The sequence below is a fragment of the Schistocerca serialis genome, unplaced genomic scaffold (assembly GCF_023864345.2).
Source record: "Schistocerca serialis cubense isolate TAMUIC-IGC-003099 unplaced genomic scaffold, iqSchSeri2.2 HiC_scaffold_1451, whole genome shotgun sequence".
Classification (NCBI taxonomy): Eukaryota; Metazoa; Arthropoda; class Insecta; order Orthoptera; family Acrididae; genus Schistocerca; species Schistocerca serialis.
In genome coordinates, this window is record NW_026047682.1 from 1,659,127 (window position 1) to 1,803,305 (window position 144,179).

The 144,179-nt window shown below is 43.9% G+C and overlaps 1 protein-coding gene across 1 annotated transcript; it reads left to right on the plus strand.

Moving 5' to 3' along the window:
• Positions 1-11,524: 11,524 nt before the first annotated feature.
• LOC126443331 (uncharacterized) lies at positions 11,525-74,163 on the plus strand. Its single transcript, XM_050090925.1, has 5 exons — positions 11,525-11,638; positions 42,408-42,535; positions 57,772-57,947; positions 62,246-62,445; positions 72,567-74,163. The coding sequence occupies exons 2-5, from the start codon at positions 42,533-42,535 to the stop codon at positions 74,042-74,044; spliced, it is 1,857 nt and encodes a 618-aa protein (XP_049946882.1). The 5' UTR covers positions 11,525-11,638; positions 42,408-42,532; the 3' UTR covers positions 74,045-74,163.
• The last annotated feature ends 70,016 nt before the right edge of the window (positions 74,164-144,179 follow it).

Consider the following 144,179-nt stretch of genomic DNA (forward strand, 5'->3'; position numbering starts at 1 on the left):
AGTGTTGGGAGGGGAATGGGGGGTATTGGAGTGGGGAGGGAGGGGTGAGCGGATGGAAGGCGACATAAGCAACTGTGTCTGCTGTAAAACAAAAAAAAAACTGACAGATCGTGAGGCAACGATTTGCTCGCAGGCCACAGTGATCCCGTGGTATGGTCCCTCTCTGCAGTCTGTTAACGAACGAACAAGCATACAGAATAGGTTTCTAGATATGTGAGTGGTTGGAAAATTTCTTAATAACAAAACCCCTTACATTGTTGAGTGTTCACGAGAGACAGACATATCGCCAGGAGTGCCCCAGAACATAATCTGACACACAGGATGAGCTGATGATGCTGTGGTGTACAGGGAGATGTAATTGTTGAATTACTGTAGAAGAGTGCAAGTTGACTTAAGCAAAATTTGTTGGTAAGATGAATGGTAGTTAGGCCTAAATGTAGAAACATTCAAATACAGCAGTAGCCGTGCGCTACTTGACAGTCACGTCGATTACATGTCTAGCTGTGACGTTGCAAAGCGATATGGAATGGAATGAGCATGTAAGGGTACAGCACAGAAGGTGAATGCTCGGCTTCGATTGGGGGAATTATAGGAAAGTACGGTGAATGTGTAGAAGACATAGGACACTAGTAGAACCCATTCCTGAGTACTGTTTAGGTGTTTTGGATCTACACAAGGCCGTATTCAAGCAAGACGTCGGAGCAATCGAGAACTGTGCAGCCAGATTTGTTACCTCTAGGTTCGAACTCCATGCTAGTGTTATGAAGGTGGTTTGGGAGCCCAAATAGGAACCCCTGCAGGGAAGACGATGTTATTTTGGAGGAACACTACTGAGCAAATTTAGAGAAGCGACATTCGAAGCTGACTGCAGTACGATTTCACTGGCGTCAAAGTCCATTTGCTATAAGGAGCACTAAGATAGACGAATTAGGGTGTCTGTGGAGGCATACATATAGTCGCTGTATATACGAGCGTCATACGAAAGGAAATGACCGGCGGTGGTGCAAGGCAACTTCCGCCATGCACCATATTGTGACTTATAGAATATGTATGTAGATGCATATGTACCAGTACTCAGCATGCCACCTGGCGGTGTGTGGCGGAAGGTTCTTCAAGAATCCCCAAGTGACAGTCTCTTTACTGGGCTTGCCGCATCGTCTACGTGTTGTGCAAACAAAACAAAGTGTTTGGCTCGTCTTCCCTAGAAGATTTTCTATTTGATCGTTCCTATTTAAGTTGGTCCTAATTGTAATACCTTGGCATTTAGGTGAAACGGCACCCTTTCGATTTGTGTGACTCGTCGAGTAAAAGAAATATAACGGGTTCCTTCTAGTTCTCCTGTGGATGACGTAACAATTTTCATTATTTAGAACCAACTGCCACTTAACGGACCCCGCCGGTAACCTCTCTATATCATTTTGCCATTGCGTCTGATCTTCTGATGACTTTACTAGATGCTAAAAGACAGCATCACCTGCAAACAATGGCTGCTCAGATTGCCTCCTAAATCGTTTTTATAGATTAGGAACAGCACAATGACTACAACACTTCCTTGTTTTACTCGACGACTTTCGCGAACTCTCACCAGGCAAACAGGAATACGGCGGTCATCCGGAGGAGAGGCGTCACGTCACGCTTCCCGTGGTTTGGCCGTCCTGCGGCAGACTTCCGCTGCGCCCGCCGTCATATTGAGCGCGCGCTCCCTGCGGCGCGCAGTGCTTCTGTTTGCTCCACAGTGTCGACAGCGGACAATGCAGCCGGCGGGCGTAATTGCCACAGTGGCAGCTCTGCTTGCAGGAAATGCGACATCGGTGCTGGATTGCCTCTGCTGGCACCTCACCAATGTTACTGACTCTGGCAGAATCTATCAATTGAGCCCCGCTGAAGATTTGGTGCGATGGAAGTTCTGTGCTGATAAATGTAAGTGCTTTTTCGTGCAGTACAGACTGACAAGATGTTATGCACAGGGCAGTTTTCACTCACACACAGGCGCCTTGGCTTTGATATGCTCTTATCAAAGGTTATACGTTTTCTCCCTGACAGTGAAGGACCGCCTTGGGGACAAATTGCACTTCATTTTCACCCTTTTCGGTCAATGTACTTTGTAATAACCTTCTGCATGTGAAAAATATCATAAAGTACGATTTGGAAAGACGGTAAATTAAGCATCTATATTTGCGAATTGAGCCCAAAACGTTTTTCATATGTGTGAGAATAGATAGAAGTAAGATGTTGTGAAATACAACGAGTAGATTCTTTAAAACCAAAGCACCTTCTTGCATAATTTCTGACGTACCTCGTCATAATAGCACCCTTTACGTATTTTCCATAGTTCTGTATTCTACATAATCGTGGACATTGATATTACAATAAAAAACAATTCACAATGAATATAGCGATGTCAAACGGATCTTAACTACTTAACGTACAGCGATACATCGATAAGAAAGAAAATGAAATACAAACTAAGAACAAAATTTCGATCGTTGCTAAGCACAATGAAGAGTGGAAAGTTCCGAGTGATAAGAGAAAATGGTGGGCTGTATTCTGCGCTTCAGAAATTAACATTCGCCGTTGTGTCATCGCGGTGCAGAGGACGTATCCTTAGCGGTACAGCACAGACATCGGTGGCTGACGCCTGACGTGGCTGGCACGGAGTTCACTACCTTCACTGCAATGTTTAATTTCCTAAATTAAGTAAAATATTTTTGTAGTTCTAAAATTGCCTTACAATGAGCCTGACAACGTTCGTAGGTTTGAATCGCCTGTAGACGTATAGAAAAAGACCATCCTCCTTTCCTTTTTCGTGATGGATCTATGACTCTGTCGTTGAAATTTGGAAACGTGTGAATCGTTTTCTTTGCAATAGATAGCATGGCAAGATGAGACAGCCTATCTTCATCTCTGGTACTTCTAAGAAACTGTTTGATCCGCGACAACGTGCGGAAACACGTCTCTGCTTCACAGCTTCTCATGGGACAGCAGCCGCTAATTTCAGCAGATTCCTGACGTCGCCAAAAGGTTCTTGCAGATTGTTTTCAATGACAAACTTTATAAGGGCTCCTGCGCTTTTTTTTCTTGAAACCTATTTCGAGAATAAATGGTCTGTAGCTCTGTTTTTAACTCAGCTTTACTTAAAAAATTGATAGGACTGCGTAACAGCAGATAGCACATTTTCAGGACACTAATTTTTCAATGAAAGAAAGAAGCGGTGTTTGAGTAAATTAGAGGGCAACAAGTGGCTGCAGAATTCAAACCTCTGTTTCTTCTGTGATATCATTAACATTGTTTCTGATTTTAAAAATTTCGTTTCGGAATGATGCTGCTGCTTGCTTTATTGAGACGCGACCAGTGGTATATTTTTGGAATTGGCTGTACTAGATGTTCACGTAGGGCATACATACATATTATAAAAATGGATGTGTGTGTGTGTGTGTGTGTGGTTTGCAGATGTACCACATCCCCTCCTGAACCGATTTCAACCAAACTTGCTACATACATCTCTTACTGCCAGCAATGAATTGCTGTGGGCGTAATAACTACTCACCTATCATAGTTCAGGACACATAACGTCGTAAACAGTGAGGTGCACGACAGATTGCCTCACAGTGCATGACGTCTAAATTTACTGCTTCTCCCCTACCACCTCTGTTCGCAGCACATTCTGCACACAGTACCGTCGTACACCAGCGAATGTACCTGCAAAGTCGTGTCATTGCATGACGCAAGGATCAGGAGATGTGGCGTCATGTATGAATTTTTAATACATTTATTCGTTAGAGCTGAGACACACACAGAGTCGAGTCCACTTAAGAGAAATCCCCGATACCTGGCAGAGCTTTCATCATCTTTCAGCTGCGAAGCGCAAACGGCTGTAGGCGAAAACAGCCACATGTAGGGCTGTGAAGAGTCTATGCAGACGTTTACAGAATCGCGGTCCAGACATGAAAATAAGCTGTGCTTACACTTCTGGAAATTATGCATATTTCGTTTCGTAATTTTAAGTGTTTTCATGAATACATATAAATGAATTTTTTTCGATATTACAGAAAAACGCAGTTCAATTTTTGTTTTCATTTCTCATAGAAAATTGCCAAATGAATAGCTGTACATTGCTGGGTTTGTCAGCTATTTATTTTTATAAGATATCCCTAAACGAAAGGAAATTTTTGTGTTATAGAGTTTTATCCTTAGACGACATGTTTGATTTACATTTGTTGTCTGGCTGCTGGTATCTTGAACGTGTTTAAGACATTCTGGAGTGTCCTCTCTGTTCACATTAACTGTGAGCACTTTTCACGATTTAAAGTTCTATGTAATGGCTGATCCATGTGGGATTCTTTGTTTCACAACTGCGTCTGGAACAGCCACTTTTCGAGGTGAATGACAGAAAAGTATTGCTACCTCCGCAGTAGTTCTGAAAAACGGCTTCATTTTTTTGTTTCGACTTGTCACTTGCGCAAAAATTAAGTTCAGTGAGTGTTCATAACAATGTACGTAATACACGAAATTATGCCCTTATATTACAGTTGATTGGATTTCTGTATGATGGTCACGCATGACGCTGGCGCCATCATAAATTTCAGATATTACGTTTTCTTTCGTTTCTTGGACAACATCGGCGAGTACATCTTTAATTGAATCAGCCAAGGAGGTACCACTGATACGCGATTGATTTGTAAATATGCAAAATCTTTCAACCGGCTCTTCAGCAGATAACAGAAAACGAAATACTACCAGTAACTGAAATTTAGAAGCTACATCAGATGTTTCATCTGCTAACAGAGACACAAAATCTGTCTTCGTCCTGACACACATGTAACGTACAGTCCAATAAATTCTTCTGTATACCCCTGGGTGCACCTAAAAGACAGCAGCATTGCTCACGTGCTCTTTCACATCCGCAGCTGACGCGGAAGTGAAATTTACCCGTTCCCTAAGTATTCTAGGACTGTTAGATTGTACTGTTTCATCATGTACACGTAGCGCAAGTTCAGACTCACTGCAGAACTTTATCTTGGAAAGAACATAGCGAGTTTGTCTTATATCGCCGTTCTGTCTTTCTGTATTTTGCCTGAAAGCTAGGATGTTGCATAATTTGTGTTTTTCCAACGACTGATAATGCTAAAAAAGCATTCTTATGTCCAGTAGATTCCCCACGCTTCTTAACCTTCTCTGTTAGATGACTTACAAGGAAACTGTTAAGTCCGACGTCGCAGGAACAGTCTTTAGTAAGGCTTATTCGAAAGTGAAAATTATGACCAGAAAAATATTAACTGGTGATGACGCACCATGTCCACAGAAAACGAGAGTCTGGGATGCGCAGAGATCAACCTTCTATGGGGTGCATGTATTACACCTCACAAAATGGACATCGTCGACATCCAAGAAATGTTAGAAACAAACCATTAACTTGGACCATGGAAACCGAATAAAAATGGCGCGTCTCAATGATCACAAAGATTCGCACCATCGAGATCAAAGACGAGCTCGTTGGCAGCTACGAAGCGTGCAAGGCATCCACTCTTGAAGAATGCATACAGAAATCACATTGGAGTAACATGGTGACGAGAACTGATGGAAAGTGATGGCGTGCAACCGAATGCGAAACAGCTTACCGTGAAACTGGCTGTCCTTTAAGGCGTTGATGAAGATAGTGCAATAATTTGTACGCACAGAAAAGACAAACATGTGGAGGTTGAATTAATCTGGTGGTTCCAGGTGGTATGAACTGCAATGTCCAGGAGCGATAGTTTGTTCTTTAGGAGTATGACTTATATACGCAGACTACGAATGAAACAAAAGCAACTTATTTTGACGAGCTATTAGCGAATGTTCATACCATAGTTGCAGTTATCTAACGACCGTTCTCCCACTCTTGCTTGCTATGATGTAAATATCCCCTACTGCCCTTACCAAAGTCACTCACATGAGAAAGAATCGAGGGGCGCAAAGCAACTCTTAGTTCTTGCAGAGCAATGAATAGCGTTCCAGCATATTTACCATCTGGTTAAAGAGTCAGTTAATTGTATACGAATTGATATTCCATGATCTTGACAGAATTCTCTTGATACCTTTAATTTCCAGGATCCCTTTCATATGTGTTTCCTCTTCAAATGCAGATTGGTTGCAGTTGAAAACAAATTCCTTACTCAACGATAGGGTAAGTTTGAATACGGCCCTACAAGTTTCTGGGCCGACTCCGTAGTATGCTGTGCATCGTTAAGTTTCGTTTGAAATTTCATTGTCCTACAATTCTGTAGCACAGTTTGACGTTAAGCAAGCATCCACCGCTTCTCTTGAAATCACTATATGTATGTCGCGCGCAGTTTGATGTGGATGACGTAGTAGGTCACCAGCATCTACATCCCGTAAATTGTATCGAGCATCCTCGAAACGCGAAAACATCAGTTTTTGTGACAAGTGCGTCTTGTCTGTTGAATAACCGTAGTTTTTCTTATGCACTAACGGTCATATTTCTGCGAACTTCTTCAAAATATACTACGGGCCATTAAAATTGCTACGCCGCGAAGATGGCGTGCTACAGACGCGAAATTTAACCGACAGGAAGAGGATGCTGTGATACGCAAATGATTAGCTTTTCAGAGCATTCACACAAGATTGGCGCCGGTGGCGACACCTACAACGTGCTGACATGAGCAAAGTTTCCAACCGATTTCTCGTACACAAACAGCAGTTGACCGGCGTTTCCAGGTGAAACGTTGTTATGATGCCTCGTGTAAGGAGGAGAAATGCGTACCATCACGCTTCCAACTTTGATAAAGGTCGGATTGTAGCCTACCGCAATTGCGGTTTATCGTATCGCGACATTGTTGCTCGCGTTGGTAGAGATCCAATGACTGTTAGCAGAATATGGAATCGATGGGTTCAGGAGGGTAACACGGAACGCCGTGCTGGATCCCAACTGCCTCGAATCACTAGCAGTCGAGATGACAGGCATGGCTGTAACGGATCGTGCAGCCACGTCTCCATCACTGAGACAACAGGTGGGGACGTTTGCAAGACAACAACCATCTGCACTAACAAATCGACGACGTTTGCAGCAGCACGGACTAACAGCTCGGAGACCGTGGCTGCGGTTACCCTTGACGCTGCATCACAGAGAGGAGCGCCTGCGATGGTATACGCAACGACGAACCTGGGTGCACGAATGGCAAAACGTCATTTTTTCTGATGAATCCAGGTTCTGTTTACAGCATCATGATGGTCGCATACGTGTTTGGCGACTTCGCGCTGAACGCACACTGGAAGTGTGTATTCGTCATCGCCATACTGGCGTATCACCCGGCGTGATGGTATGGGGTGCCATTGGTTACACGTCTCAGTCACCTCTTGTTCGCATTGACGGCAGTTTGAAAAGTGGACGTTACATTTCAGATGTGTTACGACCCGTGGCTCTACCTTTCATTCGATGTCTGCGAAACTCTACATTTCAGCAGGATAATGCATGACCGTATGTTGCTGGTCCCATATGGGCCTTTCTGGATACAAAAAATGTTCGACTGCTGCCCTGGCCAGCACATTCTCCTGATCTCTCACCCATTGAAAACGCCTGGTAAATGGTGGCCGAGCAACTGGCTCGTCACAATACGCCAGTCACTACTCTCGATGAACAGTGATATCGTGTTGAAGCTGCATGGGCAGCTGTACCTGTAGACGCCATCCACGCTCTGTTTGACTCAATGCCCAGGCGTATCAACGCCGTTATTACGGCCAGAGGTGGTTGTTCTGGGTACTGATTTCTCAGGATCTATGCACAGAGATTCCGTGAAAATGCAATCACTGTCAGTTCTAGTATAATCTATTTGTCCAATGAATACCCGTTTATCATCTGCATTTCTTCTTGGTGTAGCAATTTTAATGACCAGTAGTGTATATTCGTGATTGTTGTTTTCGTATGCCACGGATGATTTTCCAAATACAAAATTACGTTTAGTACCAACTCCTAGGACAGCGACTGCCCTTCAGTACGTTTCACTGGAAACGGCAACTGGGGCTCCCTGTCCGACAGCGTCGATGAAGTGCCCCACACCTGTCTCAGTAACACTTTCTTTCCATTGCAGCGCGCGTATCATCACCACTATACGCCTTTTGTACATTGTTCGTACGACACCACCTATTCCACTGACTCATTTGCAGAAAGGCAAATCCCTCATCCGCCACTTCTTTCTCACTCAGCGAAATTTCTTGGGTTTCTTTCTGACGGAATCCCAACTTGGGCTACTGTTACTGAAGATATAACGCAATGTATACTTTGTTTATCGTTGCCATTGCTCTGCTTTGTATCAACACCATTAGCACTGTAGCACTACCGTGAGTTACTCGTCGACTAAGCAGTTCAGCTACGCTCCGTAGCCTCGTGCTGTCGACAGCATTTGATAGCTCCAGTCCCTCCCTCTGTTGGCATCTGCAGCCAGTGTTGTGTTAGCACGGTAGGCAAAATGTGGGGCGTGGAATGACGTTAGATCTGACATGCCAACGCATGTACAGCTCGTGCCTTTACCCTTAGCTAACAGCAAACACGGAAAACAAAATGGCTTATTGGTAGGAGTGAAGCAGGAAATGCAAATGTTGCTTTTACGTCCATTTACATTAACACACCTGGAGGATGCCTTACCTCGGCTTGTTTACGCTTGCCTTAACTCGAGCTGAGACGGCGGCCTCTGAATTTCATAATTCCCTTGGAAGCTTTAAGGTGTTTCATCTAGAGAGATGTACTCCCGCAATTTCATTACTTCAGACTAATTATATTTTTTGCACTGCTATTCTTTTCCGCCAGTATATTACTGGCGATCTTTCCCATCACTCCTGCCTGCTGTAGGAATGCCCATAAACTTCCTCGCGGAGGTTCAGAGGACATAGTGAACCTTAACAGTCCCTCCGTAATGCTTTCAGACATACGCTTGCTATCTGAACAACTTAAAGTTTATCATACGATAGAAACTGAAAATGCAGATAAAATGGTCTCACGCGAGGCAGAAACGGTGGACGATTGTTACATTCATTTGTAATTTTCACAACCAGCTCTTTTCTGGGGCTTGTAGAGTTTCCAGACTTTAGAGGTTCCAGGCTGTGGCTGGAGTGTGTTCCCGCGGCGCGAGTCGCCCAGTGCGGGGGTGGGGGCCGTGGCCCGCTGCGTGGGAGGCCGGCCTGCCTGCAGCCAGACACACAGGTCGGGGAGTACGTGGAGGAGGCGCGCCAGTCGGCCGTAAACACACTTTCGCTTAATCACAATAGGTGTAGTTTCCTTTCGTTACAGAAATTGTCAGGGAAAGTCCCTGAGGCATTGGCCGTAACTGTAGCCTTATTCCAGTACGGGAAGCTTCAGGTATCGCTACACAGTTGGCGGGGACAGGCTCTCGCGAGAATATACGAGAAACACCGAGTCATACAATTGTACGTCGCAGGTTACGGAGAGCGCCAAGTGAGTCAGTCGGCCCTCAGACACGACGAGGCGGAGGTCTCCGTGTTGGGTCAGGAGCGTGGACTTCCCTCTGTACGAGTCAATTACGTTCATTGATATCAGGTGTGCATTACTCGAACGTTCGCAGTGGTTAATTACAATAGGCATACAGCAATGGCATCCCGATTTTTCGGTTAACAGTAGCAGCTGCCCACAGTCCTATCAGAAGCGACTGTTTGTATGTTTACAGCCCGGTAGCCACACCGACAGCGAGAGACGTCATCAGAATTAGCAGTCTCACTGGGCGGGTACGGAACTTTCAGAATGTTTACCGGCGAGGTCAGCTCACCGCCGAGGTAGCCTCAGCTGGACTCCCTTAGCGAAGCGGATCTGACGAGTGAAGCTGCGCGGGCTAACCGTCTGTTCCTTCACAGAGACATTACGCTTTCTTCTTTCCTTTTGCTTCATTTTGAACTCACTGAGGGTTTTATCACGCATTTGCTCAAAAAGACGTGAGTCCCTCGTGAGGGAATGAGCAGGCAGAATATCTTTTGTGTGTCCAGAGATTCTGCCGTAAACTTTCTGGCAGGCGAGAACAGATCAGCGCTTTTTAGTGCAAAGCCACTCTCTGCCACTCAGTGCCTTCATTGCTGCTTTATCTGCGGCGAGGAACCGTATGTCAACCGCACTTGCATATCAGTCGACAATTTCAGTTCGATTATTTCAAAAATGATCTCAACATTTGATGAGTACTTAGCCATTACATTTGTACATTTGTTTTCTCCCTGCTCCGTAAGCGCTGAACGTTCCCACACAAGTACAAAGAGACAGAAGTGCAACTACTGCCTCGGAAGTGTACAGAACAACGAATGGCAGCGCCTCTGCTACTTACCTAGCGAGATACCCTGGGTAAACACGGCTACAGCTAAGAGGAAAATACAGCTCAGAGGCGGACCCCAGAGATTAAAGCGAGAGGAGAGTGGCATGCCGATTACATCATTGGGAATTCCAGCTTTTCAGGCTGCAGTTACTTGACTGTGACGCAGTACTTGGCAGATAGACTGTGATGAGACAGGGCAAGTGTGCGGCGGTCCAGGAGATGAGAGTACAGAATGCCCGGGGTCGTCATTCACGGCCCAGCCTGGACTGGAGATCTGAAGTCGCCAGGAAAGGCTCCCACCGGCTGCCGCTCCAGTCTGGAGCGCCCTGCCGCCTGCAGCCCAGCTGCCTCTCGGCCAGCCTGGAGTCTCCTCTCCAGCCCCGCACTGCCAGCTCTGACACCAACGTGAGACCATAAGTCTTATTCCCAATCTCGCCAATCAAACCAGTTAACGATAAGTGTGATTTTGACTCAAATATTACTGTCTGCGCCTAGCCAGGTGCATCGCACGTTCCTGTGGTAGCGGTGCTAACTCTGTCAAGCTGGGGCAGAACAGCATGGCTGACATGCGACATTAAATTATTTTGTTGAAAGGATGTCGAAAATATCGCAAGCGAGCTGCCTCAAGGACTCAGAAATGTAACAGCTGCGATCAGTGTAACCAATCACGTATTGTATACCGAGTGGCTCCCCGTGAGATGGGCGAGAGTGCAACGTGGCATTCTCCGCTCTGCTCAGGGCCTCGATGCACGGACCGCCCACACCGATGCTGCAGTCAGAACTTGGGCTCATACGGAATGACGGCACAGTGTCCAGTGTTGTACTGTCGGCGCAGCTCTGCCCGCTCCCTCGTCAAGGGGAGCCGCAGCAGTGGCCGCCGTGCTGACAGTCGGCTGACTTGTTGACGTTTTGCTTGTAGAAGTGTGCAGCACGCCTCACGCTGTGTCGATTATCGTTGGCTGCAGCTCTCTTAGTGTTTCACTTTCAGTAGCTGCCGGTACTGATGAGCATATGAGTAGCCCGTGGAAGCTCGTGAGTCAGAGTGCAGACCTCGAGGTGACTGAAGAGCGTTTTGCAGATTGGGCACCGCGGCTCTCAACGTGCGACAGCCCGGAGCAGCCGCCCCCCGCGCTCTCAGCTGCGCAGCGCCTGGCAGCCCGCCTCTGGGCCTACGGACTGTCGCCGCCGCCAGCAGCTGGAGCGGAGGAGGGAGGGGGATGCGCCGGCGCCCTGGCGCAGCTCCGCCGCCTCACGTTGGCCGAATCCTTCGAACTCCTCGAGGAGCTCGACTGCTGGATCGCCGACGACTGTATCGACTCCCGCTGTGTACCGAGGTATGTAGACCACTCGATGCCATTACTACTAACCGTACAACTAATTCTTTCCTTAAATTTATTCTCAATGCTGTCACCTACTTTTCCTATTTTGCGATACTAACTATCTGTCAATAAGGGCACATTTGTGACCGAAAGAGGAAGCGCGCCAATACCTTCTGCCGCCGCCTCTTCTGTTGACACTTTCCACCGAGCAGTCAATGGAATGTGCCTCGTGGCACACGTCTCTCTCCGCTCTCTGTCTCCGCATGTCGCTACAGCAGACAGTAAATGATCTGATGATGACAGTCACAGACTGAAAGCGGTAACGAACAAAAAAAGCTTTTCATCGAGACTGCTTGCATTACTAAAATTGAATTTATATTCCTATTTCCCAACCGTATTATCAAAAATCAATAAAAGTACAGCGTCGTTTGAGATGACAACAGCTGTAGCTCGATATCGTTGTTAGTTGTAAATTAGTTCAAAAGTGAACAATAAACACTGCAAGTGGCTAAATTAATTACTTTTCGAAAGAAGCAATTATAGAGTCAACACCCAGCACCACCAGATTACAGTAATACTCCACAACATTTGCTGTACATACGTAATTAAAATCTCTAACATGGCAGCAGTCAGCAACAGTAAAATTATGGAACCCATAGGAATCGAACAGCCAACCAGTGGCACGTCAGATGTTTATTCACTCTTTTACCTTGCTTTACTGTTCATTAAGCCATCTGGCTATACGTTAGAATTTATATGGGTCATTTTAGTGTTGACTGAGCTTTATGACCTGTTTTCTCTTTTCACACAATAAGTTTACACACGTTACTACTTCTTCCAAGGAAGAAAGGCTTATATCCGTTTAAACCTAGGTAAGGATTCGAATAAACTTGTCAAGTACAACTAGCTGGTGCATGATTCCCATTCTTTCCATAAATAATTAACTTATAGTAAGACAGTCACATTCAAGCCAACTTTTGCTTCAAGGATCATGAAATGACATCACGGTATTACCGCCTCTACCCTCGAAGACTTCGTCAACTCGGCGGGGAAGAGAGTTCCGGAAGTTTCTTCAGATACGCAGCATCTGCCCGAGGCCTCCCACTGCTGCATCAGATCCCGCAGAGCTACCAGTGTGTGGGGATATCGGCTGCCACGTCTCAGCCGCTGTTCCAGACAGTACCGTACAACGTCTGCGGCTCTGAGACCGGGTTGTCTAGTGTTCGCCTCGAGGTGCTGTAGGGCGCCCGAGTGTTCGTGAAACCGGGAGTGTATGCACGCAGCCCTGGGAACACGACTGTGTGTGTCATCTTCTACAACGCAAGTGTCCAGAGAATCGGGCAACACTTCGTCACCGACAATGTTGAAATAAACGTGCTGCTTCAGGTTCACATTAACCTTGGTGACTGAATCCAAGTCACGGCGACAGAAACACCCCTATGACACCATGCAACCACCAGTGGCTTGAACTGCATCCTCTATAGGCCGTCGGTCCCATCGCCACCTCCATAATTTCAGAAGAGGCGAAATCGCGCGACTCGTGTGACGCACCTCCACCCAGCCACTGTCCGTCTCTGCGTGGTTTGGCCCACTCAAGACGCGCAGCTGTGTGTGTCTGTGTGAACGACGGCCGCCGACTCCAAATGTCGAGTCTGTGCAGCTGCCTTCCGAACGATTGCTAGGCAGCTGGTTCAGATGGAGCTGCTTTGCCAGGCATTGGCAGTTTGCGTCTGGTTTGAAAGCGATCGCCAGTCACTTGGAGTGACACTCGTCAACAGCCCTGTCAGCTAGAATCTTTTTACGCCACTGCCTCACATCACTACGAGTGGTTCACCATTCGTTGCAGATACTTGGACAGTCCACATTGGTAGACCAACAGATCGTGTAAGCCAGCAGTCTGGCTTTAGCTGTCGCCGCGGTCGCACGCTCCTCGAGTTTGCTCCGTGAACGTTCAGTGTTTACGCCAGTGTTTTCGTGTTTCGTGACTGTTTATTGGCTATTGGTCTTCGTTCATGTTGTCTTTCTACGTAGTGCTGTTGGGATTTCGGCGTTGTCCGAAATTTCTTCGCTGCAGAACACCGTGGCAAACTCCGTGAGAAAAAACACCGTGATTTTCACCTTCGACAAGTACACCCGTCGAGTACAGCCCTCTGCACTGGAAATACACGACTAGATTACCGAGGTATTTGGGCTTCATCCTGAATCTGCTCATACCATGCAGCTAGACTCTGATGAATACTGCATGTTTGTAAAGTTTAACGATTCCGTGAGTGTAGACCGCTTTCTGGAAAAATTTGGTTATGAAACGGAATTTATATACCGTGATATACTAAAAGTACTGTAAAACTCAGGAATTCCGAGTCTGTAATTAGAAATGTTAGGGTTTTGAATATTCCCATAGAAGTAGACAACTCGAAAATTAAAAATGTCCATTCAAAATGTGGGGTTGTCAGGCAAATAGTCAACGAAAGGTGGGCTTCGCATTTCAAGCTGCAGTGCTTTAACGGCATTCGCTCCGTGGAGATGGAAGTGAAGGCAAACATTCCCTCCCACATCTTTGTTGACGGGCACAAGGCGCATGTTATTTACTCAGGGCAAACCCCTACATGTCATGTATGTAACGAGTCAGGACTGCCCTCGCCGTGTTTTTGTGCTAACAAATAACCTTACGCAACGCCGGAAATTAACACTCAACGATTTGTTGCCAGCCAGTAATACAACAGAGGCGGCGGCTGTCGTGGATCCTGTTACTACCTCTGAAAATGTTGCACTTAATGTTAATGACTTTCCGCCTTCAAAACCTGCATTATCTGCTGAAATTCCGTCCCGTGACAGCGAGACTCCCACTAAAAAGCGTCCTCTAGAGGACACTGAAAAAAATGTTGATGAGGACTCTTCCTGTGAAACACCCGTTGCCAGGAAGCCGAAGCCAAGTCCTGTTGGAAGTGGTAAAAGGAGATGAAATGCAGGTCGATTTGGCTCCCACTTCCGCACAAGGAATTATACCGCCACGAGCAGATAGTGACGCAGCTGGTAGTGACCTTTCACGGAAATGTGACCCTGAGCCTGAGGTCACAGCTGCAATAACCGCATCGAGTGCACAGCCCATACAGTGCGAACAGTACGACGAAGTACCAAGTAGACAACCTGCTGGCTCCGAAGCGCAACACCGCGCCGAAGGAGGAAATAAACAAACATCACCGCCTCGCCAGCAAGACAACGCAACTGACAACACCCCGGAGCCAAATATTGACGACTCGCAAGCCACAGCCGTTGCGCAAGACGGCCACCGTCGGAGGCTGCGACCGAAACAAGGTCTTGCTGTCACGCGTCATCGAGCGAAAACCACACCACAGAAGAAAGACGTCAAGAAAAAGAATATTAAATATGAAGTCATCAGGGCCAACACTGACGAGGAGAAAGAGAAAGACCACAGTGACTTATAGCAATGCATTGTCAGGATTTCAGGATAATTTTCTTTTGAAGCACTTTGTTTAAAAGCAGTAAAAATTTTTCTATGAAGTTAGTGCATGTAATGGGCACACAGCTTGTAAAGATCGTGACTTGTAGAGAAGGTCGTTGCTGCTATAATCATACCGATCCTCATCCCAAATAGCTTCTTCTGGTATGTCTGTGATGCAAGTTTATAGCACTACTACTATTAACATTGATAAAATACAGTCACCCTTCAAATTGGCAGGATCATAAGAATTCTTGTACCAGTCTGGGACAGATATCGCGTTGCTACAAGAAGTTGCGATGACGACATTTCGGATCCCAGGCTTTTTTGGAATGGTTAGTGTTTCTACGGAAGCCAATATCGGTACAGCCATTCTTATAAGGGAAGGCATTCCGGTGACTGAAATCGAACGACTAGAATCAAGAAGAGCCGTAGGCATAAAAATTTTCGATATGACTGTGCTGAACCTTTACGCCCCATCAGGAAATTCCCATAAATTGGATGGTGCGATTTTTTTCAAGATGAACTAATTTATTTATTGAGGAAAAATCCGTGTTCTCTTATATTAGGTGGACATATTAACTGTGTTTTAAACCAGAAAGATCAACAACCCAATTTCAGCTACTCGCCACAGTTAAAAAAGTTAGTAAGTGATCTACAACTCAAAGATGTATAGGAACTTCAGCACCCGACATCAGTCGACTCCACGTATATAACCAGCCACTCCCGCAGCAGACTACATAGAATTTACGTGCCACCAAATTTGGAATTTTTTTATTAAACGTTGAAACAGTTCCCGTGTATTTTAGCGATCACAGTACACTTTTAACTTGCTTTAATTTAAGTGTACAGCCAACCCGTCGATTCAGAGGGCAATGGAATTTGAATATATCTGTTTTAACTGACGAAGAACTGGAACAGGAAATAAGAGTAGCGTGGACTATGTGCCTCCGCACAGCAGACAAGCACCCAACAGTCACTGACTGGTGGACTAGGAGGGCTGAACCAAGGTTGCTGAAAGTTGTCGTGCAGTATAGTGTAGCGAGGCGCAGGGAGTTGAGGAATACAATGGAGTTTTATTATAAAGTTTTAAGAGACTTTTATCAAGAGGCAAATGATGACGTAATTCGTCTGAATGATATCAAAAAACAAAAGCCAAGTTATTAAGCACTAAACAGCAACAGATGGAGGGACTAAAAATTAAATAGAAAGCCACATCAGCAGCAGCTGGTAAAACTGCTTCTCTGTATCACTTGGTGCGGCATGCTGAAAACAGACGTTAAGCTTTTATTGCTGAAGTCCAGACGCACACTGGTACAAGGCTCACATGCCAGAAAGAAATACTGGACGAAGTCCACAGGTACTATGACAACTTATATGCCCCTACCACAGTGGACGATGCAGCTCTCGAGGACTTTCTCACTATTTTAGGTCCACAGTTGTCGGGAACAGAAAACGCTGACATCCTGTCACCTATTACTAAAGATGAAGTGCATGAGGCAGTGCGTAACTCACCTCTCAAAAAATCTCCGGGACTTGGTGGCCTCCCTGTGGATTTTTATGCCCGCTACTGGTCTGTAATTGGGGACAAGATCACTTCCATGGCGAATGTGGTCCTGACCGGAAAAGCGGTCCCTGCAGAGTTTAAGGAAAGTAAAATAGTACTGATTCCTAAGAGTAAAGGCAAAACCAACTTAAACAATTTTCGGCCTCTTTCGCTACTAAATTCTGATTACAAAATAATTTCGCGTATTATCAACAAAAGACTCCGTGCCTTTTCCAACAAAATATTGAGTCATCATTAATCTTGTTCTCCAACCAGAACGATGTTCGAAAGTCTATCTGCATACAGAGACGTCATTGCAATTACGTCAGTGGCAAGTACAAAATGTGCTTTAATCTTTATAGATTTCAACAAAGCTTTTGACCGCGTTAGTCATAGATACCTCTTTGCGACGCTGTCAAGAATGGCTCTCCACCCTCAGATTGTCAGCACGCTAAGAAATAGTGCAACAGGTATAAATGCGAAAATAGCAATCAATGGCCAAACATCTAAGCCTATACAGATAAGGCGAGGGGTTCCACAGGGCAGTCCCTTATCTATGTTTTTATTTTCCGTATCTCTAGGGCCCTTTCTCCGCACTGTCCACGCAAGACTAACAGGAATAACATTGAGTGGTGAGAAAACCGTCATACGAGCTTATGCTGATGACGTGGGTGTTGTAATAAGGAATAAGGAGGAGACAGTTACACTGGAAAGAGAAATCCAAAAGTATTGTCTAGCGTCGGGAGCGACAACCAATGAAAACATAAGTAAAATATTGAATCTGCGGGGCCTAGATCACCTCCGACTGGCATGGGCAAAACAAGACAACAAACACAAAACTTTGGGAATAACCTTAATGGCATGTCCGATGAGGGTGGCTGCTTTTAACTGTACGGAAGCTAGGAGGAAAGTTCATGGTGTTGTAATGGAGAACATCCATCGAACTGTGGACCAGGTGCGAAAAGTCAGATTCATGAACTCCTGCATTTTGTCTAAAGCGTATTTCACTGCACAGGTATTTCCAATCCCCAAACTAGTAGCGAATAGGATCATGTCCACTGCTACCAATTATCTATGGCGAGGAGACATACTCAGGGTTGGTGCGACTACCGTTATACTGGATGTCAGAAACGGGGGCCTCGGTTTGGTGGGCATTCGAAATAAAGCGTCTGCTCTGTTCCTCAAACGGACTTTCCATGTACTCAGAGAACTTCCACAATGTATAACGGCAAAGCTCTTTGAGGCTGTGACACCCCATAGCCTGCAAGCACCGATTGATGTGCGAATGATCAATGCCCGTCTGCAGTATGTGAGGAACTTTTTCCTCGAAGCAAGTTACCTTAGTGACGAAATCAGAAGCAACAAACGTACCACAGCGCGCGACATCATACTTGAAAGGAAGTTAAATGAGGGCAGAAACAAAACTGAAAAGAAATTCCCTAATTGTGACTGGAAAGCTGTATGGCGGAACATCAACTATGCCGGGCTATCTGCAGACGCTATTTCCGCATGGTACAAAACAGTTAACAATGTCATCAGCACCAACGAGAGACTGTTTGGGATCGGTTTAAACCAGACACACCTTGGTGGAAAATGCAGTCTGGCGGATACACTCATCCACAGATTCACCTGTGGCGGCAGTGTGAATAACTGGAATTTGATCAGGCAACAAAGCGCCATTCTCGCCAGATCCTCGGCCGAATATATAACGCAATCGCTCCTCCTGAGACCAGACATGACGTACTTTCCGAAATTAAAAACGAACGCCATAAGCTGCTTACCGGGAAAATATGTTAGTTATGTCATCAACAAACTTGGGTCGGACAACGAGATAGAATTCCGCGTTTACATGGAGTGTGAATACGCAGAAATCAGCACGTATTGCAACCACAAGAAGCCCTATGGCAACATGCTGGAGATCATTTTTGAAAGAATGGGTGTCGGTTAAATATGTGGCACCACGACAACACCTTGAACGAGAACGAACAGAAGAAAATTAAAAGTCAGTTGTGTTCTTATTATTATTATTTACTATTACCTTGCTTCCGAAACTTCTATGTTACACGAAGAGTTTTTTCAAAACATTTTGTTCAGAATTACTCGTGTTCGACTTCCAAAGTATTTGTGTGATTCAAGAAGAATTGTTAAGTTTTTGTAAGTGTTCAGTTTCTACTCAGAGAAGAGGTTTCTTTGTGTTTCTTACATCGGAGAATGGGAATTTTGTGTTAAGATTTCTGCACACTTAGTGCTATGACCCAACTGGGGACATGAGAAAAGGGGTGGGAGGAGGGGTTTGGGCCTCGACGCACCGGCAGTGCCGTGAAGAGACCCCACTGCTAGTGCGGCGTGTACCACGACCTGTTACCTTCCTTAAAAAAAAAAAAAAAATGTAGTTAGCGCGCGGGAATAGGATACGGAAGCTCATGGGTTCGCGCGTGGGTGGATGCGAAAAATTTTCTTTTCCTCTTCATAAAAAAAGAAAATAAAAAAAAGTTGGTAGAGCACTTGCCCGCAAAAGGAAAAAGTCTTGAGTTCGAGTCTCGGTGCGGCACACAGTTTTAATCTGCCAGGAAGTTTCATATCAGCGCACACTCCGCTGTAGAGAGAAAATTTCATACTAGAAAGAATATATTGTTACACTGGGAAACGTATAATTTTAGAATTGTACATTTGCATTCAAAACGCTGTCAGAAAGATGTGATGCGTTAATGGCACAAGCTGTTGCTGATGTCCCTGTCTGCTATTTCCAGTTTGGCTGGTATCTCGGTATTGCAGATGACGTCCATGTGTTACTATGGTTTACATGTCTGTTATAACGTTCTGAGCAAAAATAACACATTCCCAAAAATATGCGTATCCCATTGCGATAGATTACTCTTTACTCTGCAAAAGAATAAAGGAAACCCGCTGGTGATAATGTAATATGGCCGAAATACGTATCGGTAAAAAGAGAAGAAACCGTGTTTGTTCAAGGTTGAATCTTTTCAAATTTTTGTTCTTAAATCAAAGACGAGATAAAAAAAAGTGAGATTTCATGTCGAGAAATCACCTCAAGATGAATACCTACTCACAACATTCCAAGAAGCTGTATGAAGCGAAGAACCTGAGGATACAAGACGGACGCCTGGCTGTCGCTCTCGTAGGGCCGGCAAAGACGAGGTCACGCTAATTACAGGGCGCACAGGAGCGAAGTGGCCGGGGAGACGGTCCAGTATGTGCTACTGCAGGAAAAACCCTCTACCACGCACTTCGCAGGGGTTTGTGGAGTATGGAAGTGGAAGTTGATTTAGATATTACCAGCATGTTATTTTTACAGCCTTTGACTGGGAAATGACTGAATATTTACTTTCGCACAGAAAAAAATAAATTTCACGAGCTAGGTGACTGACGCAAAAGCGGTAGTGCATGATACAGAAAAATATACTGTCCCAAATAATATATGATCTCAACCACATGCACTCTTATTTATTCTGTAATTACTGCTTCCATTTCCTTACAGTTTGCATCCTTCAGCTTTACCTTTAGTTCCCAACATTAAAAATGGTGTTACAAGCAATTTGAGTGAGTGAGGTGCAGGAGTTTGTACTTTCTTCGACGTGCGAGACTTTATTGTTTAAACGTTTGCAAACCCCGTTAACGTTAGTAACGCCTTCACACTACGACATTCAGTAAACAGATAACCGAAGATTTCCGCTGCTCGCCTGACATTGTCCTCGTTATATACCAGCGTAATTTGATGTTATTCTCAGATATGTACATACTACTCACACAGCTGATACAATCAGCTGGTCTAATGACATTTCTCAGTATATTGCAGTGTTCTCTGTGATTATCTCTAGTTGATGGCTCTTGATACTGCTGTATTCCTCGGCAATATTGTGCTTTTAAAATGTGTTATTCTGATGCATTGTGTTTTACACGCTTGCTGTTTGTCACTTTTAAAAATGGACATATTTTTCCTGGAAAATATGAAACGAACATATGTGATCTTACGTCCAACCTGTGGCCACCGGTGACGCCTCAGGAGTTGACTGAGTGACTTCGCCGCAGCTGGGTAGGGGCTCATAATGACGGCCGGCCGCCCCGTGCCTCAAGTCACGCGTGCAGCGTGTCTGGCCCACGGGCCCGGCCTGCCTGCCGCTCGGCTCCGCTCGGTCCTTGTCGGAGGCGCCCGGAAGAGCGCCGCGCTTCGCCCGGCGTCGCGGTGCGGCGTGGCGTCTTCCGGCCGGCAGGAGTCTCTCGAGTCCGGCAGACTCGCGCTGTCAGCGCTGTCTACCCTTCGCTGTGTGATCTCGGTACGATGGAGGTTCACTGGGCCAGTGGCTGTTTGCACGAAGGAGGCAGTCGAGCGGTCTACCGTCGCGATTCTTAAAATGAGTGGCAGTGACAGAAGAGAGCGAAGAGGTTTCTCAATTCATATACGATACAGGTAGTGCATATCTACTGTGAAACGACATTAGATGTACATGTACATGGACGCTCTGCAGATCACACTTAAGTGCCTGGCGGAGGGTTCATCGAATGACCTTCACAACAATTCTCGATTATTCCAATATCGAACAGTGCGAGGAAAAAACGAATGGCTATACCTTTCCCTGATAGCTCCCGTTTCCTTTATTTTATTGCGACGATTGTTTCTCCCCAAGTATGTCTGCGTTAGCAAAATATTTTCGCATTCGAAGGAGAAAGTTTGAAATTTCGTGAGATGATTCTGCCACAATGAAAAACGCCTTTTTGATGTCCACCCCAAATTCTGTAACATGTCAGTAACACTGTTTCCCCTATTTCGGGGTAATACAGAACGTGCAGCTCTTCTTTGAACTTTCTCAATGTACTCCATTAACCCGATCTGGTCAATAGCACTCAACACTTCGTGCTTCACAAGAATGATGTTTTCTTAATCCGTCTTTACCGTGTGTCAATACACCGTTTTATTCGAGGTAATTCATAGTCCTCACACGCAATATATGTTCCAAAATCCTACTGGATATCGACGTTAATAATATGGACCTGTAATTTACTGGATTACTCCTTCCACCGTTCTTGAATATTGGTGTAACCTGTGCAGCTTTCCAATCTTTTCATACGGATCTTTCGTCCAGCGGACGGTTGTGTGAGGTTGTTATGCATGGAGCTGTTGCATCAGCATACTCTCAAGGAAACGTAATTGGTATGCAGTACGGACCGGAAGACTTGCTGTTATTAAGTGATTTAAGTTGCCTCACAAATCGGAGGATACCTGCCTCTAGGTTACTCATGTGGAGAACTGTTCTTTATTCGGATTCTGGAATATGCAGAAAGAGTTTAAAGATTTGATTGACAATGAAACAGGATTAAATCACGAATGTCGACGGACGAGATTCCTTGTTTTGTACATCAAAAAGCACTTTGTGCTAAACTTGCAGGCCTTTGGCACATGGCGAAATTGGAAGAAAGCATAGTATAATTGCTGAAGTCACACGCATCTTCCGCTTTCAGCTGCAACGGTTTTCAGTGAAACTGAACGATTCCTATGGAGACTTCATATCGTACTGCAAAGTACGTAGGTTTTGTCGAGAGACATACCTGGAACGACTTAAAACTTGCTAGCGTTTAATTTTTTGACGGAAAAAGGAATGCAGGAACGAAAATGAAAACATGTGTACTCTAGTGCAGATTTCACATTTTAACTAGACTTCACTGCACACTGCCCACAGTAATGCACTGCAAGGTAACTTTTTCCTCATTTGATGGGGATGGATTGAAAAAGAAAATCGCGTTTCTGGAACGGACACATTCTGACAAAGACAGTGAAGTTCCCTATCACTGGTGTTAAAGGAAATACGGAGTTTGAAGAATACGTTGTGACCTAGAAAGAATTAAAAGGGTAGTTTTATAAAGTTTTTGAGATTTTTAAAAGTTTGTTTATATTAGCGCTTCATTGCGTATTAATACAGGTTACGTAACATCAGTGCTCTTGTGCCAAGTTCTCCTCTTCCTTTGTGTAAATTTTTCTGTCAAAACATCTCTAGCAAATGCGATGTTTGCTGTAAAAATCAGAAGGCGGGGATGTGTAGACTGTGTAGGTTATGGTTTATTGGGGCGAATGTAGCGGCGAGGAAACTGGGTAGATAAGACGCTCTCCATGGCAACGTACGTTATGTAGAAAGGACAGAAAACTCGCTGAAAAGGAGGCAAAAATTTGTGCCCTTGAGGCTGAATTAGTAAATGAGGACTTGGAATTATGTAGGCTAAGGGAAGAAACAGGGACGGGAAAGGTAGAAGCAAAAAGAGAAACTGTTGAAAAAACTTCGAAATTCAGTTAGTAAGTCAGTTTGGCTTGCTATCTGAAGTAGTGGAGGAAGGCCCTCATCCAGATGTAGTTGAATGTATTTTGAAGCAGAATATTAGCTTCAAGAAAAAAAGGCACGTAGGGATCAAATCAGAATAGGAAAAGAAGAATATTGCTTCTAGTTAACAGTCAAGGCCAGGAGCTTCAGGAGGAATTAGGTGCAGCGTACCAGCTCACAAGTTTTGTGAAAACAAATGCTAGGGAGACCAGGAAATTACAGTTGGGGCAGCAGGAAACAGCCTGCGGTATGAATCCAAGCTGTACTATTGCGAGAGACTTGGATGAAATAGGAACATGAACTGGCCACACAAATGTGGTGTCTGTGGAGGTCTTTCAGCGCCATGTTCGGTCCTGCGTAAACACTGCTGCAAGGCGTGTTAACACTCTGGTTTGCTATCTGAAGTAGTGGAGGAACGGGATGTTCCAGATACCCCCAAAACCTCACACACGCGACGTTCCTGTTGACACTACTGGTAGGTGAGGACACACTACACATGGCCTGCACCTAAATAGGAAGGGGAAAGATAAGTCAGCTTCTCTATTAGCAGACACTGTAAGGGGGAGCCTCAGTAACAAGAAGGTGGCCCCTGTGGTTAATGGGACCAGGTAGACACGTTTTTTATGTCACGGTCAAAGTCCAAACAGGCAACACTCAAGAAAAACAGAATAACAGAAGCTTCATGTACAGTAAATAGGGATGAAGCTAAGGGTAGTATCAACTCACTTCAGCAGAATATCGGGGGAATAAAAAATAAAGTAGATGGTCTGTTAACATCTACATCTACATTTATACTCCGCAAGCCACCCAACGGTGTGTGGCGGAGGGCACTTTACGTGCCACTGTCATTACCTCCCTTTTCTGTTCCAGTCGCTTATGGTTCGCGGGAAGAACGACTGTCTGAAAGCCTCCGTGCGCGCTCTAATCTCTCTAATTTTACATTCGTGATCTCCTCGGGAGGTATAAGTAGGGGGAACCAACATATTCGATACCTCATCCAGAAACGCACCCTCTCGAAACCTGGCGAGCAAGCTACACCGCGATGCAGAGCGCCTCTCTTGCAGAGTCTGCCACTTGAGTTTGCTAAACATCTCCGTAACGCTATCACGGTTACCAAATAACCCTGTGACGAAACGCGACGCTCTTCTTTGGATCTTCTCTATCTCCTCCGTCAACCCGACCTGGTACGGATCCCACACTGTTGAGCAATACTCAAGTATAGTTCGAACGAGTGTTTTGTAAGCCACCTCCTTTGTTCATGGAATACATTTTGTAAGGACTCTCCCAATGAATCTCAACCTGGCACCCGCCTTACCAACAATTAACTTTGTATGATCATTCCACTTCAAATCGTTCCGCACGCATACTCCCAGATATTTTACAGAAGTAACTGCTACCAGTGTTTGTTCCGCTATCATATAATCCTACAATAAAGGATCCTTCTTTCTATGTATTCGCAATACATTACATTTGTCTGTGTTAAGGGTCAGTTGCCACTCCCAGCACCAAGTGCCTATCCGCTGCAGATCTTCCTGCATTTCGCTACAATTTTCTAATGCTGCAACTTCTCTGTATACTACAGCATCATCCGCGAAAAGCCGCATGGAACTTCCTACACTATCTACTAGGTCATTTATATATATTGTGAAAAGCAATGGTCCCATAACACTCCCCTGTGGCACGCCAAAAAATGGTTCAAATGGCTCTGAGCACTATGGGACTTAACTACTGTGGTCATCAGTCCCCTAGAACTTAGAACTACTTAAACCTAACTAACCTAAGGACATCACACACATCCATGCCCGAGGCAGGATTCGAACCTGCGACCGTAGCAGTCGCGCGGTTCCGGACTGCGCGCCTAGAACCGCTAGACCACCGCGGCCGGCTGTGGCACGCCAGAGGTTACTTTAACGTCTGTAGACGTCTCTCCATTGATAACAACATGCTGTGTTCTGTTTGCTAAAAACTCTTCAATCCAGCCACACAGCTGGTCTGATATTCCGTAGGCTCTTACTTTGTTTATCAGGCGACAGTGCGGAACTGTATCGAACGCCATCCGGAAGTCAAGGAAAACAGCATCTACCTGGGAGCCTGTATCTAATATTTTCTGGATCTCACGAACAAATAAAGCGAGTTGGGTCTCACACGATCGCTGTTTCCGGAATCCATGTTGATTCCTACAGATTACATTCTGGGTTTCCAAAAACGACATGACACGCGAGCAAAAAACATGTTCTAAAATTCTACAACAGATCGACGTCAGAGATATAGGTCTACAGTTTTGCGCATCTGCTCGACGACCCTTCGTGAAAACAGGGACTACCTGTGCTCTTTTCCAATCATTTGGAACCTTCCGTTCCTCTAGAGACTTGCGGTACACGGCTGTCAGGGGGGGGGGGGGGGCAAGTTCTTTCGCGTACTGTGTGTAGAATCGAACTGGTATCCCGTCAGGTCCAGTGGACTTTCCTCTGTTGAGTGATTCCAGTTGCTTTTCTATTCCTTGGACACTTATTTCGATGCCAGCCATTTTTTCGTTTGTGCGAGGATTTAGAGAACGAACTGCAATGCGGTCTTCCTCTGTGAAACAGCTTTGGAAAAAGGTGTTTAGTATTTCAGCTTTACGTGTGTCATCCTCTGTTTCAATGCCATCATCATCCCGGAGCGTCTGGATATGCTGTTTCGAGCCACTTACTGATTTAACGTAAGACCAGAACTTCCTAGGATTTTCTGTCAAGTCGGTACATAGAATTTTACTTTCGAATTCACTGAACGCTTCACGCATAGCCCTCCTTACGCTAAGTTTGACATCGTTTAGGTTCTGTTTGTCTGAGAGGTTTTCGCTGTGTTTAACCTTGGAGTGAAGCTCTCTTTGTAGATGACCTCACAAATAACAGTGGGATTGATATACTTTGTCTGAACACCATGTAACTGTGGTGATGGATAGTGTCAGTATAAATTAGTATAATTTAGCCTCTTACACTTCCAGATATAGCATGGATAAAGGAGGGGTTGCCGTTTACAAAAAAAAAAAAAAGGATATAAGTACAAAACTGTAGAAGTACGCAAATTCTGCATTGATCAGCACTTTGAAGTTTGTGCATATAAACTACAGCTAGATAATGTAGTGTTGATGCTAGCAACAGTGTACAGGTCCCCATTAGGAGATTGGGAGCTAGTAAAAAAGTTTAACTACCTATTACGCTGTCTGTCAGCCAAAAACAGGAAGTTGTTAATCTGTGATGATTTCTAAGTAAACTTTCTAACCAGTTCAGATCGGAAAAGTGTAAGTGTTATTAATTGCATACAACATAGAATCAGCTATCAATTTCCCTACACGTATAGCTCAAGGCAGTAGCGCTCTAATAGATAATGTATTTGTACGGCAAGAGGGTGTAAAACTGACACATGCTTTCACATTGATAAATGGATTATCAGCCCGTGATGTACAATTGATTAAATTAGAAAACACAGCAAGGTGTACAGTTCAGAAACCATGAAATAAAACTGTAAGGTTGCTCAGCCCAGTGTTTATTGAGCACTTCAGAGAAAATTTAAGAAATGTTAATTGGGGAGATGTGTATAACGAGCCAAATGCACTTGTGCCCGGGCGTGGCCCGTGAGCTGATGTCTTGGCCACCCCATTTCTACACTCCTCGTTTCTTTTGTAATTCCAGCAAACACTAACACCTGTATTCGTACTGATAACTAATTTAAATACAACCTACTGGTGAATTTTGCTTAATAGGTATTCGGCCACTGTCCATGGCATATTTGCGTGCCTAAGACTTCGTCTCCTAAATGTGGAGGCACCACCAGAGGCAATAAACAATGACACAACACTTAACTTGTGGAGAGAGACCTATCCGAGATTTCAATTCTGATGTATTCTAGAGCTTCCAGCAGATAAGGGCAACGCTAAAATGCTCATGAAATAATGAACCTACTGCAGAAAAACTTGCGTTGTATTACAACCACGAAGGTACAGTGAGATTAAAAGCAATCTCTCAAGATCAGTACTTAGGGTAACGCATCAGCTAGTAAAAGCCTCTTCGATTTCTCTCACCAACTAGAAATGTCTTACTACATCAGAACTGGTCCCATCAAGATTGTGTGGTATACCAAAAATTCACAAACCTGTCATTCCATTAAGACCAGTTGTTAGCGCTATGGACTGCTCGACAAGCGTGACTGCCAAATACCTGGCCAGTCTTCAACAGACCTCTGTAGCAAAAAAAGACGTATAAAAGGTTCAGTTCATTATACAAAAAATAGAATCCTTCATGTCCATCAGATATTAGCCCATTTAGACGTTCTATTACTGCTTACTATAGTTGCTCTTAATAAAACGATGTCACATATGGAATTTACACTCTTAGACAAAAAAAGGAACACTCCGTGAGGGAAATATCCGGAAGGTACAGAAAGTAGTAGTTGTGCTGTACATGAGCAGACAAACAAGTGAATGACTTCTTCAAGAGGGAAGTTTAACAAGTTAAGTAAGTCAATAATGCGTCCTTATGTAAGCAATTTTTTATCTTGATATTGATTGACAGAGTTGTTGGATGTCTCCTTGAGGAACATCATGCCATATTTTGTCCAAATTCTGCGGTAGATCGTCAAAATCCCGACCTGGTAGGACGTCCCTGCCTATATCGCTCCAATTATTCTCAATTGGGAAGAAGTCTGGCAACCTTGCTGGCCAAGGTAGGGTTTGGCAAGTCTAAAAGCAAATAGTAAAAACTCTCCCCATATGCAAGAGGGCATTATTTTGGAAAAAAAGTTAGCCAAGAATGGCTTACCTTGAAGGCAGCAAAACGGGGTGTAGAACAGCATAGACGAACTGCTGTGCTGTAAGGGTACCACAGATTAAAACCAAAGAAATCCTGCTGTGAAAAAAAATGACATCCCACACCATCACTCGAGGTTGTCAGACCATATGGCGGACGACAGTAAGATTGGTATACCACGACCATCTGGGGCATCTCCAGATGCGACTTCGGCCAGGAATCTCATTGACTGGAACAGTCTTCTATGATGAGCCTCGCTTCTAATTGAGCCCCAGTGTCCAGCAAAGATGTGTCTGGAAACGCCTTGAAGACTTGGGGGGGGGGGGGGGGGGGTTTCCAACCTGACTGTCGCCCGCCATGAAGCCCAACAACCGAGAGTGATGGTCTGGGGTGCCGTTCACTTTCATAGCAGGACCACTTTAGTAGTCACCCACACAGCAGAGCGGTACGTCGACGATATTCGATGTTCCACGTCCAGTTTTGTTGTCCTTCATGGCAAGCCATACTGACATTACGTATCAGCAAGGTAATGGCCGCCCACACACACAACGAGTGTTTCTATTGCTCGCCAAACATACCTTGACTAGGAAGGGCGCCAAACCTCTCCCCAACTGACAACGTTTGGGGCATACCGGGCAGGGCACTCGAACCATCTCGGGGTTTTCATGACTTAAGCTGCCAGCTGGACATGATTTCGGACGATGTCCCTCAGGAGGACATTCAACAGCTCTGCCAGTAAATGCGAAGCCGAGTAACTGAGGCGGACCAAAGTGTTACTGACTTCACTCAGTTTGTGAGGCTCTCGAATAAATCATCCAGTTTTCTGAAACTGTATTCATTACAGGAAACACACTCAGCACAGTTACAACGGAGTTCTATATGTAAAACTGGAAGGAACAGCTCATCAGCCCAGCAAGAAAAATTACTATCGTTGGTTTTGTTATATTGATGACACTCATACTTCGTTATATAGCCTCATGGACAAAAAGAACTCGGACTTTCTAAACTTTCCGAATGATATTAGTTATAATATAAAATCCAGTATAGAAAAAGAGAAAGAAGAAATATTTTAAAATGTACGGCTACTTAGAAAATCCACAGATGTTAGGCACAGAAGGTCTGCAAAAACCTCACTCACACATGTGGATACATTCACAAAAATTCCAGTCATTGTCACAAACTGAAAAGAGCGGTAATGAGAACATTGGTGGGCTTGGCTTAAATAATGTGTCACCAGAGTAGTTGGAGGAACGCTCCGACCATTTAAACACTACTTTCAGAATAAATGATTAATCTGAGAAAGAGATAAATAGGGCAATAAGTCCATAAAGGTATGGAGCTTCTCATGAAGAAGAAACAAAGATTTACTCTCATTCGTAAAAGCAGTCATGGTTCACATGATCAGAGTACGAGGAATACATAGTATTGATGCAGTGTTTATATCAATTACGAAGGAGCGTGAATGTTTCGAACACTGTAAAGAATGTACGGCCAGCACTTGCCACAGGAGGAATATATAAATTGTCTTGCACACACAGTGAAGCACACATGTGTAGTACCCATTTCTTGCTTAAGGAACAGAAGAGCAGTTGTCATTTGCGAAATAGCAATAAATCGGCAGTTGCAGAACATCCACTGGGACCAGGGAAACTAAAAATTCGTCTCTGCAATACGGAACCAATATTACTGTGCTTGAATTTACAGAGAGGACATTCAAATTCCAAAGCACGAAAGCAACTTTAACGGAAAGAAGAATGAGAGAAATTAGACTAGTTGCTGACCTCAGTGCTGAATACAGAAACCAGCGCCAAGTGTTCCCCGGCAGAAGCTCGACAACGCACGCACTCGTGACTCTGCGCTCTTAAGCAGCCGTCTGATGACATCACAGGGATCCGAACAAACAGTTCAGCTTGTACAGTTTGTAGAAGTTTCAAACTGCTGCCTGAGCCTTTTTAGCCTCTGAAGATGTCTCCAGCATTTGGAGACGGAACGTTAGAGACCTTTCCATTTTTTTTTTTTTTTTGAGCCATCTGTCTTCTCATTCGTTTGATGTGGTCCACTAGAAATTCCTCTCCTATGCCAACCTCTTCACCTCAGAGCAGCACTTGCGACCTACGTCCTCAATTATTTGCTGGATGTATTCTCCAATTTCGTACCATGGAAGTCATTCCTTGATGTCTTAGCAGATGTCCTATCATCGTGTCCCTTCCACATATTCCTTTCCTCTTCCATTCTGCGCAGAACCTCCTCATTCCTTACTTTGTAAGTTGACCTTATTTCGAGCATTCGTCTGTAGTACATCATCTCAAATGCTTTGATTCTCTCCTTTTCCGGTTTTCCCACAATCCAAGTTTCACTACCATTCTAGGTTCTGCTCCAAACGTACATTCTCAGAACATTCTTCCTAAAATTAAGGCCTATCTTTGATACTAATAGACTTCGCTTGGTCAGGAATGCCTTTTTTGCCGGTGCAAATCTGCTTTCGATGTCCTCCTTGCTCCATCTGTCATTGGTTATTTTGCTGCCTAGGTAGTAGAATTCCTTAATTTAATATACTTCGTGACAATTAATCCTGATGTTATGTTTATCTCTGTTCTCATTCCTCCTACTTCCAATTCCTTTCGTCTTTTTTCGATTTATTCTCAACCCATATTTTGTACTCATTAGACTGTCCATTCCATTCAGCCCATCATGTAATTCTTCTTCACTTTCACTTTCAGGATAGCAATGTCATCAGCGAATCGTATCATTCATACCCTTTCACCTTCAATTGTAATCCCACTCCTGAACCTTTCTTGTATTTCCATCATTGCTTCATCGATGTACATACTGAAAATACAGGGGAAACACTACATCCCTGCCTACATCCTTTTTAATCCGAGCACTTCATTCTTGGTCATCCACTCTTATTGTTTCCCTCTTGGCTTTTGTACATATTGTGTATTACCTGTCTCTTTCTACAGCTTACCCCTATTTGTCTCAGAATTTCTAACACTTTGCGCCATTTTACATTGCTCAACATCTTTTCCAGGTCGACAAATCCTATAAACGTAACTTTATTGTTCTTCAGTCTTGCTTCTATCAAGGACAGCAATGTCGGAATTGCCTCTCTGTTGCATTTACCTTTCCCAAGGCCAAATTGATAGTCATCTAACTCATCCTCAGTTTTCTTTTCCATTCCCCAATATATTATTCTTGTCAGCAATTTGGATGCATGAGGTGTTAAGCAGACTGTTCGATAATTGTCGCACTTGTCAGCTCTTGCAGTCTTAGGAATTGTGTGGATGGTATTTTTCCGAAAGCTAGATGGTATGTCGGCGGACTCATACATTTTACACACCAACATGAATAGTCGCTTTGTCGCCAGTTCCCCCCAATGATTTTAGACATCCTGATGGAAAGTTATCTACCCCTTCTACCTTATTTGATCTTAAGTCCTCCAAAGCTCTTTTAAATTCTGATTCTATTACTGGATCTCCTATCTCTTCTAAATCGACTCTTCTTTCTTCTTCTATCACATCAGACAAATCTTCCCTCCTCATGGAGGCCTTCAATGTACTCTTTCCATATATCCACTTCCTCCTCCTTTTTTGACGGTGAAATTCCCACTGCACTCTTAATGTTACCACCCTTTGCTAACAATTTCACTCAAGGTTGCTTTGACTTTCTTATGCGCTGACTCAGTCCTTCCAACAATCATTTCTTTTTCGATTTTTTCACATTTTTCAGGCAGCCATTTCGTCTTAGCTTTCCTACACATCCTGTCTATTTCATCCCTCAGGACTTGCATTTCTGTATTCCTGAATTTCCCTGAACATTTTTGAACTTCCTTCTTTCATCATGGGTAATAAAAGAGATACTTCAGTTATTTTTTTATTTCCCATGGTTTCTTCGCAGTTACTTTCTTTGTACCTATGTTTTTCTTTCCAACTTTTATTATTGTCCTTTTCAGAGATATCCATTCCTCTTCAAGTGGACTGCCTACTGGGATATTCCTTGTTGCTGTATCCATAGCCTTGCAGATCTTCAAGAGTATCTCGTCATTCCTTAGTACTTCTGCAACTGACACATTTGCGTATCGATTCTTTCTGACTTATCTTTTAAACTTCAATGTACTGTTTATCATTACTACATTGTGATATGAGTCTATTTCTGCTCCTGCGTATGCCTTACAATCCACTATATCTTTTCGGAATCTCTGTCGGACCATGACGTAATCTAACTGTAGTTCCCCATGTCACCCAGCCTTTTCCAATTATACATCCTCCTCTTGCGATTAAGAGTATTCGCTATGACTAGCCGAAATTTATTACAGGAGTGAGTCTTTCTTCTCTCTCATTCCCTATCCCAACCCCATATTCTCCAGTAACCATTTCTTCCACGTTTTCCCATAGAACTGCATTCCAGTGTCCCATGAGTAATGGAGTTTCATCTCCCTTTACGTCCTGTATTACCCTTTCAATACCGTCATATACTTTTTTCTGTCTCTTCATCTTAAGCTTCCGACGTCGGCATGTAGTATCTGAACTATCGTTGTGGGTGTTGGTTTGCTGTCGATTGTGATAAGCGTAACTGTATCACTGAACTGTTCACTGTAACGCACTCTCTGCTCTACCTTCCTAAAGAATCCTACTCCCATTATACTGTTTCGTGCTACTGTTGATATTACCATAATAGAAGCCAAAATACGACAGTCACGCCCCACAGCAGAACCCATGGATAGAGACCTGCACCGGTACCTGGTCACCTACACAGCCTTGTACGACGATCGCCAGTCGATGTTCGAAACCTGTGGTCGCCGGTGAACGCAAGCCCACTCCACTGATCCAGATTCCGTTTCACGTGTCCCCTTAGCCAATTTCTTCGCACTCCAAGGTCCCAGGTAGTTTTTTATTGTTGTTCGTAGTGGTCGCCTACTGACCACATTCATCGAGTGAAACTGGCTACTTACTGACTGTGTGGACGAGCCCCCGAGTCGACACCAAACTGAGGGAGTACTTTTACAGACAGAGACTCCAGCAAAACACAAGCGGAACTGAGCCCACAGAGTTCTACCTCCATGATACAGAGGCACACAGGCAGTCATATGTGCCCCTGGATAGGACCAAAATTTCCTGCAGCTACTTCCTTAATTACCTTGGTGCCTCCCTCTTCCTGTCACTGTCATTTATGCAGCACTGCGCGGACCTGTGAAAGTCGTTTGGTTCTATTCTAAATGAACTGCACTACATTCCTGCAAAAAAACTGGGGAGCAAATGTAGACAAACAAAACAACGCTGCAATTTGTCTTGGTTATTGAGCTGTTGCATATTGTGCTAAAGCGTTAAGGAGCCATGTTGACTATTAATGACATTGCTACAACAGCTCCCACTTAGTGGTTGCATGTTCTGTCCAATTTTGTCCCTGTTAATCTCACAATCAAGGATGCCGAGGTGCTAATTCCTAAGACAGGGTGCAATAAGTATTCAGTCCAACTGAGTAAGATAGTGCAGTATGGTCTTTCTTGTCACGAAAGATCAAGATTCAGCCTCATCTAGACGGCACAGGAGAGACATGGCAACGTCTTGAAAACGTGGTATTACAGTGGAAGTGCTGCTCGTGACTATGGCGCCCAGGAGCAGACGGTGAGCCGTGTTGTGGGGGAGCGCCCACTCCATGCCTTTGAAGGCGGTCTGCCGTGCTTGTCCAATCATAGTTCTGGCTGCATGTTTGTATGCGAATTCTTGTATTTCATCAGAAATGATCAGTTCGCCAGAATATGTTAGCAGACTCGCATACCAGCCGTAATTTATGCCAGAATTCCTGTCTGACACCTCGTTTCGTCTCTAATGGGCTGGCGACGTCTATCAATGGGAAACGTAAAAGCTGGAGAAGGGCAAGTTGAGTTTAGTTTTCACTATTCTAGTCTACAAAATACAGTCAAGTTTCAGAGTATCATCTGTCACATAAGCTGACTCCATTTTATTTTGAAAGGTTGAACAACATGGAATGGAACATGACAACGCTGCAAGCGGATGATCTGAGGCATCATATCCTATCCCAGTCAGTGCGTGCTTTTCGGCACATCACAATAGCCACGGCCAGCAGAGAGAGTTGTGCGTGGTTGCGTCCAGTTCAGTTTGACCGGAGGGGCAAACCTGGTGAGTATATTATTTGGAAGTTCGTTATTGTTAAATAAAGCGTAATGTGCTCATTTAGGTTTTCTATAAAAACTCTCGTCGAAGTTAATCAACACATGGTGATGGAGTTGCACCACATTTGAAAATTCTGTCCTAATTAAAGTGCACAGAAATAAAAACATAAGAACTAAATAATAATCACACTGAAGAAAAGAAGCAGTTATCTAATCACAACCGATCGCATCTAACAGGAGAAGATGACCAACCTGGTCTCACATACAAAACGCACACTTGCCAGGTGTGAGCCCCAGCTGTCTATGTCGCACGGAGATTTGGGCCACGATTATGACTGTACGCAGTTAACACCTTCTGACCACATAGCTTTTCAACGCTCGTGTACCACTTGTTTCTGGCACGCTCCGCTGCGTTCGCCCATTGTCGGAGCTCGAACTACTGTACGGTACGGTGAGTAAGAGGTTCGCGTTTATAGTGCCGGTGAACCGACAAGCGACAGTGTTTCACCTCCAGGAGCAGTATACAGTGACGGTCAAATTGCCACGTTTAAACGTCAAAGCTCGCGACAGTTGTGACCGGTAAGCGCCGTTATATGTGGCTATTCGACTAACTCTTACACGAGGCAAAAGAAACTCTATGAGCGTTTCTTTGTGCTACTATTTGTACCTTGCGATTTAGTTGCGGCAGTCATAGAGAAGACCCGTTAAATGGAGAGAAGAATAGTTGATTGACGTTAGACTATTCTTTATGAGAGGATGGCGGTGACAATGATGACGAAACCCTTTCACCACGATCATTGTCGTCAAACAACTTCATTGGCACAACGCGACGGAGACGTAAAATCACCAACTGACTGTTTAGGAAGCTTGCTTTGAAGAAGTAATATTGTCAGATTTCACCTTGCCTCTGTCCGTAACAGAGATCTGTGTGTGTGTGTGTGTTTTATAAAAAACTGCTGCAGAATATGTCCTAAAATATTGCTAAACAGTGTTGACCATATATGCGCATGGCATTGAAATATTATCTGCTCATATTGCTTACCCGTTTTTCATGTTAAATAACATGTGTTCTACTCGAAGAACAAAGTTTCGAAACACATGGGGCAGACGTGACCGGCTCCACGCACGTCTTCCCACACTTGCGACGTGAAGCGGGTCTGAGGGCTCTGGACGTCACCCCGCTGCACAGTACTCTGCACTCGTGCATCAGGCAGCTGCAGTGGGGCGCAGCCAGTGGCAGGCAACCTGCACCTACAGAACTCTAAAAACTCTGCATTCAAGACGTCTAAAATGAGTATTATCATAAGTACGGCCATTTATTTTAAGAGAGGGCGGGTGTTTGGCATCTAGGGTTGAGATCTCGCAAGTGTACGTTTTTCTCCTTACAAAACAAGGTCCAGTTAGTTATGTTTACGTGGAAGGTTACAAGTAATAAACATGAAGGTTGAGGACAGATTTCATTCGATGTCAGATAAGGAGAGATCATGCTGACACAGGAGTAGAGCACACCGCCTCTAGCCTCGACAAGGGCCTGAGTTGGCCGACAAAGAGAGTCCACGAGTCTCTCCAGTTGTGTCGTGTCCTGCTGACGTCACTCAACAGGTCCCGTAGAGCCGCCAGACCGCAGCGACGTTGAGACCGCCGCTGTCCACACGCTGGTCGCAGACATTTGCTGTGAGGCTGAGACCGGATGGCTTAGCGGGCATGTCGGGATGCGGCAGAACGGCTGAGTGTTCGGCCGTCCAGCCAGGAGCGTGTCCACGTGGCCCTGTGAACACGGCTGCTGTCTTGGGAGCGTCCCCAGGGCACTCAGCATGAAGGTAGCGCACAGGTCCCGATTAAAAAATCACTATGCGATGTGATGCGATCTAGACTGCTCGCTCACTAAACTTCAGCACAGATCTCTGACACGTGACGTTTTAAGACCCCCGTTCATTGTCGTTGCGATAAAAGTGACAGTGCAGGAAGGTACTGTAACTTTTCCGAAATTTTTGGACCTTTAATGCCATACGCTACAGAGCGTACGGGGATCCACTACACGATGCCAACCCCAGCAGAACAGACACTAAGAGTCGCAAGAAACGACAGAGCCCGTGTCCTTAGAAATAGTGTAAAGTGCGTTATAAAAAGTGGCGGAATTTGGCACATTGTGTACATTTATTTACTTCTTCATGCGTTTATTCCACCTGATAAAATTAAGGCATTCGTGCACTCTCTTATATATAACCTGACATCTCAATGAGTCAACATTACGGCATGCGAAGTACACAAGCAGCAGACGGTAGTGATAACTATACTACTTCTGCTAATAACAACAACAACAACAATGGAGACACATAAGAACACACGTTTCTCTTGATGCGACATCCACATCTGTTGATACACATCCCAGTGATAAAATCAGCTGCTGATGTACAATTTTGCAACTGTAGCAGGTATTATCACTGATGACAGAAATTAATGTATGGGGTTTCATAAATTCCACATGTTGTGCTTTATATCAGAATACACATACTACGAAATTGTAGCTCTGCATCTTTAAGTTGACTTAGATGTAAAGCAGTGTAACTGTTTCAAACTGTGGATGCATTACTTTTACATGTTTGATCGCCTTTCTTTTAACAAATTACATAATGATAAATATATCAAAACTTTACGTACTGCAATTACATGACATTATTGCTTCAGTACAAACAGTCATGATTGCACACGACGTTTGGCCTTGGAGCGGAGTGGAAGAGGGGGGAGTCCCTTTCTCTCTCCCTCTGTCGCTCTTTGCTTTAACTCGCAACCGTCGGTAGCTATAGAAAACTCTCGCTTCCCCACGGGAGGTATGCTTCGAAAAGGATGGAGGCACAGGAAAGTTCCATCTGAGGTTACGTCCTGGCGAGACTCTTGTTAATACTCGTACATCTGTATTTATGGGAAGAATTGTCCGATTATCTATGTCTAGAAGTCGAAATCTATCGTTTTCTAAATCCTGCTCTTCGATTGTGTGGCACACCTAGGGCCAGACATAAGCTCAGATGTCAGTTGAATTGCGATGAAGAGTGGATTGAAGTTTAAGAGAATGGTCTGGAAGAACAAAATGCGGAAAGGAGTGGGACACTAAAGTGCAAAGCAATCACGAACTTCATTTGAATTTCTCTTGGGCTGTAGATATTACGTTGATGAATACCACACAGGCAGTTCATTTGAACAGAAATGGACACCTATGAAAAGGGCATCGTAGAAATTGGACAAACAAAGATAGATATAAGGAGCTAACGGAAAAGAAACCTTGGGAAACAGAAAAAAACACAGCAATTGATCAGCAAATCATTGGCGAAAGTGTCAACCAAGAATTATTGAAGTTGGCGTCTAGAATATACGAGAATGGCGCTATAGCATTAGATACAACCCTGAAGATATAAGCAGATACTTGCGAGGCCTACCGCACAATGAGCATAACACCTCATGTATGGAATTTGTTGACAGGAATAATATATACAGAGGAATGGAAAAGATAATAGAGGATATGATAGATGACGATCATTTTGACTGTCAGAAGGCTAATAGCACAAGAGGGCGGCACGTCTGACATTGTAACTGATGCGGGAAGCAAAACTTGGAAAATAAAATGGACACATTCATAGGCCCTGAAAGGAAAAGCATCCGGAAATGTAAAATTTTGCAAAATGTTCGGAATATTGAGAAAAATAAGAGTAAGTTGCAAAGAAAGACGGGTAATACGTACAAGAACCAAGAGGAAACAATAAGGTTGCATGACCAAGAACAAAATACTGTCCCATCTTCCTACCAAAGCGTTTGGTATGTTCCATTCTTCACTGATTCTGCTGAGAACCTCATCATTTTTTCTTTTATGAGTCCATCTAATTTTCTACATTCTTCTCTAGCACCACATCTCAAACGCTTCGATTCTCTTCCGTCCCGGTTTTCCCACTGTCCATGTTTCACTTTCATAGAATACTGTGCTCAAAACTTAAGGGGTAGATTTTGGGAAAGTCGCCCAGAACTGTGGGTCAGGGGAAACTTACTGTACGAGATGAGAAGGGAAGACTAATTGTTGAGGACTGCATCGGACGAGATTTGAAAACCTAAGGGCTTAAGACAAGGTGATATGCACGACAGAGATTACTGCTAAAACATTGATCACAAGTTATTAAGAGTGAGAAGGTAAGCACATTGTACATAACAGAGGTGGGATGGGGCGGTGAAAAATAGATGGGAATGACATTGAAAGATGCAGGAAACTGAAACGGAGTGAATCAAAGAGTAGTTACAGTGATAAAAAGCTGGATGGCGAGAACCAAGAACACGTTGTAGAGTTAGTTCTCATCTACGGAGTCTTGAGATACTGGTGTCTGGGGGAGGAATCCAGGTGGTGAAACAGGCGCTGGTGTCACGAATGTCACGTCGTAGACCATGCTCTGCAACAGGATATTGTGAGTTACCAGTATATACCCTCAGCCTATGCCCATTCATCCTAATTGATAATGTGATGGTAGTCATGCCTATGTTGAAGGCTAAACAGTGTTTACACAGTAGCTGGAATATGACTTGTATCTTTTCGCAGCTGGCTCTCCCTTTGATAGAATATGTTTTGCCAGTTACAGGGCTATTATAGGAGGACACACTCTTGTTAACTCGAGATCAATGTTTTAGCAGTAACCTCTGTCTTGTATATTAACCTATCTTACACCTTTAAGCTCCCTGGATGCGGTCCCCAACATTCCTTCTCATCTTGTGCGGTAAGTCTCCTCTGACCCGCGGTTCTGGGTGACTTTCCCAAAATCTACCACTTTTCCCCCTTTTCCTAGACCTGTCCAGTCCTTTTCCTTAACCCTTCTTCCTTCCGTTTCAACCCTTTTACCTGCAGAAGGAGCCACTGGCTCCGAAAGCTTGCCAATCACAACAGTTTCTATGTGTGTTCTGCCGCTGCTTCGTGAGTCGATTCTTTTATCTATCCTATTAAATAATTTTATCAATGATTCTTTGATTTCGTTGTTACAAAACTGACAGTTGATGTTAGTTGACTTCGTTTGGCCGTGAACATCCTCTTTGAATGTTCTTCTCTACTCTTCATGTTCTCTTTCATTTTTCCATTATGAGTTAGTTTGTCCTCGGTTAAAATGGCTCTGAGCACTATGGGACTCAACTTCTGAGGTCATTAGTCCCCTAGAACTTAGAACTAGTTAAACCTAACTAACCTAAGGACATCACACACATCCATGCCCGAGGCAGGATTCAAACCTGCGACCGTAGCAGTCTCGCGGTTCCAGACTGCACCGCCTAGAACCGCACGGCCACTTCAGCTGGCTCCTTTGTCCTCAAGGTAGCAGAATTCTTTCAGTTCGTCTTGATCCTCGTCTACAATTCTGACAAGTTGAACACTGATCTGATTTCTGCTAGACATCATTAATTTAATCTTTCTTTGGTTTAGTCTTAATTCATAGAGTCTACCCATTAGATTGTTCATTCTACTCAACATCTCCTACTGTTACCTCTGACTTCCATTGAGAACAGGAATGACATCAGCTATTCCTGTCACTGATAACCTTTCAACATGAATTTTAATTCCATTTCTGAACCCCATTTTTAATTCCGTCATTGCTTCTTCGATGTACAGATTGAATCGTAGGGGCGATTAGATGTATGTCTTTTACCTTTCCTAACCTAATCTGTTTGTTATTGGTCTTCCCACTTTATCCTCTTGTTTGATGTACAAATTGCACGTAACCCTTCTTTCCCTAGAGGTTACACCCATTTTCCTTAGAGTTTCGGAAATCCTGCAACATTTTAAATTATCGTACGATTTTTATCTAACTACAAATCCTACGGACATGCCTAGATTTTCCTTAAGTCTCGCTTTAATCATCAATCGCCAACTGAGAAGTCCTTCGCTGATGCCTTTATCTTTCCTAAAACCAAATTGATCGTCATCTAGCACTTCCTCAATCTACTTTTTCCTCTTATACACATATTCTTGTCAGCAACTTGAGTGTGAGAGCGCTTTAGGTAATTGTGCGGATGTCCTCGCACTTATGTGTCCTTGAACATACAGAACTATGTGAATGATATTTTCAAGAGATACTGATTGTTTATCTGGAGAACCAGTTCGAATAATAATTTGGCTTCCAAATTTCTGAACAATTTTCGAAATTCCTAAGAACTCTTCCACATGCCTTCCACATGATTTGATCGCGAGTCTTCCTGACCCCTGTTTGTTTCTGTGGGCTGCAGAGGTAGGCATCTCGACGACCACTGCTTCCCGTGACGTCTCACGAGGCCACCTGAGGACAGAGCAGCGTCGACCTGACCGCCACAGGCAAAAGCGACTCCCGCCGCTGAACACCACAGAGCGCCCTACACTATGCTGCTTGTGGTGTGGTGTCAGTGGTAGCCACAGATCTCAACCCAGGCTACATCGGTCTGCCTGTGATGGCTGGTGAACTTCTCACCACTCTGTTGTCTCCACCCCAACCCGTTGCTATACATTCTGCAGTCGTTGCCCTACAGCCAGATGCCAGTGTAATGTGTCGGTACGATGCTCTCAAGTCCCTCATGCCGATGATTCGTTTTTTTTACAAAGTCATTAAGATGCACGTTCTTTGGACTTTCTCTTTTGCGATTTGCGCTGAGCAATTCCAATAGCATTAGGAACAGAACAAACATCGTGTACACACATCATTCTCCATCTGTAGCAATGTCTTTTTTGTACTGAAAATAGGCTCGCATAAGAACGAAATGCCAAAAATCTGGCACGGGCATAAAAATAATGCAGTATTTTTCTTAAAGACGTTGTGTCTGCCATTAACTGTAACATTATTTGTTTTCACGACTACATTTTCGATCCTGTGCCCTTTATACAGGTATACAGCAATAACCGAAAGGTGAAGTGCAGATGGCATGTATAGAACGCCACTATCCTCCCACACATGAGGCAGTTATATTACAAAAAATGCTAAAAACAGCACATCACTTGCATCGGGCCACTGGAGGTGTCAAAATTTACAAATCTTCTGACGTGTGTATATCTCACTGTTGTCTCTGTATGTTGAGTCTCCTAACTCAGAGTGTACATCAACTTTAGATGAGCGTAAGGATCATAGCAATGGCAAAGGTAAATTTATTGTTACTGATGTTAACATCACTAACATGAATCCCCTCTAACCACTGTTCATGTTGTTCATATGACAACTGAGGCGGTTGGTGGGGAACATATTCACAAGTCGTTTCTTCTTTGCCCTTAGCAGTGATTGTACATGCCACAGTAAACGTTTTATACCAGAGTATCTTAATATCGTGTTTACATTTGTTGACAAAATTTGGCATTCTGTTTACGATACAAGCATTTGGTGTAAAGAAAAAACATAAGACATTTCTTTATTGCGATAGTGCGTAATAGTACATATGGTATCCATCGTCAAAGGCTTACAGTAGCTTGGCTGCTCATAAAAACATGGCAGTAATAATCATATATATATATATATATATATATATATATATATATATATATATATATATATATATATATAATTTTACATGTGTATTCTTTGTACCACATTAACATCACAAAGGTATAAATCGCATTCACAACAACTTTCGTAGATGAATTGATCCGGTGGACAAATAAAAAGAAAAAGGAGTACAAAAAAAGAGATAAAAACATGTGATGGGATACATGTCACACATTACAGAACATTATGTGTATTATCATGTAATTGTAAAATGTACTGTTAATATGTAAGGTACTGTATCAGTACAAATGTAGTCATACATTTCCATGCTCCTTAGAAAGTTTAGGCCGAGAATGGCTTTTTCAGCTACACTTGCAAAACACCTTATTCAATTTTTTACTGAATTAATAAAATATATTACTTATGTTAAAATAAATACATCCTAAATATAAAAACGTGTATGAGTGGACATAATTCTTCCTCATTTCCATACATATCATACAACTCACGGGAAACACAGTAAAGACTACTCATATTGTAAAACCAGCATAGACACGATTCTGTGCAAATCGTTACGTCCAATGCTTGTCAGTAAGTCAAAGTCAAATAGCCAAACTATACATTCTCATTTATGTTACTTTCTATTATTAGCACGTAAAACTGACTGGAATTTATCTCGAGGTCTCTTATTTCTTAAATCTGTCTTATTGTTGGGCAAGCTGTGTGGGTGATTTTTGAAACAGTTCTACATTTCCACTTCTTCAGGTATTTTGATACTTCTACCAATAGGTTAATTTTTATTACCGGATCTACGTTAGGTGATGGTACTCCTCTCTCTTTGCTTGATGTGCTCTTTAAATTTGTCGCTGGAATATGAGCTTTGTAACGTCCGGTCAAGGTGTCCGTGCTGTAGTAACTCATACGATTACTGACATTGTATATTGATCTAGTTTCAAAAGGTAAATGCTACCTGCATAGACTTTGTGGGGAAGAAAGTGAAAGCTGTGCTTCCTACAGAAGTCTGATCCACCGGCTTGTTCACCAGTCCGTCGTCTCCCGTCTTGTGCAGGACTGCAGGCCCAGGCGGCTGTTTTCCGGGAACGCTTCTCCAGCTACTGGCGGGGCTTGGCGCAGCTGCTCTCACTCGGTGCGACGCACGCCTCACAGCTGTTGGTTCCCCTCGCATTCGAACGAATGGTAAGTGGAGTTTTTCCTCCTCTTATAAACTGTATTATACGTACAGGGGGTGAGAAAATGACACACACCACCTGGTCAGTTCTTGGAGACTGTTTCCCAGTTTACCTTCTTCACACTGTAGCTATCTTTGGCTCTCCAGTTCTAATACTAACCATCTGGAAGAATTCTGAACCAACCTCTACTTCTGTGAGCCTTTTGGGGCCATGATACAAGGAGGCTAAGCTCGGAATGGTTAGAGATCGACGATAATCGTCTGTATTTTTCTTTTCTCGTATTTGCGAGCTACTTCTCTAACAGATTCAGATAACTTTGCATCCAATCCTGCTTTACAAGCTGAAGCATGTTAGCTTCATATTTAGTGGAGAGTGGTCTAGAGTCTCAGTGTGGCACTTCAAGTCGCCATCAGCATCTTCTCTTCCTAAGAATCTCTACTCCATATGGAAGGCCTATAAAATTACTTCTCTCAACATGGAGGTTCGTCAACTTCAAATCTCCTTATTAACCTGTATACATACCACATAATTCATACATGTCGACACAACTGTTCAACGTCTTCCCACCTTAACATTCACGTGACCATTTCCCACGACTCCATGGCCAGACGATAGCGCAGCTGACACTCGTGGCTCGACGCCATTGGTGGCCCCCTGTGCTCACCACTACCAGCCAGCACTGTCCGTGTGAGACGGCAATGCCCCAGCCGCCGCAGCCACAGAGGACGCGCGTCAATAACGAAAACCTGCAGCTGGGGTCCACCAGTTAGCGCGTCTTGCGTCTGCGAGTGGCTTTGTTAAAGGCACTGTGCTACTACAGTCACAACCAGAACATTTTATGAATATGTCAAGGCCAATGAAAATCTCTGTCAAACTAACCTGAAACCGGATACTGCTTTCTGAGAGCATCCATCTCAGTCGTTAGCCTTTCTGCACGTGTCTCGTGGCCTAACTCGAACCATTATCGAGTCTGAATTCTCTGTCTATGATTTATGAACACCACCACCAGTGATGTTCCCACTGCCGAGAGTAAGAGCTATGTGCTCTTAACACATACACTGGACTCGCATTCGGGAGGACGACGGTTCAATCCCGTGTCCGGCCATTCTGATTTAGGGCACGGCCGACTTCCTTCCCCATCCTTCCCTAATTCGATGAGACCGATGACCTCGCTGTCTGGTCTCCTTCCCCAAACAACCCAACCTTAACACATAGAATGGCCACTGTGCATTATGACTCTTTGGATTCTGACAGTAGTATACATGGCAAGTAAAAGGACGCAGTATGATCTGTGTCTTTGTGTAACTTTTTGTGGCGTATGTAGCAACGTGCCAGTCCCTAAAGTATCGTGTGAGCCTCATTTTGGATCCTTTGAGAAGAGAATTAGGCGATACCTGTTTTAGTGAACTGAGAAGGTTCTGGGTAGGTTAAATCTTTTTCCTATAAATATTACGGATGTTTGCTGGATGGTAATTTCAACGATTGATAGTTGCGGGTTCCGTATTTAAGAATCGTTTCTGCCGACATCGTATCATGTCCTGTCATTGCATCTTGTTTTCGTTACCATCATCCAAGCATTTCACTGCAGCAAAGGCCATTTACCTGATACGTATCCAATATTTTGTAGAGTTAGTACCTCACAGCTTGCGAGAATGTTTAAAGGACGACTTCTTTATTACATTTGCGGTGCAGATACGCTTCGTTGATCATACACTGCACCTGCTTAGGAAAAGTGTAATTGCGAAAAGTTATTCCGTGAAACCAATGTTGTACAGATAGTTTCGATTTAAAGACACACTTTGCTTTCTGAATGAAACTTGAGTCTTCAGACAGCTGCAGCAGTCTCGAGGTATTGGTATTCGAGATAATTCCTCTCGTGGTTTTTCACTACAGCCCTGCAGAGTAGTACAGCAGGGCGTGCTGTGGCCCAGGTAAGGACGCAGCTCACGATTTTGACCCTGTGCCCCTGCTAACTGGGCTCTCACATAATACTGTGCACAAATATGTATGTATGTATGGTCAGAATAGTTCAAATGTCTCTGAGCACTATGGGACTTAACTTCTGAGGTCATCAGTCCCCTAGAACTTAGAACTACTTAAACCTAACTAACCTAAGGACATCACACACATCCATGCCAGAGGCAGGATTCGAACCTGCGACCGTAGCAGTCGGTTCCAGACTGAAGCGTTTAGAACCGCAAAGCTCTACTTACGCAAATACGAATTGGAGGCGATAAATCGCGATCCCGCCTTGAACCGGTCGGCCATGTATGTATGTCTGTAAATTTAAAAAATATTGTATTCGAAAAGGATTTATTTTTCTCTGGCTCCTGCCATCAATATAAAACTGATAAAGGAGATATTTCATTCAAAAAATATGAAAAAGAAGAACCACTGTATTGTGAAAACAACTGAAAGCTTTTTAATTTCCATTTTTTCTCGTATTTGTTATATACGTAACAGTTTTGTTATTTCGTAATTGATTCATTACAATATACACATTCTTTTGTGAATAAGGTAATTTTTTAATTTCCAATGTCTATTAAACACTTATTAGTAACTCATAGAGAGAGAGAGAGAGAGAGAGAGAGAGAGAGAGAGAGAAGTTTTCAGTGTGTACATACAGGGTGTTTCAAAAATGACTGGTATATTTGAAATGGCAATAAAAACTAAACGAGCAGCGATAGAAATACACCGTTTGTTGCAATATGCTTGGGACAACAGTACATTTTCAGGCGGACAAACTTTCGAAATTACAGTGGTTACAATTTTCAACAACAGATGGCGCTGCAAGTAATGTGAAAGATATAGAAGACAACGCAGTCTGTGGGTGCGCCATTCTGTACGTCGTCTTTCTGCTGTAAGCGTGTGCTGTTCACAACGTGCAAGTGTGCTGTAGACAACATGGTTTCTTCCTTAGAACAAAGGATTTTTCTGGTGTTGGAATTCCACCGCCTAGAACACAGTGTTGTTGCAACAAAACGATGTTTTCAACGGAGGTTTAATGTAACCAAAGGACCGAAAAGCGATACAATAAAGGATGTGTTTGAAAAATTTCAACGGACTGGGAACGTGATGGATGAACGTGCTGGAAAGGTAGGGCGACCGCGTACGGCAACCACAGAGGGCAACGCGCAGCTAGTGCAGCAGGTGATCCGACAGCGGCCTCGGGTTTCCGTTTGCCGTGTTGCAGCTGCGGTCCAAATGACGCCAACGTCCACGTATCGTCTCATGCGCCAGAGTTTACACCTCTATCCGTACAAAATTCAAACGCGGCAACCCCTCAGCGCCGCTACCATTGCTGCACGAGAGACATTCGCTAACGATATAGTGCACAGGATTGATGACGGCGATATGCATGTGGGCAGCATTTGGTTTACTGACGAAGCTTGTTTTTACCTGGACGGCTTCGTCAATAAACAGAACTGGCGCATATGGGAACCGAAAAGCCCCATGTTGCAGTCCCATCGTCCCTGCATCCTCAAAAAGTACTGGTCTGGGCCGCCATTTCTTCCAAAGGAATCATTGGCCCATTTTTCAGATCTGAAACGAGTACTGCATCACGCTGTCTGGACATTCTTCGTGAAATTGTGGCGGTACAAACTGCCTTAGACGACACTGCGAACACCTTCTGGTTTATGCAAGATGGTGCCCGGCCACATCGCACGGCCGACGTCTTTAATTTCCTGAATGAATATTTCGATGATCGTGTGATTGCTTTGGGCTATCCGAAACATACAGGAGGCGGCGTGGATTGGCCTCCCTATTCGCCAGACATGAACCCCTGTGACTTCTTTCTGTGGGGACACTTGAAAGACCAGGTGTACAGCCAGAATCCAGAAACAATTGAACAGCTGAAGCAGTACATCTCATCTGCATGTGAAGCCACTCCACCAGACACGTTGTCAAAGGTTTCGGGTAATTTCATTCAGAGACTACGCCATATTATTGCTACGCATGGTGGATATGTGGAAAATATCGTACTATAGAGTTTTCCAGACCGCAGCGCCATCTGTTGTTGAAAATTGTAACTACTGTAATTTCGAAAGTTTGTCTGCCTGAAAATGTACTGTTGTCCCAAGCATATTGCAACAAATGGTGTATTTCTATCGCTGCTCGTTTAGTTTTTATTGCCGTTTCAAATATACCGGTCATTTTTGAAACACCCTGTACTTAGAACAGCAACAGCAATGGCAGCTCAAAAACAATACACACACACACACACGCACCATAAACATATTGTACATGTTCCACACGAAATATATACTCTGTCTCTGTCTCTGTCTCTCTCTCTCTCTCTCTCTCTCTCTCTCTCTCTCTCTCTCTCTCTCTCTCTCACACACACACACATGGACGCACGCAGTGTGCAATGAAACATTCATAATCTCAAACATACACTCAGAACTGTGACAAACAGCTCATCAAAGTAGTCCACACACACCCAGTCAAATGGAACACCTTTTTACCTTTTTACTAACAAATCAACCCACCCAGACACATCAGTAAATAGTCTGGGTGCAGCAGATTTCCACACCTATGCCCCCCGATGAACCACTTGTGATCGTGATAGGACACCCCTGCTTCCAGCTGGAATTGCAGTATATACCTCAGTATATAACCTCAATCGAAATGTCTCCTGATAAGCATTTGTGGTGCAGCGCCAATGCCCTAGAGGAGGCACCTGTTGAAGTCCCTGAACGTGAAAGTCTTTCAGGCTGTGCAAATCACCGTGTCTGTCATGCAGACTTGTGGGATAGTCCAGCTCTACCTCTAGGACATATCCCTCAACAGCATCAGCGGCCACATATTTGATCTCTTTCCTCAGTCTGGTGATTTCCGCTTTGGACATCCATGAGAGCCCTTGAAAAGGGAGACTTTGTTGCATGGTTTGCTTTGAGAGACAGTTTACATCCAGGTAAAGGATGAAACTGAAATCGTCAGACAACCTGTACTCCCCCTCGATTATTTGCAAGTTATTTGCCTTGGCATACCTGCGCACACATTGGCAAAGTCACTTGTGGACCGCATGTTCCAGGAAGACATGCATCTCAACGTTGGTCAAGAATTCGCTGCTGGCGTGTGTCTTTCTTAACATGGCATCCCACGAAATCTCAGCCATATGCTACAGAACTTCTCGAAGATGTTGCCGGTCAGATGTACATTCGCGTTCATCATTTTACATGTTCTGATAAATCAAAGATGCTGAAGTCCTGCTGTTCATTCACCAATTGCCCGTTCTTTCTATTCATTATGGGAATGCCTCTTAGTTTACTAGAGAATCCAGATATTCGTTTGGAAAGACCCCTTCTCCGTCACAATTTGAAACTCTTGAAACTCTACATCATCGAGATAAGTGGCTCCCTTTGCTAAGAATATCTCCAGGACGCGTTGGTTCAGCAAATTTCTAAAGAGACGTGAGCATGAACCGTTGTGAATCCAGGAAGCGGCATGTATTTGTGAACGATGTCAGCAATGACACTGGTCCTATCATCCTACTACCCAGACTCGTCAAAGTGCTGAACTACAAAGTGGGCATCATGCTCACTGAAATTGTGGAAAAGATGGCTGTGTGCTGTGGCAGTTGGTACTTACAGTTACATGGGTTGTCAGCTGCACTCTGGGACTTCCCCGTTACATGGCAACAGACTCTACAGGGAGCTTCCTCACCTCTGTCCAGACAAAGTCCCCAGGTATAACGATCAGCTGCCTGCTTGTACAGTGCATCATTCTCCTTCACGTTGGTCATGAGGACGTTTTCACTATAAATGTTACAAACATCCCGTACAAGACTTTCAAGCTCAGTGAGCAGCCATCTCGCACTATCCCCTTGACATAAGATTTTAATTTTAGTGCACAGAACTTGATGGCTAGCCACATATCGTATGCATCATTTTGTGGCAGTGATATGGGAGGCAGAGGCACCACGTTCACACTGTACCACAGGAGCTAGGACAGAAGTGTTGGTGAGAGGCATTCTTAAACTTCTAGAACCATTTATCCTTGATAAGCATTTCCACACCTATTGTTTCCTGGCTCTAGCAGTCAATCAAGTGTCTTTCAAGATACATGCTCTTGGTAAACGAGACATCCTCAGCAAAAATGTCTTGCACCTTTTCTGTTTTCATTTCAGAGGAACGTAGGTGGGACATGCATTTGATCCAAACGTTGTGTTGCTTATCGTCTTTAGAGATTAGCAGCACGTCTACACTTTTTGGATGTTTCTCGGTTAATATAGACAAGAAGAGGGGACCACCTAATTTACGCTCGACTTCTTTGTCGATGTACCACACAGCGTGTTAATGTTTGTCTTCTTCTTATGGCTTTCCTACATTCGGGTCATAAACGAGAAATTAGAACGTCAGTGGACATCTGGTGTTTGTTGTGTATCTGTATGCCCTGTATTTTTAGGGTAATTTCTATCGCTAGCGAGCAGAAACCATGGAAATCAATTTAAATTCCTCTCATCATGATTCTGGGCATTAGGACATGCTTTTTGTTAGCAGTATATACTTTTGAACAGAGATGTAACTGAACCCCACAATAAGTTGATCAAAATCTTATGAACATAAATCAAGGTAGGGTATACAGCTGAGTGTCTTACAGGACTCCCTTTCCTGCACCTCAGAAAAGTGACTCAGTATGACCGCTCTGGTAACGACTCACCCCATGATGTCACGACAGCTTTCCCCCTAACTTGGAGAATGCTCTTCCCCTCAACGACACGTCGAACTCCTAATAACTCTGCACACAAGAAGGAGAAAGAGACGCAGTTGATAAGTATCTAAGGAAGGAGAAATAAAAATCCGTATTCGTATAATAATAATAATAAATTCTGAGTACTCACAAGTAAAACTGTTGTTGTGTTCATTACTGGAATACACTTCCAGCAACTCATCATCAGTGGGCATGTTTGTCATTAAGGGCATATCCAGCATGGGTACTAGAGGAGGTGTATGACGTCGGCAGGGGAGTGTGTCTGAAAGAATATGGACAAACCCAAACGAAAACACAGGTGCAAAAGAACTAGTAGCTGGTGGTCGTGTCTAAACACCTATATTCGCATTGAGAACATCTACAAACAAGAGCATCTCAAAAATAACAACAAAAAATTTAATACTTTAGAATACTCACATATCTGCCTCTGATTAGATTAGATTAGATTAGATTAGATTAATACTAGTTCCATGGATCATGAATACGATATTTCGTAATGATGTGGAACGAGTCGAATTTTCCAATACATGACATAATTAGGTTAATTTAACAACATACTTAAGTTAATATAACTACTTTATTTTTTTGTGTTTTTTTTATTTTTTTATTTTATTTTATTTTTTCTATTATTTTTTTTCTTAATTTATATCTAAAAATTCCTCTATGGAGTAGAAGGAGTTGTCATTCAGAAATTCTTTTAATTTCTTCTTAAATACTTGTTGGTTATCTGTCAGACTTTTGATACTATTTGGTAAGTGACCAAAGACTTTAGTGCCAGTATAATTCACCCCTTTCTGTGCCAAAGTTAGATTTAATCTTGAATAGTGAAGATCGTCCTTTCTCCTAGTATTGTAGTTATGCACACTGCTATTACTTTTGAATTGGGTTTGGTTGTTAATAACAAATTTCATAAGAGAGTATATATACTGAGAAGCTACTGTGAATATCCCTAGATCCTTAAATAAATGTCTGCAGGATGATCTTGGGTGGACTCCAGCTATTATTCTGATTACACACTTCTGTGCAATAAATACTTTGTTCCTCAGTGATGAATTACCCCAAAATATGATGCCATATGAAAGCAATGAGTGAAAATAGGCGTAGTAAGCTAATTTACTAAGATGTTTATCACCAAAATTTGCAATGACCCTTATTGCATAAGTAGCTGAACTCAAACGTTTCAGCAGATCATCAATGTGTTTCTTCCAATTTAATCTCTCATCAATGGACATACCTAAAAATTTGGAATATTCTACCTTAGCTATATGCTTCTGATTAAGGTCTATATTTATTAATGGCGTCATACCATTCACTGTACGGAACTGTATGTACTGTGTCTTATCAAAATTCAGTGAGAGTCCGTTTACAAGGAACCACTTAGTAATTTTCTGAAAGACAGTATTGACAATTTCATCAGTTAATTCTTGTTTCTCAGGTGTGATTACTATACTTGTATCATCAGCAAAGAGAACTAACTTTGCCTCTTCATGAATATAGAATGGCAAGTCATTAATATATAATAAGAACAACAAAGGACCCAAGACTGACCCTTGTGGAACCCCATTCTTGATAGTTCCCCAGTTTGAGGAATGTGCTGATCTTTGCATGTTACGAGAACTACTTATTTCAACTTTCTGCACTCTTCCAGTTAGGTACGAATTAAACCATTTGTGCACTGTCCCACTCATGCCACAATACTTGAGCTTGTCTAGCAGAATTTCATGATTTACACAATCAAAAGCCTTTGAGAGATCACAAAAAATCCCAATGGGAGGTGTTCGGTTATTCAGATCATTCAAAATTTGACTGGTGAAAGCATATATGGCATTTTCTGTTGAAAAACCTTTCTGGAAACCAAACTGACATTTTGTTAGTACTTCATTTTTACAGATATGTGAAGCTACTCTTGAATACATTACTTTCTCAAAAATTTTGGATAAAGCTGTTAGAAGGGAGATTGGACGGTAATTGTTGACATCAGATCTATCCCCCTTTTTATGCAAAGGTATAACAATAGCATATTTCAGTCTATCAGGGAAAATGCCCTGTTCCAGAGAGCTATTACACAGGTGGCTGAGAATCTTACTTATCTGTTGAGAACAAGCTTTTAGTATTTTGCTGGAAATGCCATCAATTCCATGAGAGTTTTTGCTTTTAAGCAAGTTTATTATTTTCCTAATTTCAGAGGGAGAAGTGGGTGAGATTTCAGTTGTATCAAATTGCATAGGTATGGCCTCTTCCATTAACAGCCTAGCATCTTCTAATGAACACCTGGAGCCTACTATATCCACAACATTTAGAAAATGATTATTAAAAATATTTTCAACTTCTGACTTTTTGTTCGTAAAGTTTTCATTCAATTTGATGGTAATACTGTCTTCCTCTGCTCTTGGTTGACCTGTTTCTCTTTTAATAATATTCCAAATTGTTTTAATTTTATTATCAGAGTTGCTGATTTCAGACATGATACACATACTCCTGGATTTTTTAATAACTTTTCTTAATATAACACAGTAGTTTTTATAATTTTTGATAGTTTCTGGGTCACTACTCTTTCTTGCTGTCAGATACATTTCCCTTTTCCGGTTACAAGATATTTTTATACCCTTAGTAAGCCATGGTTTGTTACAAGGTTTCTTACGAGTATATTTAACTATTTTCTTGGGGAAGCAGTTTTCAAATGTATTTACAAAAATGTCATGAAATAAATTATATTTTAAATCGGCATCAGGTTCACGGTACACCTCATCCCAGTCTAACTGCTGTAGGCTTTACCTGAAATTTGCAATTGTTAAATCGTTGACTGAACGTACTACTTTGGAGGACTGTTTAGTATTGCTGAATGGAGCTATGTCATATATTGTAACTAGCTGTGCACCATGATCAGAAAGACCATTCTCAACAGGCTGAGCATTTATCTGGTTAAACTTATCTTGGTCTATAAAGAAGTTATCTATCAGTGAGCTGCTATCCTTTACCACCCGAGTAGGAAAATCTGAACAATCGAAGTCGTTCCCCAGAGATCATCATCATCGTCGTCATCATTATCAGCTGCTGGGTTCAGATCCCACAGCGAGTAACGCCTGCTCACACCTAGAAAAGAAGAAGTAGAACCCATAAGAATAACTTACACTACTAGCCATTAAAATTGCTACACCAAGAAGAAATGCAGATGATAGACGGGTATTCATTGGACAAATATATTATTCTAGAACTGACAGTGATTACATTTTCATGGAATTTCGGTGCATAGATCCTGAGAAATGAGTACCCAGAACAACCACCTCTGGCCGTAATAACGGCCTTGATACGTCTGGGCATTGTGTCAAACAGAGCTTTGATGGCGTGTACAGGTACAGCTGCCCATGCAGCTTCAACACGATACCACAATTCATCAACAGTAGTGACTGGCGTATTGTGACGAGCCAGTTGCTCGGCCACCATTGACCAGACGTTTTTAATTGGTGAGAGATCTGGAGAATGTGCTGGCCAGGGCGGCAGTCGAACATTTTCTGTATCCAGAAAGGCCCGTACAGGACCTGCAACATGCGGTCAGGAATTGTCCTGCTGAAATGTAGGATTTCGCAGGGATCGAATGAAGGTAGAGCCACGGGTCGTAAGACATCTGCAATGTAACGTCCACTCTTCAAAGTGCCGTCATTGCGAACAAGAGGTGACCGAGACGTGTAACCAATAGCACCCCATACCATCACGCCGGGTGATACGCCAGTATGGCGATGACGAATACACGCTTCCAATGTGCGTTCACCGCGATGTCGCCAAACATGGATGCGACCATCATGATGCTCTAAACAGAACCTGGATTCATCCGAAAAAATGACGTTTTGCCATTCGTGCACCCAGGTTCGTCGTTGACTACACCATAGCAGGTGCTCCTGTCTGTGATGCAGCGTCAAGGGTAACCGCAGCCACAGTCTCCAAGCTGATAGTCCGTGCTGCTGCAAACGTCGTCGAACTGTTCGTGCAGATGATTGTTGTCTTGCAAACGTCACCATCTGGACATGGCTGCACGATCCATTACAGCCATGCGGATAAGATGCCTGTCATCTCGACTGCTAGTGATACGAGGCCGTTGGATCCAGCACGGCGTTCCGTATTACCCTCCTGAACCCACCGTTTCAATAGTCTGCTAACAGTCATTGGATCTCGACCAAAGCGAGCAGCAATGTCGCGATACGATAAACCGCAATCGCGATACGCTACAATCTGACCTTTATCAAAGTCGGAGATGTGATGGTACGCATTTCTCCTCCTTACACGAGGCATCATATCAACGTTTCACCAGGCAACGCCGGTCAACTGCTGTTTGTGTATGAGAAATCGGTTGGAAACTTTCCTAATGTCAGCACGTTGTAGGTGTCGCCACCGGCGCCAACATTGTGTGAATGTTCTGAAAAGCTAATCATTTGCATATCACAGCATCTTCTTCCTGTGGGTTACGTTTCGCGTCTGTAGCACGCCATCTTCGTGGTGTAGCTATTTTAATGGCCAGTAGTGTATAAACAAAAACACTATAGAAAATACGTATACTTGCTTTCATCCTCAGCCAAGGTGACCATGATGAGTGACATCACAGCGTCGTCGGTAAACAGTGACAGCAGTGCGGCGTCGTCATTGTTGTCCAACGTGCGTGGCGATGACTGCAGTCACCATGGTCGTCACGCATACCGCACGAGCGTTTGACTCCAATGTCAGGGCTGGCTGGCAGTCGGAGAGAGAGTAAGACTCGGGTCGCCCTCCGCAGGGCTGTTTACAAACCCCTTCAGCCACGCAGCGTGCGCTGATCAGCAATTCAAGTCGCAATTCATCACGCTTCTTCTCTCCCCACTAACATAACTTACACATAGCGCATTGCGACAGTGCCCAGCGTGTTGGTACACATTTGAACATGCCTCTCTCAACTTGCTACTACTCTCACTACTTACCAAGTGTGGACGCAAGGCAGCACAAACGGGTTTATTTCTCGTAAGAAGAAGAACTTCCACATATTAAACGAGTGGGATTGTGCTGTGACAGAAATGCGCGAAATGGAATATGCTGGCTGCAAGTAGCTGCTGATCGGCTACTTTTGAGCGACACATTGCAGAAACTTGGGAAATCATCTCGACAGTTCTCCAAAAAGAGTGTAGATGTCACCTGGTAAATAAACACAGCTGACAAAAGAACTGCAAAAAATGAGCTCGGGAGTATCTAAACAAGTACAAAATTTTTATTAAGAAAGTAATATTTGCACATATCTGCAACACAAGAAAATCCGTTTTCCTCTCCAGCACCGTACACTTGCTTAAGGTGTCGGACTGACATACAGTTGAATGATTCCAAATTCAGGATGGCAGTGTTCTTGAAAATATCCCACATTCACACCACCACCTCACGACCTTTGACGTGCATGACGCTCTCTCTGTGATCACAGTTTCGGAGTGACGTCAGCATATCCTCACAGGTCATTCCTGTATCGTGGCGGCTACTGCGATAGTGGAAGCGAGTCAATCACGCTACTGTCTTCCAAGACATGTCACACTTTATTGTTCTGAGCAGCTGGGCGGAAGTGACAACTTTGTAGAAACTTGTCGAAACACAGACTGAGTCGACGCGTGTGAGAACAGCTACATCTTCAATCATCTGTAAACATGAAGCGGCCGCACTCGTCGTGGAGGCGTCGCCCGTGAGCAACAATGTTGTACCAGGAGGCAGGCAGCTTGGACCCTGGCAAGAAGGTCTTCAGCTGTATCTACAGGTGTTTGGTACACCTACATCTTGGCATAACCTCAGAGAATGCAGTCGAGGGTCGTAAGATCCAGCGATCGCAATGGCCATCAGAGAGGACCCCCCCCCCCCCCCCCCTCACCCTCTCCAGTCCTACAATGAGTGTGAGTATTCTTCAGGTGCTTGGTGCTTGCAGACATTAACATCAAAGTGGAATGATCTTGGATAATGCCTTAAAATACCTTGACTGAGAATCTTTGCTGTTGGCCTCCGATATGGGTGGCGTGGGTGTTGTCCTCATTCTAGATCTGCCTGTCTGGCTTTTGAAAACAACATCGCGGATGAATGGGGCCTCATCCACAAACAATACAAACTGTATGAAGTTGGACAGTGCAGCGCAGTGAACGATACTGGATTGACACAAGCAGACATAGGGCTCAAAATCCGTTCGTTGCAGTGCTTGCACATTTCATCTTTGATTACTCATTGTGCAGTGTACACAGCAACACACCTCACCATGAACACGACACAAGCTATCTGATGCAATGGACAGCTGACAGCAGGGTCAGTGGTGTGCTTGCGGCACAGGTTAATGCGCCACTGCGATGCTTGAGTGCTACGAGCCTAGTTGTGCGCAGTAGGTCCGTTTGGTGGTCAGGTGTCTACACTGTTTATCAGCTGCTACTGTTCGAGTGCACAACGGACACCCGAGATCTTTGCCAGAGTGTGAAGAACTGCAGCCATCATTGCAATACATGCATTCATTCAGACTGACAGTCGTTGCTTAGAAGAATTGCTATGAGCTACATTGTTGTTAGGTGGTGTATGCTGTGTATGTCCTTGACACAATAAATATGCTCTTTCGAGTATTAGTTCCCTATCTCAATATAATCTATTGTGGAACCACTGTCACCTGTTTCAGTGTGACCCAAAAGGATTAGGGAATCCACGTACAGAGAACAAGAGCAGTTCTGTCCCACTTCTCTCAGACTCTCCCGACGCCACCCATGTCTGTGGTGAGCACTCACCTTCCAGAACAACGTACTGGGTGATGCTAGGGTAGATAGAAGAAAGGAAAACGGAATGGGCAAGTGCGAGAGGGACTCACGCACTAAGGGTTCTGTACAAACTCCCCATCCTGGGAATAGAGATTCCCAATGATTTTTGCCTGTTATCGAGACTCTAGCTTTACTGGCAAGATACTGCTCCCAGCAATACCAAGATCGGTCCAGAAATTCTACGTTATTTCGTCAGCCCAGCCCAAACAAACAAGAACAAGCAAGCAGAGGACTTTAGTTTATGTATGTAGGAAGAGAAGATTTAATAACATATTTCCGTTTACGTACTAAATCATGAATACAACATACATTTTATGTTTGGATGCAGTAATGTTCGTATGTTATACTTTCAACAGGTCATGAATACAATGTATGTCCAAATCGAAAACGACATTTTTATGTGATATAATTACAAGTTAACAAGTTTCAGATTTTTTGCTTTACTTGTACCGGAAAACTTAGTTGTTGCCAAATCTCACGATTCCAAGTCAATGGAGAGCACCCTATAGGTTTCGATGACTGAGTTTTCGATTATCAAAACACGAGACATAAACGGCCGTATCTGTTGACTGGAGTCAGTTATAAGCTTACAGATTTTACGCCGCCAAGGGTCCGTATACCTTTGTATGTGACATAATTTGAACATGATACCCACAACGTATCCAGAGAAAAAGATTCCTAACAGATGGACAGACAAATAGACAGACTGATAAAAAATAATACGAAAAGTATTTTCTAGAGTTATATAGTTACCAATTATGGATTTTAAGATTTTTTTCATTTATTTGCACTGTGAAATCTGGCTTCTTTCAAAATGTCATGATTCTAAATCAACAGGAAGCACCATATTGATTTTATGAGTGATGTTTCGAGTATCAAAATATATAATTTAAATGGCCGTATCTTTATTGCATTGACTTAGAAGCTTACGATTTTTACAACGCCAAAGTAACATAGACCTTAATATGTGACACAAATGTGAACTTCGTACCCGAAAATGATCCAGAAAAAATGATCTTAACACTCGGACAGTCAATACATTCCTTCAAATCTGCAATATTCGAGATACAGACGACATCGTGTTAGACGACGAGCTACAAACGCAAATTTTCGGCAAAAGCGATCAGCCAGACGACAGACAAACGCTACAAAATTTTGAGTCAAACTGACATTTCGTGTGTGCACAATTAACTCAGACAATGTTTCAGATATGGAGCGGCGGATGTCTATCGTTGCGTTTGTAGAAGGTCATAACATGTGTTCAGGTTTGTCACAGCGTTGGTATCGAGTAGGATTTTGACGGATTTGTCAACAGGCTGGCCATTCTATTTTCGAAAATCGTTCAAAAGTTTGAATAGAATCTCGTCAGAGTTCCAGCTACGCCATGTGGCTTTACACGTAGGAACTCGACGCTGCTGGCAGCTCCAGAACATTTCAGTTGGATACATCGTCACGGGAGTATACATTCATACATTCAGACGTCTGTAATGTCAACTACCAAGAAATATCTGCACCTCTCTTATCGGATGTCACAGTTTGAGAAATGTATTTATTTAATAAAACCCCACTAGGCATCTGCTGTGCATTAATGTTTTTATGCCTGTACAAAACTGAATGTACTACACTCATGCGCTGGCAGTAATTTCAGTGTCATGTAATAGCGCTACATGTAACTGTATACTAAGACAGGCTGCTGCTTGTGGATATTATGAAAGTAATTTGAACTATTTTCTGTGTGTCTCAGGGTAACCACGCAAGTGATCAGCAACTCCACGGTTGGATTAAGGACATGAAACGTGTGAAAGACATGCTGCGCACGAAATTAACCGGATGTGTACAGGACTTGCAATTAGCCAGCAAACAGGCGGAGCACTACGAGGTGGAAGAAGATAAGGAGAGGCCTGGGCACTTGATAATCAGGTATAGACCAGTGTACACTCAAATGTCTGCCGTACTCACTATGGTTTATTGGAGTTTATCTCACTTTTATCCATTAAAGTATTCATTAAAGTTATAGAAAACACAGGGATCATTTAATTCAAAATGGAGTAAAGAACTAGCACTAAGAGACAGTAGTGAAGGACATGGTTACAGAAACTCGTGATTTACAAAGTTTTTTGACTCCGCTTAGCCTTCGATTTTTTGATTCGCATTGTGTCTTAAAATGTGCCACGTATTACGTAACAGACCAGCGGAGAAAACTGACACAAAAAACGATGCTACTGCATTTACTAGAGAAAGTATTGATGGTTACAGATACTTCCGAAGTTTTCATAATTTGTGGAAACAATGATGTGGAACCTGACACGAAAAGTGAGCGTGTTCTCGTCTTATTCGGGACAAAAAAAAAATCACTTCGGGAGAAATTACGGTAATACCGTGTAGTTGCGACTCTAGTCCAGATACTGGCATCCAGTCGGTGAGGGAAAGAGGCCACAAGTCATGTTCATCTCAATACATGGAGGAAAAATCTAAGCAGCGATGAGGGAAGATGGGAAGACGTCAGCAGAGGGCAGGAAGCGGATAGCCATCGTTCTTATATTTTGTCCTGTGGTTGGTGTGTTTAAATCAGTCCGTAGTATAGAGCGTAAATAGTGGAGATTGTGAGCGGGAGGAAAGCGGAATAGTCTGTCGAGTGGTTGACATATGGGGCCGTGGAATGGAGTGTTGTAGGAGATATGTTGGCACTATGGAGGGTGGCCAGGTGGCTTCCTGTGTGGGAATGGGCAAGCTCCCAGCAGGCACCCCAGGTCTTGTGGCGGTGTTGTTAGACTCTTTCAGGTGGCTTATTGTGGGATAGCTATGGAAGTGGAGAACATGGATTAGGATGGACAATTAGACTCAGTCGTGATTGCTATCAATAGGATGAAAGACTTCTGCAGTTATATCTGAAGATGTCGGTAGGGGAGCTACTTTGGGATGAGTGTGTCTGGGAAATGGACTAGGTCTTTTGAAACGAAGGTGATCATCCGACATCTACAGTTAAGTTCATCGTGGGAACTGATGTGGGTAAACAGCTGTGGAGAGGCAGTGGTCAGTGTGAGGAACGAAATTATGTGCTATAGGATTTCTCGGACAGAGACAGGCAGTAGGACAGATCACGGCCAGGGTGGTAAAATACACACTCAGGATAAAGTATTATGCAGGATGATTGAACATGACTTGTAGCCACCTGGAGCTGTTTTTGAGGAACGGTATTGTTACTCCACGATGTTTATTGTGTGGGGATTTTTGGTTTGCTACTCCACATCTATCATCAGAACTGTGAGTGGGTTACTGATTCACTGTGTGCGGACACATGCAGATAGTGTGACGGGATAAAACTATCGATATTGTGTCAGGCAGTGGGAATGAAGGTAACAGTGGTTGGGAAGGTGAACTGAAAATCGGAGATGGGTAGATTTCAAGACAGGGGTGCACTACACAAAGGAAGCAGGTAATCGGATAGCAGAGTACTTGTGGAGTGCACATGGGGGGTTTCAGGGTAGCCAGTAGTTTGAGGTACTCTCATGAACACTCGCCAGTTGGTACACCTTTAGGGAAATCAGATAGCTCTCAGAGTAAAGTCAGTTCGACTCTGAAACTTTTATCAGTCAACTGTCGAAGTATTTGTAACATAGTTCCCAAATTTGCTCTCCTCCATGAACGCTCTCAGCCTCAAATTATTCTTGAATTGAGAGCTGGCTAAGACCCAAAGTAAAAAAAACTCTGAGATATTTAGCGAGTCTTGGAATGTTTACCGCAAAGACATATTCGACGCCGTAGGAGGGGAAGTGTTCATTGCAGTTGACAAAAAATATTCCTTATCTTTGTGGTTTTTGATAAGAATATAGGTTTTGTTTAGTGAAGCTGTGTTTTTTGTTCTTCTTGCACCAAACAGTACATTATTACAGTATTTGCGAAGGACAAAATGGAATGTAACAACTCCGTAGCAGTCCAATCCGATTGCCAGCCCCGTTAGGCACACGGTCACATTAATTATTATCTATTTGGGCTGTTATCAGATCCCGATCGAGCGGGATAAGTAAGTAGATCAAACCGGAGTGTTACACAACGCACTTGCTCCTAAACTGAATATGGCAGTCAGTTTTGTATCATTATAGCTGCGTAGTACATTCGCAACTGTCCAGAAGTTTCGAGATTTTCTTTAGAGCTTGTTTCACTGGATATTGTTTGTTCACCTCCTTGCTGCATTTAAATCCGTTCTTTCGTTGCCTTATGGAATGAACGGCTCCATTATGTCAAAAACAGCCCTTTCCCGAAATTCTTCCCCAACCAAATTTCCGTATAATGTTTATTCAGATCATAGTCAGTGTGCACGTACATCCTGCATCTGGGGCGTAGAAATGATGATTTTCATCACGGCACGGGTTCTGAGTCCCAGCTTGTCAGTGTAGCAGGTGTGGTACTGTAACTCCAAGCAGAACAGCGTGCTGCTGTACGTGGCGTGGAAATGATTTGCGAGCCTTAGCACCATGGCACCACATGTCTTATGGGAGGGACAGCTTTCCGGTCAAACTGGGGACCCAGACATCACACGGAACTCATTATGATGCAGCTTCATGCTTTAATTGACAACGTCGTTTTCAAGTAACAGTGATAACCAAGGACCATACTACAAGGAGTAGAGGGAGTATGGATTGTTCTGCATTGTATCTGTCAGTATGGAAACTTTCTATCGTTGATGGGCTATAGGGAATGCAGTCGTAGATTAATCAGGACAAAATTGTCTCATACCAGATTCTGAGGGCTCCATTCTCATGATAAGATGTACCTGACACAGATGCATCGAATCGATGTACGGAACACTGACCTTAAGACAAAGTTTTACGGCCAACAATTTGTGTATGACAATTTCCACTGCCAAACGAGAGACCCGCACCAACCACTCACGAAACGAGACCGAGCGAATGCTTCAGAGCCAAGTAAACAAACATTTGTATGCAATACTGAAGCGTCATTTTGTCAAGTTTTACGTCAGCAGACATGTACTTCTGCACGTCAAGCATACAAGTGTGAGATGGTGGGCTGCGCACTGCCGGATGTAAGCGGAAACATTATAAAAATGCCACAACTGATAAGGGTATAATGAGTAAAACAAAACACGTATTGAGAAATAAAAACACCTGTTTGGTATTTGCAAAGACGGATTTGAATTAGTTTAAGTCATCGTATGGCGCTGTCCTTAGCTGTTGGATTGGCTGAAAGGGACTGAGTAAGTGGACCTGCTTGACGGTACACTCACGATTGTCCATAGAGCTCTTCTTCCTGTGGGAGTTCCGCTTTCAGCTGTCATACAGTCTTTACGGAAAATTATCGCAGATGCCACATCACCTAAAGCAGGTAGGAAACTCCCTGGCCGGTTAGAGTCGTGTGTCGGATCCTCGACGTTTCAAGTGACTGCACTCTCCACTGCAGAGTGAGGATTCGTCCAGGAAGCAACTCCCGAGGCCTCTGGTCACTGCAGTGCCCATCCTTCCGGGAGCGCTGGTCCCGCCAGCCGTGCAGGGGAGCTTCTGTGACGGCTGGAAGGCAGCGGCTGAGGCACTGGCGGAAGTAAGGCTGCGACGGCGGCTCTCGGTTCCTGCCTGCCCAGCTCCATGTCTATTTTCGCCATTGACTATAAAAATTGTTTTACAATTGCAGTTTCGACCTTATGAGCCATTTTCAAGTGGTAATGTGGAAGATTTTGCTTCAGCTAATGACAGACATGTCTACATGTCAGCAACTAAAATCATCTATAACAAATTCGAACAAGTCATTCATATCCTTAACATAAATATGTTCACTCTCTTGCAATGCATACGAAATTCTTCTTTAAAGAAAAGAGGTATTCTGCAGGAAGCGCTGCAGTTCTGCTGTTTGATGTGCCTGAAACCTGTTAAAACGATATAGCAGCGCAGAACGGAGTGGATGACCTGCAAGAAATAGTTACAATTGGTATCTCACTCAAGTGCTCTGAAATCTAAAGATGAAATCTCGATGCGCTAAAATGCTAAGAAGACCAATGGATTTGCGATTGTTTGCTGTGTTACTATGCATCCTTTAAAGAATGAAAAAGTTCCAGGTTTGTGTCCCAGTCTCGAACACAGTACTGATCTGTCAGGAAGTTTCTAATCCACTGCTGAGTGGAAATCCGTTCTGAATACTTGTACGTTCTTGCATAAACTATACATGCTAGGTTTTTAACTTTTAACCTCGCACCTTCTGTGCTACAGGCGGCCGCTGTTGAGTGAACGCCTGCTGCCCTATCAGCCGTGGAACCCCTCCTTTGGCGACGACTTCAGTGCGCTGTGCAAGGAGCGGCAGCCAGAGGCGTCGCAAATGTTCAGCCTCGCTCACGAACTGTACGCCTTCCATCGTTTCTACTGGTACACTGCAGCTGACTACATCGATTCATCCTACGGAAAGATTGTAGGTAAGTTTAATACTGGGGCCCGGCCACTTCACGGTTATGCGCTGACAACTGTTCAGTTGTTCGAGGAATGAGATTCAAATACCCTTCTGAATATGTAGTTTTAGCTCTTGCGTGATTTTGCACGCCACGCAACGTAATCTCTGGTGCTCTTTCCAAAGTCAGTGTTTAGATTCCTCGGCAACTCTCCGTCTGGATCTATGACAAGTTTATGTGACACAAAGGTCAAAGGTGTACCCCCAGCTGCTCGTGGCCCGTGAAGGTTTCGATGCCGGCGATGTACAGAGGCTGTGTGATGTTCTGGAGACGTTACTCAAGTGCCAGCTGGCTGCTAATGATTGTGCAACACACTCGAAACAAGTGGGTGTCTCACAAATAATGTTTGCAGCCTCAGGCTAACAGGCGACCACGTCACCTGGGGTGTCCGCCAGTGTCTGGTACACTGAACAACTCGTCTCCCTCCCGTAGGAGGCACGCAACACCTCTAAAACAGGGCCCATCCCACAGCACTTTGAACTCCGTCTCTGAACGCCAGTGCAGATAAGACCTTCATACATGTGCGACACGTGCCTCACATAAAAAAAGTGTTCCTTCTTATCTTCTATAAACGCTCTAAAATTCCGTACACGTAGTTTTTTTTTTTTTTCAGACCTAGTCTAAGGCTTGTTTTGAAAATGGCGAATGGTTTCTGCAACTTAACGGCTTCAGACAAACTAATGTTTAGTCAATACTGTAACTTGTGTAGTGTTCTACATTTCTCATCTATGATCCTGGCATGATACTGTTCGTATTTACTAATTTTCTTTGACGAATAATATTTCGATTTGTAACTGAACAGTTAATTGTACAAAATACACAGATAATATTATACTTAGAAATGTTGATACTATGAACTGTAGTAGGACTGAGGAAACACAGCTATCGCACCTGTCTGCTAAACAACTCTATTTGTTTGAATCACTATATTTTTTTAATTTATTATTTTATTCTCGTTGCTGGACTTTATCTCTTACTCGATCCTCTATCTATCATGCACCAGACATGAAACGAGTTGCAGGGTTTTCATTGGTAGTAAGCTGACTAATTAAGAAACTAAGGTGGTCGAAAAGGGTTACAACAGATAAGGAAGTAAGTTATCACAAAAATATCCGTATAGTAGGACCAGGAACTGTAATACTGAGAAGAAAGGCCTTTCCAAAATTTCGGCTGTCGCCGATAATTTACTGCAGACACTCACGAGAATAATACTGGCACATAAAAGGAAATACGCATTGTTAGCAAGTTACTAAACAAGCAGACTCTTACCCCATCTGTTGCTAGACTGAGCTGCACTCTGCAGCATGTCTATAATCATGACTGAAACTGTTATGGACACCGAGAACAAACGTGTAAGCTGTAGTTGATGTTTCAATTCCTCACGAGTGGCGACAAGATATTAAAGAATGAGCAGCGACAAGACCATACAGAGTTGTGGACAACTAACCGTTTGTCTGGAAGCTAACTTTAAGCCCGACATTGAAGATATCTTCAGGGGAAAGTTCTCGTGAAAATCCAGAGAGATCGGAGAGGACGTGGCAGTTAGGTCGAGATGGTGGTGGGGGGGGGGGGGGGGGGAGGGGGAGGGAAAGAAGAAACGGGTGCGAATCTCTTCTGAGCACGTGGCGATGTTCGAAATGGTTTGCACCATCCAGCAGGCTGCTACAACGCCCCTGTCTGAAAGAGTTGCCCTCGCCACTATTAAAACCGTGGCGCTTCTCTGCCGGCTTCCTTACGCATCACTGTCCAGCAGAACTAGATGCTTGCCCACAACAGACCAATGTATCAAGAACTGAGCCCTGATCTGTTGTCGCTGCCATTGTGTAACATCACCTAAATCGCAAATCCAAGCCTACACATCTCACAAATACTTCCTGTGTGACGACTATCTGACCCAGTATCGCAGAACCACCTGACCTATCCCACTTACAAACGAAACCACCCATCAGTAGGACGAAAAACCAGTCCAAGTTGCAAATTTTTATTTTTTATTCATTCGATGATTTGTTTCGGACCGAGACCCATTTTCAAATCACCATAACATAGTCGAAAATGAACATTTACAGTGCATAGAGATAACTCACCGAATGAACAAAAACTTGGAACTGTTTTTCGTTCACTGGTTACCAGAAGCTGCTGACCCAAACTACTGCAGCATACTGGAAGTTCGTAAAACCTCCCATGTTAACTATGCCCAAATGTACAATCCGTGCACAACTGCATCATCTCCACAGCCTCAACTCGAATGATCTAATAAATATAATGTAAACGCATTATTCACGATACTATACTTACATTCCGCATCCCAACAACTACATGCATTGCATCCTCACCATCAAATATATTGAGTTCAGATCCACAGTGTTCTACACCATCAGTCGAGCTCACCGTCATCATCTCAACAGTTTTTTGTGTCGCATCCCTAACATGAAAGACATCCAGTTTTTCCACAACATTCACTCGCCTTCAACTCTCGTCCAACAGATGACGACAACACCAACAGTCACCTTCCACTTTTAACATCCAAGTCACCTGTTCCAAAAAGCAATCCAACTTTATCTTCAGCCACACCAAAACATCAGCTTAAAACCTATACCTAACCTTGTTTCGCCACATAAAACATCAAGACAAAGCAGCAGCATAGCATTCCATCCACATGTCTGTTCCCTCAGCTCCAACGAGATCTTCATCACTCACATGTTATCTCAATGCTACAACTATACTTTAATGAAAATTGTTACAGTTTCGTAACACAGTCCCAGTCACTATACACTCTACAAAGCACAGATAATTGCTACAACATAGAATCAGATGGTACTGCCAATGGGTGCTTGTGAGACATCCTGATACCAGCACCTCATTCTGCAGATCAGAAACCCTGGGATTGGTGATACACATGAACAAAAACACTGCCACATTTTCCATGAACTGAACAATCTATTGAAAAAGGATTCATTGTCCTCTCATCTATAACAACCACACGTTACCAAACAACCTCAACAAGCCAGACTCAGTGTTCATATCTTAAAGATATACTCACTGTATCTAATGACTGCTCGACAATTCGGGACATACAATGTCACACAAATACGACCACCATATCTCTTGGTCCCAGTTTAAAATACCTGTCTATAACGCCACAAAACGAATTAAATATAGCATTTACAACACAAGACTATAAAGCCACACATTTTGTGAGCGTGTGGGTTGGTGCTATTCTGTCATTCTGCGCAACAGATTAATCTGAGATGTACCCTTTACCCTTTGGTCCCTGCAAGATGCAATTTCCACCCCCACACTACTACAGAAGTCAGACGGACACTCCTAACGTTCTAAAGAGAAATGCCTGAAAAACTTTCAGCAATAAATACCTTCTGGAGTCGTCTGCTGTAAGGAAATGACACAAAAATTCACAAAATGTCTTACGTAACTAGTGGGATACTTGGGTACTGGAGTAGTGCTAGTTAATGTAAGAAAAACATGAAAGTAACGAAAATTATTATTTATTTTGCAAAAATTCTGAGAAATCACAAAAGCACTTTTAGTTATGAATTCAACACGTTATTTGCGGGTTCTTTTCAGAATGTGAAGTTACCTCTTAAGGATAGGATTCACTAATGAAATTTCTATACAAAGTTTAAGATTGTTATTGACTTGGTAGAATGGCTGAGAGCCGCACCTACTCAACTTGAATAATTATCGATTAGAATGTTGCTAGGTACAGTCGAGGCTGTCACGTGTGATATGCAGTGAAGGGTACTGTTGTGGAGGAAAGGTGGGGGTCGCAAGAGCTGTGGCTGTGATGCCTGCTGTCTGCGCCGCTCGCTGCCGACAAATAAGATAACTCTCGTTCTATCTGGATTGACCTTCGCCAATCAAACTCTCCCTACGCCTTGATGAAGTCATGGACTCCTATTCGCCCCTAGTCTATTGGCGTGGTACACCGGTCAGATAACCAGTCCACCGCGATGCCACTCAAAAATTCGCTCGCAGGCGTTTAACTATTACTCAGTCCGTTCACACCACACAATAAGTGTGGCGGCCATCACAGTGAACAAATCTTAATCGCAAGGACTCAATATACAGTTGTACTTCGATTCGCTCTCGACAGAGGTGCTCTCCCAGTGAAGTACTGAGGAGAGACTTGCTCCTCGCTCTTTGAGTACACGTACGAGCGCGCACGCTCTCGTTATGTGTTCTCGCTCCAAGAGCGACAACGGAACAGCCCCTCTGCACGCCAGACATGAAGGGGTATGTCTTTCGATCTCTTCCATTACTCCTTCAGCTCAAGGCGTCAGAAATATCGTCTGCCAATCAGCATTGCTCTTCTAAAACGGGAGAATGACGTTTTGTTTAAGGTGACCAATCCGGAAATCTGTGGTATCGGTGTTTGGCGTTTGCTGTCTCCCTGTGAAAATCTCTGAAACTGCGTGCTATGTGTAAAGAATGTGTAGGCTAACCGCTCCCACACAATGTAGCGGAATTTGCTTTTAAGCTGAACACGGGGTCGTCCTTTCACTCGGGCAAACGCTGTCTGCTCTACAGGCGGTCACTGGCTGACGTAGATAGCTTGGGACCGGCCTCCTGGAGTGCAGTTGCCTCTCTCGAGCTGAAAGCTCCTGTGACCGTCGAGTCTTGAATGTGTGTGTGTGTACGCCAGCCTCGGGTATTTCAACCACGGTGCGCACTTGCGATTTATTAGTTATTTGCATATTGTTTACATGAATTCATATAATACTGACTTTATCTTATCGAGTTTGGGCTCGAATGAAGCGTCTTGATGTGCAGAATATGATTGTGAGGGCGGAATATGTAAGCAATGAAGGAGACCACGACGTCTTACAATTTCAGGAAATTCTTATGAGAGGCTGCTCATGACTCCATTACTTTCGACCTTCTTAAAAAAAAAGAAAAACAAACCTCTTATTTACTACTAGCTCTAGTCAAGTTGTGTGATATCATACTGTACGCAAGTTTATATCCCACGGCTCACCTATGATTTAAGGGTAGTGTCTTTGTATACTAATCAAAACGTCATGGAACCCAGGTTCGAACCTCGCTAGTGCTTAAATTTAGAATAAAAATCATCAGTAATGATGGATGGGCGGATAGAGCTTCAAGGCACTTTTTTCCCCTGCTCCTAAAACCCTGAAGAGTCAGCAGTGCTCAAAGGCATGAGAATGCAGAAGGTAATGGGAACCACTGGTGTCTGTCCACAGGACATGTGGCCTACAATTGAAAAGTGGTATGATGACTCCTCCACTGGCGAAATATTCCGCAATAGTCGCACATTCGGATGTGTGGGAGGGAACTGGCAAGTGCCAGGTGTCCCAATGAATTATGTTTACTGTATAGCTCCTTGTCTGGCACACCATGCTTCTTTTGTCACTGTAAATATTACTCAACAGCATATCTTCATCTGCCTCGATAACTTCACCTCTTGGTGTAGCCTCTACTACATCAAAATCACTTATGTTAAAAACTCAAGGAATTATTACAAGAAATACCACCAATCATTTCTCTCTCCCTAACTTCCACCATGGCACACATAAACAAGACTGTGTGGTGGTACTCTCTTCAAAGGTAAGCTGGTTCGAATCCAGGTGATGGAAGAAATTTGCATTGCTGGTATTTCCCCAGTAATGGGAGGGGGAATTGAAGCATAAAGTTTCTCATCACCAGACCTCATGTCAGTGTTCTACATTAAATTACCTCTCCTCAGTGTATCATGATACACTGATGCCTGTGACACTGTTGAAGGTGACACATGTGGCGTCGACGATGATCGCCTGCAGCAAATCGTCAATCGACCACCGCAGAGATGCTGTACACCTAAGCAGCATCGCCACCGCCTATGAGAAAGAAGTAGTAAGCCACTCCTCCTGTAGCTTCGAGGCGCCACACACGACAAGTATTTCCAGCTCTGCCACTGCCTGGTACGAGTTCTGCCAGAGTCCAGCCTGACTTCTGTTCTGTCTACAAGGGTATCAACAGTTCCATGACGACTTCAGAGAAGCGACGAATTTCTGCCTTCAGAGTGCAGTGTCGGCGTAACGTCACTCACTCAAGCCTAGGCCAAGCATGCACGTACAGAGAGTCGAGGGCCAACAACGGACACATATTTGGCACAGTTGTAGTAAACGTTCAGTGCTCATCATGTGCAGACTTGCACTGTAATGCCGCTCAGTGTTTTCAGTAGCTCCTGTGTATTTGGACCCCAATTAATACCACACGTGCTCACGCAGCCAAAGCCACGAGGAGCTAAAGATAAGTGTATTGCTTTCCAAACAATAAGGCGTTCTGATCATTGACTGTTTCATTTATCTACTTGTAAATTTATTAAAAGCATGACACAACAACATGTGTGTCAGATGTAGATGTTAAGCTCTTAACGCATCCATTACAGTCACGTACACTCAACAGATAACTCCGAGTCACAGTTCTCTCACAATGCAAGGACGGTGCCCAATTACGTGAAGGAAGATAAGCGCTTGCAGTAAGGCGGTGGACCTGCTGCTCCATTCCTCTCTGCTGACATGGGCAGAGGACTCTCACTTTCTCATATCTTGGAATAATCACGCATCCCCAGCTTACAACAAACTCAAATTAAGAAGACAGGAAACTCGACAATGTGGGGATTCCATCATTCAGCCATCCTCTGTACTTGGGTAAAACCCACTGAACGAGGTGATGCTGTGGTAAGCTGTTGGCTCCAAACTTGATTTTCGACCATATTTAGTTTCTCAGCGATGTCCCTACACAGCTTAAGGTGAATGACACGACGGTTCCTATGGATGGACGCAGCTGTCCTGCTTCCCCGTTCTTCCCAATTCTGGGTTATGCTCTAATAGCTGTTTCACCAACAGGACGTTAACCCCTGATCTTGTTTCTTCCTTCGTCTTTCCAAAAACCTTAATTTCCCCAATGTTACTTTCGCCAATATAGCTTGGATCTCAGCACTCTCAAAAATATACCATTCCTTACAGTCTTAGAACACCTTGGACTCTGTATCATATTTTTGCTGTCTCAGACGCAACCTGTAACAACTGATTAGATTGCCCTCTCTTCTGAGGTTCCTCAAACTTTGTCACAAATTGTAAACGTTCCATAAACGTGGGGAACAAAAGCAATTTTTCTCGCCTATTCTCTGGATTCCTAGGCTTCTGGTGCGCCTATACCAACATGTCATAACCATCCTCCACTTGCCCGCCCCTTCTGTATCCTATTCGAGCGGAACTTCAGCTGGCTGGTTCTTCCTGTTCCAGAATAGTATGTAGACAGCTACTCCTCCAACCAGCTATAATCCTAGCGTCTACACCTCTTCAATATGTAGATGATCCCGCTTCCAGCCTCCTGACCACTGTCATCCCTCCCTCACACCTCTCTCTACCCACATCAACTTGTCAATCATACTTCCCAGCCCACTCCAACACCTTGAATACATACACCCTTTCTGGCCGGCACCTGCATCATACTGTATTACCCTCGTAGTAGTTATTGGGAACTGACTGCCAGTGACGTGCCAGAAGCACGAGCCTTATCTTCACCATAGCACCATCATCAACGTCAATGTACATGTGTTTATGTAGAGACGCTATGGCTTTTATTTTTTTGAAACCTATCATTTAATTCATTCTCCCATAAAAGCTATACTGGCCTAACTTCGATAGGCTGAAGAGCAGCAAAGTGTCCGAAGCTTGCGCACCACACGATAATGTGGTGGGAGTGGAATGAATAACAAAGAAAATGGAGTGTTTACGACAAAGTCGTGCATTCGGCTTTTCACAGACTGTGCCTGTGTATAAGAATCTTTCAGAACTTATTCGTCTTACTGGGTATACATTTGCGCTCAACACGCCAATGAGGTATACATTGGATGACGTGTAGCGTATCAGTATCACTCTCCTTTGATTTGTACTCTGAACAGGAATAGTGCTCGAGGAAAACGACCATCAGGACTTCTCAGAATGCAGTAGGTAAAGCCGTCATCAAGCTGAAGCCTGGTTTGGTCACCACAGTGCTGTCCTACTGCAGGTTGTCGTCACTCGCCGCCTTCCTACTTCTGAGCTAACTTACCCAGTTAATAATTGTGGGACACAGTTAATTATTGGGTCTCCGAACAATTCTACAGTTCCAACATTTTCGATTTCCATAAATCAATGTCAGAGGTGAAAGAAGAGATAAGTGACAGAAGGAATCTCGGGAGCAATGCCTGAATCCCAAATCTCTGGAGTTGTAATCCCACATTCATCCACTCAGCAGCTGAGGCATATATGTCCCAATTGCATTTATTGCTGCATCATTATCATTACACAAGGTACGAATGAGACAAAGTAATTACATTTTTTGCGTGTTTTTGAATGTATGCAAACAGAGTATTAACAGTAAATCGTTCATTGTGGTAAAGGAACTCCCAAAATCGTCAGTTAATGTATTTTGTTGTGCTTTTTCTCGACAATCTCGTGCTAACGAAACAAACTGGTGACAAATATGCTCCATCACTTTTTTTTACGCTGCGTGATGGGGTCACTAAGTTCACGGAGGAAAGTGAAATATCACAAAGACGAGAATTCAGCCTGCATCCTATTTCTTTGTACAGGACGCCTATGGAGTTATGTCAAAAGAGTATATTCTATATGGAGGTAGTTAGATATAAAAAAAATACGTATCCAACGGATCAGTGTATGGACCATCACACCTTCCTCAGATATCTATGTGTCTCGCTGTCCCCCTTGCTTTATTGCGGATCGTTCTAGTAATTCTGCTTAGAAAGACTTCTTCAACACTTGTGTCAATTTTCCATTAATCTTTCAACGTTGAGCCACATGAGGCTTTATTATTCTTCATATTCAGTTATTTGCGTGGTAAGATCAAAAGTTTGTCATGACGATTTCAAAAGGTTGTTGAGGTGGTAATGTTGGGATTTCGTGGTAACCACTTTAATGTGGCTTTAAATGCTGCAGAACCAAATAATCTGAGAATAAGTTGTTCATTAAGAAACCCACACATCTGAACAACAAAACGAGACTCAACCTCCTTGCTTCTACAACCACACAAGATCCGTGATTGCCTTGTCATGGAGCTGAGATACTGAAAACTTCTGTTGTACAGAGAAATGGAAGTTCCCATTCATGTAAGCTTCAAAAGAATGTGGTCCTAACAGGTATTCTGATCACACAATGGCCCACATAAGGTGAGGTAGGTTCCTTTCCAACTCTTGGTAATATGGGTACTTTCCTTAGACAAGAAAACAATTTTTTCCTGATCAAACAGTGGTATATGGCACATTTATAGGTAAACAACACTCTTGAGCGAGACATGGCAGAAGTCACCACAACAAAGTACGGTAGGTTACAAATCGTTGCTCCACACCATTGTCAGATAATTCAGTAACAAACATGGGCCTAAATCCTTTCGTATTCATATTTTTTCAGTGTGGTCGTGCATTGTTGAAGAAGATGCTTGAAGTTCAACTACTCTTTTGCAAATGATTTTCATTCGAGACTGCTCATCTGATTAAGAGTGGGTGACACACGTTTCCTGTCACTTTTTATTGCTTCCAATACGTGGCCCGTCTTTGAGACAGCCTGAAAATACAGGACATTTATCTCAATCAGGCATGGCTACGTTACGAGGGGGACTGAGGCAAATGGTCTCATCATGCGTTACATAGTTTTTCCTATCTGCGGACGTTCATGAACCCACGAATCCTCCACTAATCCCTCCTTTACAAGATGGATTCGGAACTCAAAGACTGCAGTGCTGAAACAAAAATATAATTCTGATAACGTTGTTTTTTTCCATGCAGGACTATCAATAAAACCTATTTACTTCCTTATTTTTACTATGTCAAGAGCGATACAGGGACTTCTTGGACACCCTGTAGATGAAATAGACGTGCATAGTAACATGATATCTGTCTTTGTTAATACTCTTACTTTGTGTTGACATGCCGCCTTACATAGTTCTGGGTAACTGAACCAGGGTAATGCGGGTAAACGACGCCCAGGCTCGTCATCCAGAGAAGACTTTGGATTCAGCTGCCTGCAGTATACGGGTACCACCTACTTGCTGTCGTTTTCTTGCAGACGAGGAGTGGCAGCTGGAGGACAGAAGCCACGCTACGCTCTCCGTGGACACTGACTGCGTGCAGCTGTTGGTGAACGCCCTGGACCACCCCACGTGTCCGCTGGAAGACCTGCCACTGGAAGCCGTGAAGCAGCGCGAGCGATGCCGCGAGCAGCTGTGGGACGACGTGGTGCAGAGGTCGCCCCACATACCCGTCACCAGCTACCTGGCCTACACGCAGAGGATAAACGTCAACCTCTGTCTGCTGGCCTGGATGGCTGTCAACTCGTACGGCATTTGTCAGGACGTCCCGTTTAGTCTGATACAGTCCGTGCACGATGCTCGCTGCTACTTCGATAGTCCTGATGATCAATCATGTCTGCAGTCGAACGCTACAGAAGCAATCTGCTCTGTTTCCAGAGCTATTCTGTTGCTAAAGTGTCGCGACTTTTCCTCCATTAAGACTTCCCATAATTGTACGTTCACTACGTTGGGATCTCTATGGGTCTATAGTAGGAGTAGTATACTGGATCAAAAGCTAACAGAACAAACACTGAACTACAAAAACAGTTTAACCAACGCCACCTTGAAATACAAGGATTTCAAAATTGACAGCTTGAAGCGTTTAGAAATCTCATTTATACTGATAAATATCATTTTCCGTTTTTCGACTGCCGGAGTATACATGTACCTTCCCCAGTTGCGCAACTTGCCTGGAAAGATACTCTTGTCCTTTCAGATCACGTGCATAGTCCAGATCCTGTGTTCTGAGGTCGTGTATCGTATGGCAGGCGTCCCTGACTTACCTACAGCAGTGCTGATAGACAGCGCCCTCACACTTCTCAGCTGTTTCTGGCTGAACTCATTCTGCTACCACATGTACGCTTGTGTTCGCCATCTCAGGCTTCCTAACCAGCTACTACCTGCTGAAGTAAGCCAGTTATTCCGTCGTGAGGTGCTGTGCGTGTTTATACCGTGGAGTATAGTGTGTGTGGCAGCTGTTGCTTTGGAAAAGACGAGTAAATATTACCTGATCTACAGTCGCATAGTAGTCCTTGCAGGGATATCAGTGTCTGTGGGATTCAATTTCGTTTGTCTCGGACTGCTTGGATACATGTACGTACGTAATCGGTGCTCCATGCGGCAACTCGAAATTGTTGATAACAAGAAATTTGCCTCAAAGAAGGAGTGTCTTTTTATGTCAGTTAAGGCCATTATATTAAGTGGAACAGGAATTATTATTAGAATTGGGTTCCACCAGGCTCAGGGAATAGCGCAGGTAGTGTACTATATGCATCTAGTTACGATGGTGCAAGGACCAGTGCTCTTCGTCTGTTTCGTTTGCAATGGAACGACGCTCCCCATACTGAAGAACAGGATACTTCTTTGGTGGAACCCAACCAACATCCCTGCAGGTCTAGAGCTGTGTTCGGCAGCCGAGAGGAATCTGGCCAGGAGAAACAATGAACAGTCTCCCTTTTCAGAATCCTCGCTGTAGCCTCCTTCAGTATTTTTCGCAAATAACTGTCTCCACACTACACTGCATTAAGCCCAACAATAAAAATGGACTCTACCTGGTATGACAATATTAAATGTCATTAAATCTCATATCGTACAGCCAGTACTTCTCTTTCCTAACGTCTCCTTCATTTATAACTGTGTGCTTATTTGTGAGTGGTAGCTCTGTCTACCTATTCTAATGCACTGAGACTACTCACTAAAATTGTTGGGAAATGCTTCGTGTATACAATAGGCTGCGTCAATCACACGGCCTGTTATATACAAGGAAAACGCAGCACGTTGTCGGAGGAATTCCCGTTCGTCAGTGTCATCTACCGTGGCGATGGTGAATTTCTGGACACATGTTCGTATGACGTTTTTTCTCCGTTTTCCGTCGAGGATCTCTCTTTGCAGTTTGTCGATTTTATTAATGTATAATGTATGATATTAGTATATATCATATTATGTCTGAAACAGAGAAATTTTCCATATTTGTGTGAAAGATGTACTTTTACATGATTTGTAATTCAAGTACCATGACAAGAGACATTCAGATACTTATAAAATCAAAAGAGAGGGGCGAATGACTGAAGTGGTGTGTGCATGAAAGTGTAAATGGGTTTGTTCAGCTTATTAGTGGTTTGATTACATAGAGTGGCTGAAACAGGTATAGTAATAAAGTAACACATCACGTGTTGTGGGAAATGTGGCTTGAAGTGAACGCAAAGTGTCAAATGGCAGAGTTATGAGATCAGCATTATTGGGTTTGTGAGACAAGATGGTGATTTGTTAAGCTAGAGGTTTGTAAGGGTACTATGGCAGATGTTAAAAGTTAATGTTCCATGTGCCACTCTTGGGCAAGGAAGAACATTACTTAAAGGCGTATTTACAGAAACAGTACTGTGGAAGGATAAACTTGTGCCAGTACTGTGAGTCCTGGAAAACATGTGCCATAGTAGCTTCACTAGAAGCGCACAGTACGCCGAAATTGTTGTGATTCGTAATGAATAGACGATCTCCCATTTGTTCAAATAAAACCTGAGTGAGCAAAGTAAAGGAGTGTCTGTGTGAATTTAGTATCCAGCCCAACTGAAAATCCTGTGATAAATAGTACTACCTGGAGTGATTTTCGTGAATTTCGCACTTAGCAGGCACCCGCAGTGTTAACCGCGATTTCCGTTTGGACGCAGTGGAACCAGAGGGAGGCAGGTGCCGGGTGCAGCCCGGCTGGCCGCAGGGGGGCGCCGGCAGCTCAACACATTCTGTAAAACCGTTTGACGAAGATTTGCAGGCCGTGCGCCTCGATTCTGTCAGCGCAGCGCCAAGCCAACCCTGGCCCGCTTTGCGTGACGTCACGAGAGCGCGCCGCGGCCTTCTCTTTAGGTGGTGGTGGGCAGAGCCGACACGGGGCGCACTGGGGGCGCTTAGCGGCAGACAAGCGTCCTGCACCACCGGGACACGCGTAAAGTCAGCCCGACACAGTGGTCGCCAGCCGAGCCTCGACCCGTTGGAAAATATCAAACCTCATCGCTCGAAAGCCAGTAGGTAACGGCCCTCGTGCTACCTACTTACCCCCAGGCAAGATCCCGAGTTCCGACCGCAGTACTGGGAACATTCACAGCCGAGTCCAGGAAATTACTTTCGACTGGCTGTACGAAATACACAGTTCAAACTCAACAGGAAGACGGTCACTCAAAAAACATTACTCCCAGATTTGGATAACAAACTGAGATTATCGCTATCCGAACGCATTTTGAAACTCGAGAACACTGTGCGTCGCGACACAGAACTCCGCTCCAGAGCGACCGCGACCCGCCACGTCGGCCACACGGGCGCCGACGGCCAGCTTTCGATTCCCCGAGCTCCGAGCCTCTCCACGAAATCCTTTTACACGTGGGCCTTTCAGCCAATCAGGAGCAGCAGAGGACTGCAAGCCCCACCACTGGCCACTCCCTGCTGCTGCTTACAGCCGCTGCTGTCACGTTCTGGTCTTCAAAAAGGCGAACCAGCGAGCAGATATGGGTGGTCAGGGAATCACCTGTTACAACCCTTTGACTCGTGGGGTATCAAGCATTAACTTCTGCAACCGATATACCTATTAAGGGCTTTCCTCTGATATATCTGGAGACAAGCATTCTCGCAGCCGAAACTGCTTGAACTGTTGTTACATGTACGTAGATGTTCGACAGCACACGTGTTACTCAGACGATGTCCGCTGCAAAGTGCATCATGCGTAACTCGCGCCACTGCCGTCAAATGCAGCATTGTCAGAGCGACTCAGACTTGGGATCGGCAGTCTGCACAACCGCCACACTTGAGACAGGGACGAACAACCCGCATCTGCCGAGGCTAAAGGCACAGAACTCGAAGCTGACTGTGAGCGCTCTCAAGCAGAGCGGGGGGACTACGGATCGTCCTGTTTCCGATATGCAACAACAGTTTTCAGCGCACCAGACTGAAGCAGGGAACTCTGTCTCCACCAGATCTCCAGAAACGCAACGCTACGCGAACTAGCCGAAAACCCGGACAAGAAACCCGAAGTAAACAGGCAAAGCCACCACAAACACGATAGTCCAATTACAAAAACTTTACACTCATCCAAATACATCTCACGAAGAACAAGGTTTACAACTGGTTGGATGCAGATTGAATTAAAGCACATCTAACACAACTTATGGTACTTTAGCAAACCCTGCAATAAACTATAAACTAAGAAGGTGGCAAAGAAACCGCCAAATCGTTGTAACCTGCACTAAAACAGTTGCCTGGGCCACCAAGTCGTTCATAAAAAAATCCGAAAAAATTTGCCAACATCACAACATACCCATCAGATACCGAAACCCGAGAGAACAGTTTGAGTTACTTACCGATCTGAAGCAACAGTAACAGAAATCACATCGCACGCCAAACAGTAAGCAAGAGAGAAACCACACAGACTCACGCTCGCCTTTGTGATAACCAATTTTGACCGTGATACAACAAACGAAAAAACTGAAGGGGACCTAAAGGTACCGGGAAACTAAATCAAAACTCCCCGCTATTCCTTCCAGTCATCTATAGTTACAAAGAACCAACAAACAAGCTACTTGTTCACCATTTCAGAATGCACTGTGTACCTCACAAGGTTGGACTATTTAAACACTACCTCCTCAATAACAGCTACGTCCATATTGCAACACTTTCCCATAAGCCACGAAAAGCTGCGATATAAAATGAAATGAGAAGAACAGAGTCGAGCACATCGAATTTTTAATGGCAAAATAGACCCGAAACAAGAAGCACCAAACTACAGCAGCTGCAACACTGATAACGTTAATAGTGATGAGAGTTGCAAAGAAAGACCAAAACAGCCTGTCTCAGCCAACAAATCTGAAAACATTAAGCGCATTGATGAAACTATCACGGTCTTCGTCCAAGAATGACACGAAAACATACTCTGAGTCTTCACTACAGCCCTTCCCAACATGATATTTGAAAGAAGGGAAACAATAACAGCAGTTTCTAAAAAGCTCCTACTACGTTCTTTGGCGAACACGGATCCACGTCTATATCGCCATATTGATAGACAAGGAGGCCAATGCCCAACCTGGCCTGAGACACCAGGAAACAAGAATTAACCTTCACATTCAAGCCTAAGAAAGATATTGCCACTATCTGCATTGTCAACACTGGGTTTCTGCTCTAAAAACAAACTCCCTAAAGGCATAGCAAGAGAAAAAGAAGTTGGTATTATAGTCGCAGCACGTACCTCATGAGCAGGTAGAGAAATCAATCTAGATAGCTGTATCTGTCACGCAAAACAGACCGTAGTAGAAGCTGAGATAGATGCTTCAGAGTCTTTCACATAAAACACCACAACGATGTATCCTGCCGAGGAACCGCCAACTGATCTCGTTAATTATATACCCTCATTGTGCCCAGCTAAAGGAACAGGAGACTCAGTACTAGATCTGCGATATTTGCTGAAAAATTGAACAAGAAAGATATTAAACTTGTTGTAGCCATTTTGAATCACGCTAGACTCAGAAATGACTCGCCGCATTTTATCAATCACTATGGCACTTCTATCTTAGAACATATACTACGTACAACATAGCTATCCAGATTCTGAAGCTACACTGAATTTGGCGACTGTATAGCTAACGAATACCTCACATTTATTATGCTGTGAATCACAAAAACTAGGAAAAAACTTAAAACGATCATAAACTCACGAAATCGGATAGTCGAAAAATTCAGATTGATACGTTTTAACACAAAACCTAACGAATCAACTATTCAAACCACTCCTTAACACTCCTGACGTACATAAGAAACAAAATTAAACAGTAGGGAAATTCTGTAGACCATATGGCACTAACCAAATGGATATGCTACGATTGGCTTCAATGTTTTCAATGACCTAATAAGAAGAGAAACCCACCAAATGATGCGCGAAGTAAACACAAGAATTAGGTCCCACAATAGCAGTAGTTTTTGGAAAAAAGTTCCAACAGGCTTCCAACAGGTCATAGCACACCATTTGCGAACAGCCATCCTTAATAGCAGATGAGAATGTCATTCATTACTCACGACCTCAAAAAAGTTCCTCAGAGTGCTAGAAAAACATTCATGGTCATCCATGGTATCCAAAATTCGATGAAACCGACGAAGAAATAATACTCGAAAATCCGAATGCAACCACTTAACATTCACTACTTTATAAGAATGGCGAATATGAAATGGAAAGAAAGCAGCTCAGAGACTGGAGGCACTGGAAGATAACAAAATAAATCACTCCCTTCACAAGACACCTGCCTCAAACACATCAGACGTTTCTTCATCGCGGCCATGAAACTGAAAATAGTCTCTCTAAAATAGAAGCAAGCTAAAATCAAGATGATTTCCCAACCCGAAAGACCAAAAAACAACACCAAATCATATGTTACCGTGCTCACAGTGACAGGGAAAGCTTTCGAGACAGACTAAAATTAATCAAGGAATAGAGCAACATAATGGCACAAGAACAAGCCGGGTTCAGCGGCAACCACAGCACAGGTGACCCGGTCCCAGGACTGAGCAGCAGAGCGACGCAGGCTGAACGCAACACGGCAGGCGCGACGCCGGCACGCTTTCTCGTGGACGGCGAACGCGCCTTCCATTGGTTGTGGCATGCTGGACTGCTCTTTGAAACGTTACTTTTGAACTTGGCATCCCAAAGTGTGCAACTTAATGAAAACGTTGCTGGAAACAGGTAAGTACAAGCGTTGCTTGGTGATCACCATTCGACAAGTATTACGCCAGCCGCAGAGACGCCACGTAGGACAGTCACGTCTCCACTGCTACACACCAACAACACGGCTGACATCGCTAAAGGTCGAGGATCGAAACAACAGCCCTGTACACAGACGACACTGAGTACTGTTGTCGCGGCCCGACATGCGGCAGAATTAACGAGCAGGTCAGCCCCTTCAAAGACAAGCAGGAATCATCGCTAAGCAAGTCGAGTAGGTTAAAATACAGTGGATCCACGAAATCTATACTTCAGCACCAACCTCTGATCTTCAAATACCCCTACTTTAAATAAATACGTATTCCTCACGTCATCTTCAGAGGTACTCTGACAGTTATCAACAATGAAGAAATACGCCAACCGGAAAATAAGATGTTATAACACAGAGAGATGTTGTTGCGCTCCTTAGTGTGAACACTGGTTTAAAAAATAGCTCTCCATTCTACTGTATAACTTGCAGGCCTCTTCATCTCCAAGTACATACCGCAGCCCACATCCATCCCAATCTCCTTGCTGTATTCACCAGCTGGTCTTCCTCTACGATTTTCACCCACACTTCACTTCAAAACTAAATTGGTTACCTGTCGACGTCTCGGAACGTGTCCTACCAACCGCCCCTCCATTTGGTCAGGTTGCGCCTCGCATGTTCCCACGTTTCTCGGGAATCCAAACTTATCTTCCATGAGGTCGGCGTCTACCAGTTTTTCGATTCTTCTGTAAATAATTTGTGTTAGTATTTTACAACGACGAGTTATTAAACCGATAGTTCAGTAATTTTCACACCTACCAGCAACTGCTTTCTTTGGAATTGATAACATTACATTCTTCGCCTGTCTCATACTCCTGGCACAACAGGTGGGAGAGCTCCGCCGTGGCCGGCTCTCCCGAAGCTGCCTGTAATCCTGCCACAAGACTGTTTACTCCCTGGGCCTCGTTTCGACTTAGATATTTCAGAACACTGTCAAATTTGATCTCGTACTGTTACATCTCCCACCTCATTTACATCCATGACCACTTCCCTATCTGTAATATTGCCTTCAGTAAGATATATATCTGACATAACTACATTTGCTGAAAACAAAACCTATGTAATGTCATGACAGCAGAAATTCTAAATATGATGTAGCTATGCTATTGACTATACAAAGACATAGATCACTACACCATTCAGACAGCAGTTTCTCCCACATAACATAGCACTTACCTCCGACCTACAAAGTTATCTTACAAATCCCTTCGTATCATACTAGAGATTAGTTCCTAAGCATTTGTCTTAAAGACTACCAATACAATGTAACAGGAAACAAAATGCCTTAACGATGGACAAATAAACGCAGGTGCTGCTCTTTTAAAGTAAGGTTCTAACCCACTCATAAGGCGAATGCCAGGACTCAGCTGTAAGAGTAACATCGTTCTCCAATCCGCCAGGATTACACGCTGCGTCAAAACCAAAGAAGAGCGTCAGATTAAAGATGAACACCGTCACCACGTCTTTAAGTGCATTTCCGTTCAAAGAGTAACACGTTTGGTAAGGCACATTGCTGCTTGTACTAAACTTAAATATTTTCATTTTCACCTCTCCCCTGTCAACAGTGACTGTAATTTGGATCAGCAACTCAGAAACATTCTTTGACAAAGTCAGTCTGAAGTAGTCGACGAATGATCTTGACATTAATCACATTTTATTAAGACCTGGCTTATCAGGAGCTGCATTAAGTGATCTTATGTATTTCTAAAACATTAAAACTTAATTAAGCCGGCCGAAGTGGCCGTGCGGTTAAAGGCGCTGCAGTCTGGAACCGCAAGACCGCTACGGTCGCAGGTTCGAATCCTGCCTCAGACATGGATGTGTGTGATGTCCTTAGGTTAGTTAGGTTTAACTAGTTCTAAGTTCTAGGGGACTAATGACCTCAGCAGTTGAGTCCCATAGTGCTCAGAGCCAAACCTTAATTACGAAACCTTTTAATTTTCTTGATCGCAAAAACACATTGCTTTACCATTCATTACACGTTTTGGTTGCCAATCAACTATTGTTAGCTTGTAAAAGAAACAATAAACAGGGAATTGCCTTAGATTTAACCAAATTGAAGGAAGTTACGTAGTATTGCGTGATGGTATGCCAATCATGGTAAATACAATGTGGTTATGAATTCTGTAGGCTTGAACGCCATCATCTAATAGCATATCTTGGAACTGTGTAAGTAATTGGAAAGTACCTATCGGGTGAATGTGAATAGTAAACTGTTTTCAGATATTAAAGAAATAATAGAAATAATGAAAACGTACCATGCTGACTAATGAACTACATTTTGCATAGACTATTGGTTACACCGACAAAGTTACAGAGTGCAACTCTCAACATATAGTAACAATCGAAACACACTCTTTCGTTAAGAATAAAGGCGCTAGCCCAGCTTAAGAAGCGAAAGTAATTTAAGGAAGAGACACTCTCTCTAGTTACTTATATCGAAAATGAGTATGAGCAGAAATTAGTAAGTGTAGCTGCCTTTTTGGCCCTATCAGCTGTTGTCGACATTGCTTGGTGAGAAGCACTTCTTTAGAAATTCACGATTGTGTCGTAAATTTAAGATCTTACTTAACAACATGCTAAACAATAGAGCGTTTCATATCCATTCTCACAATGACAGATGCAGGGTACTTAAACGAAATGATAGTTTACTTCAAATGTCTGTTCTGAGTCACCAGCCACTGTTTGTGAACAAGTAATAATGAAGTTGACAGCATCATCTGTTTTTTATCGATGCGAAATCTAAACTCAGAGTGAGAACTTGTTTTAGTTCGTGGCAATGTATCCAGCTGTTCACCTTGTGTTTGTACAAATTGCATTCGTTAAACGGTAACAGGTAAAAAACGATTCGTCGAGGGTCTTTACACACTCCACATGAGAGGAGGAGGGCCACATTCGAGCCAACAATTAATTTCTCCGAAAAGGCGATGAACAGGGAAAAGCTTGTTTCAGTGGTGTTATTTTGTCGTGTCGCAGGGCGGCGCCGATCGAGAGAACGAAGATCACCAAAGCTTTATTTTACGGCGCCTGATTGCGTTATAGGCCGCTCGTTGGCGCATGTGGACTCACACCAAGTTTCATGCGTTCGACCACAGAGGTACACATATAGACGGCGGGTGCATCTATCCTTGCCGTGTTGACATTCGAAACCAAATGGATTAGACAGCTACATTATCTACACGTGGAATCAATTACTGATTTCAAAACTGATCTCGTTGTGTTAGTGTCACACATGTAGTAAGTGAACTAACCTACTTTCTCCAACAGTCGCAATGTTAATGCGACAACTGTCCTTGTTACGTTTGGCCACGTAGAGCGACAGCAAACGTTTAAAAAACTGTCCTGACAATTCTTTATTTACACAAACTACAGAATTGCAGTAATTTCAGAATCCCTGTTCTTGTTGACTGTGGCTAATTTAGCTGGCCGCTTCCACAGAAGGCTAAATATTAGTTTCACGGGAAGCACATATTTTTCTGGCCATTTCCTCAGGACTGCGTGTCATTATGCTTTAAGAAGAAACATCCGTAGTATCCTGTTTTTATACGGAATGAAACGCTATGGCTTCTGATTAATCCAGTACATTACTTGAAGAGTAAATTCATGATAGTGGGTTGGAGAGAAACGTTCTGTCGTGTCAAAAATTTTCGCCATTCGTAGAGCTTTCGATCTGACGACCGACATAGCCTACATCCCTACATTCATCCAACCCATGGATTTTGGAAAGTGTTTGCTGCGTAGCTTGTGCTATTCTGTTTTAACATATAAATGGCGTATAACTAACAGCTCGTTTGGAACAGTGTGGGCTACAAGTGCCAAACGCACAAATTTCCAGCGGTTTCACTTCTGTCTCGATACTCGAAACGCGCAACTTCTGTTGCCAAAGTCTTAACGATGTAGTTGCATCTTTCTCTGCAAAGTAGTTCTGCGACATCTTACACACTCCGGCCACGTATCACATCAGCATCAAAGATGCCTTGATGACGACAGAGAATAAATTTATGATTAATATCTGCTTCTACCAAATGTGCTGTGCACTCTCCGTCGTGTTTAAATAGTCCTTACTAGAAAACTGTAGTAGAAATTGGCGCGAATCGTACATGTGCATAACCTTCGAAAACCGTGACCCAATTACGGGAAACACAGTTGCTGTACTTGAATACGGTGTACTATTAGAATTTTTAATTTGTCATCGATACACTGACTTTTACATAACAAGGCGTGTGTTGTACTCTGAAGATTTCCACTAAAGCCCTCGTCATCTAGGGCGGCGCTTCCGCATACAGACGCGGAGCGGAAACGATGAGGAGGGGGGGGGGGGGAGGGGGGGCGAGGGTGAGAACTGCGCACGTGCCAGCAGCAGAGAGCGGGCAAACAAAGTCCACGTGACCGAACTGCATTGCTAGGGACAACATTCAGGCTCGTTTGCCTATGGTACATCGTATTATAGGTTCAAATCTACGAGGGAAATAGTAAATATTCGAGAACAGCTGACACAGTTTAGTGAAGAAGTGAAGTACCATTTTTCTAAAAACGACATTGAAACTGCTTGCAATAATTACCATTTATTGCGATTTGAACTGCATTATAAGTAGAAATTTAATACACTACAAAATTAACTTCGAGCACAAACCGAAATCATTATATCTGCTTGACAACTGCTTCTGCTCTGTGTCTAAGGTGTGTGTGTGTGTGTGTGTGTTTGACGGTAGTTGAGTGTAATCACTGCGTGTAAAAAAAGAATTAGTGGTAGAAAAGACTGATGTAAAAGACTACCGTAAGAATGGTCAGTAAGTTGTCATATTTTTCTTTGTTAACGGGCATTGTGAGTGTAAACCAACACGTTAGATGTTACAGTGAGAGACCGCATCGATAATCAATTGAACAAGCAAAAAATTAACCTCCACCTGCGAATAACTCCAGGGAATCTGACCGATAACATCGAAAACTACCGATATGTCGACAGGTAACCATCATTGTCATTTTAGAGCCCTGTCCAGTAAGTGCCTTGAAAATGACAGAGGTTTACAATACGGTGGGAGAAGCTTAACTTCTCCTTGGCCAATACATTTGTAGTCTGCATAATTAAAAGGATACAGGTCCTAATCAGAAAGGCTAGGAAGTTCTCATTATTATGTATGCAACTGATCTGTTGACAAACACATTTTTAAGCCATGAGTCTTTAAAACTAAGAAATATTACTTTGTTCCAAAGTCTACATTGAAATACCATCTTCACTTGTGTTTGAGTCTGTTTGTGAACAATCTGGTATTAAATTTATGATGATAGGTTCAAGTCTTATATCAATCATCGTTTCCCTGTCAATTTCTTCTTCCTAGCATGCCACACAGACTATGCCCACAGTACAGGTGGGATGTTGTCTGTTGCCTCGTTGCTTATTGCCTCATGTACAAGCGATTCACTGTATGGTACCTTGAATGTTTTGTTTCTTTTTCTTCCACATAGTCTTAACACCCTTTGCCCAAATTAATTCCATGTGGCTACAATGACAGTGACACGTGAGTAAACGCAAAATGGTGTGACCACATTCATGTGCAAGGAAGTCGTGTGTGAACGTTCTGTCACGTGACTGGTACAGTATAAATTAACGAGCTGCAGAAGATCGACACGAGTCTAGATTATACGATGCTTACTATTTTAATTTTTAAGCTGGAGAAAAATATCCACATTTCAGGTGTTTGTACTTGATGTTTTTTCTATAACAGTTTAACTATAATTGGCAATGACCGACTTCGAAGCGAGCTATGACAAGAATTGTGAATCACATCACGAGGCTGGCAGCGTTCATCCAGAATGGTAATCACTGCTGTTTTACTTGCACGTAAATACAAGTTTATTCTCAGAAATAAAACGAGAAGAGTCAGCCTGCATAGTAATTGTCCGAAAACCTATCCCCATGAGAAATTTAAAACCGCCAGTACCATCAATAATTTTCTAGCATATCTTCTTGGAATCATTATAATTGACCCATGTTTCATCAAGGTTGACCTACCTGCTTCTCTTGTATCGTGAATCTTTATATGGGATGTAGTTCGTGCTGCACCTCTATCATTTGTCTGAACTAAAAACTCTCTTCTTAAGGTATCTGGAACCAATGTCTTTGAAAATTCTTTACCTTGACGAAGCGCTTACCATTGAAGCCTGCGTAATTGTAACTCGTTTCTGTTATGTCAGGCATTCATCATTCACACGGATCTCTTTAAAACATCATTGTTAAAACTATCCATTTGTGTTACAGGTTCTTTGCGATTTCGATGCTTTCCGGCGACACGAAACCAACTGTTTCTACAGTTCCGACAGTCTTGACACTTCCCTCTACAATTCGCTTTAACAGTTCATTGCCGACTCCACATGGTTCTGGGGGCCGTTGTTGTGCTTTCAAATATCAACCGTAGGAGACGCGCTTTTAAATTCACGTTTGAAAAAGTTATAAATGAGTTAAATAATCCGCCTCGCGCTGCTTGTGATGCACTTCACGTTTATTGCCGTCATATGACTTTTTTTTTTTTTAATCGCTCTTAAACATTTACGAGATACACATTCACAGCTGTACTGCTGCAAGAAAATAAAGGAAAGAAAAAAATTGATGGTTGGATGGACAGTTCGGTTGTGGCGAAGTGCGGCAACAGTGCTGCACGTAGGAGCGAGATTCTCGCTCTCTGCTGGAACTCGCTGCTAGCCGCTCGGAAAGAGCATGAATATTAGTGGCCGCCAGTGGCTAGTGGAGGGGATGAGGAGAACAGCTGAAAAACGGGCTGCCTTCTTACATGACACAGACAATAGGACTCTTCTGATTCGTCCAGACCGATGCTTCGACGTAAATATTGAAATTTCCTGCTACTATTAAAGTTTTGGAGCCAGTGCAGATACGGTTCTGGAGGAAGTACTTAGGTGCTTTCAGTTTACTCAGAATCGGTAACGTATTGGTAGTGTATGAAGCTACGATGTCTTCTGGTCAGAAGAAACTGATAGCACCTCTTTGTTTCGACAGATTATACTTCACCGTAGCTGCACGTACCACCACCGTCCCACACAGAGTATGTTACTCTTGTGCCGTAGGTTTATAGAGAGACCAGAAAAAAAAAGAAACCTGATATCAGTATATTTAACGAAGTCATTCATTACCGTGTATGTTACTCACCTCTAGGTGTGTGCACTGCTCTATTTGGGAGCTGAGGAAGCGTCGATAGCAGACTCTTGTCAACGGCTGAACCTGGAGGTCGTCCGTACTAGCGATACGACGAAGCGATTTCTCCACTCGGGGCAAATCTGTCTTTTAGTTTCATTGCTTAGGGGACAGACTGAAACGGCATAGCGTTGTCTCCCTTAATCCACAGAAAACACGATAAGAAATGTTACGTTCTTTCGATTAAATTACTGCTAAGAAAAGCCTTGGGATTATCGTCGTAATCGCAGTTCTTTCTACTTCACCGCGCTGTAATTCGTCACGGGCACGTAAACGGACAATTAAAATGGCCCGGTGTTTACAATAAATAGCTGTGAAAACAGCTGTAGGCCGGGAAATTCCGTTACAGCTGGGAACGGTGTTTCTCGCGACGGCATTCTTGTGCCACATCCGTGCTCTTGTCGAGATGAACTTTAGTAGCACTTCAGCATTAATTCAGATAGGTCCATCGCCTTTTTTTTTCGTCTCCGCATCACTATCGCCGTGCTGGCAGACAAGGTGTCGACGTCTGCGACGCTGTTCCCCAAAGTCGGGAAGCAAATGATTCGACGAACTGCTCTGCAGAACAGCCACTGTACAGGTTGAAATCATGTTTGCGAAATCTGATCTGTGCGGCCTCTATGATGACAGAAAAAGTAAAGCCCTTTCCTTATAGAAAGAAATCTGTCTATTCCTCGATATTTCGTTTTAAACAGTGCTCCAAATAGTTTTCCGTACAACGCCTAGCGAAATATTACGCTCAGATTAGGCAAGTATCAAACGAGGGAAGATGTTAGAAATATGGCGGGCTTCCCAGAATCAACTGTTCCCTTCGCTTCAGAGGTGTTACATATATTCAGATCTCGGGAGGGCGTCTATCGCTGACAGTATGGTGACGTCATAACATCTTACTCACATTGACGAATAAGTCACACGCAACACAGATTCACCCTCAGGGAGCCCACTGTCATACATGGACATACTCACACAGTCATACAAATGTTGAACACATGCCAGAAGGCTAAGTTCGAAGCTGCAGTAAAATGTTGACCTAATGGACCTGCAAGCTTCTCATTAAAGTAACATTTGAGAATTAGCTACTGGTGCCCAACTCAAACACACACATACTTCTGCATGAAGCCAAAAAGACAAACAATATCTCTATGCTTCACGGTTGAGACGTTTAACCACTCTCACGCCGTTTCCCTGAACAGAAAGGATGATAAATATTTTACAGTGATCGATTGGCTGATGGTCCATTCACCATTAACCAGAATTGTAACCACAGATATTCCGCTCACATAGACAAACAAAAATACTCTCGTGTAACAGTAGCATATTATTGTATATAACATTTTGTAACTATTGAAATTTGTACACATAGTGACAATTGACAGGCATGAACATAAGTGAGATAGAGAGATATAGTGTACATAAAAAGACAGAAATTTCGTAAGTGTACCTGTGTGATCGAAGATCATGTAACATAGTGTGCATCACCAAAAAAAATTGTTCCAAACTGACATCATGATAGGGAACCAGGATATCTTTAACATGTACATATAAAAAAAGAAGACTGAAAGCTATAAAGCAGAAAAATATACATGTATTTGACATTGAATTTCCAATCTCTAGTGTCTGAAATAAAGTTTGGGGGGCAAAAAAAAACAACAAAAAAAAACAATGTTTTCACTAAAAGCACGAATGTTACTGTGTTCACGCAGTTGTGTGAGCAAGAAAAGAAAAAAAAAAGAAAACAGTTGACCGTAACGTCCTTCGCATGCTAACGTCACACAACGAATCACTCAACACACGAATATTGCGACACTCGCCTGTGGAGCGGGATGGTGGTTCCTGGCGTGGAGAAAGCGGCGCCAGCTGGAAGCAGTGCGACTAGTGGTGTGGGCCACCAATCTAATGTTTCTGGGAACCAGGCGCGGCATCCGGAAGTTGCTCCAGTCGTCCTCCACTCTCTGTAGCGGCACTGTCCATCGACAAGAATCTCGTGGGGTGGTACGACAGCCTATTGTTGATGTGCAGCACAGTGCGGTACGGTGGCCAGCACACGTACGGGCTCTGATTGTATTGAGGACCGCAAGAATCGGGACAGAGCCGTAGGACAGGTAGTTGGACGTCCTAAGACAGTACACTTGGTCTTATCTAGAACGAAAAATTGCAATACGGGATTCTACTCTCAGAGTGACTGCAACACTCGTGGATTCATCTGATGGAGGATGAAACCAGGATAGCAGATCGATCAACGTGGCTGATTGCTCGGAACTGCTCTCTGTAGGAGAGAACATAATCACGACAAACTGCAGTCCATCAATACCCGGCACAGAACTGCTTTGGGCGTGCAGTCCGGCCTATTATTGTGATTTATGCGAATTGGTGCAGGAACGGTAAACGGCGTCCGCCATAAGTGCGCCTCAAGAGATCTCTCCGACTCTTCGTGCTACCACTGTCAGAGTACGCCCTCGTCGTCTGGCACCTCTCCTGCAGTGGAGTCCCCATTTCTGCGTCACCGCTGAGCGGTGCCGTGCTGTCTCCTCGGCCAGCCGCCAACGGGGTCGCCCGTCCCGGTGGGATCCCGGGGTTGTGTCCGCCTTCAGCTGACCGGAGGCTGTCGGCCAGGTGGGCCGCCGCGTCGCTCAGCAGGTGGGCGGCACTCGCCACTGAGCCGCCGCGGAGGGGCGGGGCGTGTCGTGACTGACAGCCGCCTCGCTCAGGCGTCTGCCTGCCGCTCGGCCTCCATTTACTCCACACCGACCACCGTGCAGCGTCACTTCTCGTCCAGCAGTCACTCGCTGTTCGCAGTACCTGCGCAATACTTACGACCTTTCATAAAGAGTGCCTCCTCAAAACTGTTTACTAAAACAGCATTCGGAATTTGTAAAGATCGTATTTTGTACATTCCATAAAACAAATTAATAGAGACGAATATTTACATGAATACAACTGTTACACTAATACAACACAAAACTCTTATACTCTGCTGAGAGACTTTATAATTAATGCTTATTGTAAAGAATAGTGACTTAACCTATGGGCCCATTGTTAATACAAGGGTACGATTCATTAAGATACAGAGAGGCTCAAGTACTCCACCCGTAACTCTAAAATACTGTACGTAATCCCACCTGTGACATACCCGTCACTGGAGCATGTTCACAACTACTGCCGACTCTTCAACTTCACTAACCACGCTATCTACAGGCGCCACTGCACGTCCCTCGCCGTCTCGGATCCCAGAGGCCTCGATCGATCCCTGAAACTGCTCAAGACACGGCGGACGCACACAAATAAACAATGAACACATATTAGACGAGATATAATTAGCTGCAATCGCCTTAGTAATGGAAATTAATAAAAATACTGTATGCAACTTATCGGCTACACCCGTTTACCATACGTACTCCCCCGTCCTGCCCCGCTGAGACAACTCGGTGGATGTTGCTGTCTCTGGCGTGGCCGATCGGTGAGTCGGTCGCTACTCATCTGAGATGGAACTGGATGTACACAAACTTACGGTGGAAAATTTACACACACACAAAAAAAAAAACACGGCAGACTTGGCAAGTTACAATGCAAGGACTCTACCTCTGTACACAAGTTCTTGCAAATATCATACTTTTAGACTTCTCGTGTGTGCTAGGTCTCACACCGAGACACCAGTTACCGGACTTGTTGAGGAATTCCATACCTTCGGCATTACACCGCTCACACGATAAATTCCGACGACCGCTGACGCTCAGAGACGTGACGTACCACCGTACGAGAAACTCGCCACACTCCAGAAAGGTGCAACGCGCTGTGGCGTGCCCAACACGCCAACGAAGAGAAAAGCCTCACTGAAAGTAGGTGCAGCACCGCAGTTGTGTGCCCACGACAGCAGTGACGAATACCGCGCAAACAAACAAGTGGTGCAGCGCTGTGAGGCGTGCCCGGGACACTGTCGGTATGCACCCAGTAGCTCTTCCTCAACAAAGACTCAGTAATTGGTACAGTGTAAAGACAAAACACACGGGAAGGTGCGCTCTGTGTTACCAATGACTCGGAAGAGTGGTGGCTCCCGCATGACATGGAAAGTACAGAACAGTCAGTTAGACCGACCCTTCGTTTTCGGAGTTAACAAAGAATGCGGAAGGTCCACATGTCGCCTCGTAGCCCCTACAAGTTACACATGTACATGTTAAAGAATATAAATAAAATCAAAGTACCACACTTAATGTCTAATACGTACACAACAGAAAGATGTCTATTTTACAAATGTTTCCCTTTTGTTTCACACACAGGCAACACTTTTTTTCTGTACAAAAACTACGTTCTTGCGCTCCTCACATTTCAACATATGTAAACGGCTCTGTCCGAGTATTTGTGCGGATTTTCCACCCCGAGTCCAAACCGCGCGGTCCTGGCTTCAAGCTCGCCCTCCACTTCTGTTTCGGTGATTGGAACTCGGGTTAGGACCACGTATTTCGATTCACTCGTCCCGCTCTTCATGTGAATCTCTGCGCCTCCAGCTCGTGTCGTACTGGCGGGTATCGTTTTGTCTCTGCAAGTTACTCTGCCGCCCCAATTTTGTCTCTTATAGTCCTGCCTCCCTCATGTTCCACCACGCTGATGGATGTTGTTATTGCGCGGTGCTCCACGAAAGTCGCCATTGTAATAGTTATTTTGCCCTTTCCTTCCAGCATGCGCTGCTTCTTTTTCGAAAATTAACTCCAACTCGCTGAGAAGGCTTTTCAATGTTTCGATATTCGCTCCGTACTTTCCTACACGCGCTAGCTGGTAGTTGCTCGGCAGTTTCGCGAAACAGAACTTCATTATTTCACCATCTCTATGTGGCACATCAAGAAACTGATTCTTTCTAATTAAAGCCTCGAAGAGGCCTGACGCCTGCGGATATGGACACAAAATGATTTCTTGTTTTATTCGGTCTTGCACTTGGCGCGATCAATGCTTTCCCAGTAACGCGTCGGTGAATTCTGGGTACATTCGGCATGTACCTGCAACACTAAGCATTTTCTCAGCTGCCGTGCCCTCGATGTGCCCGCAGATAAATTCTAATTTTGTTGTCAATGGCCAAGATATTTCTAGCGTGTTAGAAAATTGTGACAGCAAAATTTTTGGGTGAAGTGAGCCTCCATTTTCCCGGAAATTTTGGAATTTGAGGATCGATAAAATGTGTTTGTAATCAAAGTCTGGTACCTCTTGAACATTTCTACTGGGTGTAGTATGACACGCGCCCGTCTCTTTGACGCGAACTGACACCTCCTGGTTCTGCCCCACAATGATACTGGAACTGAGCGTCAGTTGTCGCGGCCGGGCTGCGGTTTTGCAGCCGTGCGCTCCCTGGGCTGCAGAGCGCGATTCGTACTCGACTGCGTCGCGCCGAGCCGGCCGCCGCCTCTGCACGCTGTGTACCAATTTGTACTCGGCGTTCCCGGCGCGCCACATCTTTTTCTACGCTTCCACACCTTTGGGTGGTACCCGCAACGCGTTCTTCAACGCTTTCCATTCTTTGCGTTGTGCTCGCAGGTGCTCCCTTCCACTGGGCTTTCATTGCATCGATTCCCATTGCATTCATGTGTCCAATTCGCCTAGCGATTCTTGCACGGTTATTTGCGGTTTTGGCCAATGTTTTGGCGCCAGCTGCCTCTACCCTTACTAATTCAGCATGTCTCTTGGCTTCGGTGGCCCTTTTCTTGGCTTCGACACTCGTCTTACCGACCTCCGCTATTTCATATCACATAATCGGCACTGTTTAGTTATGCGGCTCTGATGCAGCTGTCGCGATTTTGTATGTCGCGTGCTGGCGTTCCAGTGACGTGGCGGAATATAGGCGGATGATCGGGACTCATTCAATGACATACGTGTAGCGTACATAAAAAGAGTATAATTTAAGCAGTGCTGGTTGAGCAAGCTCTCCCACCCAGCAACGTTATACCGTGTGCGGAACAACCAAAAGTGCAGGGCGGAAAGACAGTATGAAACGTAAGAATGTGAGTGTCGTAACTAAGGGTCACACATGCGTATTTTCGGCGCTATAGGAACGTAATTAAAATCTGACATAGGGACGTCTATACTCAAAATGTAAGGTAATCCACAGTAAATGTACGCGTGAACACAGTCTTTCGACTAATCAGTCTTCAGGACGAGAAAAAGCAAAACGTAGATCATCGCATACACGTTTATCATACTTAGCCAACGTACGAGACAGTGCTTCTTTAGAAATGAAGACAATCACATCTCCATGTTTCATGTAGTAGTAAATGTATAAATGTCGTGACACAAGCGTCTGTTACGTTATTATGGGGCAACATACGAGACCCTACATCATCGGTATTAATGAAAAGAGAGACAGTGCGCCGTTGCTCAATTCCCAATGCACGGAAAATGAAACACAACTTTTAATGGCGTCGGTCGCATTGCGCTTATCATCGTGAGTAGAGGCGAAATAATTTTATAGCGTCTGTGATGTGGAAGTGACGACTCAGAGACCGATCAATAGTGTGGTATCAAGTTGTCTCTGTATCTCCATATACACCTGTCACACACTAACCTATGGAGCCAAGTTGCCCTCATTTGTCCTCCTGTCAGAGGCAACCCGTATTCTATTAATTTACGGTTTAGACTGTACTGAAATGTGGTGAATTTTGCCTCTACGCCGCCATCAAGGTGTTTGATACCTGCTGCGAGTTCCCATGTTTGTACTGAGCAGTCAAAATGAACGGTGCGACAGAGACGACGACTACACGGGAAACAACATTCAGATGGCGAAAATTTGGGAAACCGTTTTCCTCTAATGATGTGGTTACATGTTAAACGTTATTCGACTTTGCTACGGCGAACAAACGTCAATGTCTCGAGCTTCATAACTTTTACACTCATGGTCTGTGCATTTCCTTGCCGACGGCCACTAACACGTGTGACAACAGAGAGGGTATTACGAAACCTGAATATGCTTAGGACGATAATCCGGAAAGAGAGTTAGCAATAAATATAAATATTCGCTGTATTATTTTAGGCAAAATTAGTTACGTTATTTATATTCAGGTAAAACAAAGGTACATCAGTTCCGTGGAAAGACAGGCCGCAAGAGATGGGAACGTAGAGCAGAAGCTTGCACCGGCACCGCGGCTACCGTCTTTCCATGAGAAGCTGCACAGGATCTCCAAGACTCGGAAACGTTTCAGACATGGTGGAAGCAGTGCCGCAGACATCGACGCCTTCTTTGGCAGCACGGCTGCAGCCGGCTGGTCCAGAAAGAGACGATGGAGAGATTCGTCCGAATCTTGATTTCTTATTCAACTCTAACGCGACAAACACACCGAAAGCATTTGTGTCCAGAATGCCGCTGCGCGGCACTCCGTTCCCACTTGTAACAGTACTGCTTTGGCGACATTTCAAAAATTCACGTCTTTGTAATTGTTCGTTTATCTATTGCTGAAGAAACGAAAACCTCTGAACTAATCATGATGATGAGTCTACGAAATGTCTAGCTTTGGAAAGAGAACGATTATGGAAATAATTGTGGCTTATATCAGGTAATATCATTTTCTGGTGACGAATACTACAGGTTGTTACTATTGCAACGAACGACGACTTTCCACGTCTGCATATGAGTTTTACCCTCTGTTTCACAGCGATATATCATTGTCACTCCTTGTTAACAAACCGGTGGTCGAAGCTCACTTAACGTTTCTGAATACAACGTGATAGTTAGGAAGAAAGAAGACGATAAATATTTACAGCTCGTCCATTACTATTGCGAAAATATTGAAGTGCTTTGAAATGCAAACAGAGTGCGTAATATAGCATACGATCGTTTGCTATACAGAGGTGGAAGTGTTATGAAAGCATGTCTCCACAAATGATTAGTGGATGTCGGTAGCATTTATTCCGATTGGACAGAACGTTTAACCTTGGCGAGTTTGTGTGTGGAAGGCCAAAGTCTAAATGTGGGTTTGGTATACTCGCTTCTAACTTCGATAAATGTAAAGTTTAACTCATGGTTGTGCATTTACTATCCTTTTTCCGTTTTCATTTTCTCCATAAAACCGTTATTATTCGCAAGAAAGTTAAAACGGCCGACATTGTGGAGCGCCAGCAGCAACAATAGGTCGCTGAGGCAGCGACAAACTTCTGTGGGCTGCAGGAGACGCTGAATTAACGGAAAAATAAACTCAGCCTCTATCTTTCTACGATCTGCAAGCGCCATCAAAAGTGCTCAACGTCAGTGCCGTCTCACTATGCGAATCCGACGCCGGTTTTACGATTTTGTGTGACCCGTGCTGGCGTTCGGGTGGCGTCCCTTTTGGTAGTCGATCTGTGACGTGTGTGAAAAAACGCAAACGTAAGCAGTGGCAGTTGGGCGGGGTTTTGTCATCCTGCACTGTTACACATTATCAGACATGACCAGGTGCTGACCGCAGTCTCAATTCTTCGATAAAATGAAAGTGCTTAAAACCGTGAAATGATGGAATGCTGTGGTAGTGTTTCAATGTCAGATAAGACTATGTTTCCTGCGATGTGCACTTTTCAACTACTTAAAATATAACGCGGCATTATTTTTTATTTAGTTCTTCAGAAAAAGGCACCAATCGTGGCATGGAGTAACAAGAGGCATAAGCAGTTAGGTGCGACGATGGAAGATACATTATCTGAATGGAGAAAGAGCCAAATTCACAACCGGCGGCAGTCTTCAGAGAAAGCGGTCGCGGATCACGTGTTGCGAGCGATCGACTGTCTGGCGGATCTTGAAACGGCAAATCTGAACTACATCGACAGCAGCGGGAGGCAAAGGCCGGGCAAGTTCTGTTACGTAGGAGGACTACCCACAAATCTGTGAGCGGCGATATGGCACCGGGTGGACAGATTAAAATCGGCGTAACTGGTCAGTGGGTGGGACACGTTACTGGAATGCATCTTACAACTGGCAGCAGACGCGAAATGACGTCTGCCGTTTTGCGTAGAAGATCAAAATCGCCGCATTCATTCACACTATGCAGTACTTAACTCGGTTCGCCCTATTACTAAATATTCAGTTTATACAGTAAAGTATGGATTACATGCAAAGGTAATTGTAAAATCATTCCTCTGTCGGAGAAAGAAATGCTCTGGATAGAGGAATTGTTTCCAGGATGATTGCGTGACAGACGCAAGACTGCTTTCTCGTCTGAGCATTTTGCTAATTCCTTACCTAAAAAAAAAAAACGAGAGTGGTAGTAGAAATAGTCAACTTCGTCATGAATTACAGGCTAGGTTATGTGTAGGTCATAATAAATAGTGTAATTTAGTTGTGTGTAAAATGAAACTTGGCACGGACGATAACTATAGTGAGTTTGTCTGTGGAGGGCCCAACTTAAAACCTGGGTTTCTCCAATTGCTGGTAACTAAATCGCATCACGAAAGTACTCGTTCAAAATTGTCATCGCATTAAACTACCAGAAACGTACTGTTTGATTCCGAGTTGGCTCATTCGTTACTTCTTTCTGTTTTCATTCCTTTAACAGAATCCCAGTTACTCCGGAGAAAGCCTGAATCTAACTGCCATCATCCCGTGGCGCCAACAGCAACAATCGACCGCTGATGCAGCGACAGAGCTCTGTGGTCTGCGGGAGACGGAGAATTAACGGAAAGATAAACTCGGCTCCTACATTACTATGATCTGCAATTGCGATTAATGTCCGAATGTGCTTACAACGAGAACAGTGTCACTATGCGAATCTGGTGCGGTTTCGTGATTTTGTGGATCGCGCGCTGGCTTTCCAGCGTCATGGCGGAATATAGGCGGACATGCTGGCTTGGTGTCATTCAGTGACATATGTGTAACGAACGTATAAAGCGAATAATTGAAACAGTGCTATTTGAGCGAGGTTTCCCATCCAGCACCGTTATACAGGGCGTGGAGAAACAGTTTGACCAAAAAAGGAGGGCGGAAGGACAGCACGAAACATAGGAATGTGTATATGGTGACTAATAGTCGTTAATGCATATTTTCAGCGCTACGGAAACGTAATTGAAATCTGACACACTGAGGTCCTTGTTCAAAATGATAGGTATTTTACAGAAAATGTATACATAAACAGAATGTTTGGACTAACCAGTCGTCACGATAGGAACAAGATAAATTTGAAGCGTCACAAACACGTGTATCGCATTCAGCTGACGAACGAGACAGTACTTCAGAAATGAGGACAATCACATGCCCATGTTTCTTGTTTGAGTATGTTTAAAAAAAAGTGAAAAATGAGCCACCACTTAATTAACAGGAGTATGTATGGAAAATGTTGTAACTGACCACCGTTTCCATGCTGCCGTACCGCCTAAAATATTTAACCGCGACCTGTATTTTCTATACTCAGATTCCTTCGTTTGGCGCTCTCTTTGTGCCCTACGCTTTTGGTCAAATAGTTTTTCCGCCCTGTATATGCCAGACGATGCGTTACAGAATGTTGTTCGCATTCTCAGGAGTCCAGTACACTTAATCGTTCGTAGGATGTGCTAAGAACGGCAAAATGTCAGAATGCGTCGGTAGCGATTTGTAACTATAGAGTTCAGTAGACAGTAACTATGTAAAAGGAAATGTGACACGTATAACGAGGCACTACGGAATTAGACGTGTAATATGTTTTCTGATTACAAAAAGTTCTTTAGTGGAGCGGTAACCGCACAAATGTCGTGACAAGCGTGTGTGTCACGCTAATATGGAGCAACGTATGAGACCCCACAGAATCGGTATTAGTGAAAGCATGCACCGTTGGTCAGTTGCCAAAGCGTTCAAAATTAAACAAAACACTTAACTGGGTGTATGACATTGGAACTATCATCGTGAATGAAGACGAAATAAATTTATAGTGTCTATGATGTGGAAGTGATGATTCAGAGACTGATGAATACGGTGAAATTAATTTCTCTCTCTCTCTTTTTGTTCGATAAATATCTACGACACTATGGAACCAAGTAGCCCCTATTCCTTCTCCTGACCAGAGGTAAACACTATTCTACTTATTAACTGTTTTGACAATACTGAAATGTGGTGGATATTGCTTCTAGCCCTGCACCGAGGCGGGCTAACAGAATCGGATACCTGCCGCGAGTTTCCATGTTTGTACTGAGCAGTCAAGATGAAAGGCGCGGCAGAGACATCGACTACGCGGGACACAACAATTAGATGACCAAAATTTCGGAAACCAATTTTCTGTTGTGATGGTTATATGTGAGACCTTAATCGATTCCACTAGCCGGAAGGAACGCCTGCGGTGCGTTCCAAGCTTCATACGTTTCACACCTATGGTCTCCGCTGAGCAACTGTCGACGATGAAACAAACTTGGCGGTATTGTGAAAGGAAGACGTCAACATGTAATGTAGAGTACGAATTCCTTACGGACGCCAGTGAAAATATAAGATGGAGAAGTGTGAGGAGCAGATCACACGTAAAGGGATGTTCAAAAGTCTTATCCAGGCCCATTAAATCGTTCGTGGGTGCTTTATTAATACACCGGAATTACGCTCGTTGTCGAAAGAAATACGAGGCGGGCACTGGTGGAAGCGTTTTGCACCTGAAAAGATTAGGCGTTTAGATGTGGGCAGAAGACTTGGAGTAAATTCACATTCCCACCGCTGTACGCAGGGTTAGGGGACGTTTTTGTCACCAGCGACTGTTGCGAGCCGGAGGCTGTGCCACTAAGCAAGAGGCGGCTGTGGTTGTAGGGACACATCCAGCATCGATATCGCAGATGTAGAATGTATTAACAGTCCTACTATTTTACTGTCACAAAACGATTTGAAGACCGCATACACCTTCCTAAATATGTATATAACCGACAAATCAGAGATTCGAATACTAGATAATAATTGTATCATAACGAATTTCCCGCAGATGTGCTTGTCCCATACTGGGCAATGATTTAGAAAGGGTACGTAGACATACAAATCGCACTGGCTCGTGGGACAACTTTGCGATATCGACTATTGAAACACGAGTGATAGCACGTTTAATAAGAGACAATCAATATATAATAACTTTAGTTTTACGTGATAACAATAGGACACTACGGCAGAGTTTCGAGATTGGTCGAAGATACGGAACACGGTTTGTGTCCAAAATTTCGCACAGGCCGGCGTGTAGCTTGTAACGCATTCAGGCACCGTCAACAAAGCTCTTGTGGCGTTGGTTCTCGCGACCGGCTCTGCCCAGCAACAGGACAGAAGAATATGGATGACAAGTTTTTTTGTTTTAATTTTCTGCCGCCTTCTAAGTGAATTACTGTTTGACTTGAACGTGTTCTTTGTCCTCACAGATGCAGTGTGTAAAGGTTGTGGGTAGATATATTTTAATCTGTTTCCAGTTACGATTGGAATCTGTCGAAACAGAGAAGCAACTGCTGGACTCTCTGCGTTTATATTCCGCATCGGCACAAAGATGATGACATTGTCAACAATTTTTTATGCATCTTCACAATCGATGTCTGTTGACAATATAGACGCTGATAATGCGTATATGATTAAGACTTGGCCGTGACTCAAGACGAATCTTTCTAGCCGTTACAAGTCTTCGTAACCTTGGAGCGTAAATACGTAACTACTCTTAACACACAAAGCGTGTTATCCAGGTGAGCGCAATAAAACAGAATCTCATGCATTAACTGACCCGGATAAAAATGTTACGACGGTGTTTTTTGACGATTTCTATACTTTTTTTCTGGAAGATTTTCTGACACAACCTCCTCCTCCTCCTCCTCCTCCTCAGAAATTTGGGACAGCATCAGCTGGAGGCAGCTGTGACAGTTAAAACCCAGTTAAAACCCAGGATTTGGGGTTGTACAGACTCCACAGCGAGGGACTCGAACACACGTTGCACACGTATCCCAAACGGCAACGTAGCCCGGGGACGGCGGGAAAAAAGGCGGTCCAAAGGCGGACGGGCAACAAGACGGTGGGCAGGCGAGCTGGGAGCTGCAAGGAACTTACAAGCCTGGCGCACCAGCAGGAGCTGCCGCCGGATGGTAAGTGGCGGTTCGCCAGCCTCAGCACAGACGCTGGGTACGGGGCTGGTCCGATAAGCAGCCGTGGCCAGTCGGATCCCAGCACAGTGGACAGCGTCAAGGATCCGCAAATAAGACGGCATCGCTGACCCATATACTGTGCACCCATAGTCCAGCCGTGGGCGCACAAAAGCTCCATAAAACTGAAGGAGACGCGCCCTGCCCGCTCCCCAAGACCTGTGGCTGAGGCACTTGAGGATGTTCAGTGCCTTCAGCGTTCTGGCTTTCAAGTCACGTAGGTGTGGCAACCTGGAGTAAAAACTTAGGCCCAGAAACCGCACTGTGTCTCTAAAATGTCGGACAGTATCCCCCATATGCAAGGCAGGCAACGTAAAAAGACGACGAGAACGGTTTAAATGAACACAAACACACTTATCGGCAGAAAACCGAAAACTCGTCTTTGCAGCCCACTCCTCTAACCGCCGCACTGTTAGCTGCAATAGACGGCTCGCGGATGCAACACTGGAGGAGGAACAGAAAACAGCAAAGTCGTCCACAAACAAGGAGCACTGTACTGGACTCCTCACTGTAGACGTTGTACTGTTTATGGCTATGGCAAAGAGGGTAACGCTTAAAACACTGCCCTGGGGGACACCGTGCTCTTGCTCAAAGCTGTCGTTTGTGAAAATAACGAATTGTCAGGACAGTGTGTCAAACGTTTGCTGTCGTTCCACCTGGCTAAACGCAACAAGGATAGATACCGGATTAGCACTGCGAGTCTTGGGGAAATTAGCTTAACGGAATTGCTACACGCGTGACGCTAATACGACACGGAGATCCGTCGTTGATATGAGTGCTTAATACTGCAACTGTCTTATCCACCTGGTTTCGAACCTCGGCACGGCAAGGATAGATGCACTTGCCGTCTACATGTGTGTGACTATGGCCTAAGGTATGAAACGCTGTGTGTGTGCCCAAAGTTTCACGTGCGCCAACGAGCGCCGTACAACGCAAACAGGCGCCGTAAAATAAAATAAAGCTTTGGTGGCGTTCGTTCTCGCGTTCGGCGCTGCCCAGAGGCACGACAACAATATCGCTGACGCAAGGTTTTTTTATATTTTTATCACCTTTCCAGTAAATTAGTTGTTAGTTTCCATACGGTGCTCTTCTTCACAGGTGCAGTGTGTTAAGGCCGTTGAGAGATCTTTTTCCGTATCCGTTACCAGATACGAATGCAGTCTGTAGAAATACAGAAGGACAACAGCTGGACACATTGCCACGAAGTAAGACAGGTTCTCACACTGCGATTATATTCCGTCTCGATGCGAAACAGACGACGCTGTCAACTTGTTTATTAAACCTTGACAATCGATGGGTGGTGACAACATATCTGCTAATCCTATGTGCTTGTTTAAGGTTCCGCCTAGGGCCGAGAGGAATTTTTCTAGCCATCATACGTCTTCAAAGCCGTGGGGTGTAAATAAGTTCCATCCCTTACCGCTACGCATATTCTGCACCACGTGTGTCATTAAAGTGAGCATAATATAAGTAGCACAAGCGTTAACTGGCTTGGATAGAAAGGTTCTGAAGGTATTTTTTGGTGATTTCTAAACGTGTTTTCCAGAAGATTTTCTCACAGAATGGTCTACTTCTTAGGAGTGTAGGATACAATCAGCTGGAGGCAGCTGAGACACAAGTCCATCCATGTACTGTAGGTGCGGTGTGCGAAAGAGCACACTTCGAATGCATTACAACTGCCAGCGACTAGATGTGCGATTCAAGTGTGGTAATGGACACGCATCTCGCAAGTGGACGGCTACGCCAGGCTCTGCTGCTCGTAAAGATTAATCCCAATTAGGGATTCACTCTCGATCAGATGATGCATATACACTTTTCCCCCGTTTTCGTTTGTTTCAGAAAACCGCCATTATTCGCGGGAGACTTAAAATTGACATCGTTCCGCGTGGTAGCAGCAACAATCAGTCGCTGAGGCAGCGACAAAGCTCTGTCGGTTGCAGGACATGGAAGACTAAAGGAAAGAGAAATTCATCTTACACATTACTACTGTCTACATTTGTGATTAACTTTTAAATATGCACATAATCGGTACAGTGTAATTACGCGGATCTGATACTGGTTTCGTGATTTTATGTGTCGCGTGCTAGCGTTCCAGTGACGTGGCAGAATATGGGTGGCAGTCAAATGTTCAGCGTTCGTAAAAAATGAATAATTTAAGCTATTCTGGTTCAGCGAAGTTTGCCATCCGGCGTCGTCATACAGGGTGCGGAAAGGCAGCATGAAATACAAAAATTTGAGTATAGCAACTAGGATCCGCGATTGAATATTTTGGCGGCACCGGAACATAATTAAAATCCCACACACGAGCGTCTTGGCTCTAAATGATTGGTAGTTTACAGAAAATGTATACGTAAACACAGGCTGTGTGAACTAACCAACCGCCACCATGAGAACAAGATAAATTTAAAGCGCCACTTACACGTGTATCGGACTTAGCTGACTTAGGACACTGCACGTTTTTAGAGATGAAGAGAATTAGATGTGCATGTCTCATGTTTCAATATGTCTTAAAAAGGTGAAAATGAGTAAGAAGGGAGCCGACACTTATTGCTATAAGTATGTCATAGCAAATGTTTAGACTGACCACAGTTGCCATGTTGGCATAGCGCCCAAAATATTCAACTGACACTTGCGATACCGAAATTCCTTCATTTGATGCTGCCTTTCTGCTCTGCACTTTCGGTTAAATTGTTTTTCACCACCCTGTTCGTTCCTGACGAGACGCGACAGTAATGATCGAATTCTCAGCCATCCAACACATTTCGTCTATGGTAGAGAGTGCTACATACGGCAAAATGACGGAATGCGTTACGAGCGATTTATAACTTTGATGTTCAGTACACAGTGACTACGTAAAAGCACATGTGATACATTTAACCAAATCGTTACGAAGCGAAGTATAAAATAAGTTTCTTGATTAGAAATCTTTGCCCACAGTGGGCAATGATTTCTGAGGAGTGTGTAGACACACAAATCGTGCCAGTCTGTGGTACAACTGTGCAATGTCGGTCATTTAAAAGCGACGGATAGCACACTTCAGAAGAGGAAAGAAAAATGATAATTTTGTTTTTCGTGGTAAAAAAAAACATTGCGGGATTTTTTAAACATATAGCAGAAATGTGAAAGAGACTACTGTAGAATTTCGAGATGGAAGACGCGACGGTAAGATTGTCAGCATGCTGCCAACAAAGGACAGGAGATCCATTTGTCGAGGCGAAGACAATGCCTTAAAAAAGGTATTTTTTCGCTTATCGCCCAGAGAGTAAAGCGCAGTCGAACAGATATCCGCCATTTCCACGTTTTCAAACTGTATTACACTTACAGTAGAACAAAAATGAGACGCTTTGAAATAGCGAAGAGTGTGTGTGTGTGTGTGTGTGTGTGTGTGTGTGTGTGGTTTGAGGTTTTCGGGCGCTAAACAGCGTGGTCATCAGCGCCCAAACGCATAGAAACAGGAACACATGCGGTGAAGGGACAGCGAACAACGAGAACGGCTAAAAGACACAGACCTGACGCAGGGCCAAATGCTCACATACGGAGGCCAAAACAAGAGGAGAAGGAACACACTAAAAAGGAAAGGAAACGCATGGAAAAGATAACAGAAACCGAAGGGAAACAAGGAGGTAATCGTGAATAGCGAAGAATTTACGTTTTTCAAAAAACCAGAATGTGTCAGAGCACTCACTGTATTATTTTAGTGAGGAGAATGTGGGGCCAGCCCCACTCCATTACAGAGCTAGCATATGTGGCAGTGCAGAGCCATTCGCAATGAATGAGTCGCGAGTGTGGATGTTATGACGTCACCATAGTGTATCAGCAAGAGACGCCTGCCCTGATCTTTAGATAATAAAGTACTGTCGCAAAGAAACTGCATAGATACTCACTAAGCTCTTGATAGTACGAGACACAATAATAACAACTTTCTCTTTTCCATCATCATTGTCATCAGGACAATCATAACACTCTCTCAATATGTGGCCGGAATATGTATAGGGCCACAGCCCCACTTCTCAATGGAAGATGCTGTAATAAGGAAAACATGTCACCAGTCAGCTAGTAGAAACACGGGTAAGGCGAGAAAAATAATATGTGAGGTGTAGAGATGCTAACGGTTGCATATACACCGCTAGATGTTTTTATGGCGTTTTAAAGGTAGAGCCAAACAAAAAGTGCACCCTTGACATTCCCTAACTTCCTAAACAGACGGGACTTTTCGAGTGCTAATTGTCTTTTATTAGTGTGGCCAATAACAGAGTAAGCTGTGTATGTTGCAGAATACATGTAAAATTTTGTAAGTACCTTTGTAGGTAGGCAAATTCCGATGCTGGTTTGACGACGATGAGTTTTCTGCGCTTGTGATGATGCATTTACTTGCCGACGATCACAAGCACATACGAAAACAGTTGAGGTGTTACGAAACCTGAGTACATTTAAGATGAGTAATGCGAAAAAGCAGTTACTAGTAACTGTAAATATTGGCTGTGGTGTTGTACGCAAAATTAGTTACCTTACTGATATTCAAGTAAAACCGAGGCCCATCACTTGTGTGAAATGCGGAGGAGAATGTACAGCAGTAACTTGCAGCCGCACGGCGGCTATTGCCATAACGTTGAGAGATTACAGAGGACTCTCAAGACTTGTTTACGTTTTAAACATACGGGAAGCAGCGTCGCAGACGTCGACACCTTGTTCGGCAGCACGGCCGGTGTCAGCTGGTCCAGAAAGAGGCGGTGGAGAGATTCGTCCGAATCTTGATCTGTTACCCACGTTTCACCCGGCCAAGAACGGCGAAAGTGTGTGTCAGAAGAATGTCGCTGCGACACACTCCGTCCCCAGTTTGAAGGGAATTTTCGGCACAGTGCTGGTTTAGCGGCACTTTATAAATTTCACGTCTTTGAAACTGTGGGTTTATGTAATACTGAAGAACTGAACGTCCTCGAACTGAGGAGAAATGCATTAAATAATTGACGGAATATTTAGCCTTGGAAAGAGAACAATTGTGGAACTTAGTGTCAGGTAATAGTGACGAACACGATAGCTACTTTCTGTTGGGATGATCGACGACTTTTGCGATTCGCTTTCCCCTCCGTGCGTGCGAGATTCAGACGCTGTTTCACGACAGTAGATCGTTATCACCGCGTGTGAAGGAACCGGTGGTCGACCGTCACGTGACATGTGTGAGCGCAGAGACAATAATAATGAACCCAGATGGTGATATTTTTTTATATCTCCTCCGTCACAGTCATTGAACTGTTTTAATATGCGGGCAGACGGTATAACGGAGCACGCATCATCTGATGTTGCAAAGTGCAAGTGTTATAAGAACGCCAGTAGTGGTTACTCGAAGCCAGTATCTGTTTTGAGTGAAGAATAGGATACATTGTTTCGTTTGGGAAGGAAGATAACTTTGCGAGTTTGTCTGCGAAGGCGTAACTCTAAACGTGGGTTTACGTAGCGTAGGTCCAGTTGTGTGTGCCCTACCGACGTAACTCACCGTTTACAAGTTTACTCGCTTATTACTGTGCCGAACCCAAAGTCTGGCTGGTGGTTGCGCATTTATTATCATTTCTTCCCGTTTTCATTTACGTCAGAAAGGAGCCATTACTCGCGACAGACATTTCGGAGCGTTGGCATCAACTGCCGGCCTCTGAGGCACCGACGAAGCTCTGTCGACTGCAGGAGACGGAGAAAAAATGGCGGAAAGATAAAGTCAGATTCTACATTACTGAGATCTCAAGGTGCGATTAAACGTCTTCAGAGTCAATACAGCGTCAGTATGCGAAACCGAAGTATGCGGTTTCACGATTCTCTGTAACCCGTGACTAGAGCGCTAACCGCATCCTCAGACGTCGAATATTTATTCTCTCACAGTGTTGAGTGTGCTTCGAAACAGCAAAATGATGGATTGCTGTGATATCGATTTTCATTTTTATAGTGCAATAAGAAATCCGGCAACGGAAACCGCATTTCGACGATCGATACGAAAGTGTTGACATGACGAATCGGAAGTGGTATTCGATCGGTTCATGAAAAACAGATCTGCTAGCCGCATGCAGTACTGTTAAAGTGCGTTCCGTCAGATTGTCTCCAGTGTCCGGAGCCACCCACTCCAGACCTCGGGCTGGAGCCCGCCGGTACCTGCCTTAACGCCGCCTTTGCGGCTGAGCGGCCAGCCCTGCCGGAGGGAATCCCAGAGCCGGCACATCCGGACCAACACTCAGGTCCCACTGCGAAACGTCCCCACCTGCCTGCCACTCGGCTGGCGCACGCTTCAGCTTACTGCGTCCTCAGGGCCCGGCGATCACTGTACTAACAGCAGGTTCTGATGTTTGCACCGAACGAAATTGTAGATCCCCAGATATGCCGTCGTCTGTCGCTGAGCAACTGCGGGCCAGATATTTACCCAAGCGTTCGTCTTAAACTGTGTTCATGTATTCTCGCTCAGTGTAGACGCGGAAACTCCGCTAACGGAGTTCTGTCTGTACAGAAAATGAAAGCGCCACATGTGTCGTCTCGCCTTAGAAATGACCAACTATTCCGATAGGAAGTGAATCAAACATTTCGCACTATCTCACACTAAATCGCTGCACAGTCTCCACAGCGCTAACACAGTGCAACCTCATACCGAAACGCCGAAAATTCGGCGTGTGCGCCTGACACACTCCTTCTGTTGTTCTCTGCTGCTACGGTCCACAGGAACGGTACACCACTCTTTCAGTAGATTGAAAACCACTCAAAACTCCTTGTCCGTTCTTCACACGGTCAAACACGCCGGTATTGACTGCACACATCTCCTCACGAAGGTAACGACATATGTACTCCTCGCATTTTCACTAAATTACCGGCATTTTTTAAAGACCGCGTGCCTCGCGTTTAGCGGGAATATCAACTAATGAAACCAATCGAGGGTGCAAGGGACTTGTGTACACTACAAACGAACCAATATTTCGTCATCTTGTACACACGTGTTTTAATTGTCGCATTGTACCCGAGGGCATGCAGCTTCACTGTGTGCACGGAGAGCTGCATCAAACCAGTCTCTGGACTGAAGACCACAACAACAACAACAACAACACAGTGGAGGGAGGCTGAACTTGTATTTCAGCCGATAATTGCGACTGTGTGTGTGTGTGTGTGTGGAGAGATGCCGAACGATACTTGTGGCCTGCGATTTGCTTATACTGGCGCCAAAGACCGCGCACCTGACAACTTCCGACCACGCGAGTCTAGCAATGCTGCGCCTTATCAGCACTTGGGAGACTGGGCAGCACAAACGATTCGCCCCTGTTTCACGTTGCGCCTGTTGGCCGTTCAGATACAGACAATAAAGGTCATACTAGATTCGGATAATTTTCTAGAAATACGTCCACATCTGGAGCATTCCTTACAGGTCATACAACACCCTTTCCTGGGCTGTTCGTTCGCGCGCATTAAATGTGCTTTGACCTGATTTAGCAGACGCACTATGACCAGCGGATAGATTGAGTGCGTCAATGAAACACTGCTTGTGATATTCGATTGCCTCGGTACGGTAGCGGATGGGGCCTCTCCCGTACTAAGTGTCGTGTAATTCGCCCACCCGTCGACAACTGAACTGAAATGTTGCCGTGTGTGTTGACACATTTCCCAGACTTTAGTGATGTCGGAACTGGGGTGAGCAACAGCAAGATAACTTGAACTGAAAGAGACAGGCGTATCTTTGTGATGGTATTCCGTAATTTGAGAGCGCATTGGAAGCCACAATACTCAGAAAAATAAGCAGGCAACATTTCCGCACGACACCTTCTCTGGCACCATGAGGATAGTGACACAGTGCCGAAAAAAAAGGCGATGGACATTTTTGACGTATTACAGAGCGGTGAACTGGAAAGAATTTCTATTACGATGATGACGTGAAGGCTTTTCTTAGCTGTAGTTAAATCGGAAAAACGTACCATTTCTTACCGTGTTTGCTGTGAATGTTGTTTCAGTCTATTCCCCTAAGTAAATAAATAAAAAAATAAAACAGAAGATGTACCCCGAGCTGGCAAATCACTTAATCGTCTCGCTAGTAGGGAGACCTCCGTGTTGAAAACGGAGATTTAGCCGTTAAGAAAAGTTTGCTACCGTTACTAACTAGAGACGCTTCCTTAGTTCTGATATAAAGAAGTACACATAGCGATAGGTGAATGACATACACAGACTCGAATGACGTCGTTAAATATACTGACACGAAGCGCCTTTTTTTTTCTTTCGTGGGGTTTGTACATGCAGGAACAAAGAGGTGCTATAGTTTCTTTTGACCAGAAGACAACATAACTTCAAATGTTACCAATTCTGACTGAACTGGAAGCACCTAAATACTGCGTCCAAAACCATATCTGCACTGGCTCCAAAACTTTAAGAGTAGCCGGAAGTTTCGATGTTTACATCGAAGCATCGGTCTGAGCGAAACAAGAGTCGTAGTATGCATCATTCATAGAAATGTTCTCGAGTACGGCAAACGCTTTACTACATAAAATTCATTGTGTCACTGACAAATTAAAAATTCTAATAGAACATAATAACTCTTGTACAGCAACTGTGTTTCCCGTAATAGGGTCACAGTTTTCAAAGATTACGTACATGTACGATTCCCGCCAATTTCTAGTACAGTTTTCTAGTATGGACTATTTAACCGCACCAGGGAGTGGAGAACACATTTGGTAAAAGCAGATATTAATTATATATTTCTTCTGTACCGTCATCAAGGCAACTTTGATACTGATACGAGGCCGGAATTTGTAAGATACTGCAGCAATACATCGCGGATGAAAGTGCAACTACAAAGTTAACACTTTGGCAGCAGAAGTTGCGCGATACGATTGTTGTGGTAGAAAACGAAGCTATGGAAATTTGTGGGTTTGGCACTTGTAACCCGCTGTGTTCCAAACTACCGGCTAGTTATACGCTATTTATTTGCTATAAAAGTTTATTAAAGCTGTTGCAGATCAAAAAGTACGCCTTTTAAACACGTAAACTTGATAATAGGAGGAATCTTTCAAAACGCTAAACGTATCATCTTAGTGAGGAGAGTATAAGAGCAAGATCTGGCGACAGTATGGGCTGAACACGTGGGGTTTGAGAGTTGGTCGTAATAAACAGGACGCGAGTGCCAATGTTGTAACAGCCCGGTTGTCTATTATGGAACGCGATGAGCATGGAACACAACTAAATTCCCTAAAGTAGGTGTCTACACCTGTATACGCGTTTTCACGGCTGGGTTGACAGTGGTGAGTTGTCGGTACTGCTTAAGATGCAAGTGCTTGCCGACCACGGCAGACACACGTGAAACAAAAGTCGTTGCAGTTTGCCCACTGACGGAGCGCTGAGGAATGTTTGGACAGCCTCCTTCCAAAGAGAGAATTTCAAGCCAAACGACCGCACACGCTACGTGGCCAACGTATTCCAAAATCCTTGGATTGGATGAAAGTAGGGATGAAGGCTATGTCGGTCGTCAGATCTAAAACTCTACGAGTGGCGAAGATATTTTACACGACAGAAAGTTAACCTCTGACCCACTTTTATGAATTTACAGGTAACGTTTTCTGGTACATCTCGCTTATTATCTCGATATTGTGTCGATATCTGTACTGGATGAAACACAAGTCATAGCTCTTTATTCCGTGTAAAAATCGGAGATTACGGATGCTACTTCTTGAAGCATAATGCCACACGTGAGGTGGCTATGTGCTTCCCGCCAAACCGATATTCAGTCTTCCGCGGAAGCGGCCAGCTAAATGAGGCGCAGTGCAGCAAGAACAGGAATTCCTCGAATTGTTGCAGTTTTGTCGTTTGTTAAAATAAAGAGTTGTCAGGACAGTGTTTGAAAAGTTTGCTGTCGTTCCACCTGGCCAAACGTAACAAGGATAGTTATCGCATTAACACTGCGAATCTTGGGAAAATTAGGTTAATTGAAATACAACAAGAGGAGATGTTGAAGTCAGTGTTTGATTGCAGGCATTGATAATGTAATTGTCTAGTCCACTGGGTTTCGAACATCAGCACAGCAGGGGTAGAGGCAGGCGCCGTGCATATGTGTGTCTGTATGGTCGAACGTATGAAACGTGGTGTGTGTCCACAGCTTCACACTCGCCAGCCAGGAGCGGACGGCGCAGTCGAGCACCGTAAAATGAAGCTTTCACTGTCTTCGGTCTCGCGATCGGCGCTGATCAGCGGCAAGACACAACAATATCGCTGACGCAAGCTTTTTCCTGTTTACCGCCTCTTCGGTGGATTGACTGTTGACTTGAATGCGCTGTGTCTCCTCTCATGTGCAGTGTGTAAAGGCCCTCAGCGGATCGTTTTCCATCTGTTACCATTTAACGAATGCAGTTTGTGGGAACAGAAGGGGAACAGCTGGACACAGTGCGACGAAGTAACACAGATTCTCACACTGGGTTCAAATTCCACACTGATAAAAAACAAACGATGCTGTCAACTGTTTTATTACATGTTTACAAGCCAGTGGCTGGTAACATATCCGATAATTCTACGTACATGATTAAGAGTTCGCCTTGACTCTAGAGGAATTCTTCTAGGCATTACGCGTCTTCAAAATCATGGAGTGTAGACACGTCCCACCCCTTTCCGCTACGCCTATTCCGCAAAACGGATACCCAGGTGAGCATAATAAAACGTCATCACATGAGTTAACTGGCTTGGATAAAAACGTTTCGACGGTATTTTTAGACGATTTCTATGCGTGTTTTCCGGAAGTATTTCTCACACAATCGCCTCCTTCTCAATAGTGTATGGTAACATCAGCTGGAGGCAGCTGTGGCAAGAAGGCTAGGCCATCCATGAATGTGCGGAGTCCGAAACAACACAGTCCGGATGCTTACAATGGTACAACTGGCCAGCGACCAGGAGAGCGATTCACACGTGGGAAAGGACACGTGTCTCTCGCAACTGGAGGGATACGCGAGGTTCTGCTGTGGGTAGAAACTGAAAATTAAATCGGTGCATCAACTACGGATTCACTCTCATTTCGACGATGAACATTTTTTTCCCGTTTTCATTTACTTCAGAAACCGTCAAATGTCGCGGGAGAGCTAAAACCGCCAACGTCCCGCGATGCTGACAGTAACAGCAACAGTCGCTCGGGCGGCGCCAAAGCTCTCTCAGTTGCAGGAGGCGGGAGATTAACGAAAAAATAAATGCAGCTTGAACATTACCACTATCTGCATTTGTGATTAACGTCGAAATGTGGTTCAAAAATGGTTCAAATGGCTCTGAGCACTATGGTACTTAACATCTGTGGTCACCAGTCCCCTAGAACTTTGAACTACTTAAACCTAACTAACCTAAGGACATGACACACATCCATGCCCGAAGCAGGAATCGAACCTGCTACCGTAGCGGTCGCGCGGTTCCAGACTGAAGCGCCTAGAACCGCACGGCCACACCGGCCGGCCGTCGAAATGTGTTCGTAAAGAGTACAGTTAAGTTATGCGGATCTGATGCTGGTTTCGTGATTTTATATGTCGCGTGGTTGCGTTCCAGTGACGTGGCGGAATATAGGCGGACGATGGGCGTTGGAGTCGCTCAATGACATATGTGTAGCGTATGTGAAAAAGTGAATAATTGAAGCGGTGCTGGCTGAGCGACGTTTGCCTTCCAGCAACGTTATACGGGGTGAAAGAAAACAATTTGACCAAACGTGCAGGGTGGAGTGACAGTGGGAAACATAGAAATTTGAGTAACGCAACTAAGGGTCGCAAGTGCGTACTTTCGGCGCTACAGGAACGTAATTAAAATCTGACATAGGGACGTCTTCACTCAAAATGAATGGTAATTGACAGAAAATCTACCTGGAACACAGACTTTCGACTAACCAGTCTCCAGGATGAGAACAAGAAAAAGTTAAAACACCACATATACGTTTATCATACTTAGCCGACCTACCAGACAGTACTTCTTTGAAAATGAAGACAGTAATATGTCCTTGTTTAATGTTTCAAGATGTCTAATAAAGGTCAAAGTAAATGAGAAATGAGTCACTACCTAATTAACGTAAGTATGTCGACTTCTCACGAGTCAATAGAACGCGCTGGAAACGGCAAAATGACGGAATGCGTTGGTAGCGGTACACAATTTTAAAATTTAGTAGACGGTAAGTACGTGAAAGAAAATGCGATACGTTTAACCAAGTTGCTACTATGTAAGATGTAAAATACGTTTCTCGATTACAAAAAGTCCTCGACCGAAGTAGTGAATGTATAAATGTCGTGACAAAAGCGTCTGTCACAGTATTATGGGGCAACATATTATGAGCCCCTACAGCATCGGTATTAATGAAACGAGAGACAATGCACGACTGGGCAGTTCCCAATGCACTGACAATGAAACACAACTTTTATTGGCGCGGCTGCATTGCTCCTATCATCGTGACTAGAGACGAAATAATTTTATGGCGTGTGTAATGTAAAAGTGAAGACTCAGAGACCGATGAATACTGTGATACCGACTGCTCTCTGTACCTCGATGTATACCTGCGACACAGTAACCTATGGAATCTAGCTGCCCTCATTTGTTCTATTTCTGTACGGTTTTGACTGCACTGAAATTTGGCTGAAGTCCTCTATGTAGGTATCTAATTACCAGCTGCAAGTTTCCATGTTTGTACTGAGCAGTCAAAATGAACGGTACGGCAAACGCGGATCTCAACATTCAGATGAAATTTTGGAAACCGTTTTTCACTAGTCATGTACTTACATGTTAAACATCAATCGTCTTTGCTAGGGTCAACAAACGTCGACGTCCGGAGCTTCATAATTTTTACACGCATGGTTTCTGCAATCCAGCTGTCCTTGACGAAGCGAACTTATCAGTCTGTGTCTAATATGAACAGGAGACATCAACAAATAGTGCAGAGTACGGATTACTGACAGACGCGCGATGGGCACTGCTGCAAACACATTTCACCAAAAGGCGTTAGGCGTTTAGGCACGGCGACAAAACTTCTCAAAGACTGAAGACCCATTCAGACCGCTGTGCACAGAGTCAGGGGGTGTCTTGTCACCGGCCACTGTTTGCCGTGGCCCTTGGCCCTAAGCGAGAGGCAGGCTGTGGTCATAAGCACATTTCCAGGACGATATCACAGAGTTTGCGTAATAAGACAGAACAGCTATTGGCAGATCGGTTTGCTAAGACGGCCCTATGTACTACGCAGTAGCAGTCCTACTATTTGACGTTCACAGAAACAGACTGAGTACCAGATACGCTTCCCTACGTCATTATTTTACTGAGAAAACGGTGATTCAAATACTAGATAACAATTGTATCATCGCAAATGTCCCGCAGATGTGTTTCTCTCATATTGGGCAATGATTTCGAGATAGTCTCGTAGATATACAAGTCGCGCCGATTTGTGGAACTTCTTTGCGATGTCGACTATTGAAACACGACGGATAGCAACGTTTTATAAGAGGAAATAAAAATGACAAATTTGTTTTCTTGGTCATCAAAAAAATTGCGGGTTTGTTTTAACATATAGCAATAATGTGAAACCGACTACGGTAGAATTTCGAGACGTGAGACGCTGCAGGAATAATACTAACATTTTGCCAACAGAGAGCACGTGATCCGTTTGTCGAGGCGAACACAAAGCTATGAAGAGTATAAGGTTTGCGCTTGTAGGCCGGTGAGTTAAAACACGATCGGACAGATATCTACCATTTACACGCTTTCAAAGTGTGTTTGTATCTATACTAACAAAAAGAGTCGTATTAAATGGGAAAAAATAATCGGTCCAGAAAAGCGTGATCTTTTTAGTGTACTTAATGTATTATTCTAGTGAGAAGCTAAAAGGCCCTGCTCACTCGATTCCAGGGCTAGGATATGTGGCAGTGCAGAACTGTTCGTAATGAACGAGACGCGAGTCTGGATGTTAGGACGTCACCATAGGGTATCAGCAAGAGACGCCTGCCGTTGCCTTTAGTTAATGAAGTACTATCCAAGAAAATAAAAATAAAAATAAACTGCACAGACACTCACTAAACTCTTGATAGTACGAGAGAAAATAGTAAAAACTTTTTCTTTTCGCGTCGGAATGGAAAATTCCATAATAAGGTCAACATATCAAGCAGTCAGCTCCTAGAAAACGAGTAAGGCCAGAATAATTACATGTAGGCGACAGAGTTGGAAACGGTTACATACAAACGGCTGAGATGTTTTTAGAGTGTATCGAAGCTAGAGCCAGACGGAAAGTAAGCCCTCGAAATTCCTTAACTTCCTACAACGACGGAGCTGCTCGGGTGCTGAATGTATTGTCTTAGGGTGGCCAATAATAGACCAAGCTCTGTCGCTTCCAGAATACTTGCGAACTATAATAACCAGTTTTCTAGGCTAGCAAATTCGTCTCAGATGCTGGTCTGACGGCGGTGAGTTTCTGCACTGCTAATGGTGCATTTGCTTGCCGAGGGCCAAAAAAACACATGGGAAAACAGTGAAGATATTACGAAACCTGAATATGTTTAGGACGACAATGCGAGAAAACAGTTAGTAATAAATGTAAATATTCGCTGCAGTGTTTTAGGCAAAATTAATTACGTTATTTATATTCAGGTACAACCAAGGGACATCAGTTCCGTGAACAGACAGGCCGCAGAGATGACAATGTGCGGCAGCGACTTCTACCGCCACGCCGGCTGTTGTCTTAGCGTCGAGGAGCTACAAAGGATCTCCGAGACCTGATAGCGTTTCAAGCATGGTGGAAGCAGCGTCGCAGACATCGTCACCTTGTTTACCGTTTTAGTGAGTTTGATGGGGGAGGGAACCAAACAGCCAGGTCGTCGGATTAGGGAAGGACGGGGAAGGAAGTCGGCAGTGCCCTTTCAAAGAAACCATCTCGGCATTGACCTGAAGCGATTCAGGGAAATACGGAAAACCTAAATGAGGATGGCCGCATGCGGGTTTTAACCGTGGTCCTCCCGAGTGCGAGTCCAGTGTGCTAACCGGCGCATCACCTCGTTCGGTGCACCGTTTTAAGCACATTCATTTTATCGAGGAATGAGTGCGGAGCTCTTGAGATTGCGGGCAGCACGTCATGTGTGACGGTGCCGGATGACAAAACATCGCTCCAACAACACTGCTCGCGTTTGCTTTTTCTCACATACGTCACTGAATGACTTCTAGAAGAGACGTCCGCCTATGTTACTCCACGCCACTCGAACGCCAGCACGGGTTCCACAAAATCATAAAAGCAGCGTCGGATTCACAAGGACACGGTACTGACTTTGAACGCATATAATCCCTATCGCAGACCGTAGAAATATAGGAGGTTGAGTTTATTTTTCCGTTAATTCTCCGTCTCCTGCGGTCCACAGAGCTTTGTCGCTGCTTCAGCGACTGATTGTTGCTGCTGGCGCTCCACAATATCGGCAGTTCATAACATTCTCGCGAATGATGGCGGTTTTATGGAGAAAATGAAAAGGGGAAAAAATTATAACAACTGCACAATCACCAGTCAAACTTTACGTTTATCCAAGTTGTAAGCGAGTAAACTTTTAAACTGTAAATTACCTGGGTGGGGCATGGCTAACTGTATGTAGTCTATACAAACCAGCATTTAGAGTTAGCTCTTCTACACACAAACTCGAAAAGGTATCGTTCCGTCCAATCGAAATTACGCGTCGTATTCTTCAATGTAAAATGCTACTGACTTCTACCAATGACTTGCGGTGTCTTACTTGCATAACACTTCCACCTTTCGACAGCAAACGATTGTGTACTACTTTACACACTCTGTCCGCACATAAAAGCACTTCAATATTTCGCAGTAGTAATGGGCGAACTATAAAGATTTATCGCTTCTTAATTATCAAGTCGGCATTCTCATACGCAATGTGAGCTCCGAGCACCGGTATGTTAACATGCAGTGATAACGTTTTATTACTGTGAAATAGCGGTTAAAACTCGATTGCAGACGTGGAAAGCGAATCGCAAAAGTCGTCGTTCGTTCCAACAGAAACTAACTACCGTATTCATCACTAGAAAATGATATTAACTGATATAAGCCACAATAATCTACATAATCGTTCTCTTTCCAAAGCTAATTGGTTTGTAGGCTCATCATCGTAGAATGAGGAAAGACAGGAACTAACTAATAAGTACCTCACAAAAATTGAATGTAAAATTGTTAATAATCATTCTGGTCGTAACAAGGTATTATAGAGATGGATTAAATTGATTATATTGATACCTACAAAATATACTGGTGTTCGAATGTGATGATATGCTCGATAAGGCGAAATAAATGATTAGATACAGCGAGACACGTGGCGCGTGCTCCAGGGAGACAGGGGTGCCACGTGACGTCACACGTCCGTCTGGGCTGCCGCTACGTCTGTAACGGACATCAGCCGCTGTGGCCGCCATTAAGACTTGACGGGCGTCTCAGCTGCCACTGCGGCTCTATGGTGGCAGACATCTGCAGCCGAGTCCTAGTATTTTGTGCTCGTTGTTCTTTGTTGCCGCCAAAATTGCAGCATTTATTCACACTATGCAGTGCGTAATTCGGTTCGCCCTTTTACTAAATGTTCAGTTTATAAAGTTAAATATGAATTAAATGCAGAGGTAATTGTAAAATCATTCCTGTGTAGCAAAAGGAATTGCTGCGGCTGGAGGAATTATTTCCTGGATGATTGCATGATAGGGGCAAGACTGCTGTCTCGTGTGAGCATTTTGCTCATTCCTTACCTAAGAAAAATACTGGAGTGGTAGTAGAAATAGTCAACTTCGTCATGAATTACTGGCTCGGTTATGTGTAGTTCATAAGAAATAGTGTAATTTAGTTGCGTGTGACATGAAGCTTGGTAAGGACGATAACTTTAGTGAGTTTGTCTGTGGAGGGCCCAACTTAAAACCTGGGTTTGTGTAATTGCTGTTAACTCAATCGCTTCACAAAGCTCATCGTTCAAAATTGTCACCGCATTAAACTAACAGAAACGTTCTGTTTGATTCCTAGTGGCCCCGTCCGTTACTTCTTTGTTTTCATTGCTTTACAGAATCCCAGTTACTCCGGAGTAACTCTGGACGTAACTGCCTTCATTCTGTGGCGCCAACAGCAACAATCGACCGCTGATGCAGCGACAGAGCTCTGTGGACTGCAGTAGACGGAGAATTAACGGAAAGATAAACTCAGCTTCTACATTACTATGATCTGCATTTTCGATTAATGTCTGAATGTGCTTACAGTCAGTACAGTGTCAGTATGCGAATCTGGTACTCGTTTCGTGATTTTGTGGATCGCGTGCTGGCTTTCCAGAGATGTGGCGGAACATTGGGGGACAACCTGGCTGGGTGTCATTCAGTGACATACGTGTAACGAACGTATGAAGTGAATAACTTATACAGAGCTGTAGGAGCTAGTTTTGCCATCCAGCACCGTTATACAAGGCGTGGAGAAACAATTTGACCAAAATTGCAGGGCGGAAGGAGAGCATGAAATAGGAATGTGTGTATGGCAACTAAAAGTTGTAAATGTATATTTTCAGCGCTGCACGAACGTAATTGAAATCTGACATACGGAGGTCCTTGTTCAAAATGATAGGTAATTTACAGAAAATGTATACGTAACCAGAATGTTTGGACTAACCAGTCATCACGATGGGAACAAGATAAATTTAAAACATCACTAACACATGTATCGTATTTAGTTGACGAAGGAGACAGTACTTGTTCAGGAATGAGGACAATCATATGTCCATGTTTCTTGTTTGGATATATCTTAAAAAGGTCAAAATTAGTGTAAAATGAGCCACCACTTAGTTAACATGAGTATGTGTAGAAAATGTTCAAACTGACCACCGTTTTCATGCTGGCATAGTGGTTTTTCTCTACTCAGATTCCTTCATTTGATACTGTCTTCGTCAGATTGGTTTTCCGCACCCTGTGTACGCCAGACGATGCATTACACTCTGTTGTTCGCGTTCTCACGAGTCCAGTACACTTAATCTTTGGTAGAAAGTGCTAAGAACGGCAAAATGGCGGGAATACGTTGGTAGCGACTAGTAACTTTAAAATTCAGTAGACAGTAAATAGGGAAAAGGAAATCTGACACTTATAACGAAGCACTACTGAATTAGACGTGAAATACGTTTCTTGATTACAAAAAGTCCTTCTAGTAGAGTGGTGGACGCAGAAATGTCTGACAAGAGTGTCTGTCACGCTATTGTAGGGCAACGCATGAGGCCCCACATAACAGGTATCAGTGAAAGCAAGCACCGTTGGTCGGTTGCCAAAGCGTTTAAAATTAAAGACGAAATAAATTTATACCGTCTATGATGTTGAAGTAATGTTTCGGAGCGGCATGAATACGGTGAAATTGATTATTCGTTCTTAGTTCGATATATATCCACGACACAAGGACGATACTCTATGGAACCAAGTAGCCCCTACTCCTTCTCCTGACGAGAGGAAAACACTATTCTACTTATTAACTGTTTTGAATATACTGAAATGTGGTGAATATTGCTTCTAGCCCTGCATCAAGGTGAGCTAACAGAATTGGATACCTGCTGCGAGTTTCCATGTTTGTACTGAGCAGTCAAGACGAACGGCGCGACACAGACGGCGGCCATGCGGGACACAACATTGGGATGACCAAAATTTCGGAAACCACTCTTCTGTAGTCATGTTTACACGTTAAACCTTAATCGATTCTACTAGCCGGAACGAACGCCTGCGGTACGTTCCAAGATTCATACGTTTCAGACCCATGGTCTCCACTGAGCAAAATATGGACAACGAAACGAACTTAGTGGTGTTTTCGTATTGCGAAACGAAGAGGTCAACAAGTAGTGTAGAGAACGAATCCCTTACGGACGCCAGTGAAAATATAAGTTGGAAGAGTATGATGAGGTCAGACGTATGGGGATGTTCAAAAGTCTTATCCAGGCCCACTACATCGTTAGTGGCTCCTCTGTTAACCGACCAGGATTACGCTCGTTGTCGAAAGAAATGCGAGGCGGGCACTGGTGGAAGTGTTTTGCACGTGAAAAGATTAGGCGCTTAGGGATGGCCAGAAAACTTGTGATAGAGTAATCAATCAGTGTTGTGTGATGGAGCCTATGCCCCTTGCGAGAGGTTGGCTGTGGTTATAAGGACATTTGCAGCATCGATATTGCAGTGTTTCCGTGATAAGACAGAACTGCTACTGGCCGATCGATTTGCAATGACGGCCCTATGTGGAATGTATTAACAGTCCTACTATTTTACTGTCAAAGAGACGATTTGAAGACCTCACGCATGTCCCTAAATATGTATATTACCAACAAATCAGAGAGTCAAACAGTAGATAATAATTGTATGATAACAAATTTCTCGCAGATGTGCTTGTCCCACACTGGGGAATGATTTAGAAAGAGTACATAGATATACAAATCGCACTGACTTGTGGGACAACTCTGCGATGCGACACGAGGGACAGCTCATTCAATAAGAGGAAATCGAAATGATAACTTTTGTTTCACGAGGTAATAAAAAAAAATTTCAGAGTGCTTTAATAAATGGCAGGAATATGAAGGACACTACGGCAGAATTTAGAGGTCGGTCGAAGGTACGGAAAATAGTGTGAGTCCAAAGTTTTACACTGGCCAACGCGTGGCAAATAACGCATTCAGGCACCGTGAATGAAGCTTTGGTGGCGTTCCATCACGCGACCGGCTCTGCCCAGCAACAGGACAAAAGAATATGGATGACACAAAGTTTTTATTCTAATTCTCTACCGCCGTTTGTCTTGAACGTGATCTTTGTTCTCATGGATGCAGTGTGTGAAGGCCCTGGATAGATCTTTTTCTTCAGTTGCCAGTTACTGGTGGAACATGTATAAGCAGAGAAGCAACTGCTGGACACATTGCCCCAAGGAAGGAAACAGTTTCTCACACGGCGTTTAAATTCCGCATCGGCACAAAACAGATGATATTGTCGACTGTTTTTATTACATTTTCACAATCGATGCCTGTTGACAAAATACACGTTGATAAAACATATATGATTAAGATTTCGCCTTGACTCAAGACGAATCTTTCTAGCCGTTGCAAGTCTTCATAACCTTGGAGCGTAAAAATACGTTACACCTCTTACCACGCGTCGCGTGTCATCCAGGTGAGCACAATAAAACAGAATCAAATGCGTTACCTGGCACGGATAAATATGTTTTGACGGTATTTTTTGACGATTTCTATCCGTGTTTTCTTGAAGTTTTTCTCACAAAACCTCCTCCTCAGAAGTTTAGGATACCATCAGCTGGAGGCAGCTGTGACAGAAGGCCAGCCATGAATGTGCGGACTGCGGAATAGCAGTGTCCGGATGCACTAAAACAGTGCAACTGGCCAGCGACTAGGAGTGTGAATATGACATGTGGGAATGGTTAAGCATCTCGTGAATGGCAGGCGACGCGACGTTCTTCTGTGGGCATATTCGAAAAAGTTTTCACGCTTTCATTTACGCCAGGAAACCGTCGTCACTCGCGAGAGAGTTGAACCGCCGACCTTTCGGAGCGCCAGCAGCGACAGTCAGTCGCTGAGGCAGAGGCAAAGCTCTGTCGGCCGCAGGGACGCAGAACTGCCGGAAAAATGTATTCGGCTTAACTGTGTACAGAAGAGTGGCAGGGGTAAAATACAGGGAGCGAAAGGCTATTTACAATTTGTACAGAAACCAGATGGCAGTTATAAGAGTCGAGGGGCATGAAAGGGAAGCAGTGGTTGGAAAGGGAGTGGGAAAGGGTTGTAGCCTCTCCCCCATGATATTCAATCTGTATATTGAGCAAGCAGTGAAGGAAACAAAAGAAAAATACAGATTCCTAGTAGTATGGACTTTTCGGAAACGTCGAGGAGCGGACACCAAACTTCGTACGAGAACTTTAAAATGATAAATTTCTTCTCTATTGTCATCAAGGCAACTTTCATACTGAGTTGATACGTGACTGGAATGTGTATGAAATCACAGTACTACTTCGCAGAGGAAGAAGCAAACTGCAACGAAAACTCTTTGGCAACAAAGGCTGTGCGATTCGAATGTCGATGCAGAAAATAAAGCGATGGAAATTTGTGCGTTTGGAACATGTAATCTCCGTTTTCCTAACGATCGATTAGATGTACGCCAGTTATATGTTTAGATAACGTATTAAAACAGTAGCAGAACAAACAGTACACCATTTAAACGCTAAAGCTTCATAATATGACAAATCTTTCGCAATACTAAACGCATCGTCTTAGTGAGAAGACTGTAAGGCCGAGCTCTGCCGATGTCAGGGGCTGCACGTGTGGCGCTGCAGAGTCGGCCGTAATAAACAGGGCGAGTGTGTCCCTGTTGTGACGTCACGGTTGTGTACCACGGAACGAGGCCTGCCGCGATGGGCACAGAATGTGCGTAGACTTTCCAAATTAGGTGTTTACATCTGCTTATTATGCGTTTCCCGGGCTGGGTGGACGGCAGTGAATTATCAGCACTGCTTACTATGCAAGTGCTTGCAGACCGTCTCAAATACACGCCGAAGTGGCCGAGCGGTTCTAGGCGCTACAGTCTGGAACCGAGCGACCGCTACGGTCGCAGGTTCGAATCCTGCCTCGGGCATGGATGTGTGTGATGTCCTTAGGTTAGTTAGGTTTAAGTAGTTCTAAGTTCTAGGGTACTTATGACCTCAGCAGTTGAGTCCCATAGTGCTCAGAGCCATTTGAACCATTTTCAAAAGTGGTGTGTGTCCGCATGCGCCAAAGAGCAGCGTATAACGCAGTCAGGCTCCGTAAAATAAAGCCTTGGTGACTTTCGTTCTCGCGATCATTGCTCTCCGGCGACATGACAGAGTAATATCGCGGACAGAAGATTTTTTGTTTTTATCGCCTTTCCAGTATATTAGTTGTGACCTTCACTGCGGTTCTCGTCTTCACATATGCAGTGTGTAAAAGCCGACGATAGATCTTTTATCTTATCCGTTACCAGATACGAACGCAATCTGTAGAAACGGAAGGACAACGTTTAGACACATTGTACGAAGCAAAACACGTTCTGACACTGCGATTATAATCCGCGTCGATACGAAACACACGACGCTGTCAACTTCTTTATTTTGTCTTGACAATCGATGGGTGGTGACTACATATCTGCTAATCCTGTGTACGTGCTTAAGGTTTCGCCTTGAGAGGAATTTTTCTAGCCATCATACGTCTTCAAAACCGTGGAGCTCCGTCCCTCATCGCTACGCATACTCCGCACAACGCACGTCACGCAAGTGAGCATAATAAAACATGCGGTAATTGGCTTGGACAAATATGTTTCGACGGTATTTTTTGACGATTAGTATACGTGTTTTCCGGAAGATTTATTCAAGAATCTCCTCCTTCTCAGGAGTGTAGGGTAAGATCAGCTAGAGGCAGAAGGCTATCCATGTAGGTGCGGAGTGCGAAACAGCACACTCCGAATGCATTACAAAGGTACAACTGCCAGCGACTAGGAGTGTGATTCACGTGTGCGAATGGACACGCATCTCGCAATTGGCGGCAACACAAGATTCTGCTGTCCCTAAATATTAAAAATTAAGTCGCTGTGGCAATTAGGGATTCACTATCGTTTCGATGACGAACACTTGGATATATATTTTCCTCCCGTTTTCGTTTATCTCAGAAAACCGCCACTACTCGCGGGAGAGCTAAAATTGACACCGATCCTCGTGGTAGCAGCAACAATCAGTTACTGAGGCAGCGACAAAGCTCTGTCGGTTGCAGGAGACGGAAGACTAGCAGAAAAAGAAATTCAGCTTCTACATTACCACTGTTTACATTTGTGATTAACTTTTAAATTTGCTCACACTCTGTACAGTGTAATTATGAGTATCTGATGCTGGTTTCACGGTTTGTGTGTCGCGTGCCAGCGTTCCAGTGACGTAGCAAAATATTGGTGGACGATCGGCGTGGGAGTCATTGAACGACACATGTGCAGTGTACGTAAAAAATAAAAAATTTAAGCAGTGCTGATTCAGCGAAGTTTGCCATCCTGCATCGTTGTACAGGGTACATAGAAAATATATGATGAAAATTGTAGCCTGGAAAGGCTGCATGAAACACAGAAATTTGAGAATAGCATTTAGGCGTCGCAATTGCACATTTTCGGCAGTACCGGAACGTAATTAAAATCTCCCACACGGGCATCTTGGCACCAAATGATGGTTAATTTACCGAAAATGTATACCTATTAAATGATCGATAAAAATAAATGATTAATTGCAGCGGATACTAGAAGACTTGGTTGCCAAGTGTCGTCACACGTCAGTGTGGTCTGCTGCCGTCTCTAAACGCCCCTCAGCCGCTGTCGTCACCATTAAGACGTCACGGAAGACTCAGCTGTCACGACAGCTCTGTGATGGCAGACATCTGTAGCCAAGTCTTTCTATTTTTTTGCTCTTTTATCGTTGTTGCCGAGCAAACTGCCGCATTCATTCACGTAATTCAGTTTGGAAGGTCACATGAATTACATGTAGGGGTAATGACAAAACCATTCATGTGTGGCAACAGGAAATGCTCTGGCTGGAGGTATTGTTTCCTGGGCGATAGCGTGCTAGACACAAGACTACTATCTCATGTGAGCGTTTTGCTCGTTCGTTACGTAAGGAAGATACAACAGTAGGAATAGTAACAGTCAACTTCGTCATGAATTACAGGCTTAATTATGTGTAGCTCATAAGAAATAGTCTGATTCAGTTGTGTGTAAAATGAAATGTGGCAAGGACGATAACTTTTAGTGAGGTTGTCCGTTGCGAGCGTAACTTTAAACTTTGATCTTTTTAATAGATAAAACACTTTATCTTTTAAAATTGTCGTCGCATTAAACTAAAAAAAAGTGCTGTCTGACTGCTAGCTGCCGCGTTCGTTACTTCTTTCTGTTTTCATTTCTTTAATAGAATCCCAATTACCCCACGGAAAATCAGAATCTAACTGCCATCTTTCCGTGGCGCCTACAGCAACAATCGACCGCTGATGCACCGACAGAGCTCTGTGGTCTGCGAGATATGGAGAATTAACGGAGAGATAAACTCGGCTTCTATATTACTACGATCTGCATTTGCAGAACGTGTATACGTAAACAGAATATTTGAAGAACAGGATAAATTTAAAGTATCACACGTGTATCGGACTTGGCTGACGCAGCATGTTTCATTTTTCAATATCTCATAAAAGAGCGAAAATGAATGACGGATAAGCATCGACTTAATTAACGTAATTATCTGTAGCAAATGTTCAAACCGACGACCGTTGTCATGCTGACTTAGCGCCTTAAATATTCACGTGCGGCCTCTGGCTTCCATATTGAGATTCTTTCATTTGATGCCGTCCTTGTGCCCTACACTTTTGGTCAAATTGTGTTTCCGCACACTGCATATGCCAGACGAGGCGTGACAGAGGGTTGGTCGAATTCTCTAGAGTCCAGTACACTTAATCTTTGATGGAAAGTGTGAAAAACGGCAAAATGACGGAATGCGATGGAAGCAATTTGTAACTTTAAAATTCAGTGGATGATAACTATGATACGTTTAACAAAGGCGCTAAGGAAATAGATGTGAAGTACGTTTCTTGATTACAAAATGTCCTCGGGTAAAGTAGTAAATGTACAAGTGTCGTGACAAGCGTATCAGTCACGCTATTATGGGGCAACACGTGAGACCGCACAGAGTCAATATTAATGAAAGTAGAGGCTATGCACCGTCGGTCAACTGCCAAAGCATTGAAGACGAAGCAAAATTTTTAACTGCGTTGGTCACATTGTTACCATCAACGTGAGTAATGGCGGTACTCTTTTTTATCGTCTGTGATTCGGTATTGATGACTCAGAGGCTGTTGAATAGGGCGATATTAACTTCTCTTTGTATTTCAATAAACATCTGAAACATGTGGACAACAATCTATGGAACCACGTAGACCTCGACCAGAATTTAATATTTTCTGTGATTTAACACCTAGCCTGGTTACTGAGCAGGTAAGGTGTACGGTACGACAGATATGACGTTCACACGGGACACAACATTCACAAGACGAAACTTTGGGCAACTGCTTTTCTCTAGTCATGTTTGCATATGAAACGATAGTCCGAAGAAGCCTCTATTTTGCGAGCTTCATAACATTTACGCTCATAGCCTCTGCAATGCAACTATCCTCGGTACAGCGAACTTTTCGGCGTTCCCCTAATATCGAGAGGAGACATTAACAAATGGTGGAGGGTGCGGACTTGTTACGGACGCCAGTGAAAACATGGGGAGCAGGAGGAGGTTGCACATAAACGGGTGTTCAAAAGTATCCACGTCCGTTAAAGCGTTGGAAGGTGCTGTACTGAGCGACAAAAGTTACGTTTACTGGTGCACGGTTGTGAACTAAGTGTAGATACAGGTTGCGCACTTATTTCTTTTACGGCTTTGTGGTACCCAGTATTCAAACACGATAGAGAATGGACGGCATACTTGACAACAGGTTACAAAAAGGATAACTTTACGTGTTTGCACATTGTCAAGAAGACGAATACTGGCCTGTTTTTATACACGACCGGAATGTACAGGAGACCACAGCAGCATTTCCGGAAAGAAGATGTCACAGCGATGTAAACATGTCGTCTACTCGGCTCGCGCGGTCCATTTGCACAATCAGCAGACAGAGCGATTAATAATTATATTAGCTGGCAGCTGTAGCTAGCAGAGTTGAAACCAGTCGGAAAGATGTCCGCCGTTTACGTTTTCAAGGTGTATTGAGCGCATAGTAGAGCAAAAATGAGACACATTGAAATGGAAAGAAATTGTTTCTTCAGTACGTTAGTAATAAGAATGTGAGGCCAGGGTCACTCGATTACAGGCGTGGCGTGTTTGCCAGTGCAGGATCGTCGGTAATGAATGACTCGCGAGTGTCGATGTTGCGACGTCTCCACAGTGTATCAGCAAGAGACGCCCTCCCCAGACCTGAATATGTGTAACACAACTGAAGCGAAGGGAACAGTCAATTCTGGGAAGCGCGCCATATTTCTAACATTTTCCCTCGTTTGCCACTTGCCTCATCTAAGTGTAATACTTTGCCTAGCGTTTTACGTAAAAATATTTAGAGTACTGTTACCAACAAAAAATATAGCAATACAGACTTTTGTATAAGAAAAGGGCTTCACATTTTTCTGTCGTCAGAGATGCCGCAAAAATCAGATTTCCCAGGAAAAAAAAATTCAATTTGTGCAGCGGCTATTCTACGGAGCAGGTCATCGAATCATTTGCGTCCGGACGTGGGGGAGCGGCGTCGCAGACGTCGACACCTCGTCTGGCAGCACGACGACAGTGATGTGGAGCCGAAGTAAAGGAGACGAATCTTTCTAATGTAATCCTGAACAGATACAAAAGTTCAACTCGACAAGAGCACGGACAGCGTCTGACGCAAGAATGCCGTCGCGAGCCACTCCGTTCCCCGTTGTAACGGAATTTTAGGCGCAACAGTTTATTGTAAACACTGTGTGATTTAAATTCTCCGTTCATCTGATTCTGACGAATTACAGGACGGTGAACTGGAAGGAACTGCGATTACGATGAGAAGTTGAAAGTTTTTCTTAGCTGTAGATTAATCGGAAGAACGTAACATTTCTTATCGTATCTTCTGTGGATTAGGGGAGACCACACTATGCTGTTTCAGTCCGTTCACCTATGCGATGAAATAAAATAAATTAAACAGATTTACCCTTAGTTCGCAGATGCCTTCATCGCCTCGCTAGTACGAACGACCTCCAGATTCAGCCGTTGACAAAAGTTTGCTACCGGCGCTTCCTCCTTTCCTAAACAGAGCAGGACACACAGCGAGAGGTGAATAACGTACACAGAAATGAATGACTTCGTTAAATGTACTGATATCAGCTGTCTTTTTTTCTCCTTTCTGCTCTCACTATAAAGCTACGGCACAAGAGTAACACACACTGTGTGACGTGGTGGTTGTACGTGCAGGAACGGTAAAGTATAATCTGCCGGAACTAAGAGGTGCTATCAGTTTCTTCTGACTAGTAGACAAAGTAGCTTCAAATGTTACCAATACTGACTAAACTGAAAGCAGCAAAATACTTCCTCCAGAACCACATCTTCACTGGCTCCAAAACTTTAATAGCAACTGCAAGTTTCGATGTTTACGTCGAGGCATCGGTCTGAAAGAAACAGAAGTGCCGTAGTATGCATTATTCGTGCAAATCTCCTGAGTACAACAGACGCTTTGTTACGCCAAAGTCAGTGTATCAATGACAAATTAAAACTTCTAGTAGTAGACAGCGGTTCTAGTACGGCAACTGTGTTTCCCGTAATTGGCTCACAGTTTTCAAAGATTACGTACATGTATGACTGGCGCCAGTTTCTACTACAGTCTTGTAGTAAGGACCATTTAAACACGACGGAGAGTGCACAAAGCATTTTGTAGAAGCAGATATTAATGAGTAATTTATTCTGTGTCGTCATCAAGGCAACTCTGATATTGATTTGATACGTGGCCGGAATGTGTGAGATGCCGCAGAACTACTTTGCGGAGGAAGATGCAACTACAACGTTAACACGGAGGAATCTTTTGGAACACTGAACGTATCATCTTGGTGAACAGAGGATAAGGTAGGGGCTGCATATGTGGGTTGTGACAATCTCTCGTAATAAACAGGACGGGAGTGTAGATGTTACGTCACGGTTGTGTATCATGGAAAGCCATGTGTATGGAACATATGTAAATTTTCCACAGGATGACTACACATCTGCATATGCGTTTCTAGGGCTGGGCTGACCGGTGAGCTCCCGCGCTTGCCGACCATCACAAAGACACGTGAAACAAAAGTCGTTACAGTTTGCCCACTGACCGATCACTCAGGAATGTTTGGACACTCTTTCAAAAGGGAGAATTTCAACCCAAATGACAACAGCACACGCTACGCGGCAAACATTTCCCAAAATCTTTGGGTTGGATGAAAGCAGGGATGTTGGCTGCGTCGGTCGTCATTTCCGAAACTCTACGAATGGAGAAAATTTTTGACACGACAGAGAGTTAATCTCTAACCCACTATTATGAATTTACTCTACAAGCAACGTTTTCTTCTTATCTCGATATTGGTTCGTCATTTGTACTAGATAAAGCACAAGTCGTAGGTTTTTATTCCGTGTAAAAATAGGACGTTACGGATGTCACTTCTTAAAACATAATGCCACACATGAGACGCAGTCGTGAGGAAATGGCCAGAAAACTATATGATTCCCGCCAACCGATTCTGTGGAAGAGGCCAGCTGAATGAGCCACAGTCCAACAAGAAGAGAAATTGGTCGCATTCCTGTAATTCTGCCATTTGTGAAAATAAAGAGTTGGCAGGACAGTGTTTGAAACATTTGCTGTCGTTTCACATGGCCAAACGTAACAAGGATAGTCATCGCATTAACGTCGCGAATCTTGCAGAAAGTAGATTAATTGAATTACCAAATGAGTGATACTAATGCAACAAGATCAGTTGTTGAAGTCAGTACTTGATTCCAGTTGCAGATAGTGCAACCGTCTAATCCATTTGGTTTCGAACCACAACACGGGAAGGATAGATGCAGGCGCCGTGTATACGTGTATCTCTACGGTCTAACACATGAAGCCCGGTGTGTGTTCACAGATTCACATACGCCAGCGAGGAGCACATAACGAAGTCAGGCATCGTAAACCAAAGTTTTGGCGGACTTCATTCTCGTGATAGGCGCCACCCAGCTACACGACAGAATAATATCGCTGACGCAAGCTTTTTCCATTTCTTTGCCTTCTCAGTGAATTAATAGTTGACTTGAATGCAGTCGTCCTCCTATCATGAGCAGTGTGTAAAGGCATTCGAGGAATCCTTTCTTATCTGCTACCATTTAACACATCGATACAAAGCCGACGATGCCGTCAACTTTTTAATTACGTGATCATAAGCGATGCCTGATGACAACATATTCGCTAATTCTACGTACACGACTAAGATTTGTCCTTGGCTCTAGAGCAATTTTTCTGTCCATTATACGTCTTCAAAACCATGGAGTGTAAATACGTTCCAGCTCTTACCGTTCCACATATTCCGCACGACGCGTGTGATCCACGCGAGCGTAATAAAACAGCATCAGTGAGTTATTTGGCTTCGATAAAAAAGTTTTGACGGTACTTCTTTACGATTTCCTTACATGTTTACCGGGAGATTTTTTCACTCAATCGCCTCCTTCTCGGGGGTGTAGCGTAACATCAGCTGGAGGCAGCTGTGACAGAAGGCCATCCATGAATGTGCCGAGTGCGAAACAGCACAGTCCGGATGCGTTACAGTGGTACAACCGGCCAGCGACTAGGAGTGTGATTCACACGTGGGAACGGACACACACCTACGCGAGTTCTTGCTGTGGGTAGACATGCGTCGTGTAGGGATTCACTCTCATTTCGATGATGAACACTTGCATCTGTATTTTTCTCCCGTTTTCGCTTATTTCACAAAACCGCCATCAATCGCGCGAGAGTTAAAACTGCCAACATTCCGCGGTGCTGGCAGCAACAATCGGTCTCTGACGCAGCGACAAAGCTCTGTCGGTTGCAGGAGACAGAAAATTAACAGAAAAATAAATCCAGCTTCTACATTACTACTATATGTATTTGTGACTAACGTCTAAATGTGCTGACAATCAGTACGGAGTAATTATGCAGATCTGATGCTGGTTTCGTGATTTTGTGTGTCGCGTGCTTGCTTTCCACAGACGTGACGCAATGTGGGCGGAAGACCGGGATGGGAGTCACTCAGTGACGTGTGTGTAGCGTACGTTAAAAGTGAACAATTTAAGCAGTGCTGGTTGAGCAGGGTTTCGCCATCCAGCATCGTCATACAGGGTCCGGAGAAACGATTTGACCAAAGGTGTAGGGCGGAAAGACAGTGTGAAACATAGTGAGTACAACTCGGGATCGCAAATTTGTATTTTCGGCGCTACAGGAACGTAATTAAAATCTGACATGTGGACGTCTTTACTCAAAATGAAAGACAATTCACAGAAAATGTAAGTGTAACCACAGTCTATGGACGAACCAGTCTCAAGAAGGTAACAAGGAAAACTCACAGCATGACATACACGTGTATAATACTTAGCCCACGTTCCAGACAACACTTCTTTAGACAATCACATGTGCATGTTTCATATTTCAAGATGTCTTCAAAAGGGCAAAGTAAAGGAAAACTGATCCACCACTTAATTAGCGTCCTGTATGTCGCAGCAAATGTTCAAACTGCCCACCGTTTTCATGCTGGCATAGCGCTGTAAATATTCAACAGCGATCTCTAGTTCCTATACTCGGATTGCTTTTTTCAATGCTGTCTTTCTGCCCTACACTTTGGATCAGACTGTTTTTTTTTCACACACTGTACATGTGAGACAAGACGAGGCAGAATGATGGTAAACTTCTCAGGAGTCCATAGAAAGTGCTGGAAACGGCAAAATGACGGAATGCGTTGGTACTGGTAGATAACTTTAAACTTTAATAGAAAAAGTGCGATACGTTTAACCAAGGCGCTAGAATGTAAGATACGTTTCTTGATCGCAAAAAGTCCTCGACTGAAGTAGTGAATCTACAAATGTCATCACAATAGCCTCCGTCACGTTACTGTGGGGCAACATATGAGCCCCTGCAGCATCGGTATTCATGAAACGAGAGACAGTGCACCGGTGGTCGGTTCCCAAAGCACTGAAAATGAAACACGATTTTTAACTGTGTTGGTCCCATTGCTCCTATCATCGCAAGGAATGTATTTTTACAGCTTCTGTGACGTGGAAGTGGTGACAGAGGCCGATGAATACCGTCATATCAGCTCCCCCCACACGTTAACCTATGGAACCAAGTAGCCCTCATTTCTTCTTCTGATCAGAGGCAAACCACATTCAATTTATTTACGTTTTTGACTGTACTCAAACGTGGTGAATTTTGCCTCTAGTCCTCCGTCAAGGTATCTGACACCTGCTGCGATTTTCCATGTTTGTATTCAGCAGTTAAGACAGAGACGACGACTACACGGGAAACAGCATTCAGGTGAGGAAAATTTCGGAAACCATATTTCTCTAATGATGAGGTTGCACGTTAAACATTAATCGGCTTTGATAGGATGAACAAACGTCGATGTCCAGAGCTTCATAATTTTTACACACATCTCTCTGCAATGGAGCTGCCCTTGACGAAGCGAACTTGTCATTTTGTGTAATATGAAGAGGAAACATTAACAAGTAGTGGAGAGTACGGAATCCTGGAACACGCCAGTGGAGTCGTGATATGGGGGAAGATGGGGAGCAGACTGCACGTAAAGGGATGTCCAAAAGCCTCGTGCACGGCCACTGAAGCGTAAGTAGCTGATTTATTAAACAATCAGGATTACGCTCGTTGCGGAAAGCAGCGCGAGATGGGCACTGCTGCAAACACATTTCACCAAAAAGCGTTTGGCGTTTACGCACGGCGGCAAAACTGCTCAAAGACTGAGGACCCATTCAGACCGCTGTGCACAGAGTCAGGGGGTGTCTTGCCTCCGGCCACTGTTTGCCGTAGCCCTCGCCACTGAGCGAGAGGCTGGCTGTGGCTATTAGCACATTTCCAGGATCCATATCGCAGTGTTTGCGTTATAAGACAGAACTGCTATTGGCAGATCCGTTTGCAAATACTGCCCTACGTACTATGTAGTAGCAGTCCTACTATTTGACGGTATATCGATAATTTTTACTTATGGACCGTCTGACAGCAACTGAATAAAACACAATTTTAGTGCCATACGCGTTTCGCCTTTATTTTCTGCAAGACATCATCAGTGGCAGGTTCCGTGGACAATTTCTTACATATTACGCTCCTGTTACATTTTCGGTGTTCTTCTTCTTACGAATGCGAATTTGCGGTTTTTTCACACATTCCACAGCACTATGAACTGAACACTTGTTTCAATGCAATGTTTTGGTTTCTGCTGCCGACTGTCAGACGGTCCATAAGTAAAAATTATCAATATACCGTAATATTACACGCAACTGAGGAAGACAGGACTACAAAAGTTGAAGATGTCTACTATTTGACGTTCACAGAAACGGACTGGGTACCAGATACGCTTCCTAATGTAAGTATATTACGGAGAAATCGAAGATTCGAATAGTAGAGAACGATTCTATCATCGCAGATGTCCCGCAGACGTGTTTGTCCCATATTGGGCAATGACTTCGAGAGAGTATCTAGGAATACAAATCGCACCGATGTGTGGTACAGCTTTGCGACGCCGTCTGTTGAAACACGACGAATGGCACGTTTAACAAGAGGGTATAAATAATGACAACTTTTATTTTCGTGGTTTTTCAAAAAACATTGCGGAATTGTTTTAATATGTACCAAGAATGTGAAACAGACTTCGTTAGAATTTTGAAACCATAAGGAGTATAAGGTTTGCGCTTGTGACTTAAAAACGATCGGCCAGATATCCGCCATTTGCACGCTTTCAAAGAGGGTTAACACATACACTAGGAAAAAAAAGTGTCGTACTAAACGGAAACAATCACCTCTTCAGAAAATCATGCATCAAGGAAAACATGTCAAGCAGTCAGCCCTTACAACACAAGTAAGGCCTGAATAAATACATGTAAGCGACAGAGTTGCAAACGGTTACGTACACACCACTGAGATGTTTCTAGAGTGTACTAAAGCTAGAGACAAACAAAAAGTATGCTCTTGAAATTCCTTAACTTCCTAAAACGACGGAACTTTTCGAGTGCCAAATGTATTTTCTGAGTGTGGCCAATAACAGACCAAGCTGTGTCGGTTCCAGAATACATAATTTCATAGTCAGCTTTCCAGGTAAGCAAATTCGTCTCTGGTTTTACGGTGGTGAGTTTCCTGCTCCGCTAATGGTGCAATTTGCTTGCCCGCGGCCAACAACACGTGTGAAAACAGAGAGGGTACTACGAAACCTGAATATGCTTTGGACGATAACGCGATAAAACAGTTAGCAATAAATCTAAATATTCGCTGTAGTATTTTAGGTAAAATTAGTTGCGTTATCTATATTGAGGTAAAACCAAGGTACATCAGTTCCGTGGAAAGGCAGGCCGCAAGAGATGGGAACGTAGAGCAGAAACTTGCACCGGCACCGCGACTACAGTCTTTCCTTGAGGGGCTGCAGAGGATTTCCCCGACTTGGTTGCGATTCGAGCATGGGGGGGAAGCAGCGTCGCAGACATCGACGCCTTCTTTGACAGCACGGCTGCAGCCGGCTGGTGCAGAGAGAGGCGATGGAGAGATTCGTCCTAATCTTGATTTCTTATTCAAATCTAACGCGCCAAACACGCCGAAAGCATGTGTATCCAGAATGCCGCTGCGAGACACTCCGTTCGCAGTTGTAACGAAATTTTCGGTGCAGTACTGCTTTCGCGACATTTCAAAAATTCACCTCTTTGTAATTGTTCGTTTATGTACTGCTGAAGAAACGAAAACCTCTGAACTAATTACGATGATGAGTCTACGACACATTTAGCTTTGGAAAGAGACCGATTATGGAAATTATTCTCGATTATATCAGTTAGTATCATTTCCTGGTGACGAATACGATAGATTGTTACTTTCCACGTCTGCATACGAGTTTTAGCCGCTGTTTCAGAGCAATAAATCATTGTCTCTCCACGTGAACAAATCGGTGCTCGGCACTCACATTATGTATGTGAATGCCAACAAGATAAGTAAGAAGTAAGAAGACGTTGAATCTTTATAGCTCGTCCATTACTATTGCGAAAATATTGAAATGCTTTCAAATGCGAACAGAGTGTGTAATATAGCACACAATAGTTAGCTGTAGGGAGGTGGAAGTGTTATGCAAGCATGACGCCACAAGTGATTACTGGAAGTCAGTAGTATTTTTCATTGAAGAATACGATGCATGATTTCGATTGGACAGAATGATACCTTTGGCGAGATTGTATCTGAAAGGCCTAACTCTAAACGTGGGTTTATATAGATTAAATACAGTCATGTGCGCTCCCGACGTTATTTATCGGTTAAAGGTTTACTCGCTTCTAACTCCGATGAATGTAAAGTTTGACTGATGGCTGTGCATTTACTATCATTTTTCCGTTTTCATTTTCTGCATCAAACCGCCATTATTCGCGAGAAAGTTAAAACTGCTGACATTGTGGAGCGCCAGCACCAGCAATAGGTACCTGAGGCAACGACAATGCCCTGTGGGCTGCAGGAGACGCAGAATTAACGGAAAAATAAACTCAGTTTCTATATTTCTACGATCTGCAAGCGCGATTAAAAGTGCTCAACGTCAGTACCGTGTCATTATGCGAATCCGAAGCTGCTTTTACGATTTTGTGTAATTCCTTTTGGTAGTCAGTCAGTGACGCGTGTGAGAAAACGCAAACGTAAGCTTAGGCGTTTCGGGCGGGGGGGGGGGGGGGGGGGGGGTTCGCCATCCTGCACCGTTACACATTATCAGACATGACACGACAAGGGTGCTGACCGCAGTCTCAATTCTTCGATAAAATGAAAGTGCTTAAAAGCGTAAAATGATGGAATGCTGTGGTAGTGTTTCTTTCCTTCAAATTACAGCAAGAAATCCGGCGTCGGTGACCATGTTTCGGCAGTCGATATGATAGCTCTTACATGACGAACCAGAAGCGGTAGCGGCAGATCGGTTTATGAAAAGCACATTCGTTAGCCGTTTGTAGAACTGTTAAATAACGTTTTATATTTTGTTTGACACAATGAAAGCCATTATTAACATATCGTTACTTTTTCGAAGCGGAAACACAGAGAATCAAATATTTTATTTTTACGCTAAACATTTCTCCTCCGTTCGGCATTTATAATTTTCTGCAAAAAGATATCAGAATTTCCGTGTCCATTACTATATACAAGGTCCTTGGTCGTTGTGTGACAGAATGGAGTCCGTAGACTTTTTTTCGCGCTGTTTATTCCAACGTCTTATTCCTTATATCAAAGGTTAATACGGCAAGTCGCATGCTGCCATCTGTCGGCCATCGACTACACTGCGTCCTCTGTAACTCCTTCCGCAGTTACCTTCTTCTGCAACAGGGGTTCCATCACAACGTCTTCCGACAGCGCTCTTTGGGGTGCGAATCACGCACTTCCAACAAATAAAAACGAACATTCGTACATAAAAATCTCTTCTTTCGGCAACGAGGGAGGGTTGTAGCCTATTTGTATGAAAGAAGGTAAATTGAGACAACTGTGAGCCGACAAGACTGCCACATCAGGGAAACAGGCAGTTGCGATTTCAAATCCGCCTCCACACAGCACCAGAGAATATCGTATACCGCAGTCAGGAGCCGTAGAATAAATTTCACACTGTTTTCGTTCTCGAGCGAAGCGTTGCTCAGAGCTTTCAAATAAGTAGTAGCATATTAAAACATGAAATAAGTTTATATTTTGTATTTCTTTTGAAAAGAATGGAAATAAATAAATTTTTTTTTTCGTCACGTTCCAACACTACCAGGAACATCTTTTCTTTTTTCCTGAGAGGAAAAAAATTGATTTCAATGTTTGGTGCAAGTATATTCCCTGCGAAGCGTACTTTTCAACTACTTAATATAATACGTGGCGTTAATTTCTCTTTAGTTCTTCAGTGACAGGGCACAAATCCTGGCATGGAGAACAAGAGACATAAGCAGTTAGGTGCGGCGCTGGAAGATACATCATCTGAAAGGAGAAAGAGCTAAAGTAACAACTGGCGGCAGTCTTCAGAGAAAGCGGTCGCGAATCAGGTGTTCAGTGCGACGGACTACCTGGCGGATCTTGAAACGGAAAATCTGAACATCAACAGTAGCGGGAGGCAAAGGCCGGGCAAGTTCTGATAGATAGGAAGAGTATCTAGCAATCTGTGGGCGGCGATATGGCACCATGTGACAGATTAAAATCGGCGTAACTGGTCAGTGAGTGGGACAGGATACTGGAATGCGTCTGACAACTGGCGGCAGACGCAGCATTACGCTGTGCTCACAGTTTTGGACATTGGTTCGCTGGCTTGAGTAGAGAGAGACTCCAATGTTTCTCTTAACCAGGTACACGGATTGACATGTGTCTTTTTCGTGAAAGATCAATACTTGCATATGAATTAAAAAGATATGTTATGCGCCGAATACTACTAAAGATGTACCCGGTAATAGTGGGGCAACTTTGAAACGTACAAGCAAAAATTCTTGACGTTTACTAAGTGTAGAATGAGGAAAGTCGGCAACAAACGAATAACCAGACAAAAATTGAATGTAAAATTGTTAATAATCATGCCGCTCGTAAAAAAGTGTTATACAGAGCGTTTAAATTGATTATACTGATACCGAGAAAATACATAGGTGTTCAAGGGTGAGAAACTGTCAAAATGCTCGATAAAGATAAATAAATGATTGGATACAGCGAGACACGTGGCGCGTGCTCTACGGAGACAGGGGCGCGACGTGGCGCCTCAGCCGCTGTGGCCGCCATTACGACTTGAGGAACGACTCAGCTGCCACTGCAGCCCTATGATGGCGGACATCTGTGGCCAAGTCTTAGTATTTTGTTCTTGTTTATCACGGCTGCTCAAAAAATTGAAACATTTATTCGCACTATGCAGTATGTAATTCGGCTCACCCTGTTACTAAATGTTCAGTTTATAAAGAAAGATATAAATTACATGAAGGGCATTTCTGCTCAGGCTGGAGCAATTGTCTCCTCCACGATTGCATGATAGACGTAACACTTCTATCACGTGTGAGCATTTTCCTCATTCTTTACCTAAGAAAAATACATCACATGGCTCTGAGCACTATGGGACTTAACATCTATGGTCATCAGTCCCCTAGAACTTAGAACTACTTAAATCTAACTAACCTAAGGACATCACACAACACCCAGCCATCACGAGGCAGAGAAAATCCCTGACCCCGCCGGGAATCGAACCCGGGAACCCGGGCGTGGGAAGCGAGAACGCTACCGCACGACCACGAGATGCGGGCACCTAAGAAAAATACGGGACTAGTAAAATTAATAGTCAACTGCGTCATGAATTACAGGCTCAGTTGTGCGTAGTTCGTAGGAACGTGGCAGGGACGATATCTTTAGTGAGTTTGTCTGTGGAGGGCCCAACTTAAAACCTGGGTCTCTGTAATTGCTGGTTACTCAATCGCATCACGAACATTAACGTTCAAAATTGTCATCGCATTAAATGAACAGAAACGTACTGTTTGACTGTCAGTTGCCGCTTTCGTTACTCCTTCCTGTTTTGATTTCTTTAATAGAATCCCAGTTACTCCGGAGAAAGCCTGAATCTAACTGCCATCATTCCGTGGCGCCAACACCAACAATCGACCGCTGATGTACCGACAGAGCTCTGTGGTCTGCAGGAGACGCAGAATTAACGGAAAGATAAACTCGGCTTCTGCATACTACGATCTGCGTTTGCGATTAATGTCTGAGTGTGCTTACAATCAGTACGGTGTCACCATGCGAATCTGGTAGTGGTTTGGTGATGTTGTGGATCGCGTGCTGGCTTTCCAGTGACGTGGCGGAATGTAGGCGGTCAACCTGGCTGCACGTCATTCAGTGAGATACGTGTAGCGTCTGTAAAAAGTGAATAATTTAAGCGGTGCTGGCTGAGCGACGTTTGCTATCCAGGAATGTTATACAGGGTGCGGAAAATCAATTTGACCAAAAGTGCAGGGCGGAAAGACAGTACGAATCGTAGGAATTTGAGTGGAAGTAAGAGCCGCAAATGCGTAATTTCGGCGCTACAGGAGTGTAATTAAAATCTGACATGGAGACCTCTTTACCCAAAATGAAAGGTAATTTATAGAAAATGTACGGGTGAACACAGTCTTTGGACTAACCAGTCTTCAGGATGAGAAGAAGAAAACTATAAAACATCACATACACGTTCATCATACTTAGGCGACGTACCACACAATATTTCCTTAGAAATGAAGACAATCGCATGTCCATATTTAATACTTGAAGATGTCTTAAAAAGGTCAAAGTAAATGAAAAATGAGTCACCACTTAATTAAGTAAGCGTGTCGTAGCAAGTGACATAATGATAGTCGAACTCTCACGACTCCATAGAAAGTGCTGGAAACGACAAAATGACGGAATGCGTTGGTAGCGATATACAACTATAAAATTTAGTAGACGGCAAGTACGTGAAAGAAAATGCGAAACGTTTAAGCAAGTAGTAAATGTATAAATGTGGTGAGAAAAGCGTCTGGCACATTATTATGGGGCAACATATTATGAGCCCCTACAGCGTCGGTATTAATGGAACGAGAGAGACAATGCACCATTGGTCAGTTCCCCAGTTCCCTATTAACTGAAAATGAAACGCAACTTTTAATGGCGTTGGTAGCATTGCTCCTATCATAGAGACGAATTAATTTTATAGTTTCTGTGATGTGGAAGTGATGACTCAGAGACCGATGAATAGTGTGATATCAGCTGCTCTCCGTATCTCGATATATCCCTGCGACACAGTAACCCACGAGACCGAGTTGCCCTGATTTGTTCTCCTGGCAGAGGCGAACTACATTCTATTTACGGTTTTCACTGTACTGAAACGTCGTGAAATTTGCCTCAAATCCTCCATGTAGGTATCTGATACCTGCAGCAAGTTTCCATGTGTGTACTGAGCAGTCAGGACGAACGATACGACAGAGACGACGACTACACGGGAAACAACATTCAGGGGAGAAAAGTTTCGGAAACCGTTTTAATCATGTGGTTACATGTTAAACAGTAATCGGTTTTGCTAGAGTGAGCAAACGTCCATGTCCCGAGCTTCATAATTATTACACGCGTGGTCTCTGCAATGCAGCTGTCCTCGACGAAGCAGACTTATCAGTCTTTGCGTAATACGAGGTGGAGACATTAACAGATGGTTTAGAGTACGGATTCCTGGCAGACGCCAGTGGAGTCGTGATGTGGTGGAGGGTGAAGAGGAGATTGGAAGTAGAGGAACGTTCAAAAGTCTCGTGCTCGGCCATTGAAGCGTTCACAGCTGATTTCTTGAGCGATCAGGATTACGCTCGTTGTGGAAAGAAGTGCGAGATGGACACTGCTGCAAACACATTTCACCAAAAAGCTTTGGGCGTTTAGGCACGGCGACAAAACTTGTCAAAGACTACAGACCCATCCACACGGCTGTGCAAAGAGTTAGCGGGTGTCTTGTCTCCGGCCACTGTTTGCCGTAGCCCTCGCCACTAAGCGAGAGGCTGGCTGTGGTTATAAGCACATTTCCAGGATCGATATCGCAGAGGTCGCGTGATGAGACGGAACTGCTAATAGCAGATCCGTTTGCAGAGACTGCTCTATGTAATTAATAGTAGCTGTCCTACTATTTGACGTTCACAGAAACGGACTGAGTACCAGATACGCTTCCCTACGCAAGTATGTTACTGAGAAATCGGAGATTCGAATAGTAGGGAGCAATTGTATCATCGTAAATGTCGTGGCAGTTGTGTTTGTCCCATATTGGGCAATCGCTTCGAGAGAGTGTGTAGACATACAAATCGCGCCGATCTGTGGTACACCTTTGCGATGTCGACTGTTGAACCGCGCCGAATGGTACGTTTAAGAAGAGGAAATAAAAATGACAACTTGTTCAAACAAATGTCGGGCTTGCAGCCGGTCGTCGTTCAATACTTCGCACGATATTTCAACTGGGCACCTGCCAGTCATCTTCAGGTGAGCCGTCGCAGACTGGCGATAAACGACGACGACGACGCACATGATGGAGGGTTGAACCCTCAGCCGGGAACGAAGTTCTAGCGCTTTTTTAATGCGCTTCTCCTTCTTCATTGGTGAGGTGAAAATGTGGGTGTGACATGACGGGTGGTATTGTCCTTGACTGTTGTGCTGGATTTTTTTTTTTTTTTGTGATAAAGAAAGATGAAAGGATAGAGAGACAGTGAGAGAAATGGAAAACGAAGGGCCGAAGTGACTGGCCGATGGTTTAAGCTAAGGCTCCGCTACTGGGGCAATGGCCGCGCGTGGTGTTCGTTACTGAATCTGGCGTTGTTTACGTGCAATGTCTTCCATGGCTTCCATAGTTTCGCTGTCCATCCTCCGCCGACCAGACCGGGACTTTTCCTCCACGAGTTCGTCTATAAAGTAGCTTAAGGCATCCCATTGAGAGGGGGTGAATATGGGGTGTGAATTTATCTGTTCTATTTCCTTCTTCGTGAGCACTGCCATAAGCGAGTCACGGTATACGTACGTGCGGAATTGAAGCGGTCGATGGGGGAGAGATAAAATTCACAAAAATGACAACATTTGTTTTCGTGGTCATTCAAATAAATCGCGGGATTGTTTTAATATATACCAAGAATGTGGAACCGACTACGGTAGAATTTGGAGATATAAGACGCTGCAGGAATAAAATCAGCATGTTGGCAACAGACGTCACGTAATCCGTTGGTCGAGGCGAACACAAAGCCGTGAGGAGTACAAGTTTTGCGCTTGTAGCCCAGTGAGTAAACACGATCGGACAGATATCCGCCGATTACTCGCTTTCCGAGTGTGTTAATACCTGTAGAAAGAAAAGTTGTATTAAATGGAAAAAATCGTCTGTCCAGAAATGCATGGCTCTTTTGAGAGTAGTTGCCGTGTTATTCTAGTGAGAAGCAAAAAGGCCGGGCTCACCCGATTTCAGGGCTAGCATATGTGGCAGTGCGCAGCCGTTCATAATGAATGAGACGCCAGTGTGGATGTCATGACGTCACTGTGGTGTACGAGCAAGTAACGCCGGCCGTGGTCTCTAGTTAATGAAGTACTGTCGCAAAGAGACTGCACAGCTACGCACTAAGCTCTCGATAATACGAGATACAGTAATAACAACAACTCATTCTCTATCCATTGTCATCACGACAATTGTAACACTCTTTTAGTGAGTGGCCGAATATGTAAAGTACCACGTCGCAATGGAAGGTGCCAAATTAAGCAAAACATCTCAAGCCGTCAGCTCCTAAAACAAAAGTTTAGGCCAGATTAATTATACGTAAGCGACAGAGTTGCAGACGGTAACATAAACACCTCTGAGACGATTTTAGAGTGTATTGAAGCTAGAGCCAAACAAAAAGTATACCCTTGAAATTCCTTAACTTCCTAAAACGACGGTCTTTTTCGAGTGCTACATGTCTTCTCTTAGTGTGGCCAACAACAGGCCAAGCTGTGTCGGCTGTATGATAGATGTAAACCTTCACAAGTTGCTTTCTCGGTAAGCAAATTTGTCTCCGATGCTGGTTTGACGACGGTGAGTTTCCTGCACTGCTAATGGCGCATTTGATTGCCGGCGGCCACAAACACATGTGAAAACAGTGAGGGTATTAGGAAACCTGAATATGCTTAGGACGATAATGCGAGAAAACAGTTAGTAATAAATGTAAATATTCGCCGTAGTGTTTTGGCAACATTACTTACGTTATTTATATTCAGGTAAAACCAAGGAACATCTGCTCCGTGAGAAGACAGGCCGCAGAGACGAGAGTGTGCAGCAGTAACTTGTACCGTCACGGCGGCTGCTGCCTTAGCGTTGGGAAGCTGCAGAGGCTCTCCTAGACTTGATAACTTTTAAACCGTGGTGGAAGCAGCGTCGCAGACATCGACACCTTGTTTGCCAGCACGGCTGTAGTCGGTTGGTCCACAAAGAGGCGACGGAGAGATTCGTCCGAACTTCGGTTTGTTATTCGCGGCTAATCCGGCGAAGAACGCCGAAAGCGAGTGTCTCAGCAATGTAGCTGCGGTACACTCCGTTCCCATTTGTAACGAAAGTTTCGGCACGGTTCCAAGTCTCTGTAATTGTTCGTTTACGTATTGCTGAAGAAACGAAAGCCTCTGAACTAATTACGGTAGTGAGTTTACAAAACATTCAGCTTTACGAAGACAACGGCTATGGAAATTACTCTCGCTTATATAAGTTAATATCATTTTCTAGCGACCAGTGTCATGGGTAGTTTCTGTTGGAACGAACGTCGACTTTTGCGATTCGGTTTCTACGTCTGCATACGAGGTTCAGCCGCTGTTTCAGAGCGATAAAACATTATCAATCCCTGTTAACAGGGAGCTCACACAACGTTTGTGAATGCCGACATGATAATTAAGCAGTAACAAGACGAAAAACCTTTTTAGCTCGTCAATTACTATTGCGAAAATATTGAAATGCTTTTATATGCGGACAGTGTTTAATATAGCAGACAATCGTTTGCTACAGGGAGGTGGAACTGTCACGCAAGCACGACGCCACAAGTGATTAGTGGAAGTGAGTAGTATTTTTCATTGAGGAATGCGATGCGTAATTTCGATTGGACAGAATGATAAGTTTTGCGAGTTTGTGTGTGGAAGGACTAACTCTAAATGTGGGTTTAAATGGACAACATACAGTTATGTGTGCCCCACCGACGATGTTTATCGTTTAAAGGTTTATCGTTTACATGTAAAGTTTGATTCGTGGTTGTGCATTTACTATAATATCTCCGTTTTCATTTTCTCCATAAAACCGCCATTGTCAGCGAGCAAGTGATAAACTGCCGACATTGTGGAGCGCCAGCAGCAACAATAGGTCGCTGGGGCAGCGACAAAGCTCTGTGGGCTGCTGCAGACGCAGAATTAACGGAAAAATAAACTCAGCTTTAGCTTTCTACTATGTGCAAGCGCGATTAAAAGTGCCCAACGTCAGTACCGTGTCATTATGCGAATGCGACGCCGGTTTTACGATTTTGTGTAACCCGTGCTGGCGTTCGAGTGGCGTCCCTTTTGGTAGTCGGTCAGCGACGTGTGTGAAAAAACGCAAACGTAAGCAGTGGCGGTTGGGCGGGATTTTGTCATCCTGCACTGTTACACATTATCAGACATGACCGCAGGCTCAATTCTTCGATAAAATGAAAGTGCTTAAAACCGTAAAATGATGGAATGCTGTGGTAGTGTTTTTTTTCCTTCGAAATACAGCAAGAAATCCGGCATCGGTGACCAGGTTTCGGGAGTCGATATGATAGCGTTTACATGACGAACCAGAAGCGGTAGCGGCAGTTCGGTTTATGGAAAGCACATTCGTTAGCCGTGTGTAGAACTGTTAAATAACGTTTATATTTTGTTTGACAGAATGGAAGCGATTATTAACATACCCTTACTTTCTCGAAACGGAAACATAAGAGATTCAAAAATTTTATTTTTACGCTAAACATTCTCCTCCGTTCGACATTTATAATTTACTATAAAAAGGTATCAGAATTTCAGTGTCCATATTATACACAATGGAGCCCGTATACATCTTTTTCGCGCTGTGTATTCCGTTTCACCGGCATATTCCCTATGTCAAAGCTCAACACGGGAAGTCGCATGCTGCCATCTGTCGGCCATCGACGACACTGCGTCCTCTGTAACTCCTTTCGCAGTTACCTTCTTCTGCAACACGGGGCGCCATCGCAGCGTGCGGGTGCGAATCACGCCCTTCCAAGAAATAAAAACAGAACATCCGTACATCGAAATCTCTTGTAGTGGGCAACGAGGGAGGGGTGTAGCCTATATGTATGACAGAAGATAAAATGAGATAACTGTGAGCGGACAAGACCGCCACACCAGAGAAACAGGCGGCTGCGGTTCCAAATTCGCCTCCACACAGCACCAGAGAATATCGTATAACGCAGTCAGGAGTCGTAGAATAAATTTCAGACTGTTTTCGTTCTCGAGCGAAACGTTGCTCAGCGCTTTCAAATAAGTAGTAGCATATTAAAACATAAAATAAGTTTATATTTCGTATTTCTTTTGAAAAGAATGGAAATAAATACTGTTTTTTTCGTCACATTCCAACACTCCCCGGAAAATCTTTTCTTTTTTCCTGAGAGGAAAAAAAATTGATTTCAATGTGAGGTGCAAGTATATTGCCTACGAAGTGTACTTTTCAACTACTCAAAATAATACGTGGCATTAATTTTTCTTTAGTTGTTCAGTAAAAGGGTACAATTCCTGGCATGGAGAACAAGAGACATAAGCAGTTAGGAGCGGCGCTGGAAGATACATCATCAGAATGGAGAAAGAGCTAAAGTAACAACCGGCGGCAGTCTTCAGAGAATGCGGTCGCGGACCGCGTGTTACGAGCGATCGACTGTCTGGCGGATCTTGAAACGGAAAATGTGAACATCAACAGTTGCGGGAGGCAAAGAGCGGAAAAGTTCTGTTACGTAGGAGGACTACCCAGAAATCTGTGGGCGGCGATATGGCACCGGGTGGTCAGATTAAAATCGGCGTCACTGGTCAGTGAGTGGGACACGTTACTGGAATGCATCTTACAACTGGCAGCAGACGCGAAATGACGTCTGCCTTTTTCATAGAAGATCAAGCTTTGCACGCAAATCATACAGACGTGTTAAGCACCTAATACTACTACAGATGTACCTTGTAAAGGCGGACCAAGTTTCAGAGGTGCACGCAACTTGTTTGACGCTGGGTTTAGAATGAGGAAATACAGTAAATAACGAACAAGTTCCCGACAAAAATTGTTAATAATCGTGCCGCTCGTACAAAAGTATTGTACAGAGCGTTTAA

Coding starts and splice junctions, on each gene's coding strand:
- LOC126443331 (XM_050090925.1), top strand. Junction 57,948..62,245: donor CCTGGGCACTTGATAATCAG/GTATAGACCAGT, acceptor TCTGTGCTACAG/GCGGCCGCTGTTGAGTGAAC. Junction 62,446..72,566: donor ATCCTACGGAAAGATTGTAG/GTAAGTTTAATA, acceptor GTTTTCTTGCAG/ACGAGGAGTGGCAGCTGGAG.